The sequence below is a fragment of the Lampetra fluviatilis genome, chromosome 12, assembly GCF_964198595.1.
Source record: "Lampetra fluviatilis chromosome 12, kcLamFluv1.1, whole genome shotgun sequence".
Lineage (NCBI taxonomy): Eukaryota > Metazoa > Chordata > Hyperoartia > Petromyzontiformes > Petromyzontidae > Lampetra > Lampetra fluviatilis.
Window position 1 is genome coordinate 10159298 of NC_136286.1, and position 144179 is coordinate 10303476.

Below are 144179 nucleotides of genomic sequence, written 5' to 3' on the forward strand. Positions count from 1 at the left end.
ACTGATATATGTTAAGCCTTTCTGACTAACGTCGAAAGCGTCACGGAATGTGCTCTGTATTTCCCCTTTTGTCTGAAAATGGGGAGGACGACAACTTATCTAAAGGTGATCCCATAGGAATTAAATGTAATTAAAAAGTTGGATTACTTGTGTGGACTTACCCAACATAAAATTGGCAAAATTGATCCAGCGGATGCCCCAGAAATTGACAACAAATCCGGCGTGACGAAGATTAGCCTTGCCGGCCAGGCCATGTGTGACGTAACCTCCCCTCCTCACGTCACTGTCTACTATGTTATCTCATCGTGTGGCTTGAAATGTAAACTATCTAATCACGAATTAAATACCTCTGAAAACAAATGCACTGGTAAGCGTTGGAGAATCCATGTGTATACATGCAATTTTTTCTTGTTCTGTTTTGCCAACCACTTATCCATTCTTTTCACATTATCTATTCAGTCGTGAAAAACCAATCATTGGATTGGACAAAACCATCGAGCTACTGCCGTTACATCTGATAGAAGCACTATACTACATGTATGGATGATCAAACAAAAGTCAATTACTTGATGTGCATGTTAACCATTGCACCGATGCCAACGTGAAGGAAATAAAAGGATACCCTATTTCACATCGGTTGATTTGCCATTTTACGACCAAAAACCCCCACTGAGAACATCACAGGCACCATTTTTGCAAGAGTTCAATTCATAGCAGCAGATGTGCACCCTGTTTGCTGGGCACTTGGGATCAGGAGGCATCAAGAATTTATGGCTAACCTTTTGGAAGAGTGTCTGAGCTTATCAAAAACAGGACGGCGTTATTGCCTGGGAGCAACCAGTACATAGCAGCCATGTGGTGAAATGTCAACTATTTTGTGAACCGGGCAGTTGTGATTTCTCACGTAAACAATTTGATGTCAGTATCACTCAGTTACGAATTAGTTTAGTTCAAAATGCTTAGTTCAGCAATGCCCTTTGTACATTTCCTTGCATTATGGAGATAGATTTAACATTAGATACGTTTTCACAAAATGCCTTTCAGACCATCGACAATAAACTGTAATACTGTATATGATCAAAGAAGAAACATTTTGGAGGAAAACATGCAATGTAAGTGTACAAAGATGACACAATTTGCTTATTATTATATAGTGTACGTTTTGTTGATTCTCATAACCAAATACAGGGTGGTTCAAAATGATGTTTTAACACTTCTGAGAATTTGCAACAATACCACAAGAAATGTGCCTTCGGGCTCTGGAGACCATCTGGAGAAAATTCCAGCCATGCGTTGACAATGATGGTGAACAAATAGAGATTCTGACTTTTTTAAGCGATTAACATTAATTTGTTATCATGTCACAGTGTATTATCACCTGTTCTTTTTACATTAAAACCGATAGTCCCATATAAATGTTAACATTGTTTTGAAGCACCTTGTATAATCATGTGTGGTCCAACCAAAATAAAGCCCAAATGTTTTTTTAAACGACAATATAATCAGCAACCATGATCAATCCACTGCTGAATGAAGGGCTCCTAAAAGCCAATACCGTCTCTCAGGTTTGTGATGCAACGTTCACATAGCAACTACAAAAGAGTTCTAGATTTGAAGCTTTCGTGACTACAAGGAATCATATTCTTAGGTTTTTTCGGTAAAGTCACGTAGGTAAAAACATTTTAATTAATAAAAGTAAAATAAAAAATAAAATAAAAATCGATGCCTCATCTCCACAGTGATCTCAAGCATCTTCCTTTCTTACAAACTAAACTCTTTTTTATTTTACCAGATAAGGACCCCTGAGCTATAGAGCTCTTTTTCAGAAGCCACCTGGTCACAAATTATAGCTCAATGAAGTGACTTGTCACGTAGAAACTTATAACAGCCAAATACTTGAAACCCATATTTCTACATGTGGAGGGAAAAAACCGGAGGACCTGGAGAAAAATACACGTGACCATGGGAAGAACATACAAACTCCAAATACATAGGCATCGTTGTTCGTCTAGATCACCAGACATCATCACTTCTAGCAACAAACATGTCCTGCCCAAGCTCCACATACTTTTCTTTCGGGTAAATGTGGTGATCTCTCACGTGTATATATTCTCTCGTCTATCCATTTATCTTTCTCTCTCAGTGTCATTCTAAGCATGCACCTCCCAAAGCTTCTTTGCAATTTTTTTTAATCGAACTTGATCTACGTATGTTGAACTTCTTTCACACTGTAGGTAGCCAACCGTGATTATCAGAGGTGCGATATTGAAAAGCAACATTCCAATGGGCCTAAACGAGAGCCATTTTTAACGACCTAGAAAATGGAACAAGCCACCCATAGACACACTTATATAAATAATAAACGTTGACCCGTTTCCACCTCAGAGTGAAAAACGATAGTGTTGTGCCTATGGACAAATACAGGGTAAGAGACAAAGCAATTACAATGGTTCAAATGAGGCAACCACTGACAATACCATAACTAGATGAAGCATACTGGAAATAGCACTCATAATTGGTGGACCTTTAATAACCATGCATTCCGTGCATAGCTGCATTCTAATTAGCATTCCAACTGTGTATGCTGAACTGCATGTTGTGGAGGAGTGGTGACACAGTGGTTCGTAAGCTACAAACCACGATGCTGTGAGCACAGATGCTTAAAAGTGGACTCCCGACCGTGGCGAACATCAGAGACGAGCAAAATTCGAGCCGCAGTCAATAGGCTCCAATCGCGCACAGCGAAAGTGAACGCTGTGCAAGAATTCAAAAAACAGCACGCTTCAGATAGCAGTGGGTTTGAGAAGTGGAGGTGATGTGGTTGTGTGAAGGACAAGCTTGCCCATTACCAACAGAGTGATGGTACACTCGTAAAAGCGGTATTCTGTAGAAAATGATTTATTTTTTGGCAGAAGTACAATCCTGGGAGTTTGTGATGGACCGGTATACACCTCGGCAGCGTGCAGGAATAGTTGAAATTTATTTCGGAAATAATTATTCAATTATTTCAACACGGAGAGACTATCGCAGATATTTAAGACCAACTCCGCACGGTATTCAGGCCTCGATTTCCCGATTTCCCGATTTCGGGGATCACAAACAACGGTGGGACGCAAAACGTGTTGGCAGACCTCAAAGCAGTCGACCCCCGACTTCTATTGAGCGAGTAAGGGAGCGTGTCAATGAGGACCCCGAAACTTCGACGAGGAGTCGCTGCTCCGCTCAATTGGGGATCGCACGACGGTTTTATCTACGCTGCCAAGCTTGGTGGTGTGTCATTCAGACGCTGTCTTTCCGACAGACCTGTTCTTCACCTGAGGACGGCTGCTTGCGTTGTGGCCGAAACGTCGTGAGAATTGTATTATTTTATTATGTTTTATTTTTATTATTTTATTATCTCCCTTCTACGTGACTTTACCGAAAGAACCAAGAAGACTTGGTACAGGACTTGCATCTATTTTTCAGATACTATTCAGCTGGTGCAAGAATTGTAGCCCAGAGACCATCAAAGCCTCCGAGAGAACTCCTGTGCTTTCATTGAACTTGCAGACCAAAGCGAAGCTTTCATTAGAAATTTGATGATGTCAGATAAAACAAATTTTCACCTTTTCCGGCTTCGTCAAACAAAAGAATTGCAGATTCTGGGGTTGATCCACAATTATATCGAATCTCCATATATTTTTTTTTTTGAAATTCCATCATTCAGAGTTCGTGCTTTTATTTCATCTTTCAAAAGTTTTAGGCAAAACGAATCAGATAGTCACGTATGACCCCCCCCCACCACCCTGTAGAATGCCCTGTTGGTTGTTACGCTGTTTGCTTTACCGGGTGGCCGGGTGGGGTCGCAAAATGCTCCCCGCTCAGCACCTCAATCCATTGTCACACATTCTTCATCGGATCCACAGCAAACGTGAATGTTGTCTAAGAGTTCATCGCGAGCCAGCTGGATGTCGCTCTCGGCTTGAGAAGTGTGGGTGGTGTTGCTCTGATGCCCCAAGCTCGCTCGTTCCCATCACCGTGAAGCATGCACATACTGTGCAGGATTTACATTCATTTTCACTATTGTCTTTTTAAAAAGTGTATATATATGTATAAGATTCACAGCAAAGAGCGAAGGTTTGGGAAAGGAATTGACAGCTGGCCAGCTTTACGTGACAAAATGCTCACAGTCTCATCAGACATCAGAAGCCAAAGCAAGGGTTTGAGCCTGGGTCGTGCTTGGTTCGGTGACCATTACTTAGGCTGCCGTGGGGGCTACGATGTCAGCAGACGGCAGGGCAACAAAATACATTGTTGTACTGTACTATGATCCAACGTCTATGCTCTCTGCCTTCAGCAACACGCCAATGGTATTGTAACCAACGTGGTGAAGCAAGCTAAACTAATTTTTGTTTTACCAGGCAAGGCCAACTGAGCTTTTCTAGCTCTTTTTCAGAAGCGTCCTGGCCACAAATGATAGCTCAACGAAGTGCATAATCATCGTGTGGAAATGTAATGCAGCCAAATGTTGATTCAAAATATTGGAGGGAAAAACCGGGGGACCCGAAAAAAAATTCCAAACGGTCATGGGGAGATAAATATGAAAACTCCAAATTTACAGGGTCGAGAATGAACCGACGACCTCCTGTATACTAGGCGAGGTAGTTAACATCTTACCACCATGGCGCTCACGGTGACGAGATGGTCAAATAACCCTCATACGGCAATGGAATTACAAAAAGGGCTCTACATGTATAGATACTGTACTGCTGTACGCCATGGCTATAATCAGGATGGTTCGTGAGAAAAACATGTCATATTTAAAAGCTGTCAAATTAAATGAATTATGCTTTTTAGCTCGCATGTGATGCCCATTCTAAATGAGTGCTTTTTATAGGAACAGCTGACAATTCAACGTGTAACGCACTTTAATCATTCATCACATATTTCCATTACATAGCATCTACAGTGTCAATTAAATGTCATTGTGTTGAAAATAAAAAAGGGCGGTATCAATGCTAAAATATGTTTGTACACCAAGCTTATACAATACTCCCTGCAGGCCATTTATGAGTGTCCATGTGGGCAAGTTATAAGCTTGATAGTATCACAGGCAAATTGGTTTTCATCATCATCAAGTGTTCTGTCCGTAGACAGGTTCAAGCCGCAATGTTCTCGGCCATATTCCTCTGCTTTGTCATGGGAATTACATGAAGGCAAGAAAAAGCCACTTAAACTTGCTTTTCTCGAGTATGGCATTGATCAAAACATTGAATTGGTGTCAGCAGAAGTTAACGAGTAAGCCTCAACCAATAATTACGATAACGACAAACAGACTTGTAAACCCCTAGCTTAGGAAATTCGCGAGAAATAAAGAAAAACATCGTACATGAATGAACATTAATAAATTGTTAGATTGTTGCAAACTCATACATTTAGAGGCCTCGGGAAAACTTACTCAACTGCCCTCCCCTCCTCTGTGTGGCCCTGCTCAAGCCATCAAGTTGATATCACAGTGTACCAATTACTATACCACCATTCCATCTCACGCAATATAGTACTGTACTATATATATTTCACTATAATCAAGTGTAAACCTTTGTGAATTGTGTATATGCTAAATTGTTCGTTGGCTCTGCATTTAGGTATAATTATGGGACTGCAGAAGGAGTGTAACACAATATTTGTCCATTTCACAGAGACTGTAGGGTAATGTATTATTACAGCAATGCACAGTGAAGTCACACGGCCACATTACAAGTTCCCGAATTACGTTTCAAATTAGGTGAAGGCTTTGTGGCTTTCAAATCGATTCAATAATCTCAACAATGTCACTGTCCATGGCTCGTGAATTCATGCATCAAGGGCCCCTAATCTGTGTCAGCAGCGCATAACAGTAAAGTGTCCTGTACACACCTCACTACCCTGAGTTTTTAGAACAGCTGCACATCTGTGATGACCTTTTTAGAATGTGGCACGAAGTCTTGAGTAAGAGCTGAAAACACCCAGAGGCTGTGGAGTTATCGGCCACCACAACAGACTACATTTTAGTGGAGGAAATCTTTGTTACGTACTTTTCTTAGCAGAGGGGTGTTCCCAAAGCATTGATTCCGATTTAATATCGACGTTTACACTCACGATGGATACACTGAATTGTGCAATCAAGAATCCATGTGTTTTGATGAATGAAAATAATACACAAATGATCACATATTAAGCTAAAGGCAAGAACAAAACATTTTGCAAATGAGAAACAAAACAATTAAAGTACTGAGGTAGAACTAGATAAAAACAATAGACAATTTAATAAAATAGCTTCGCAGAATTGTGATCATTCATCGTATCTCTTGCAAAGTGGGGAGGAATGTCGGAGGAATTGTTGAGCATCTTGCACTGTATTCAGTAAGCCAGGAAGCCTCAAAATCTGAGCTACCAAGCGTTACAAATAACCAACTATAAAACGAAACAAGTGTTTGTTATACTGTATAACCGACTCTATTCCTTGTGCCATGCAGAGGTAACGACATCCATTCGCGAGCTGTTTTGCTACTTGGATGACAATAAAATACAGTTCTTAATCATTATAAACTTTGATCTATCCACTGCTGAATGAAGGCCCAAGTCATCAACATTTAACAATCTGGCGATGCAATCATTCACTTGTTTCTGCACATGAGCTGATTTAATCGCTTTCTCTCTGAAAAGGATGTACTCTTGGACATGTTTCCTCCTTTAATTCCCACTGTCATTAGCCTCATACACTGGCCATTAACACTTCTAACGACATGTCCTGCCCAAACCCACTTTATATGAGCCAACACATATGGTATAGTCTTGCTTATTTCGTTACTTCTGTGACTCTTGTTCAGCATTTCTGAGGGTGTTCTTTGGCATATCTGCAAGCTGTTCCACAACCAGAAAACCATTACAGCTTGAAATAATCTAAGCGAGCATAATTTACCAAGGCATGGAAGGAATCATGGTCTAATACTTTGGTGACCAAATATCCTGACCCGACGAACCGCATACAAAAATGTTCATATGCCCTAGAGCCACAAGACACACATTACATTACACATGCATTCTTGAAATGTGGAACTTTACAACTTAACAGAAATTATCCTCTATAAAAACATAAATAATAATTTTTAGAAATGTATTTCAATATAAATGTGTCATTAACCCATTACCACCCATCACAGCCATTTAGTAAAGTGTGTCACGGAAACAAAACGTACCAATGACAAACCTTTACGCGATCTAACCCAAAACACTTTATTATGAATTTATTATGAATATTATTATTATAAATCATTATTATGAGAAAGTCTGAAGGTGAATAGGCTGAGTGTATCACATTAGGTGGTTATGTGGGTATGATCACATGGGGTTGTCATGCGGCCAGTCCGGTCAAGCTGGTTGGTCGTGAGGTTTTGACATTATAAATCATTTGGAGTGCATTGGGTGTACTCATGTATACCTCTGCTGCTAGAGGTGAGTGCCCCAGGCTGCCTGCGTAGGGGTTTCTTGTTTCAAATACAGTTATATTGAGTGATTCCAAAAGCCGTGCCCTAGAGACTCTCCGTTAATAGAACTTCCCCCCACAGTTAAATCCTGCTTGAATTACTAACCTCAAGATTGAGTTATGACAATTGTGCATTTTTTTTCCCCGAGAGGTTGAAGTAACATTATTATTAGTATTGCACTTGTTTACCCAGGAAAGCCCCACTTAGTCTCATGACTCTTTTTCAGGAGGGTCCTGCCAAGTTTTTACAGTAGGGGGACGATGGTTTCTCTGTAAATAAAAAAAATACACAAAATATGTAAAAAGCACAGCCTCTGTGTACATGCAAACATCATGAGCAGTTCTTAAAGAAGTGCATTGTGAAAAGTATGATATTCAACCTACAGGTATAAATTACCACAGGATATCTGTGACATGGCCATATGTGGCTGTTGTCCAACTTCATCTTTTCATTCTCTTGCAAACAGGCGGGGGACTTGAAACCAACAAGCATCCTGGTTTTAATACAACATTTGGCCTTGGCTACCTGTATAATTAATGTCCTTTTACAGACGTATGCACGCAGGTCACATACATATTGTGGGTCATACGTGTGGGGTAGGTATCATTTTATGACCCGTGTGTTTTAGAAACCCGTGGGGGAAAGATATTGACTACAATATTAAGAAAAGTGGGCTTGAGCAGGACACGTCTCCAGAGGGTATGATGGCCCGTGGTCAAAACCAATGATGGAGTGGGAGCCAAAGGGGATAACATACCCGAAGGAATGTCAACTGAGAAGATGGAATTATGAAATCAGCTTATGTGCAGGAGTGTTACATAGCAAGACACATTAGGGGATTGCAGCAGCTTGGAGAGACACTAATCTTGTGGTGATCATGCCCAATAATGATGGTGTTTTTGGCATAGTATTCGAACATTATTTTATAATCCAGTTAGCATCCCACATAGCCCCAGGAATGTTCAACACATCGTCCGTGCCTTTTGTTCTTCATAATAATTCCTCACATTCAGGTTGGTTTGCATTACATTGGGTTTAATCAGTCACGTGTGGCCAAAGTCCAAATAATTATATAACTCATTACGCTTTAGTCAGACACTACGAATATTAACTTTTGGAACGCGGTAAAAAAATGTCAAACGCTGACTGACTTAATTGTTCGTGAGTCAATCACACGTCCCATTTTCTGATTATGATCAGATATCCACCTACCATTACCTTCCACCTCACCTGACAGGAATATTACTTGGAATATTTAAGGCTCTGTTTTCCGATACGTTGACAGATGCATATCCTCTTAGTGACGGTACATAACTGTATGTAAGAACCATGGGGATAAGTTGAACACGGAGGCTTTCGCGACCGGTGTCATTCCAGCGAAACGTCGTACTACTCAAATTGTATATGTTGTGGATTCACTCTTCAACACACCGGTGGGCTAAAATTGTGAACTACTTGTCTTTTATATTGTAATATATTCTAATAATTAAATTTATATTATTTTATAATACTATTTATATTATTTTATTATTTCCCTTCTACGTGACTTCACCGAAAGAACCAAGAATATGAATCCCTGCAGTCACAAAAGCTTTAAATCAAAATTTATTTGTCTTTTGTCAACGTGACACATTTTTTACTGATTGGCCGTGTCGGGTGGTGGAGGGTTGCAACATATTTATATAAATAGCGCGATCTAACTCAAAAACCTTTATTATTAATAACCCTGGGGATATAATTGTTTTACTTTACGTGTTCACAATACCGTAACGCAAAACATGTGGCAACTTATCGTCCCTAAGACTGTGTATAGGCCCCCTCTCGTGGCCCACGTGTAATTCCCATTGCTTTATAACAACTTTAAACTATTTTTATTGTATTTAACCAGGTAAAGCCCACTGAGCTATGTAGCTCTTTTTCAGAAACGACCTGGCCACAAATGATAGCTCAACGAAGTGGCTTATCATGTGGAAATGTATAGTAACCAAATACTCTTAAATTTCATGTGTGGAGAACATGCAAACTCCAAATATACAACAGAACTAGCAGAAGTACCCGGCGTTGCCCGGGTGAAAATATATTTCTTAATAACCTTACATATATACACAGATGGGCTGCTACCCCTGCCCCCCCCCAGCCACGATCTCCTGGGCCGCTGTGCAGTAATATGTACGGCCTATAGTGTGGTGGGGTGTCGAGGCCTAGTACCGTGCAGAGCCTCCGGCCTCGCCTAAATTGCCCACTCGGCTGAGGCTGGGTACAGGGGCCGTTACCCCCCCCCCCCCCGCGCTACAATAATACTGTCTAAGCGCTATAATTTTATTATCTACCGACCCTATAATAGTAATTGCACACATTGTGGTGGGGGGGGGGGGAGTGAAGAGGACGTGAAACTTTGATGAATTTACCTCAGAGTCGCGTGCTGGGTGTCGAGGCCTAGTACCGTGCAGAGCCTCCGGCCTCGCCTAGATTGCCCACCCGGCTGAGGCTGGGTACCGGGGCCGTTACCCCCCCCCCCCCGCGCTACAATAATACTGTCTAATCGCTATAATTTTATTATCTACCGAGCCTATAATAGTAATTGCACACATTGTGGTGGGGGGGGGAGTGAAGAGGACGTGAAACTTTGATGAATTTACCTGAGAGTCGGTGTTAATGCGTGCGCATATTTTTTACGGGAATTAAAAATGGCGTCCACCCCGCAGCGAATGCGTCGCTACCCGTTGCCAGGGGCAACCGCCGTGGAAAACCAAACGGACCAATCATGTCTCGAAAATCCCTCACATTTCGTCCAATGAAACTGCGTATGGTCCGGCGACACACAGACACACACACAGACAGACAGATAGACAGATTTGCGATTTTATATATATAGATAAGGATCTAACCCACGACCTCCTTGCATTCCAGGCGACGGAGTTAACACATTCCTGCGGAGGGAGCTGGTAGGAACGTTGGGTTGCTCGGTCAATGGCCAGGGTCAACGGCGGCGTGGTGTATTCCGCAAATATGCCCGACTGTGAGGGCGGGCACAAGCCGGCGTGAGTAGGTTAAACGTTGAGTTTTATAAGGGCACCACGGAGTGACCAGCCCCTCCCCACCCAGCCCCACCCCTCCCCACCCAGCCCCTCCCCACCCAGCCCCTCCCCACCCTCCCCACCCAGCTCCTCCCCACCCAGCCCCTCCCCACCCAGCCCCTCCCTCCCCACCCAGCACCTCCCTTCACGACGGACGGACACAATAATCCCCTGTGGGCTGGTGTAACCAGGAGGTTCCTACCAGTAACATTTCTCAGCCACGGCTTTAATACCATTGCAGAATTACATTGCGTCCCACCCCTCCCCCAACCTCACACCACGGGCAATTTCAGAAAATAAAACGGAGTAATTACGGGTCCACTGTGTCGTGCTCGTCTCTTGAGGAAGTACAATTCAAATTAATGTACCGCTTAAGGGGTTTATGTATAAAGGGGGGGAGGGGTGGGGGGGGAAGGGGTGGGGGGTGGGAGGGAAGGGGTGGGGTGGGGAAGAAGGTGGGGGGGAAGGGGTGGGGGGGAAGGGGTGGGGGGGAAGGGGTGGGGGGGAAGGGGGTGGGCAAGAAGGTGGGGGGGAAGGGGTGGAGGGGGGGGAAGGGGTGGGGGTGGGAGTCCAAAGGCGTAGCTAGGGGGGGGCAGGGGGTTACATATGTCCCCGGGCGCCAAGGTAAAGGGGCGCCAAAATGAGGCTTACAACGTTACATGATAACTTATTGCGGCGGGCGCGGCAGCCTGAAACTACTGCACAATTCTACACCTCAACCTAAAAGTTTATATATCCCCCCACACACAGCCTACATGTCATGTAATTACATTTTGGTACGCGCGCCTATTAAGAACTTACATGGAAGAACGTCCCAAACAACAGACAGGCGCAGTCTTTCAGCCTTAGTCACTGGCCTGTTTCTTGGTGGCGGAAACTACGACGGCCTGAAACACGCTGGAGTGCACGATCAGAAGCTGTTAAAGCTATCTATGAAGGACTGGATGAACTAGTAGGGCTACTAGACAAATTATCGGAGAACGTAACTATGACGCCTGAAACCAGAAGTGATGCAGAACAGTTACAGGCATGCGTATTAAATTTAAACTTCATAGTTTTATTACATTTTCTGGAATGTCATTCTTGGAAAAATTGATCGTGTTCAGAAGCAGTTACAGGATCCTACGATGAATTTCAAGGAAGCAGAAACTGATCTTGAATCTTTGGAGCATGAATTTGTCAAGCTTCGTGATGATTTGAGCCAAGTTGCTGTAGAAAACGCCAAAACAAGATGCACAGCCTGGGGGATCGATGTGGACAGAAGAATTAGGCGACGTCGGAAAATGCCAGGAGAACTGGCAAGAGATGCAGGACTTTCAGCAGAAGAAGAAATTGTGCGCGTTATGAAGAGCGTATTTTATCGACTTCAACAGGAGATGTCAACACGGTTTTTACGACTAAAAGACCTGAACACAAAATTTGGATTTCTGCTGGACGTCAAAACTCTTCTATCCGACACAGATGTCGATGCAATTCGTCGAAATTGCACAGATTTAGGAAATTTCTATGACACCGACATCAATGGCCACGAACTTTTCACAGAAATTGGAGATTGCAAAATGCTGCTCAGTAACCGGAATGAAGTTCTACCAGAAACTCCTTTGGATATTCTTGGTTTTATTGTGTTTTATGGAGAAGACATATTTCCGAATTTGCGAATTTCACTGCAAAGTGTATTGACAATAACAGTTTCAATTGCAAGCTGTGAGCGGTCTTTCAGCAAATTGAACCTTATTTTGTCGTATTAGCGTGCTTCAATGGGACAAGATCGTCTCAGCGATCTTGCTCTTCTTAGCGTAGAAAGAGAAACATTGGAAAAAACTGATTTTGATTACGTGATTGACCAGTTTGCGACAGTGAAATCAAGAAAAATGTATCTTTTGTAGACTATGCCCACCAATCTACGACAGTGACTGAGTGAGCCATGTAATATAATTTTTATAAATTTACTTCTTTAAATACAATGTTTCATTAAAATTTAAATTGTTATTCCTTATTCGATGTAATAGGAAAATGTGATTAAACGGTGGGAGGCGCCAATTTTATAGTTCGTCCCCGGGCGCAAAATATCCTAGCTACGCCTCTGGGTGGGAGGGAAGGGGTGGGGAAGAAGGTGGGGGGGGAAGGGGTGGGGGGTGGGGAAGAAGGTGGGGGGTGGGGGGGAAAGGGGTGGGGAAGGGGGTGGGGGGGGAAGGGGGTGGGGGGGGAAGGGGGTGGGGGGGGAAGGGGGTGGGGGGGGAAGGGGGTGGGGGGGGGAAGGGGGTGGGGGGGGAAGGGGGTGGGGGGTCACCACCCGTACCCGGCTACGGGTAGCCGGGTAGGGAATCAAAACCCGTTTGCGACCTCTGCCTGACGGAAGCGGGCGAAGCCACTTCGCCGAGTTGGAATCGCGCCCGGACTTTTGACAATAATTAAAGCGAGACAACAAGAATACATCTACAAGTAAACGCACGTTATAGGTTCCGCTATAAGGTGGTCAGTTACACATTGAAGGATATTTCATTGCTGGTGACGTAACACCTCGTTATAATGGGAGATACGCAGGTGAGATAAACCCCAATGGGCTTACTCGCCCTTATCGTGGCCGCAACGCAAATGTTGAGTTGTTTTCTTTTTTTAAAGTGAAGTACCGTGTTTGTGGGAATGTACAATAATTTAAACCCGTGATAGGCAAGTTGCCGCTTGTTTGATGTCGCAGTAACGACGCGAGTAATGTGTTTAGTTTACAAGTTGCAGGCCAAAATGCAGTGAATGTACATCGACCACAGCTGTAGCGCCCAGTTAAGAGAACATCCATGAATGACAACCCATCTTAGCAAAGGTGCTCACGGCTGTAAAGTTACACAAGTTTCAGACAACCACAGACACTCATGGGGCTTTCTCGTCATTCACAGTCGTAATTTTTAGCAAAGCTGATGGAAACCATACTCTGGTTCTTTCGGTAAAGTCACGTAGGTATAAAATCAATTAAATTTAATCACAAAGCTGATGGAACCCCAGGGGGCAGACTTTGCAGTGAGCATTTTGGTGACTTTGGTCCTCGTGAGGACGAAACCGATCGACATTAGTACCTTTTGGCGGTACTCCTGTACAAATGTTAAATGATGGGTGCTTCATCGGTCATGGAGCTAAGGGGATATAGGGTTTAATGTAGGTTACAGCCACTTGTAATTTAACTGGGTTCTCAAGTGCATTTGATGGTCTAAGCCCAGTCACCAATGACTTTATTAAAAATTGCAGGGAAAATGTTCTATTTCATTTGGCTGAATAGCAGATCTGTCATGATAAAAATACTATCTCATGGCTGCACACAACACCCATACACAAAACACACTCATTTGGTTTTCACTTACTTTGCCTATATTCCAGCATTGAAAGCTTAAACATCGGTTTGACTTTCATGGGAACTCATCGCAGGGTGCATGCAGGATGTCTCACAAACTCGACCACGAGTTTGTGAGACATCCTGCATAAAATAATGTTAACAATTCTACTGTGAGACTTCCAAATGGCTTCGTCTCATCATATGGCGCCACGACCTTTAAATAAATTGGACGGAACAAAAGATCAATTTTTTACCGTTTCACACGCACACTTTATGGTAAACAGGCAGCGATTCTCACTCATCTTCCAAAGGGCATTTAGCGACGCTCTTCCAACGCTGTAGCCCACGGTCCATCCGAACAAAATCACTATCCTCAGGGAGTGGAACGATTAACTCCACTGCCCGAAAAAAAAGTGTCCCAAATATAGTTATGGGACACTTTTAGGAGTATTTAATTGCCCCGGCTATTTTATGATTTCGTTCCCCGGGGTACCCCCAAAATAATCCTTTGTCATTGACGGGAACACTGTCGTCGGCCTCTCGGTCACATTTGCTCAAATTAATTTTGATGGTGACCAACGTCAATAAGCACCACAATGAAATTATTCAGGAACCGCCGATGTGTTTTTGCATAATTGCATAGAGGCTGTGTGCTTTTGTTCCACGTGCACTAAGTCCGCTTAAGCTGCAGTGACCCACCAACACGACGCACAGAACAAACAACTCTGTTTTTGTGCAGTCTTCTGAAGAGCTCTTTAAAACACAAGCGATTGTTTCCCTCATTAAGGAAATACAATCCTAAAAGGTAGCCAAGTACCTGCCTTGCCCAAGTGCAGGGTCGGTCAGTTCATTGTAACAATACGTGAACAAGTAAACAACTAAACAACTGCATCTCGTGTACGTTTTTTATACGTGTAGTTTTGTTATGTGTGATTCACTTAAAAAGACGTGGCATGTGAGATGTATGAAACAAAGTAAATATTACCAGATTAAAACTGGGTTTCTATACATTACTGTATGCCTGTTATATTAAATCCCATAAGATATACAGTATATGTATGGCCAAAACGAGTGCCTTGCTATTTCTCGAAACCGCATATATCACCTCTTTGTCCTGTGAAAGTAATACATGAAGGCGATGTCTTGTGGCTTACCTGATTCTACTTGTCCTAAAGGGAAATGATCTGTTTGGATTGGATGAAAACATGGAGCATCTGCTGCAATTGGAGGCAGTTAGACTGGAGATGGAGGCAATGAGCCAGATGGTATCAACTCTCTCTGGTATGGCATTGTTTTGATTATAAACCATACGTAGCTTCACTCACTCTGCTGTTTGAATACAAGGTTGAATTGCTGATTTTTGCAGACTGTTGTAATATTTTTTTTCTCCCAAACAGAGCAAGCCCACCGTCTGATGATAAACATAACATTTATGGATTCTGATCCGTTTGGGATGGACTCCATGGAAGAACATAAAAACATATGCAACGACTGCAAGGAAAAGATGGAGCAGGACTGGTTGAAGGTCATCCAATCCTGCGATGTTGCCACAGTTGCCATTCCACCTCCGGAGAAGTGAATACATTTGCCTTTGTACACATTTGTGTGTTGTTTAAAACTTCTGGAGCTATAAAAAAATGTTTGGTTAGTTGGTAACCAAAATGGTTATGTAAAAGTTTATTCTGCATGTGGTATAAGGGGCCGTCCTTAAATAACGTCACGCGATTTTGGACGATTATTGACCCCCCCCCCCTCATCACACGGCGTCACAAAAAGTCAGACCCCCCCTCAAATGACGTCACGAAGCTCTGTCCCCCCCAAAAAAAACATGCTTCAAATCGCTTTAAACTATTGTCATTGTCGTGCGTATTTAATGTGGCGCTGCACTCTGATGTTGTAGGCGAAAACATATATTAAAAGTCTATTTAATTAAGTAGAACGTGTTGTCTATATTGATTTAAAGTTGCGCATTTTGATGTGACGTCACATTTCTCAACCCCCCCCCCCAGGTGCGTGACGTCATTTATGGACGGCCCCTAATAGAAGTGTTTCATCATTTTAATAAGTACAGTATGTGATGTATTTCCTTCTGACACCCTAAAGCTCTATCCACCCCTTGTATCTCCTAATTTTTCTAGCAATTAACAAGCACACATTTCCAGGCATTTGGTGTCAACACAAATGTTTTCCGTGGACATTTTATTTTAATCGGTTTAAAAATAACATGGTATTTTGGTCACCATAAAATATTGCACTTAAAATGTCTTCAACCACAAAAAAAAATATCCAAAGCCTCAAAATAATTTAATTTACAGGTTTCACAAAAGGACATTGCTCTGGATTTAACCTATAACTCATAAAAAATTACATTTAAAACTTTATATTTAAAAGACAGACCAAAATACAAACCATTGATTTGAAACATTTTTACAGTTTGTGCACGTCAAACATTGCAATACTGTAAAATAAAAAATATAAATGGTTTTCGTTACTTTGTTGAATACAAGCCCTTGTTCTTGCTTTCATAAATCATTCACACCTTGTTACATTCATTTTTGTTCAAGTTACCATCCAGGCAAAGTTCAACCATTTTGTGGTTCCTGGAGGAACCATTACCTCATTATTAGGCTTCTCTGTGCCTATTAACTGTTATGCACTGTTGTTAGGAGTTACTTAAATTTGTTCATTTGCTGTGCCGGTTCATTTTTTCTTTGAAAATACTTCATCACCAACAACAGCAACTCCATGTAGAAGACTGTGATTAGTTTCTAGCCCATCCTTCAATATATGCGCTTTGGATTTTGCACGACTTTTTTGCATTATATTGGACATTTCTTTAACAGTACCTCCGAGATTTACATAGCCCATTTACATTTACCAATGCTTAGGACGTTTTGTGCTATTGTCATACGGACTGAAAAACTATGTTAAGTCAGGTCTTGAAATGGGTATATAGTTGGAACTGTATAAATTATTGTATGTTATTTCCTGCAGCTTTAACCAAATGATATGCCATATGTACAAGTTGTCATCCCCAAATCAAATGGTTTACTTTGATCGTACACTTGTCACACCTATTTATGCTTAAGACTTTATTATTTAGTATAGGTGGTGACAATTAGTGGAGCATTCCATTAATTTAGAGGTATCCATATAGTTAAGGTGTTCTGAAAGGTAGCCTTAGAAAAGTTAACATTGAACAAAATAGTATTATTGTACAGGTCTCCATAATGAGCATGTAATGTATTCGTTTTGGTAACATACTGGTTGGGAAAAAAATATTTTAAAGAAAAATTGTAAACAGACAAGCTGCCAGTATTTAGAAACGGTCCTGGCCTATTAACAGCAAAAGATTCAAGTAAAATGTTAACATTTATCAGGAAACTAAGCAGTGAAACATTAAGATAATTTGATTTGTTGTAACTCAATGTAACCAGAAAAAAGCACAGACAAAATTCTGCATGTATGAATTTGTATTATTATACACAATGTACAAAATCTAACCAACCCCAGGTCAACATAGAACAACCAAAAGCGCTTATGTACTAGAAAATGAGTTGGAACGCAATCTTATGCCGGAGAGGCTGTGTGTTCGGGAATGCTGGCGAATGACGGGGATTATGGGGGGATCGAGTTCTGCAAACAGTGCAGCCTGGGCTATCTCCTCCGCCTCCGGCCTGAGTGACGGGTCTTGAGCCAGCAACCTCTCAACCAGCTGGTGCTGAAAGCGCAAAAGAACACGAGTGAACGTGTTGCGTATTTTCAATACGGTGCAAGTTCTTGAGTGTAAAATGCATGCGTAGAATTGTGCGTGTGAGAATTGTAATGAATGCAAATGTTACGCTAATACATTGCATACTTAGGCAAATTTAATTAAGGCAGACAATACAAATGCAACAAATAGATGATTGAATTGTCAAAATTCCAGAGCGTGGGGGTTAGGAAGGGTGAACAACAACATTGTTTTACCAGTAATTACCCCACTGTAAAACCTTACAAATACACAATTATTTGTATAGATTACACTTTGCAACAATGGGGCACATTAAATTCAAGGAACTATCTTCACACAATTCATTCACAACACTTACCTCATCCACATTGCTCGTCACAAAAGGATCAGGGAATATGCGATTTCTGGCGGCAGAAAGTGTCTGCAATGACAAAAAGGAATGATTTAATTCCCAACGTGTATACATGTTTATTTATTAAAAATCCAACGCATATGCATGTGGCAGTAGCCAGAATCCAGGACTTAAAGTAAGAATTGCACATGCTCACCTTGATTCTTTCCATTTGTGTGCCAAAAGGACACAGCAGCTCAAACAGAATGAGGCCCAAAGAAAATATGTCCACCTTATGAGAGTATGCTCTGCCAGCAAGCTGTAACAAAAAATAAATATGACTTTAAAGCATAAATCAAACGGTGTACAGAAATACACAGCACTTAATAGTAAACTGACAAGACATTAAATATGAAACCCTGACAAATCGGTTGTAGCCAAAACAAAATTGTTCTAACAATGTTGCACAAGTTTACTCTATTGTTTCATGCCATATGTTCAGAACTTCAATAATAAACAACAGTTCAAAGGTCATGCATGATTGATGTTGGCAAGTTTTATTTGTGTTTGCCCGTTTGAAATAAAAAAAAAGAAACTCCATGTTGGTAGTGCCGTGTCTCTACAATACAAAACACTTTACTCTTAAACAGATACTCTATGGTTTGTAAGGATCTTTATTCTCAACAGCCATAGACACACAGTTGTGGCATTCGGGTATGTCAACGATTCAATAATGGGTAAAATGTCTTCTATAGTTTCTATGCTGCTTTAACATGAACACAATAAGCTTTTTCACGTAGACTGGACCAGGCTGTTGTGCATTTGCATGCTCTTTGCAGAGGCCTGAAAGCTATTTTGTTTTCCACTGTCAATACCAAAGTCTCCATTACATTACAACACAAGCCAACTTGGATTGTTTGAAGTGTCCTTAATATGTCCGTCGGTATATTATGCCGTAGCAAAATAACGTCAAGTACAGCAAGGGTAGATTGGTAAAATTACACATCTATATTATTTAACGTTATGCTTGTAGGAGTTTGTAATTACATAGGAAGTAGGATAAATAAAAAAACAAGGCATACAAAATACTCAAATAGGTGATGGAGAAGATATGGCTGTAGTTTGGATTTCAACTCGGAAACTTCAATTTGTTTTCAGATCGCACCACGTGTTTGGCACAATAATATGTTTTGCTCCATATGCTGGGAATCTTCTTGAGGAATTAAAATTGAGAAGCTCTCTTTCGCACGCTGTATAGCATTGCTTGCCGATACAGAGGCACAGAGTGAACTGCTTAAATAAGTTTGTGAAGAAGCTCCAATATCGTATTAAACAACACGTGGTGAAACCCAAAAAAACATCAGATAGCACTCCATCAAAACCTACCCACTAACAAGATCAGTTAAATAGATGAATGGGGGGGATAACAGTTTGACAATTGAACCTTATGGCGGTACCCCGGCTCTCGCATAATGTCCGTGATGCAGTCATTTTTAGTCTGTTTGATGGTCGGCGATGCGGTAATCGACTCTTCTCGACGAGCTGTACACGATGCACTATGGTGCATACGAACGTCCAGGGTTTCAGCACAACCGTCCTCGCTGCGTTTCGACATCGCGGAGTAGCACCGATTTCGGATTGATTGGTACCCCAGTTGGAGTTAGATACATTCCTGGAAAAAATAGTGTCCCAGAAATAAAATATTTAATTGCCTTGGCCATTTTGTATTATTCGGTACCCTGGGGTACCGCCATAAGGATCAGTTGGAGAGCGTAGGAACACACTGCCTATAACACAGCGAATGTGGGAAGTAGTTGCAGGTGTGAAGATGTCACGAGCGGAAAGGGTTGTTGTCACAGGTGTGAAAGAGTCTTACGGATAGTGATCGTGTTCACTTGCACACACCTGCTCAGGGCTCATGTAGAGCTTGGTGCCGACCTGACCAGTGTGGTGAATATGACCCGGCATGGGAGTCAGCACCGCCCCTTCCTCCTCGTGCTCCGTGCCCGTTACCAACCCAAAATCTCCGATCTTCACAACTCCATCCAGCGAGAAAAAGATGTTTGATGGCTTTGAATGCAGAAATAAAGAACACACAAACCAAAGTTATACATTAAGGTTAGATCGCAATGCTTAATAGTTCAGAAGATGTAAATTACCTCACCCCACAACACGCAATCTACCGATTAACTTTTACGAACGCAATCTTGCCAAGTCGCTTCAACCACCACTCCATTTGTGTGAAGCTGACAATTAGCACATTTAAGCTGACGTGGTTTTGTACCCAGTGTTGTATGTTTAATTTGAGGGCAAAGTCCGTGCGGCACCTTCAGGTCACGGTGCATGAGGCCGGAGACGTGCAGAAACTGCACGGCGTTGACAATCTGCTGGAAGATGGTCAGGCACTCAGTGCGGCTGCGATCGGCGGCATTTGTCCTGCTGTTGAGCCACTCCTTGAGGCTGTCCTTACGGCACAGCTGCATCTGGATGTAGAGGAAGAGCCGGGGTACCGGCCCTGTCTCCGTGCTCGCGTCCACGTGCGTCCTCGCCGGCATCGGCGCCGTGTGCGTTTCGCTCAGCAACAGCGACGTGGGCCTGTTGGGCTGGGTGGCCGTGGAGCTTGCGCTGGTGCTCGCGGTTTCGACCGGAGGAGTCGCCGCTTTGTTGAAGTCTGTCGAAGAGCTGGAAATAAAAATGTGAAAAGAACCAAGTTTGCAAATGTTCCAACAAGGAATGGCAACCTCTCACAACCATTTTCATAATTTGGTCAAGTGGTGGTACACAGTGGTGAGTGGTTTGCCACCTGGCATCAACTCCTGACTACGGCTAATACCAATGGCGAATGATATGCGAACTGGTCGGTGTCCCTGCCTCCCACCCTTTTATCAGCGACCAGTGTTATGGTAAGTGGTCAACTAGCCCTACGACTGATATGGTCATTGCGGATTGGTGAAGCAGGGGGGGGGGATCAGGACTGGTTTCGATATCACTCACCACTGATGTTAGCCGTGCAATGCCCCCACCACTCCTCATGAATCTTTGTAAAGGGGGCAGGGTTAACAAACTCACCCATCGGTGGAGGTGCTGCGCATGTGGGACTCTTCTGGGTTCCCCACTGCACCAAAATTCGTCTTCCTGCTGGGCTTCTCCCCACACCCCGAGTCCTCAAATACAATGTCCAGCGAGTCGTCCATGTGCTGCGCACCCCTCACAAGGCTCGTATCCTGCGATGTGGGCCCGGACTCCTCGCACTCTGTGAGGAGGCTGTCGTCCTGACGCTCTAGTGGTTCGGGCGACTTCTCAGTGATGAACGAGAGGTCGGAGGACAGCAGCGAGCCCTGCGTGTCGACCGCTGATGAATTCACGAGGAAGGAGATGGAAGGCAAGTCGAAATCACTCCACGAGCGCGATAGCGTAGTGCTCTCCCGTGGTATGGGCCTCAGTGGCAGATGGGAAGGGAACTTCTCCGATTCCACCGGGCTTTGAGAACTGAGCACCCATTCACTGCTAAACGAGAAACAACATTAGTAGCGAGTGATGTATTAGAAAATAGAAAGTTTTCAACGAGTCGAGTTTTGCAACTACAAGAGAATACTATTACTACAAAGACATACAAATTCGGTAAGTTATAAACAGAATTCTGACCTTTAATCATGAAGTAACAAATGTTATTTAGATGCGATGGAAGATAATATAAAAATATTTTAAAAGAATTCAACTTGTTACATAATAGAAAATGTTCACCTAAACACAACAACGTATGACATTCTTATGAAAGCACAAAAACTAACCCATAAAACTGCCCGATTGTATTAAGCTTATTCTCTACTGGGATTCGAGCAGAGCCATCAACTCACGTTATTGACATTAATAGAAAATAGTGGTCGAGTGGTGGTGCAGTGATTAGCAGTCTGTGCTAGTACTTGTCGACCTGAGTCCGATTCCCAGTCATGGCTTACAGCAATCCAGAGTTACATGAACCGGTCCTGGGGTATAAGCCCCCTCATCACCCTTCACCAACCAGTACTGACCAGGAGAGTAAAGCAAGGCTCCACAACCCTGATGACCAACATGTTCACTCAGCAGTGAATTGACAAAGGCCTGTAAATTAAAAATGTATTAATGGTGGGGAACATATGATGAATGGCTGCAAAGCAATAAATTAATTAACTCGCCTGCAGTCACTGATCCACTGCTTGTCCTTCTCCTCCTGCCAGTCCTGTGGCGGCATCTCGAGCCACGCGTTGAAGTATCGAACTACGCCCTGGTGTTCCAGCTTGGCCAGAGCCTTCACCTCACGCATCACCTTCTCACGTGCTTGTATCCTGGGCGAGACAACGAGCACGACAAGGTACAGTGTATTTGTAAACAGTAGGCACTCAACGACGTGTGGATTCAATCGAGTAAAATATCTGTGCCTGTTGCGGCTGTACAGAGCTACAGCTGATCCAAAAAAGAGGCGCCGGTGTGGGCAATTTCCCATCACCGGGTCGGCCTCTCTTCTCCGAGTCGCCAGTTATCGTGCGTGTGGATTTACAAAACAATACATCTTTGTTATTAAAGTTTTTCTGCTTTCTGTGCCAAACCCTGGCACGACATAGCAATGACTGTATGGTGGCATCTGAATGTGTAATTATAATAGTCCGTTTATATAAAGTAGGCATTTAACAACACTCATTCATCAATTAAAATCGATTCTTATGAAACAAGCATAAAATACCGCATCTAAGAATTAATTGACAATGGATGAAAATAATATATTAATATTATGTTAACGCTTAACGAGCGGATGAAAGTGCACTATCAAGACAAAAAACAACAAAAAATATAAATGGGACTCGAAACGAAATGGTCACTTAACGGTGTCAATGTGGAGGTTCGTGTAAAGGAACACTCGGCACTTACAGTTTGCTAAGGGGATGGGGTGGGGGGGTGAGGGGCTAAGAAAGACCAGTTCACCCGAATAACATCAGATAACAATCACTGGAATGAAGATAAGGGTGAAGGTTCCCTAAGGCGAGGATCAAACCAAATTCAATTTAACGTGGTTAACTTCACGTTTATCTGATGCACTTGGAGCTCTATGCAGCTCCCAATGTCAATGATCTTTCCAAGAGTAAAAGAAGCACTATTTCAAGCGCATCCTCCTACACAACTGGGATGTTTCACGCGCTTTCTCTAAGTTGGCCTCATTTTGGACGACACATGCATTACCGAGATGGGTTTCTATCTATGGATAGGGTCCTAATTATGCTTCAACATTACTGATTTAAGAAGTTAAAGCTTACTCCTGACATTTACTGCTGGCCACCATGCATGCTCGGTTGTTACAGGCTGTGGGCTATGCGGTGGCCAGCAGAGGGTGGTGCAGCAAAATGCATAGTTGTACTACACTGATTCTTACAAGTCTATGCTCCTTCGCGCGTTCACCAGCATGGCAAAGTTTGGTAAAATAACGCTCACGCATCGTTCAGGCGTGAGGGTTGGTGGTTTATATGTTGTATACAGTGCAATGCCCTCGTGTACATGGTAATGAAATCTTTCTTTGATTTATTTTAAAAGCGGTGGTCATCTTCCACTCTCCTCAATGGCCCATACAGTTACTGTCTCAATAAGCCCACTCCTATTCCTCACATTGAAGGCACTGCCAATTTATTGGTGTCACAGGGATCTTGGTGTAACGGCACAGGGCGTATCAATAGGTTCTTCCATTTTCAAGGGACTCAGCCTGGCTTCACCCATGTAATTGGCGATTCAAATCACACCTTTTTGCTTCATGTTTTAAATGGGTTTTTAATATTTGTATCCCCTATGCCAGTGCTGTATCGGAGGGCAGTTATTTGACCACACCTCACCATGCTGGTCAGTGTGGGTTGGTGAAGGCAATGAGCATAGACATGGGAAAAGATAAGAAGAGCACAAACATGTATTTTGCTGCACTTCTCTATGCTGCCCACTGCATTACCTTGCAGCAGCCTACGACAACCTAGAGTGAATGTGGTCATGCATTCAGGCACATCCAGGCTTAACCCTACTGAGCTTGAGGCCTGATGAGATTTGGTCATAGGCTCTGACCTAAAGACACACACTAAACATATGCGGTTTAGCCATGTAAATGTACCCTCCCTTGCTATTTGATGAATGTTACAACTCGATTCAAGAAAGTATTATTTTTGTTTCCTTTTCACCATCTCGTTTGTAGCATTTCTCATTTTCTGTTTCATTTGTACATCAGCATAAAAAAAAGACAATTAAGTAGGATGATGCTAATAATGTGAAGGGCCTGGCTGGTACCGGTTGGGCAAGCGGATCCTCTTGATGGCATAGTGGCAATCGTCGACTTTGTTCCTGGCCTCGAAAACGACGCCGAACCCTCCGCGCCCCAGACACTGCACGTGCTCGAAGTCGGTGAGGTACCTGCGGGAGCAGAGAAGTATATAAGGGGATGTGTAAAGGAATTCGGAGCCTTTGGCCACTGCCTTAAAACTGCCCTTCGGCGGTTCGTGTTTTCAAGACAGAAACCTGATCAAGACTCTAGCTGTGTGCTGGAACCCCTCTACATGCGCATTCTAACAGTGTGCTCGGTTTAAGATGCATATTTTCACATGGAGCTATAATTAAGTGATCCTATATGATAAAACTGCTGCTAAACTGTGAAAAGGCTGTCGTGTAGAAAAATGAGTTACTAGAGCTAAATTATGTTTTGGCTAAACTGCTAGATCATGGCCGATGATCTATAACAGTATTTCTCAACTCGAGTTCTGACAACCCCCATGGTACACAACTTTTGGTGATTACAAACCATCAGGTGCATGCAGTGCGCACTGGTATAGTTTGCATATGAATAGAAAAAGATGTAATCAAGAAACAGCCATGCCAGTGGGGATTATGCCCACTGCAGTTGAGATACACGGAGCAAAAATATCATATTCACACATGAATATGAATCCTTGCAGTCACGAAAGCTTCAAATCTAGAATTAATGACTGATAATATTAAGATGGTAATGGTCGATTGCCACTGATTGTAAGTCTTTTGCAAATATTGTTGAGAACTTTCAAGTTATGTTGCGGAAACATCCAAAAGTTAAGGAAATTATACCGTACGCAGAGACTCGCAATATTCCTTTAATTCCGCATCACACAAACCCCTAAAAACCGTTGCACGTATTCCAGTAACGTACCCGAGCTGTAGAGAGATGTTAGTTACGTTAAAACACGTCTTAATTTCCAGAAATTAACTGCCAAGTGTATGCAAGGAACCGGCTCAAAATACCTGCTGACGTAGGTGGTAAGATTGTCTTCCGCTTGGGCTGGGTGGTTTGGCATCTTTGTCAGGATGTCACACACACTGTCGGTCTGCGCCTCACTCTCCGACGACTGACGTTTCTGCAGCGCGCACAGGGAACCCCAGGTGGCAGTCAAACCTACCTAACTGCTGCGTCCAATTGCACTTTTCTACATATATTTATGTAAATGTTCAAGTAACTAATGTATTGATTTCATGAGCATCTTTTCAATTAAGACAAGAAACGTTGCTCCTCTAGGAACGAAATAACTAATGTACGTACCAGATATGAATACTCAACTTTATGCATAAGACATATTTTAATTAAAAAAAACTATTTTGGGACAGTTTAAACCGACAGAAATTAAAATAAATGTATTCCCTTAAGACCCTTCTAACTCCTCCCAAAACACTGGTGAGGCTACACGCAATACTATTATCATGAGTTCCAAAAGGGAAGATGACACCGCAACATATAGCTCTTATCTTGTAGATATGTATTTGGGCTTTGCATCATGGACTGTGAGATAAGAACGTCAAGCTATGTTATTGAAAAAAAAAGGATTTTGAATTATGGTTAGGTATTATATTATAGCATAATATTAAGATTACTGCATTGAAATATCAAACTGTATCTGTCAGATGCCACTTAAGTGATACAGTAGTGCCCCTGATCAAAACTTCAAGTGCCTTTTCTCCATTAGTGAAATTTTATTGAGTGCGACAGATCCAGGTACAATGCCTAGGAATGTATCTATAAGATAGCATCTATTTGCTTTTCAGAATTGCATCTTCTTGCAATGGCGCTTAAGTGCCCCACCATGACCAGGGTACGGAGCGCACATGCTGTCTTTTAACAAACCGAACGTACTTTGTAGGTTTTCACAGTTGAGCTGTATAGCTCACCAAAATGTTTCAGGTTATACCACCCGTTGTTAAGTGCTATGTCTAAAATTCTCTCCAAGCACATGCAGCAAAAGATTGAACATCACGCCGAACAAACGCACGGGTACAACACACCGAAGAGCATTAACTCCCCTTCCAATGTAGAAGCCACTTTGGTGACTGCGTGTGCACACGTGAGCGAGCGAGCAAACGTACCCGTCTGATAGTGGAAAACGAATTCCGGCAGTATACGATAATGACGCAGGTAGCCAGCACGACGGTGAGCACCAACGAGGGGAGCACCTCCATGGGACGGAGCGACGCCTCGAGCGGCTCCGGCTTCACCTCGAAGTCGATGAGGGCGGGCGGCGGGCGCAGGACACTGCGGCCTGGCACAGGGTCGGGACCGTCGGCCACCAGTCCCGCTGCCGCTCCCTGGTCCATGGCCTCGTAAGTGTGCAGGAAGTAGAAGCCGTCATCTGCACAAGCAAAAAACCGAAGAGATATGATGATGGGTGCCGAGAGGCAACGGATGCTTTCTTTTGTTGGCAAGAAAAGCGGTGATATTTTTGACAGCAAAAAAGAGCGCCGTAAGATGTGGTCGTCAATGGTGAAACGGTAAAATCAACAAGTCTGTAGTTTTATTTCGTATATTATCACAGAACTTATGTAACATAGAAGTGTTTTTTTTATGTTTTACTAGGCCAAACACATTGTCAATGTTTGTTGGATTATTTTTGGTGCAACAAATATCAAACTTATTATATAAAAGTGTGTACACATTACTGTTAATGCACAAGAGTATTTATTTGAGTGGTAGAGCAGACTCACATCCAGTGGTGAAAACTACATGCAATCCCACAGCGCCCCCTAGTAGAGAGAGAAAGGTAGAACATGAAGAAAATATTTACAGAGGCACCGAAAAGTTGGAAAAGCCTTCCTGTAATTGAGCACAGACGCGAAGTAAAGCAATGGAAGAAAGATAAGCAAGCTTGCAGGCCCCTGTAACAACATCATCATTAGCTTTTCAAATGCACGAATTTACAGCTCACAGTCACATTCAAATGGACTATTTTTTTCAACCGCTTAAAGGACCAACAAATGATGTTGCTGGCGTGTGCAGATAAAGAGCGGTGAAGAGAACCATCGGACCTTCCCCCACACCTTCGATTAGCACGGTTGGCTACGTACAGTGCGAAAGAAGTCCAACATACATACACAATGGTGAAAGGGGGGCGAAGTGAGCAGGGCATTCACGACTCACTATTGGACGAGGCGATGACCGAGAGGGCACCAGCTGCCGACTCGCCGCTCGTGTCGGCACCGCCCCCATTCATGCGTCGCTCCAGCTCGTTAAAAGGCACGTTGGCGGGGGTCAGGGACGGGGCCGTGGCTGCGGGTTACACAAACCACAGCACCAGAGAGCAACACAAGAAAGCCAGTGGCTTAAATGTATTTACAGACCAATCAAACGAATGCAGTTTTTTTTTTATCCAACAAATATTTATTTCACAATATTTATTCCAAGCCGAGTTGCAAAAGGAGGTTTTAGTGATTCATGATCCTTGAGAACGTACGATAAATGCCAAGGAAAGACAAGCAGCAAAGGCACACCCCCCACCCCCCCCTACATGAGTGGGAAACAACCAGGAAGATTAATTTGCCAATACCATTTAGAATTCTAGATAAAATACTACACACTCATATAACACAGATGGCATTGTGCATTTATACATTTCTTGTGCATTTTTTTCAAGTGTTTACTTTCAGCTGTGCACAATTTGCAGTTTGCATAAGTTAGGTTGGTGCTTGGAAATTATTGCCACCTAGGAACCATACTTGAAACCTTGTACATTCTCCCAATATGAATCAGAATGAATCAAGTAAAATAAGAGCAGCAACTGGATAATCTGGCCAGCCAAAACGGTCAAATATCCCTTCTGGTAGAAATATCCCCAAATAGTTCAAACTATAAAATCCTTTCCCTTCTACTCACTCACTCAACATTAGCTTACAATAAATGCACTTTGAAGGTGCTCAGGAAAGATGTTGTTTTTATCATGATGGCTGGGCTTGGCTCCTCACAACTCACCCAGCAATGGTTTCCACTTGACCCTAGGCACAGAGATGACAGCGTTGGAGTTGCGGTCTCCGTCCCAGGCGTACTTCTGGGCCACCCGTGATATCTTCTGCGCCATGGTCAGTGAAGACTGGATGTACATCTGTCCCCTGTACATGCCTGTAAAAGGGAAAAGTGCAGCCTTGCAACTCCACTCTCAAGCCATTGCCAGAAAAAGGGCCACCACGAGAGAGAGAGCTCTAGAGAGCCCCTACAGAGTATATTTGGCCTACTCTTCCATGCTGACCAGACGTCTTGGAAGGGGTGGGCATACCCACACACGACCCACAGACCGGCTAACTGTGGTGAACCATTTTGCTGCTGGGTGGACAGGGGCGGAGAGACACAAAAAAAAACTTGGCCATTATTTGAAAATGCTGAGCCAGGATATACAATCAAACCAGTGACCTCTGGATTCCAAGTAGTGTGTTTTAACCATGGCAGCATCCTTGTAATGCCTGTTGAACGGCATAACAAATTTGTAAGCACGAATTCTGACCCGGTGAGTGCAGAAGGATGCGAAAGGGTTGCATCGTCACCGCGTGTCATACCAAGGTAGACACTGGGTTCGGCCACGCCACGTGCTGCCTCCACCATGTCCTCTTCCTCATCATCCTCCTCGTCCTCCTCACGCTCGTCCGGCTCCAGAGCCGGCACCACCTCACGGTCGAAAAGACTGACAGGCAGCACCTGGCCATCTTTGAGAAGCCACGCTGCCGCCACGGGACTTGAAAACTGCAAAAGGTACCACAGTAGAAAAAAAACACACACATAAAGCTACTGGGCCGCATTCGTCAACAAAACGTAAACATGGGACTCTGACATAATTCGAGTAGTCACGTCACAATATCCGTAAGGTATTACTGCAGTATGGTTTTATTTGTATTATTGCTTCATACGTATATTCAATATGTAAACAAGTGTGAAGTCATAAGCAGTCACGACAAAAATCAGATAAACAGTATATACACACACACATGCCAAATGGTGCAACAGCGCACAAAGCCAGAAGGCACCTTTAATGGTAGCATGTTAAGGCTAGAAACTCAGAAATCCAAGATGAGGAGTGGCAGAACCAGGAGGAAGTCAACTGGTACTCTTTTGTACTTACAAGCACGCGCAGCACAATGCTGCCACCGTGTGCTGGAGTGAAAGTCTGTATTCACAATGGCGAGTGATTGGTGCCATGGCAGTGGCGCCGTTACCTTGTGCTCCCAGACCACCTCGCCGGCACCCGCCTTGCGGAAGGCCAGCACCTTGCCATCCGGCACAGACACCTTGAGGGCCACGTCCATGGTCTGCAGCAGCTTCACTGGGTCAGGGCTCTCATCCTCTTCCTTCTGGAAGTTCCCCTCGTTGCCACGGCAGAACATGATGTCGTACTGTCCCACGCTGAAATTCCACCTGGAAGAGATGACAGAAATGCCACGTTCATTCATTTACTTCAGACGTGGACTTTTTCCTTTCATTAAAGGTGCCGAAAGCGAGCCCTGGATCTACTCACTTGACAGTTATACGTCAAATATCTAAGTAAATAAAGTTAATGTAAAGTCCTCTGTCAATCCACTGCAAGATGACGAATCACCACACTGTCAGTTGTGGGGGCCTTTTAACAATACTTCACCATGGTCAGTACAGGTTCGTTAAGTCGAACAATGCTACAACAAAATAGCAAGTAATGAATGGGACATTACTCAAAATGTCCCATTCATTACTTGCATAGTTACAATTGTACTTTTTGCTTGTTGGACTTTGTATTTGTTTAGTAATTTACTGTAGTTAATTTCAGCTAAAAAATTACTTCAAATATTTGAGAATAATGCTGCGAGGACTGCACCAAAATGTTGAAGCTTAAATCAACTTTCGTCCCAAATATCATTTAGATTTTATTTTATTCATTGTGATATGTATTTTTTTTATATAAAATTAATTATGCTTTCATCTCCACTGTATACCACGACAAGAGCCTAATGAAAGACACAAGCAAAGTCCCAATTCATTCTTACATAGAGAGGAGAAGTAGCTGTGCATCCCAGGTTGTTTGACATAAGTTTGAGGCTTTATTGGTGGGATAAAGTACCGATGGCACTAGTGATGTTATCGTCAGCAGGAAGGTGAAACAGAACCATGATTTTTTTTTCTTTAAATGTCTCCTTCAGGAAGCTTCAAACTTGTATCGGACAGTCTGGGACACGCAACCTCGGAACCCACCTACATTATTAGAGCTATTAGTTCTCAAAAGCTACATCCCTATTGAAAGTCTAGTCATCTCACTGTCAACAGAATTATCTTGCACCTGACCATGATTTTAAATACATTTTTTTCCCTCATTAATAACGCTTAGAACTTGTGTCCGACAGCCCGGAGATACCCAGCCTAAAGACAATGATGCCAAGCGATAAGAGCTCCGTTTTTTTTTCTTATTCGTATTTTGCAACGTACTTCTCGGCGCCACTGCGTGGGGCGACGGCGCGCACGGTCTTCTGCACGCGCTGCACCAACACTAGGTCGTCCGCATCCACCTGCTCGTCCTCCTTCCATGGGCGGCAGCCGGCTGACGTGCAGCTGTACTTCAACTACAGCACGGTGTGCAACACGGCCAAGCATTTGCGTAAACAACTGTACCAAAACGCACACAGCAGCAGCACACACTAGGTAGTTTTTGGAAGAAACGTATTGTGTAACGTCCACTATGGCACGACACAAAGACAAATGTCCCCGCGAAGCTTTTCAGACTGTTTACCATTATCATTATTATGATAATGTATTACTTATATTGCACCTCCCACAAAGTGCATTTCCAGATGCCAGAATGAAGGTCTATTTGAGACAACAAGAAAATCTGCAAATACAATGCGGGATATAAAATACACTTCAAAATATGTAGATAAACATAAGCGACTGTTGGGGCAAGTTCTGTTAGCGAGCACCTATGAAGACCGCCATGGCACACAAAGGGGTGGAGGCGGTCATTACCACGTCCGGCCAACTTTGTCTCCTCAGTGATGATGTTTACATAGTGTACCAGGTACTGTACTCATGTGAGGTCGAGTCCACCTAAGGGAGACCCAGTACTGGTTCAGCTATGACTTTCCACACGCAACCACACAAATGCATCCGCATGTTCACTCATGGCAGGCGGTTGCACGAAGATGCCAAGGAGAAAGGACACAGCAGCAGCCGCCCCCCTGTACCTTGCCCGTGTCAGCCAGGATGCCGTAGGTGCTGATGACCTTGCCGCCCATGAGCACGACATCGTCACCGAGACGGGATGACGAGTCGAGCAGAGACTCCACGGTGAAGGGCAGCGCCTTCATGCTGTCGCCGTCCCACTGGAACAAACTACCGTCCAGCGACGGGATGATGAGCTGCCCATTGCGGAAATCCTTCAGTGGAACCGGGGGAGGGGAGGGGGGATAGTAGGGGAAGAGTGGCAGACAATGCGGATGAAACACCCGTAGCACAGTAAAGCGGGACTTAATACAAATGTATAATTCAGTCAACTCTCCATGCTCCATGGTCGTGGATGGAGGTAAGAGGGGTGGCCCAGTTGAAACAAAAACACGGATATTGAAAACCACGTGAACATTTTTGTTTACACTCTGTAGAATGTGTCATCTATTTTTCAAGTCATTTGTTCACTTACCCACATATTCGCAGTTACGTGGGCAATGAGTGGAACTGCTAATAATTAAGCCAGAGCAATGTTATAAAATGTTATCACAACTATGCTCAAGCCGCAAGCTGTAAAAAAATTGTCCTTTTCAAGCCACCTCAAGATGAAGGCTTCCTCATGCTGTCATTTCTAAGTCAACACTTCACCACACTAGTTAGTGGAAATTGACAAAGGGGATGAGGAGGGGAAGCAGAACCAGTACAGATTTTACTCACCACTGATGTTAGCCAAGGCCAGAAACCAAACTCACTTAAGTTTAGAGTGCAATGCACCCTGGACTCTACTTGATTACTGTGACATCGTATATAAATCAGCCCCCAGTACTTTACTGAAGAAGTTTGACTCAATGTATCACTCGGCCTTAACATTTGCATTGAACTGCCCATGTAGGACTCACCACTGCGATCTCTACATTGGGTCAAACTTAACATATCTTAATGATCGACGGCTTGTGCAGATCGTATTTATTCACGATGTACTTACAAAAAAATCAGCAGACTACCTTCTGGATCTCCTCACTGTTTCGAAGAACAAATGTGACCTAAGGTCTTCGCTCATTAACCAGCTTCACATTCCTTATTGCCGTACAAATACTGGAGGAAGGGCCTTTTGTATTGATGCCCCCAGGGTCTGGAATGCTATCGCCAATAAACTGCAACTTGGATCACTACCTGTGAGATCTTCACTCAAAACTGCTCTAGAGGAGTTGTACACCCCACGCTGCCACTGCTATTCAAAATGGCCTGAAATCAAATGTATCATTCCGGATGACCGCTGCAAAGTATGATCTTGAGTTTTGATCTTTAAAGGTGTATTGGAAAATCTTGATTCTGCTACTGATACTCCTGCTGTTATGGAGTGACTCATGTAGCCAACTATGGCTGCAAAGTTTGGTCGTACATGTTATGTATATATCGTTTATTGTTAAATTTGAATCACAGTTCCTATGATCACTGTTACATTGTTTTTATAGCTTTATTTTGGTGATTTTGAAAACGTTTTGGTTTAGCCATGTTTGTTTGTTGTAGTACAGAGTTAGCCTGATAACTTTAATCTACATTGTCTTATAGTTGTTATTGTTTGACTTGCATCCCACTGAGATTTTTGCACACAGCGTTGAAATACGATGCTTTTTCTGGAAGACTTTGCTGTTTTTTCCATGATCTTTATGTTGCGTGTAGTCACTTTAAGATGTTTCTTGTTCATGTTTTTGTTCTGTTGCGGTTGCACCCGAGTCAAGAGCCGCATGGCTCACAGAATTATCTCTAGAAATATAAAAAGGAAATTTGTGATTATTTGTGTCTGTTCAAAATGTTTAACGTACTTCTCGAAATGCAACAAACTCGAAATTTGCCATGTGGGTACTTTCCAGACTGTACACCATGCAAAACATTATAAAAATACACTTTTGTATTTTTTTTTTGGGGGGGGGGGGCTCAATAATGCATATATGTTTTGCACGGCAAGTGAGCTGTGACGTCACATCTGTCATGTGACCCGTATGCGGAAGCGAAACGGAGTGTGCCTGCTGATCGCGGGTAAAGTGCCATACAAATGTGTTGCAGGTCTAAGGCGTTCTTCGCGCAGCATTGCTTTATTATTTCAGTCGTTTACTACCGTACGCACCCTGAAAATTGTGTGTGTCTGCAGCAAGCGCGTGTATGTGTACATATGGTTAGCGCGCTGCGCTACGAACCCGGCGACCCGAGTTCGATTCCCGCTCACGGCCACCACCCGTGACGATTATTTGAACCTGGCCTCCCCTAGGTCGACTCAGCCTCAAACGAGTAACTAGTGTGGAGTAACTAGTGTGGTGTGTGAACATCGCCACTGGGGAGACAAAGGCGGCCGGCCGTGGTGAATCCAAGTCCCGGGCAAAGCCGGGTAGTAAAGCTAGTACCTAATAAATGAAAATGAAACTGAAACCACTGCACGACCACTCCCCCATTGACTACTATATTGACCCAAGAATATCAGTGTGTAACGTGCGTGACGTCACTCCACGTCAACCAGCCCCCTTCATGAATAATCATGAACAGGTGACGTCCTCCAAATGGACACCCCCCCTCCCCTCCATTAATAATAATTCGCGGCTGACGTCACTCCCCATGGGGGGGGGGGGGCGAGGGGCCTCCTCCCCCCTCCTCAGAGTCAACTTACAAACCCTCACTACAAAGGCAGAACCCTCACGTCACGCGATCTTCATAACGCTATTGAGACAGAAGTAATAAGGACGTCATGATGAACAAGGGATTATAACCTTTAAATTAAATAGGTCCGTGTCACCGCTGCCTTACAAATTGCACACGAATGGATGCAATGAATATCACGTCGCGGTCTGCTTTTTCGCTTACAAGTTTCAGATTTCCTGAAATACACCCCGTCCTTGGACGGGCAAAAGTAGAGTCCTTCTGAAGATGCATTGACCAATTCATTAATGATTAATATTTTCGTAAAATGTGTTTAATTCAAACGCGTTTAAGCTCAAACACCCAGTCCAGAGATATGCTCAGACACCACAGGACAATAGCCTTACCTTCATATGTTAACCCCTGGGTCAGCCAAAGGATATTAACAGGTAAGTAAACAGTAGAACTCTGCTCATCCGCTCTCATAATTACGCAAAGCCTAAAAAGTCGCGGCACCACTGCGCAACAACTCCCGTAATACAGAGGGGCAGGGATCCTTTTGCCGTGGAATTTTGGATCTCTTCCGGAAGAACATAATTCCACCCATAATGTGGGGCACACCGTCATGGTGAATTATATTGTTTTTTTTCCCCGTGTGCCGTGGACTTCCGGATCTGCGAGTTATAACATTGTTAGGAGGGGGTGTAAAACAATGCATGCATTCATAGATTAATATCGATTGTTAATACAGTATATGCATCAACTAATGTGTTTAAGAAACAATGTAGTTCGATTTGTGCTGCAAAAAGTCGATGTTACCTCTGCAGCCAACAGTAGTCACTACATCATCACAATGTTTTAAATGTTTGAATCAAATCTCGACCTTGAATCGTCAAAGTTCATCGAATCATCAACAATATAGAAATAAAATTAGAGTAAAAGGACATAGGTTGTTTGCTCATCTTCGTGGAATTATTGAAAGAAAATAACATTTAATTCTTCGAACAATAGGGCCTTGATGTTATGTTTTCAAACGGATTTTGTTTAAGCAAGGCAATATTGATGCAGTTTCAACTTCAATGAGTCTTACCAACATGGTTTTATTCGTATAATGCTGAACCATTATTGTAAAGCATAATTTTCTGATGAAATTACAAGCCCAGCTACCACAGGTAATATGTTGTTTAATAGACTACTTTACAATCGGTTCCATCACTTCCTTTGATTACAACCATCGTGTAGAATAGCAAATAGAACAATTAATCTATTTACGAGGGAGACCCGAGATGAAAGTGCCATGTAAAAAAATATTTTTTTATTCTACAACGCAGTATTTAAGGCAATATAAATTTATCTAATTCGTTATAGAAAATATCATTGTAAATAGAATAGCCTCAGTAAAATGTATATTTTATATATAACAGAATAAAAATAAAATACTAAATTAAATGAATAATATACAAATCAAAGGTGTAGCTAAAAACCTTTACAGTCTACAACTTCAATGTAATGGTTCATACAGGGGGACAGCACTTTTTCATGGTTAAAACGTCCTGCACAAAGCACAAAGCGACGAATATGGCACTGTAAATTCTGCACTTGGATGCTTACATTTCCCAACTGAATGATGATCAAACTCCATCTGCATTTCCCCACTTAAAGCAACCAAACACACACACAATTCGATGGTTTATATGTCTTAAGAGAAACAAACAAACACATTTACGTTCGGGAGCCACATTCCTGACGGCTCAATTAACTAGCGGCAGCAAGGCTTGTTTCAAACGCACCATTACATTCGAGGTGTCCGCACCTCGGCAATACAATTATAATTTTTTTTAAATGGGGAGGCCAAAGGGTTGCCGGTGGGGGGTGGTGGGGGGTAATGTGTCTACTCATTTACAGCCCTCTTCCTGTCCACAAGCGTTGGTGCAGTCGGCGTGAGTGGCGGCGTGGTGCCACAACAAACAGCTTGGGAGTGGATTAGGTAGGGGACCGGAGCGAGTCATCGCCTAAAGGGGGACGCATTACCTCATTGCTCCTGCTGGGGGGGGGGGAGACTGGCACGTGATGTCACCCTGAGCATGACATCACCCCTCCTCGGGCGCCAGCCGCCGGGCGGAATCGCTGATCAACCGTGGCCGCCACCGATTTTTTTTCTAAATGGGTTATTGGGATGTATGTCGGTCGGTCGGTCTACCCCCCCCCCCCATCATCTCCCCCCACTGAGAGTGTTTAATATTTCATTCGTTACTATGTAGGTCGTGGATAAAAGCATGTTTTTGCAATGGTTGAGAATGCTTACAATTGAGATTGACTGAAAATTGCTGTTGAATGAGATGTCTATTAAGCAGTGAGTGAGCGAGTTTTCTTACGTTTGACACTTGGAAAGTATTTGACTGATGTACTTTTTTTCCAAAAGCATAAAATGTAATTAGCCTCCAAATGGATCGTTTAACATCGTGGCCAATGAAATATATAAATATTTTTTGGTTATTTTTGTTCATTTACTTAGGTGAATAGGCCAACGACTACCCTACAAGTGTACATGTATAACCTTTATAACAAGGGTAAGAAAGGTTAACTTTATTTACAACGTATTGGTAGGGCAGTCTCTATACGATTGTGCAATCAGACCTGTGCGCATCGTCACCCTGTCAAAATAAAAGCCCCGTGCATTCGCTCTTGCTCAGCAGAACCACCCTTGAATGAACTCATCAATAACCGGAGGCAACAACGTGCTTTGAAATGGCATGTTTGGCCAAGTGAGTCACCGACATGACATCCTCGGCAAAAGGTGATCAGAACAAAGCACAACAACAAGTCAGCACCACTTAAACATGGTTTCTGATGAGAAAATAACTACAATAAAAACATAACATTGTCAGTATTGAGCCATCTAGATCGCCAATAGCGCTTGTGTTCTCTAACATTACGAGGGAAATGAATATTGCATACAGATTATGTGGATTCTGATCGATTGGACATGATGTCATCTTGATAAGCAATCAGGAAGCATGACGTAATACGTCTTCCTATGGAGTCTCCCCAGTGCACTGGGGAAGGCATTTTCTTTGATAGCCAAGGAACAATTTGAGGCAGGAGGTCACGGCACTGCCATACTGATGACCTCTAACAGTGGTAAAACGTGAATATCCACAGCATGTTTCTCCAGGTACTGCTCTTTCCTCACAAACACACAAACAATCCTTGCCAAGAATCTCCACTCAGGACTCTCCAGAAAAATAGTCCTATGACTCATTGATGATTCTTCATAAATAAATTACACAGTAACCTACTCCTGCAGCAAAGTAAAAAAAAACATCACACATCCAGGGCCCAATCCACATGTTGCTTTTAATATTTTTTTCCCGACTAAAAGGTTCCAATGTCTCCATTACCAATCATGTGGAAAATTACCAAGGCAGTGTGATTCAGCTGTTAAGTCGAGTTGTGAAACTGGCCCTAAAAGCTGGCTTTTCTAAGACCCAAGCTGTTATGCACCGACAAGCCAACAGAGGGCATGCAGGGTGCCCCGTCAGCTGCTGTCACATTCACTGGAGCCAACATCTTGGTGTGCATTAAATTAGAAAAGAAACATGACTTCCATCCATTTGTCAATCCTACTGGATGAAAGCCTCCCCATGCTACATCGGTTATGCGGGTTGTTTCATCAAAATATTTCACCACGCCGGTCAGTGCGGTTTGTGAAGCGTGGACCCAGGACCCATTCAGCTGTCACTCACCATAGATATTAGCCCTGGCCAGAAATCAAACAAGGGTTGGTGCGTTCATAGCGCAGTGTAAAAACTATTGTGCCACCACTCCCCCCCCCCCTCGTGAAAATTAAGGCACAGTAGACTGTACAGTCGTAGGATTTTGCCGTAATTTATCTCTCGGCGATGAGACAAATTGTTATCATTCAGAATGCAACTGAATTGGACCTATTTTACAAACACGTTTATATTGTCTTGCTTCGTCCATCTGGTTTGTATCCTGTTATTTATTGCATTATCCTAGAGTTAACATCATTTCATTTGCATGCCATTTACATAAATTATAGGCAAACAATTTGTACATGCTTGATTCCATTTACGTACTCTTATAACAGAAAAAAGCCATTTAAAGATATTAACCGTTTCACAATTACATGCCCAAAACGCAGCTGTGACGAGTGTTGAACTATTTAACTACAATGGAGGTTACCTGTGAAGTTAAAATGTGCACGATTCCCTTTATATTTACAACATATTAGGCAAAACAATAAAAATCGAAATGCTTTCTCTGATTTACCACCATTTATATTCACTAAATAAACCCAAAATACAGAATATATAAAATAAATCGTGTATTTCTCGAACTTGATTTTCATCTGTTAAATGTTGAATGTTCAAGCTGGCCAATAAAAGTAATAAATTACAGTAGTCACAATGCACATTTTAAGTTCACTGTTATACCACGTACAAGCATACTGAATACATACCCAAAAAGATGTGTAGTCTGGTGTTTCGTGTTTACAGTAACAATTATAAGAGTGACAAACATACACAGTTGTGCTCAATGTTGAATATCTTTACATTGGGTAGATTTGAAGAATAATTTCGTTTTTCTGATTGCAAGTGCTAACTTGATACACTGGTGGATAATTGCTTATTTTTCAAAAGCGACACTGGAGATGATTAATCTGATTTCCAGCACCTGGTGCCAAATTATATAATACCTCAAGGTTATGCATGACGTTTTGAGCCTAAGCATGGAACACTGCTTGCTATTGTATTGCCCACTCGAGGTGGTGTGTCTTGTCTTGAAACCGTGACACCATTCTAGATTTGAAGCTTTCGTGACTGCAAGGATCCATAATCTTTGGTTTTTCTGCTTGCTATTGTATTGCCCACTCGAGGTGGTGTGTCTTGTCTTGAAACCGTGACACCATTCTAGATTTGAAGCTTTCGTGACTGCAAGGATCCATAATCTTTGGTTTTTCGGCAAAGTCACGTAGATGAAAAAAAATGAAAACTAAATAAAATCATTTTTATTTTATTTTCATCTACGTGACTTTTCCGAAAAAACCAAAGAGTACCGTGACACCACTGGAGGAAGTTTTTTCCCCACTCTTGTTAAGTGTTTGTGAAACATCTCTTAACATGGGCCACAGTCTAGTGCAGACTCAGGCAAAATCTCATTTACTTTGAACGTGTCCTCTTATACTTGGGCATTCATTCGAATGCGTAAATAAATATACACCTTGCGATAGTGTGGCTGCCTCTGACAAAGTTTTTTAACCCCATGCGTGTGCCCGATTCCCACGAGATCTTGGTATCTATACAAATATAAATGATCACCATGTGGGACTAGATTATGGGCAGCAACGGGAACTTGCACTTGAACTTCTTTCTCACCGTTACATCGCCAACCGTGCTAATTGGATATGCGGGTGAAAGACAACAAACTAAACACTAAAATAAGTTCTAAAGAAATTAGTGTTCAATTTAGATTGAGAGTGCATAGCAAAGGTTCAGTGGCTACCTAATAGTGCACCAGAATGCATTGTTGTTCCTTATTTCTATGCTCCTAAGTCACCACCTTCACGAACCCGCACAACTTGCACGGTGGTGGAGGGAAGACCTCATCCAGTCGTGGATTGACAAAAAGGCTGGGCATGATTATGCAATTAAAGCCACAGAGAAAGCTCCAACCTCAAAACGGGTCTGCTTATCTGAGAAAATGTTAAGTGAATCATTGTCAATGGATAAATGTGGTATAAAAGCCATAACAATAACCTACTTGTGTAAATATAATATACAGACAATAACCGACTGGTGTAAAAAGCAACGAGTTATGTTTAACCCACATGACAAAGCAAATGAGTTTATGCCAAGAAATATTACTTGCCTTACCAGCAAGTACATCAACCATTTAGCTGGTTGGCAAGGCCATGCATAGGTACCGGTGACTCATTGCTCAAAAAGGAGCCAAGCTGTTCTTCTTATCTGCTTAGAAATGGCTTCTCTCTACCTTGAAACTAATCCGATTACAGTATTAAATACAGTTTGTATTCCACCCTAGCATCTGCATAACTCCCAACATACAAAATATTTACCTTCTCCCTTATGACTCATTGAATGTATTTAACACATGTTTAACTATTAAAAAAATATTAGTATAATTCTCTTGTTCACAGTTATTTTTATACGATTTGGAGTTGCAATTAGATTCAATAATCAACTCCTTTAATATAGTTTATCCCATCTCATATACCTGTTTTATTGTTTTAGCCGTCTCATTTGTACAATTTAGTTTGCTACATTCGCCTAAATGTAACCTGAGCATATCATTTGCATAAATCGTAACTTATCCATTCTGAGTGTGTCCCGAGCATAATAATCAATTTCTGTTGACAAATCAATCGGTGCCTCGGTATGTGCCGTTTTTACGGCACTTTGAGCTCAAACTATATTTATAATGTCTATGAATCCAAAGTGAGCTGCAATATATTGTAAATATATAAGCTATGGATTATGACCAAACAATGTGCCCGATATCAACAAATCTCAAAAGCTAAGCAGCCGAGCTTGGAATGTGCACAAAACAAGAGTCATTGATTGTTCCGAATCTACGCTGCCAGCAGAAGGCAGTGCAGAAAAATCTATTGTTGTGCTCAACCATGCTCCCAACTGTCATGTTCCCCCCAACATTAAGTATGGATAAATAACCTCAGCGAGACAGAATCAGAATCTCTATTTATACTGGAGGAATCCGCTGAGCTATGAAGCTCTTTTACACAGATGTCCAGTAGAGGCGGGTCAGAAAGTTACAACAAACTATACAAACACACCATAGAGGTGCAACGTATAAGAAAGGTAAGCAAATCACGAAAAATTTATTTTTATTTTACCAGATAAAACCCACTGAGCTATTAGCTTCGGTTTCAGAAGCAACCTGGTCACAAATAATATCTCAATAAAGTGGCTTATCACGTGGACATCTACAGCAGCCAAATAATCTACATAATCTAAAACGCACGTTTCACGTGGGGAGCCCCTAATCCAGCAGCGGACAAACGAAAAGGCCGTGTACAATTAAGAGCGTATGCGTTCTCATCAAGGGCTCGCGATCGCACTCTCACCTGGTTGGTGCTGATGCTCGATGCGAGCAAGGAGCCGGCACCGGCATCGAGACGCCAGCGCAGCGCACCGCCACTCTCCGCATCCAGCGCCGTCAGCTGCCCGTCCAGTGTGCTGATGATCACCAACGAGCTGCGAAGCCCCACAGCATACAACAGGTTAACCGCCGCCGCCATCGACCGCCATCGCCGTGTCCAGGAGCACAGAACTTTTTGCTGCTTTTATTTACACGTGTTGGTGCCGGGCTAGATTGCAGGCAGCAACGGGGCACTGTGGAAAAGTCCACTCTTGTACTGTACTTCTATGTCCCCACATCTATTCTCCACGCCGTCCCTAACCTACACTGATAAGCGTAGTTAAGTGTTGTAAAAAAACATCACCCGCATGCTGTGGGAAAGCCCTCATCCGGCTGTGGATTGACCAAATGGTTAAAATGTCTGTTCGTGTACATGCCTTAACTTCAGCAAACTTCTCACAAGGAGGTTCCGAGTTTTAATGTTTCCATGTAAAGACATGCAGAGGCAAAATGCTTTTGCGTGTCCAACAACGGCAAAACAATCGTATTGTTACACTAGCCTCGGTGGCACATTTGGCACTCTCACTGCCACAGCCGTGCCTACAGTTGTCAATTATTCCCTGGAATATATAGATGATGGATGAGTGGCACGTAAGCCCCACTCTCTCTTCAACTCATTCAAACATGCACTGTTGCACAATCTCTGTGAAGTCACTCAAGACATTGCATATCTAGACACCCTACTGATTTACAAGGGCCCTCTTATTTTCTTCTCAATTGGTGCTTGAATATTGTGAAGGCAATGGATGGATGGCTTCATATCCTAGAGGAAGAGTGTTGTAAAATATTAAATAGGAATATTGAGATTGGTGGCAGACATGTAGAGGCTTTGAAATAAGATGTATTCCCCCTATCATTTTAGTCGGGTATTTTCTACATGCATCGTGCGCTGTATATTGCTTTGCGACTTGCAGATGGAATTGAGGTTGTAGTCAGTCATACAGTTGCTATTTATTTCTGTTAAAATAATTAAAAGTGCGGGTCAAATTTTCTCCAAAAAATATATATATATTGCATGCTGGAAAGGAGACTTTTTTGCTTGCCTTAAGGCTGCCAACACAGGAATTTTAGGTTCTCGCGTTAAGCGGAATGACAAACTTATTTCAATAAAATCAGTATTGAGTGTGACTATAGTTTTCCAACATGCACCATTTCAATTTGTAAAACACATTGCATTGGAAAGCAGATTTTTGTTCATAGCGCTTGTTGGTGTATTGCTTATCCTAGTATATATAGTGTCTTATCACGTGGAAATGTATAGCAGCCAAATTCTCTAAACGCATGTTTCTAAATGTGGATTGAAAAACCGGAGGCCACGGAGAAAAATCCACGCGAGAACATGTAAACTCCAAATATACGGGCATCAGGGTCAGAATTGAACCAACGACCTTCTGTATACCAAGCGAGGTAGTTAACATCTCGCCACCGTGGCACCCCAGTCACAACTGTTGTTTCTCGACTTTTGAAGCAAATGGCCAGATATATTTGAACATGTCTACAGCAGTAGGAATATGAGATGTGTGTACACGATAGGTCCACCCATGGAATAGATCACATGACTGTGAGAGATGGCTATAGCATAGAAAAGGCTTTCATCTAACAGTGGATTTGTCATGGCTGATGACATTGTCAGTGATATTGGACAAGGTTACTTTGATTTATTTCATACAAAAGTCAAATCCAAATTAATGGAGCCAAGTCATCAGGTGAAAGAAAATGCCTTATCGGAAATACACAATATCAGCAGAACATGACATGAATGAAAGGCCAAGTGGATAACACAAAAACATTTCGATCTTGTAAGTAAATAAAACAGATGGGATAATCGTTCCATAGTTTGGACCCACAAAAGATGTAAATATTTTACATGTAAAAAAAAGGAAAGCCAATTTATGGCAACTACAAAATTGTATAGTGAAACATTCAATCGGCAGTAATGCCGTGTTATTTTTTAACCATTTTAATTTCTGTATGAGAAGCAGACATATTTTAGACACCTTATGTTCACCAAACATCTCTTTAGACTGAATTTAGGTTTTTTTTTAAACAAAGCTGCTCAACATGTACAATCTTGACTTAAAGCTTTCGTGACTGCAGGAATTCATATTCTTTGGTCTTTCGGTAAAGTCACGTAGATAGGTTCCAACTAATAAAATAAACAAAAACTACGACGTTTCGATCACAACACAAGCGATTGGTCTTTTTTCCTCCTGATGACGATCGCTTGTGTTGTGATCGAAACGTCGTAGTTTGTTTATTTTATTAATTTGAAACTATCTACGTGACTTTACCGAAAGAGCCAAAGAATATGCTCAGCATTTAGTTCATCTTCTTTCACTTCAAGTTGTTTTCTTCTTTCCAGAGTCCATGGTATTTACGGTTTCATTCCAGAATACGTTTGAGACATGACACAATAAGCCATGCTTCTTAACCCCGAAGCGACACGTCCCCCTTTCTTACAGGAACCACGCAAACAGTGACGCATGTTGACACTGTACTCGTCAACAGCACGGGAGAGTCAAACAAAGCATAAGCCAGTTGTCTAAAACTACGAACAACTTATGAAATACTGCCAGGAATTTTTAACAAGGCATATCATCATAAAAATTGCTGAAATGCAGCAGGTAGACAAACGTTTTTTACGGACATACTAGTTGGAAGGAAAGGAACTTGAGCTAAAACAAACATCTCTGGGTGTAAAACTGACAGTCGACAATACAAAAAACCTTTAGCCCTTTGTCATAACCAATCCTGAACACAAGTCTCCCCATGGGGGCTGTGTGACGATACTTCACCATGCTGGTAGTGAGGGTTGGTGAAGGGGAGGTTCAAGCCTGGTTCCGCTATCTGATAACTCGCCACCGATGTTATCCGTGGCCAGGAATCGAACCGAGGTCACTGGGTTCCAAGGGATTTGCGCAAAACCACTGTCACCGTTCCCCAAAGAAATACATTCATATTTGGAAGGACAATGCCCAAGCATCTTCAAGTCAAGACTGTGGCCTAACCCAGGAGAACACACATTTACACACTATACTCGGCTTACATGCGCTGTAACGTGTGGGTTAATGGACGAGTGGGTCACTTGATGAGGCTGAACAGGTTAGAATAAATACGAGACACCACTGCATCAATGGCTCTATTTTAAAAACTATGAAAGTGAGAGCAAATTCAATAAAGTGGAATACTAAACGTAATAATCATCACTTTAATCTGTGATTTATTTTAGACAGAGCAACACCAATGTCGTCAGTGATCACGTGTCAGTTAGCCAAATATCACGGGATGGATACAAGTTACTCAAAATGTCAATAATACAAGCATGCCTGGAAAAAAGCGATGGGGTTTTCTTTTTTTCTTCAAACTAAATTAAACCAATCGTATGTCCGAAAAGACAAACATCACCCACACGTAGATCCTGAATTAAATGCAAACAAAAACTGTAACTTCTGACTTTTCAGATGCTGTAATTTTCTTTAAACATAACTGGGTTTTGTTTGTTATTAAGAACGGCAGATTTTAAATAGACAATGCTTGTTAAAAGTGCACATCTAGTCATGTGTCAATATGCACTTAGTCAATGTCAAGCCGTCAGGCCTTATAAAATATCACAATTTGTTTTTTTGGGGGTTTAGCTGAGACACGATTCAATTTCACTTGTAGCGATGCAAAACTAATTATTTGGTGACCCTGCATTGGCAGTGGTGCACAAGCACAATTAACAATCTTGAGCACATTCGTCAAGAACAGTTCTAAAATAAATACGAGTTTCTTCACAAAAGGCTCTTCTTCATAGCAGAAATGTCTCAAACATGAGCCGAATCATGTTCACTCTGTGATAACCACATGTGTAATGCTGATTAATAAGTGATGATCTTGAGTTATGAATACTCACAAATCTAATATATTTTATCTTAATCACCCGACTTGGGCCTGATCTTTGTGGTCTTTAAGAAGCTATGCAGAGTTGAGCCTGGTTAATACTTTCATGGGAAACTGCTTGGAAATACTGCACCAGGTGTTCTAGGTTTGGGTTGCGAGCTCTAATCAATCTGTGCAGAACTCGGAGTGTTATCCCAAAGTATATTTCAGTTTCATCTCAGATACAAAATATTAATTGAACGTTCATTCTAGTGTATTGCCATCCTAGAAAAAAAGTATTGAGACTCGGCGAAGGTTTACTTAGTTTATACAGCATTAAAGTATGATTACTATTATATATTCTTTGGTTCTTTCGGTAAAGTCACGTAGGTATAAACATTATTAAATAAAGTGCATACAAATATCTACTTTTTTTTTAAAACCCACTAATGTAGACTGTAGCCTGGTTCTTAATCGGAGTGTACTACGGCAGTGGATAATGTAGACTGGTTATTAAGTTTGGTGAGTGTACTGGCAGTCTGTAATGTAGACTGTAACAATGGTTAAGCTGGGTGAGTGTACTGGCAGTCTATAATGTAGACTGTAGCCTGGTTCTAAACCTGAGTGAGCATACTGCCAGTCTATAATATAGACTTATTCTTGGTTCTTTCTGTTTTATATATTTATTGTATTTTATTCCCGAAAGAACCAAGAATAAGTCTACATTATAGACTGCCGGTACGCTCACTCAGGTTAAGTTAAGGCAGCCACGAAAGTTAAGTCAAAATACTATTCTATATTTAACAACCCAAACCAAACCCCCAATCTTATCCATAACCCTGTAAGACTTCTAAAGTAGCAACATCCACTCCAATTACTGTACTACATGAATTGAAAACTCAAGAAGTGTGATCTGGAAAGGGCAGCTAACAGACAAAATGCACCCCAAGTACGGTATGTGATTGACCAAAAATTAATCTGTTTTTTTTTACATAAGCTCTGGAAAATAATGCTCATAGAGTCGAAACCACTTGTCAATTTCCACTGCAGGCATGTAATGCACAGGGAGCTGAACATAAGAATGTAACAATCACCCTCCCAAAAGTAAATTGAAAGGTAATGTACAAACAACAGGAGGATTTGCGTGTGCATCCCATTGGGAGGTTCATGTTATGCAGCTAGTTTAACATCAGATTTAACAAGCACAAACATCAGCACAATGTTTAACCCCACTTGGCAAATGCAACAATAAGTACCATGTTACATTCGATAGTGCGCACACAGACTCTATGCTGCGCTGTGCCAAAGTGTAAGAAAACATGTGCCAACCCCAACACCACAAGGCCATGTGACTGTGCACATGGCCTTACAGTTTGATTAAATTACTGCACATTGCATGACTAATACTGTACCCTACACAGTATTCGGGGTTACTAGCGTTATTTAAACCAGGTGGGGGAATCCAATGGAATAACATCTCATTTTGTAAACAAGGCCTAACACCAGAAAATAACAGTGTGTGTGGTTATAGTGTTGCACAAGACACTTGAGTACAGTAACTAAGTCTTTAACGTCATAAAATGAACTTTTATAAACGGGAACATTTAAAAAAAATAGTTAACTAGTTAAACATTTTCATTCCCTTTTGAATTATCTCGCCTTACTCCGAGATCGTGGTATACACCGACTAATACAGTATTACCACAGTGCGTGTCTTCAACAATTATCTTCAGGGTACATTCAAAGACGTTTGAAAGTTCCTCAATTGTGTATGTCTGGCCAAATAGTTTTTCTTCATGTTTTAGTTGTTACAGAGTGCCTGTCCCCGTTGTCTTTGGAAAAACGCCGGGTGGCATCAGGCGCGAAGATCCAACTTACTGCTCACTCCTTATATATTGAAAAAAAGGTATTTGCAATCGTGAAGTTTTGCTCGTTTCACAAATCTGTGATCTGCCAACACTTGTACAGGGAGAGCTGTTGGATTAGAACCGCGGATAATTCACGGGGTCACCCCCACCCCCCCAGGGTCCCATTACATTCGCTCAACTCGCTCGCATGGCTCAACCGCGTGTTATAATAAATAATACACGTGGATAATAAACACACACGGGGCACGGTATCTATATTTTTAAAGTCTGGTCACATTTCTGTATTAATGAGTACGCGAACGAGCGAATGTTAAATGTTCGCGTTTCGTTGTACGGTTAACGAAACTGCGTTGCGGTGTGCGTGCAGACGACGGCGTTCCGAACAATGATGGTCGGTGGTCTTCCCCCCCAAATTAACTCTCTCTCGAGAGAAAGGAGAAGAGAGAGACGACCTCGACTGACCTGGAGCTCGGCGTCTTGCCCCCAGCGAGGATCCCAACTCCACCACGGCCCGAGTCAGTCGGTCCTGGCCCCAGATCTTGGTCCGGTGCATAGCCAAATACCAGCGGTGGCAGCAGCAGCAGCGATAGGGCCCATACACACAGGGCCCATGTACACAGGGCTCCCATGAGCAATTATTCACTTGCTCATAACAAGGGGGGTGAAACGAGGCGGATGGTGGTGGCACTCCACAAGCACCGCTAACTATAGCACCTATCAAAACGTGAAAGCACCAATGGCAGATTTTTTTTTTTAAAGCACCAATTTTCACTACAAACAACGATGATCAACTCTTAACCAGCTACCAACACTATCCGTAAACGCCTCCAAACAAGGGCAACCACAAGTGATGTGCATGTGCTCAAGCCAATTCACACACGATGCCACCTATTACAATCAACAACACACACGAAGTGCAAAGACGAATCGATAATTACTGTGCCATTCCAAACCGAGTGTACAATCCCACTACAAGCCACGATACGCAATCACAAAGCAAAGGCGACACACAACGCCAGTTACACCGACCATCATCTAACAGTGCTTCACTAACACACGTGTTCCACCACAACCACCTGCAGCTACGAAATGGCTCACAGAGCACTTAATATCCACAACTTTCCACCACTTAACTGCACCACCATCGCCTGTTACCCACTAAACTGCACTACCGCCACCACTTGAAACAAAACTGGGTTTCAACTTCATAAACAACTCAAGAATTCTCGCCTCCCCCTCCCAGCAAAATCAAAACGGAGGACCCGAACCGCAACTCATCCCAGCCACACCCCTCTAACGTTAGCCGCTGTTGTTGCTTGCTACTGTTGCTGCCGCTGTTGTTGCTTGCGACTGCTGCTGCTGTTGTTGTTGCTGCTTCCCCCAGCGATTGTCATCAAGGTGGCAACTGCAAGCGCGAGTCAAGTCCAGACGCGTGTCGCGCGGCGCTTGGTTGCCTCTTCCACACGCAAAGTGACGACAGCTCAAGCCACGCCCATCACGCGGGTAGACACGCCCACTACGAGCCCTCCCTCCCCTCCCTCCATCACCGACTTCCCATCCCTCCCCTCCCCTCGCCCCCCCCCTCTCCTCCCTCCCCCTCGCCTTCCTCCCCCTCTCCTTCCTCACCCCTCTCCTTGCTCCCCCATCCCCCCTCTCCTCCCTCCCCCCTCCCCTCCCCCTCTCCTCTCCTCCCCCCTCCCCCTCCCTCCCCCCTCTCCTTCCTCCCCCTCCCCTCCCTCCCCCCTCTCCTTCCTCCCCCCCTCTCCTTCCTCCCCCCCTCTCCTTCCTCCCCCTCCCCTCCCTCCCCCCTCTCCTTCCTCCCCCCCTCTCCTTCCTCCCCCTCTCCTTCCTCACCCCTCTCTTTCCTCCCCCATCCCCCCTCTCCTCCTACCCCCCTCCCCTTCCTCCCCCCTCTCCTCCCTCCCTCCCCCTCCCCTCCCTCCCCCCTCTCCTCCCTCCCTCCCCTCCCTCCCCCCTCTCCTCCCCTCCCCCCTCTCCTCCCTCCCCTCCTCCCCTTCCTCCCCCCTCCCCTTCCTCCCCCCTCTCCTCCCCCCCCTCTCCATCCTCCCCCCTCCCCCCAGAACGTGTTAAAGGGTCCCACAACACTGCACCGGTAAACAGCACTGTATCGACTTTTAGGTAACTATTCATGTACCGGTTAAAAAATATAAAAAACTGTTCCATCAGGAAACATTTCTGAAATGTCATTCTTATCAGGACCCATGGTGTAAAATGTGCAGTCTCCAAACTCTTATTATCCGCTCTATCTCTCTGCGATGAGGGTCATTGCCCGAAACGTCCAATTGTGTTTTTAATTCCCGTCTCTCTCTTTAAAAGGCCAGGCAGCGCGTTCTTGACGAACGCGTTGAGTCTCTACCTGTTGTTATCTTCTCCGAATGATGGGGCCACTTTGTTGAGCTATCATTTGTGGCCAGGTCGCTTCTGAAAAATAAGTTAACACCTCAGTGGGCTTCGTCTCGTAGCATTGGGGGATAGTTGAGTGTTGTATTTGTCAGTGTTTGGGTGATTTATTTACATTTCTTGTACTTTGCACTCCTATAATGTTTTTTTGTACTGTTTGTTGTCGTAACGTTCTTATCCGCCCGACTGGACGTCCGTGAGAAAGAGCTTTACAGCTCTTCCGATTCCTCGTGTCCAATGCATTCTCATTCACACGTGTGGGCCAATCAGCGAACGCTCTCGCCACCGGAAGTCTTCATGAGGCCCCGCCCCCCCATTAAACCCCGCCCTCTTTGAACACCACCACGCCTCCTCCCTGCTGTAAGCCCCTCCCCCTTTAAAGGGCTGACGTCATTTGCTTGTACGTGGCTCGGAACACATGGCCAGAAGTGAGTTGGAGCGGGTGGGAGGGCACTGGTGGTGATTGGTGGCTTTGTTCATTTTCCGTGCGCTGCAGATTTTACCTCTTCTCTGCCACCACTCCCCCTCCAGCCTCAGTTTCTACGCACACAGCCCCGGTTATCTCATGCGTGAGAGAAGTGGGGAGTGGAGGGAGGGGGTGTGAGTGAGGTCAAGGCGGTGTCCCCCCGTTGCTCTTTTACGCTCCGTTAATTGGTTCGCCATTAACAGCCGACGGTGGTCACGCAATGGGGTCGATAGAGCGAGTGGTGTTTACTGCCGGGTGATTGCGAAAGACGTCTCAGACATAGAATACTGGATGAATCCGGTGAGCTGCAAAGCTATTTGTGACAGAGGTCCATTACAGTGGCTCGTCGTAAATTCATTAATTTGGATAACGTACAGCTCAAATATAAAATGTACTTTACCTTGTAGACACGAATTTGGCAGTGTGTTCAGGGCCGTCCGACGCCAGTTTTGGAACTTGGTGAATGAGAAAACATTCCAATGATCTTGTTATGGGGCTTTTATATAACAATGTACAGCGACTGTCAGTCACTTCTAGGATGTGAAGGCTTCCCATTCCCCAGCCTTCGGGGCTTGTTCGACCACGATGGCCATGCCGATTTTGGTGAAACGTGAGAAGCCCACGGGGTCGCATCTCCCACTATCAACTTCGCCACGTTCAGCCAGGGCCAGGACTCAAACTTGGGTGGGCCAATTTCGATTTAACGCTTTCGTGACTGCAGGGATTCATCTTCTTGGTTCTTTCGGTAAAGTCACATAGAAGGGAAAAAATAAAATAATTAAAATAAAACATAATAAAGTAAAATTTTCACGACGTTTCGGCAACAACGCAAGCAGCCGTCCTCAGGTGACAGCGTCATTCAGACGCTGTCTTTCCGACAGACCTGTTCTTCACCTGAGGACGGCTGCTTGCGTTGTGGCCGAAACGTCGTGAGAATTGTATTTTATTATGTTTTATTTTATTATTCCCCTTCTACGTGACTTTACCGAAAGAACCAATAAGTTGGGTGGGCCAGTTCATGGGCGGAAGTTGCTCCAACGGTTGAGCCATCCGTAACAGCACGAATGTGACTGAAAACGCGTCCGGCGTCTTTAACGACGCTCTAGTATCGTTTTAAATGGGTCACGTATGTTCTCAAAGCGGTTACCGGTTTTAGTTTTAACGAGCCGAGTTAAAAAGTCACTCTTCACCGACACATTCTGGGTGATGGGGAATCCCCCACACCTCTGTATGGCCACATAACAACAACACGTTGTAGGTTACGTGGATCTTGACTTACAATTACGTCGACGGCAACATTTGTTGAACTCGGCAAAAATCTGAACCGCTTTAAAACCGGTATCCACAACAGTAACAATATTTGTTTTTTTACATGCATATCTTTAAATTCGCTCATTTCATAAGCCATGTGCTCGAGTTCAAGTGCAGACATATCCTTGCCTTATACGTGCATTGTCAAATACATCATTAACTTCATTTTCGGTATATTACCAGCCCTATGTCACTGTACGATCACACACTGCTGTATACCACACAACCTTGTCCAAGACTGACCTAACCACGCCAAACCTGCACATCACCTACCACAGCAACTCGATCGGGTTACCTCTTGCCACGGCCGTAATTATAATACATTGGGGGGGACACATACAGATATGCTCAAAATGCCCCCCCCCAATATATTGCTATAAAAATTAATATTTTTTTAATCATTGCAATGCTATGTAAATAAAAACAACAATTTGCTAAACCTTGGCCACAATATCTGGACTTGTCTTCATATAACAATGCATAGATTTCTGTTAATATGATTGTGGTTGTACTTTATTAATCCCTAATCTCTGCCATTACATACAATGAAACAAGAAAAGGTAAAAAAGCAATGTAATACATTCTAGATTTGAAGCTTTCGTGACTGCAAGGAATCATATTCTTAGGTTTTTTCGGTAAAGTCACGTAGGTAAAACATCAAAATTAATGAAAATAAAATAAAACAAAAATCACGACGTTTCGGAGGCAACACAAGTCTCCGTCATCAGGTGGGACCGTCACAGCCAGATTAGCTGCATCAAGTGAGGCAATGATTCAAGATGTAATCCCTTATAAGCAAGTTGGAGGGGGGAGGAGAGGGGGGGGAGCTCATCATTGCCTCACTTGATGCAGCTAATCTGGCTGTGACGGTCCCACCTGATGACGGAGACTTGTGTTGCCTCCGAAACGTCGTGATTTTTGTTTTATTTTATTTTCATTAATTTTGATGTTTTACCTACGTGACTTTACCGAAAAAACCTAAGAATACAATGTAATACAATACACTATGAGGCATTGTCAAAAATAAATAAAAAGTCCATCCCATGTGTTAGTGAATTTTTTAATATTTTAGGCAGGAAATGTTTTAAAATTAAGATTTTTTTTCTGGGGGTGACCCCCATACCACCTGGAAGATTTGGTCCCTCCCAATGTTGACTCAATGGCTACGGCCTTGCCTCTTGCTGAAAAAAATCGAGCAACGGTGCAGCACAGAAATACGATTATTTATAAATGATCTATTAAAAATATTTACACTCACAATTTCTCATTTATCTGTCCAAGGGCAGAATATCTATGGCTGAAGGTCCCTCCATCATAACCAAACCCACCCTCTCACCCCGTAACACAGGTTCTTGAGCAGAAACGAGAGGACATTTGAGTTGCTTTACCATTGCCTTCAACACTCAGCAGGCAGTTTAGCGTGTAATCATCAGTATCACGCGCTTAAAGTGATAGCTCAACACATTTTACAATAACTGTGCCCTGAAAGGAAAACAATACGTAGTGTTAGGTTTATTTTGATTTGTTAAACGGATGATCCCGTTTAGCCAGTTGCCCGTGGTGCGTTTGAGCAGCAGCAGCAGCAACAAAACAAAAACGTGAATATTGCAGAGAATGCGATTAGCCACCGATGGCTACGAACGGTGCGAAAGAAGTTCAACACACAGAGCACAAAGATAAATGGCGCAGAATGTGCCCTATTGTGTACGTGTATTTGTTTTGCCCATTGTGCCTGTGCATCTCTGCCAACGGAACATCGGCATCGCAAATTATTTCCGTTGAAGCTTCAAGTGGAATTGTTGTGTGCAACGTCCCTATTGGACAATGTTGCATACTACATACACAGCAGAAGGGCGCCGAGTGTAATGTGATCCCAATTGCTTTGAACCTCTTTGCCGATACCGATTTGTACTACTTCGTGGTTTTACCGCAAGGGAAAAATATCACGTGATTTCCAGACCTCAATCATCAAGATAGGGTTCACCAGCGATTAGGAAAACACGTGCGATCACGTATGGCCCTGCAAGTGTATACATTGTACTTGATGAAACTCTTTACGAAGCTCTATCTACTTCTGGATGGTGCTGTGTTGACTTTGTTCCCAGACAGATATGATTGGTTTTGGGAATAAATACCAGTTAAGCTTTCCCATTAAAAATATATTCCATTAACTTTTGGGTTTTTATTAGTGGAGCATATACGAGCCCTGGATAATGATGGATTGGTGACCACGATGCACAATACTGTACAGTTATGTGGAGGGCACCAGAGGCCTGGGCAGCAAAATCCATTGTTGTAATGTACTATGCTCTCACGTCTTTGCTTCTTGCCTTTAGCCCGCACTGACCAGCGCTGTAAGGTTATGGTTAAATAACCCCAAAAACTCGCATGGGCAGTGGTTTGACGAAAGGGCTGGACATGTACAATGCATCACTAACAGCAACCTTTAGTGCCAATGCAAAATAATTTGAAGGTATTGGAAATGTAATGATTCCCAAACACGTGGCCTCTTGCTGCAGTTCTGATCATATATTTTGTTACTACTTAAAAAACAAAAAATTGCAAGGTTATTCTTGACAAAATGAACAACACTGCCTCTTACTTTTACGGAGTTATGTTAAGCAACGTTAAAAAACCACCTGGTTCCAACATACGTGGCTTTGCACACCCATCGCACCCCACGCACCACTTCATACGACTTCAAAACAGTTGCACACAGACGCTCTTAACCACTTCTCCAAACAAAAATGAGAAGTTAAATATTTATAAATACCCAAATCATTCCACAGTAATTGTTTACATGTGATAGTTATCAGAGAAGAGTAGATTTATATATCATTGCATCAGCCAATGAATCATTTTAGTTTGTACTGTCCACAATAATTGTAAGTTAGAAGTTAAGTTTCCGAGTCAAGCCAATTGAGCTATACAGATCTTTTTCAAGGGCGACTCCCCCGGCAAACAGCAGCAGCATCGCGTTACAAATGACCAATTGCGCATACTTTTCCAAAATAAAGAATTATTTTCATAATACTGTACAGAGACTCCTCTACTTACAAACATTCGACTTACGATCTTTCAGAGATACGGACCTGTCCGTATGTCCAGTTGCCTGTTCGAACAGAGTCGTAAGTTAAACTGCCGCGCAATAGATAGCGGAGGTGGAAACTACACCTGCAGAACATGAAGAACCAGTGGCGTCTACATCTAAAGGAGATTATACAACTTGTAAAACCATTCCCCGTGTTTAGTGCCATACAACGGGTTTGCAATCAACAGGAGTCAAGTTGAGCTTACGAACAAATCGACTTACGAATAGACCTCTGGAACCTACCTCTTTGTAAATAGAGGAGTCCCTGTATTACCTTAAACACAATTAAGCACATTCACATTTGAAAATGTGTGATGTCAATTGGGTCTGTTTAAAAGAGTACTTTACATAGATGGCAAAATGGATATACCAATAGAAGACGCCAGATGGTTTCAAAATTTTTGGAGCAGCTACACTTTTAAACCATGGCGAGGACTTATGTAACTGCTGCCGTGCAAGGCTCCTCCCGCTCTGTGGACATCTGTGAAAGGGCTCCCACTCTGTGCTCCTGGACATCTGAAAAAGGTTTATAGCTCACCGGATTCCTCCAGTATAAATATTCCGTTTATATCCCGCGCGCATTGAGATCGGATTGCAGCCCGAACTCCGTGGGTGAGGGCCTTAGGCAGCAGGGAGAGCAAAGAGGCCCAGGACAGGACAGTGTGACGAGGGGATCCATCCCTCCCCATCACCACGTGCAAAATAAAAGCCAATCACAACAGTAGGTCCAAGGTCAAGATCGAGGCGAAGGGTGCTGAAAAGATCTTCAGACGTGGACATTCAGAGCTTTGTGTAGAAGCACTCATTCGATTAGAGGAAATATATTGCTGGAAGGATTTTAAAATCTGACAACGCTCTTCTGTCTGAAAATTAGTTTTACCACAGCACAGGCGGGAGGGCATGAGGCTAGAATGAGAGCATTGGAGAAGAGTTGCCAAAGTTTGGGGTATTGTGTCAGAAGAGGTTAGCGTTTTTATCACTCAATTGGAATTACACATAGCGATGATCAACCAAATACTGGCAGCATAATGTCTGACTGCAGGCCAGGTGCCACATTGTGCCCACAGGGACGAGCTTGCCAATGTTTGAGACCCAGATAAACTGTAAAGCGCTCCAAGAAACTATTGTTCATCATTATTACTAAATATTTTCAGGGACAAAACCAATCGACGTGTGCTATTAAGGGCCGTTGGCCAAAATGTCACCTTTTATATCTATTCATTTTTAGGCAGTGTTATGATCACATATACAATAAGTGTATTGTTTTATAAATCCGCCTCACAAACATAAAAGCAGCACACACACACACACATCTTTCCTGCCTTAATTACTACTCAGGAAATTCGGATTAATCAAGTGCACATTTATTATGTCATTTCTGTAACAGCACACAAAAATTACACTCGCCAAACTCGCAGATGAAAACGAGAATGTAATATGCTACAATTTCTCACATTTATCTCCAGATACCAGTGTCCCACACTTCCCCCTCCTTGATAGCTTTGAATAGCCACCCGGGACTCTCGGGTGGCTAGAGTTTGTGGCACGGCATTGTAGGGACTTAATTTAATTTGCGTTTACACTCAACAGACTGCCCCAAATGCAATCCATCCACTTATATTCACACCAGTCAACATCTTCTCCAGCTGTGACCTCAAACACATATTGGCCATTATAAAGTCGCATAAACAAACACACATTTTGAAAGCAATTAATATTTTTCTGAGCAGGGCTGACAAAAAAAGCCCTCAATTGGTCCAGTATATCGGTGGCGCGCGAGTATGAATTAGTCGACAATATTTTAATGCAACCACTTTTTAACAGAATCGAAGGCAACCCGGGCCAGCCTGGTCAGATTTGGTGGACGGATCTCTCCCCGTGGGGGGTGTTCAATTGGATGTGTGGTGGGCGAGTCGGGCGGCGAGCTCCACCAGAGTGCGTGTGGGACGCCCCGCCATGCCCTTGCTCAGGTACGGCACCTCGTCCTTGTTATCCATCACACCGGCGATGTCCAGGTGGGCCCAGTGCTTGGCCGTCACGAACTCCCGCAGGAAGGCAGCGGCCGTGCAAGCGCCACCGGCCCTGCGCTCGCACAAACACCCACGGCGGCAGCACCTTGTATGTGGACGCGAGGATCGAGTACAAACCAGGCATATCGGCGATTCACCCTAAACAAGCATTTAAATGAAATGTCATGATTCTGAGTAGCGATTCGATTGAATAATCTACCTTTTGTCTGGTTTGTTCTGCCTCACTGTCTCGTAATGTTTTTGTCTGGTATCATCTGCCTCCTTTGTTTTAATATCCTAATGCGATATAAGCATGGAATTGGCCTATCATCATGAATAATAAATCAATGATTTATACTCTTTGGGTCTTTCGGTAAAGTCACATAGATAGAAAATTACAGATCAACCCGTAGCAACTCAATCTGCAAATCCTGCAGTACCGGTTGCGGAGCAGGCGTCCACACTCCATGAAACACACAAGAGGGGTGCACGCATGCACACGCGCATGCACGCGTGTGCGAGCTCTCACCGACTGTACTTGCCAACGTTGTTGATGTCAGCGAGTTGCGAATCGGCGATTTGTTTGGTGTAGTGCTGGAAGAGAGGCATCCTCCACACGCGGTCCCCCGTCTGCACACTCGCCTGCCAAAGCATTTCCACATCACACGCAGACAGCAGGTGGTGAGAGGCGTCAATGGCTATTGCCAAGATACCTCTCCAATGAAGATAGCATTATGAAAAATCAGAGGGTATGATGTGGCCATCGGTTCAAATATACCATACTTGCCAAACACCATCCTATATAGTAGGCCGATTCATTCGATTCACCCCCATCATGATTCGATGGATTCATGGTCATAATTCAAGAATAGGAGTCATGTGAACCGTTTACATCAATTATACAAATCTAAAATAATGGTTTCACAAAAAAGATTTGATGCATGTACTGACAGCATAAATAGTACATTTGCTACAGAAACAGCTGGATCATTACACGCCTACTATTCAAAGAATTGTCGCAAATCAGGGCTTCGATTTGATTCAAGAATGAATTATATTTCGTCTAATTGTTATCATCATATTGGTATTAGTCTCATTTGTTCAGTTTTGCGTTCTCCAAAGAACCTTAAGAGTTAATATTAGTCGATGGATATATATATTGTTACAACCATACTATTTAGTATTTATAGCAGATGTGGAATTATGAACCTCTCTTTCAGTAGATGAGCCAGTAACCTTACTACACTGAAATATGAAAGAAAGTTCATGGAACAAAATTGCGTTGATAGGGAATTCATCCTCAGTGTTAGACAGGTGATTGGAGCAAGAGTAATATCTCACTTTAGAGGTCAATCAATGGCACTTTAAAAAATAAATTAAGCCTCTAGCCTTTGAATACAGATGCACGTGGGGGGTGCGAGGAATTCCGTGGAATGATAGGCAACTTAGAAAACATGAATATATTGTAACAAGAGAGCATTGCAGATGGAATTTAGAGGAGATGGTTGCAATGGATGGGATACGTGTGCAGCAGGGTGGAAGAGGCCAGGTTAGCGAGAGGAATCAGAGTGGCACCCCCCGAGATCGGTGACCAAGAAGAAGTCCTAAAGCCACATGGTGGGGGCATAGTGCAAGCAAGCACAGACTTTGGGAGGTCACGCGTTGACTCTGGAAGCTGTAGGAGCTAGCAGAAGCCATAGGGAGGTGTACACGCGTCAGTGGTATTTCCCCTGCACACACCCCTTGACCCCCATCTTTGCTTGTATTTACTCATGAAGCTGCTGGATCCTTACCTCCATCAAGTGTGCCCACAGCCAGTCCGAGTTGGTGAAGACACCGGTTGCTGCAGAACCTAATGCAACGCTCATTGCTCCTGCGCAGAGAACAAAGTCGCACGCCACCACCATCATTCACCACTGAGTAGCGGTGGTGATGTCACCAAAGTGTTTGTGCCAAGCTAGGCGCACTTTGTGTCCATATGCCTACTTGCATACAAAATGTAATACAATATAATTCGTTCTTAAATAACTCTGTTCATGTAGAGCATCCCAGAGAATGTTATAGCAAAAAGACAACTGAAAAAGCAATTGGTCAAGAAACCGGGCAAAAAAAACTGAAACTGAACAATCTCAATCCAGCCTTAAAGTTTAGTTACTAATCAAACAAATAATAAACTATTTAATAAAATTAAGAGGATGCATTGTCCCAACCTCTGAAATTTCCCTGAATAAAAAGAAAGATTTATTTTATCTACAATGGCTTAAATTTTCTGTTGCAAAACATGAACAGTCAGCTCCACTCTAACTCCTAATTTCTAAACTAATGACCTGAACACTCAGCAGTTCAGCAACACTGCCCGACTGCCAAATATACAAGACTAAATTGGAAAAACACTTATCAAACCTGTCTCTGTGGCCACAGACGTTCATGAGGTGTGGTTGACCAGGCATCAGAGGTGAGCTGTGTACCGGTAAGTGTGGCCGCATCCAGCACTGCCCGTGGCTGGAACGTATCCGCGTAGCACAGTGCGTCCGCCAATATCAAACGTCCCTCTGCATCCGTGTTGTCAACCTGCAATGTAAAAAAAATGAAAAGCCAATGCACCGTGTTCAACACTATCAATCAATTGCTAATATTGAATAAGCAGCCAACCTGCTGAAACTCTGCACAACAGAAGACTAAGTTAAAGCTCCGACCTGAATGGTCTTGCCATTTTTCGCCACGACAACATCTCCGGGTTTCGTGGCCTTTCCACTTGGCATGTTCTCACACAGCGGCACCAAACCTGCCAAACAATTAACCCAATCAACCCTTGGGTACAGCAGAAAGGAACGCCACCCACAATGGTGCATGCAAGAGTTGAGCATCGTAAGGATGAATGAGACAGTTTATTTTCTATTTGCAGCAACATTTGTAAGTAGCTCTAAAGATAAACAGTGAAAGTCGAGCAATATTCTTCCCAAAACAATGTCCGTGTGGCTCCTTTAAAAAGGCATCTATGAGTTAAAAAAATCATATTTTTGTGAAACTTTCTAATTTATTCAAACTCAAAAAATGAAATGTGGTGTTGTTGCTGCACACGCAAAACAAGCACTGATTGGCTGGCTTTGGTCACATGGTCCTCCTGGCAACCTGGTTCAATATGGCTGAATTATGCATATAGGGGCATGAAGATTTTAAAATAATACTGGTCCAATATTTGTGAATGTATATAGCACACGAGAAAACACATTTCTTACATTTTTATGTTATTGCCTTATTTATTTCTATAAAATGCCTGGTCATTTTTTTTTGTAAGCCAACCCAGTGGCTTTTCTTGCCTAGATTCCCTGCCCGATGCCCTAGGCTGAGCTGCCCAGGCAAGGGGTGAGGGCAGGGGTCAGGCCTCTCACATATACTTGAACAACAATCATAGACATCAGCCGTTATTAAATCTAATGGCTTGGTAACACGAAACTGTGTTGCCAAAACCAAGAAACAAAGACGAATAGTTTAACATGACATGGCTCAATAATTGAAGAATGCAACAAAGTAATGTGCAGAAAAGTTGCAGCATTTAACCTTGGCTTTAGAGCAAAGCATAATGGATAGTTACGTGTAGCTGAGGGTGAGGTTAATACCGATTATGTGAATTGGCAGTTGCAGTTTGGCAGCTGTGGCAATGGCTGAGCAAACGGTCGCCGCACCACCCATGTCCGCCCTCATGGCATCCATGCCGGAGGAAGGCTTCAGTGAGATGCCACCACTGTCGTAAAGTTACAGGCAGAAGAAATACGCATCACTGTCAAGTATTATTCCTGCCACCTTTAAGTAAAGCAATTACTGCGTCAAGCCAAACACTTTATACCAATAAATGTTGCAGTTGAAGGACAAAGACCAACACAATTTGTACAATCTGTTTTGATTTAAAATGAATTCATGTTAATCCAGCGTTTTAGATTCCTCTGTTTTTACGTTTTACCCTGTGAAACAATGTGTTGTATAAATAAGTCAATCAAGGTGCACTTTTAGTCTCTTTACGCAGAATTGCATCATATAAATGGATCCCTGCTTATAAATCATCCAATTATATTTTCACACTTACACCTCGACTGTAAGACCCAGCAAACACGCTGAAATGTCATTGCATACAAACATTTCCTCGTGCATTTTACAATCCAGAAAACGCAAGCACAGCAGAATTGGGTTCTACTGAGAGAATCATTTTCAAAAAATATTGTTGGCTTTGGCCAATCAGGAGAGACTCTGACCATGAGTCATAAATAATGTGACGATGCTCTTTCGTCTTAACAAAGTTTCCTGACAATGTTTCCAATAAAATTTTAAGGAATACGTTTCTGGAAACACGCTTCCACCGCGTTTGCCAGGATTTGGCCAACCTGTCAAACGTGACGCCCTTGCCCACATATACAACGGGTGATGGCGCACCACCACCCCCCGCAGAGGCCCCGTGGTAGTGCAGCTCAAGGAACAGGGGCGGCTCCTCGGAGCCCCGCGTCACGCTCAGGAAGGCGCCCATCTGCTGCTCCTCGATCCACGCGCGCGGCCTCGCGTGCACCTCCACGGTACTTAGGGAGGACAGCTGCTCCTGGATGACGCGCCCGAAGATGGCGGGTGTCATGTGGTTGGCTGGAGCTTCCATAAGCCGACGGGCTAAGTTCTGCCCCTCCGCGTACACCACTCCTGTGGCCCACGCCGCTGCTCCCTCGCTGCTCATGGCAGAACGGGTGCATGTGGCAATCAGTATGGTTCAGGTAATAATCATTGCATCAGTATAGGAGCAGAGTAGTTGTTTCACTTGAGGTCAGCTCCTTCATGTTATTATTACAGAAAACACTGCCATGTAGACTCGTGGTAACTGAAATGCTTAAAATATGCATGAAAATTATGAATTCCTAAATAATATATTTATTTGTAACTCTTTATTCCTATAGAGTGGTTGAACGTACAAAAAATAGTGAGCCGATTGGACATCCATTGCTATGCCAAATAAATGTTACGTCTGTCTGCATATCCGTCCGATGAAGGTTCACATTTTTGTAAAAAATACAAAATCCCTAAAACCAATCACTATGAAACTTACCACAAAGCTTACCAAAAACAACGTCCAAATCTGTATTTTTTTGGGGGCAAGAATGACTAACATATTTTGTACGAGGCATTCAAAATAAATTATGCCAAAACACGAGCAAGCAGGCGTTAGAAGGCACATGCGTCGGGTACGAGCACGCGCACTCACCGTCCGTGCAGTTTGGCAGCGACGCGCGTTTTCTTCTTCTTTTTGAACTCGTCGTATTGAAAGAGAGCGAGCACCGAGCCTTCAGCGGCAGCCTGCGCATCTCCACACGGGTCCACCTCCACCTCCGCGACCTCCAGCTCCTGCAGCTGCCGGCACCCAGCTGCACCCGCAGTCAAGTGCATCGGTACGCAGGGAATCAACACAAACGGTGTTTCGATTGAATTCGAGTGACTCAGAGACCAAGCTGTGAGGTGAATTAAATAATTACATAATTTACAGCCTATTGTCAATTCACTCCTGGATGAAGGCCTCCCCCCCATGCTGTGATGGTCACGGAAGTTGCCGTGACCATATTTTAACATGTTGGTCAGTGTAGATTGGTGAAGGGGGGGGGGGGCTCACGAGACAAGTTCAGACATCACTCGCCATTGATATTATCCAGAGCTGCAAATTGAACTCGCCCGGTTTACAGTGCAGCGATGACCACTGTGAAAGACATGTTGCTTGAAATGGGGCGACAACCGACGGCCCCAATTAGTGATGTAACGTGGTAATTAAAAAAAAATTGCGGACATCAAGTTCTATATACGCGAGTACCCATAATAAAGGTTTTTTGGTTAGATCGCGAAAAAATATTAATGTGTCATTAAACCCGTCGCCACCCAACACAGCCAATTAGTAAGGTTTGTCACAAAAACAAAACATGCCAATTCCTTACTAGTACAGCACACCGGTGTGTTGGAGAGTAAATCCACAATATTTACTGGTCGCGAAAGCCTACGTGTTATACGCGAGTACCTTCCGCGTAACTTTGCTTTGCACATCTACGAATATTTCATGGCCACGAACCGGTTCTTAGCCGTGACCTACCTGCCGCAGCTGCACGAATGGCTTCCTTCTGCTCATCCCACTGTTCCAACTTGTTTATCGGGGCAGATTTTTTTCCAAGTCCCACAATGACGACGCTGGAGAACTATCATGGCACAACACAGCAGACGGTGGTGATGGGTTCAGCGAGAATACAACGCACACTTTGCAGCTGTGTCTTCTCGTCTCAAATGTTGTATGTCTAGGACAGTGAATATATTTAACTCTAAATGTACAATCGTTTTTCAGTTTTCAGTTTCATTTATTAGGTATAGCCCTGCGAGCCATTCGGCTCTTGAATCGGGTGCAACCGCAACAAAAAAAAGACAAAAACATTAACAAGAAAACATCTTAAAGTGACTATGTGACTATGTGCAAACAGAAAAGCCAGGAAAGGCAGATATAAGAATACAAACATATATTGTTAAACAGATGTTTTCGAATACAATATCCAAAATGTTACCTCATGCAGACCATGGAATATTCTGCTTTTGCCTTTCTTCAGAGCAGGTCCAGACCTTCAGAACGAAGCAAGGATTTTTTAAATTATAATTCATGATAGTGGATGTAAGCAAATTAGAATTATAGTTTTGTTAATGAATTGAAAGAGATATGTCATTCTGCCCACAGCTCAGCTGAGAAAACATCACACTGCAGTGCTATCGATTTATTTTACGTTGTCAAAATAAGAATGAGTTCACTCCTCTATGCCCCGCAGGTAGGCATCACGTGTACACGGCCATAATGTTGAGACACAGCGCCACAAGGTGCCACCGAATCTGGCTCACGACTTAGAAATCCTACCACTTGAAAAGCTCCTCCACTCAATTGCAGTGTTAACAAACAAGACAGGGTCTGGAGATTAGCGCACTCGGTCATTTGCAGACCTTCATTTCCCACGAAGTGAAGGCAGGCATTGAACCGACAAAATTTGCTGAGTACTGTACTTTATATTGTACAGCTCGACTTGAAAATCCACTGCTGGATGAGCGCCTCCGTAGCGGGGACCATTGCCGTGGGTGCATAGAACAATAATGATCAATAATAAAAGGTGTCTTTGGTTAGATCACGTAAATATAAAAGTGTCGTTAACCCACCACCATCTAAGCCTACGTGTTAAACAATAATAACACTGTGTAACACTTTTTTTTGTTCCTGGGTAGTAAGTGTTATTTCCTAATGGCTTATGCCTCAAAAGTACAGAAAATTGCTATTTTTACCCACAAACTTTGCTTTTGTGACCAGGACAGTGATATTTTGAAATGTACCTATTTGCAATGAGAAAACAGGCGAATTTGTCTTTTCATTCACATAAAGTCAGAAAAAAACAACATGAATCAAAATTAACATGTATTTATACTAAAGTAATACAAAAATGACTACAAAAGCTTTAGACACCAAGGTGCACTACCACAGGCGGGACTGGCCACAGCGGACCGAGTTCTCTGTGGGGAGGAACAACGTCAAGTGAGAGCCACTGGTGGACCCCCGGAAGGTGCTGATGCCACCACTGCACATCAAATTTGGGCCTTATGAAACAATTTGTCAGAGCTGTAGATAAGGAGTCGGCAGTCTTCAAGTACCTTCAAGACTTCTTCCCTAAGCTGTCTGACGCCAAGGTCAAAGCCGGTGTCTTCGTCGGACCACAGATAAAGAAGATCCTGGAGTGCAATGAATTCCCCAAGAAGCTCACTAGTAAGCGGCTTGGGACAGCTTTGTCGCAGTGGTTCGTGGCTTCCTGGGCAATCACAAGGTCGAAATCTACGTGGAGCTGGTTGAGACTCTGGTGAAGAATTATGGCACAATGGACTGTAGGATGTGTCCCTCAAAGTCCATATCCTTGATGCTCATCTTGATAAATTCAAGGAGAACATGGGAGCGTACTCGGAGGAGCAAGGCGAGCACTTCCACCAGGATATACTGGACTTTGAACGCCGCTACCAAGGACAGTATAACAAGAACATGATGTGGGAGACTACATATGGGGGCTGATTCGTGAAAGTGATTTACAATATAATCGTTAATCTCGAAAAACTACTCACTTCTAAATCTTTTGTAGTCATTTTTGTATTACTTTAGTATAAATACATGTTAAGTTTGATTCATATGTTGTTGTTTTCTGACTATGTGAACGAAAAGACACAAATTCGCCAGTTCTCTCATTAAAAATAGGTACATTTCAAACTATCACTATCCTGGTCACAAAAGCAAAGTTTCTGGGGAATAATAGCCACTTACTATACTTTTTAGGCATAAGCAATTACGAAATAACACTTACTACCCAGCAACAAAAATTGTGTTAAATAGTTCAATGTGTTGTTGCACTGCCCTCTGCTGCTCGCTAAAAGGGCTACCCAGGGCTGTTCCATCCATTCTCAAACCATAAAACGGATCAAGAAGAGGCCTTCTTCCTACGCCGCGTTGTTGACGAAGGCTTTTGAGAGTGGACTTAACCACATTTCTCGGTACAGGTTTGGGTTAATGTGGGGTGGAGAGGCCACGAACCAGTTCTTAGCCGTGGCCAGGAATCAAATTCGCGTCGCCGGGTTCACAGCGCAGCGCGCCAGGCACCGCACCAGCCTCTCTCTTCCCCTAAGCCCTGAATCCCAACAACGATATCCTAAAAGTGCAACACGACAACGATCCCCCGTGCAGCCTGTAACAGACTGGGGAGGGGGGTTGGTGCTGTTAGCGAGCAGCACCTATGATGAAGACCGGAACGGTACACGATGAGGTGGAGTGACCAGCAACCACGTCCGACCGCCATCGCACCCAGGTACTCATTTGAGGCCGAGTCGACCTAGGGGAGAGCCCGAGAACCGGTTCTGATAATCGCCGCTGATATCGGTCGTGAGCGGGCAATCGAACAGGGAACGACCCCCCATCACCTGTGGATTAGCTGGGTCAGTCCGCCCGGCACGCGGCTGCTGAAGGCTTCTCCGGCCGGGGTGAAGAGGCAGAGGGGCCCCGCTGCGTCGCCTTCCCCCGCCTCGTACACGCCCAGCACCAGACCCTTGCGCTGTCAACAGGAGGCAGGGGTTGATGTCAGGGTGGTAAAGCGACACTTGGGCTCTCACCTGATCAAGACGAAGGCGTAAAAGTCTTGGGGTTTTAACCCCATGGTGTAAAATATGCAGTCTCCAAAATCTTATTATTCGCTCTATCTCTCTGCGATAAGGGTCATTGCCCGAAACGTCCAATTGTGTTTTTATTCCAGTCTCTCTCTCTCTTTAAAAGGCTTGAATTACTTGAAGCAAAACATCTTTAGCGGGGGTAGAATGCAAGGAACTCCCCGATGTCGGCTTAAAATCCTCCATAATTGTCGGATTTCACAGCGTCGTCTTTTACCCCCCGAGACCATCCCCTCCCCCATCTCCACCCAGTGCCGTCCGTGACCTTCCCGCATCTCATTCCCCTGGGAGAACTCTCTCCAGGGGTGGGTGGGTGGAAGGGAGGGTGCTGCACGCTGCTCTCACTGACAGAGTCTAATAACGACCCATCAAAAACACAAAGAGCACGCACGCCTCACTTCACCTTCTTGCCGCTGTCGTTCGTCGCCTCCGCCGCGGACACCGCGCTCAGCTTCCTCTGCACGCAGCCGCCCAGCAGGCGACGGTGGCCGAGCGATCTCAGCTGCGGCAGCAGCAGCGGCAGCAGCAGCAGCGGCATGGCCTGGGCAGGGTGGGGGGAGAACCACGTGGAGTGACGACCCCGGCTCTCTCCGCGACCACGTGGGTCACCGCGCGCGCGCCGACGTCACCACGCGCGTCGACGACGTCACCACGCGCGTCGACGACGTCACCACGCGCGTCGACGACGTCACCACGCGCGTCGACGACGTCACCACGCGCGTCGACGACGTCACCACGCGCGTCGACGACGTCACCACGCGCGTCGACGACGTCACCACGCGCGTCGACGACGTCACCACGCGCGTCGACGACGTCGGATGATACAGGGACTCCTCTATTTCCGAACGAGTTGGGTTCCAGAGGTACGGTCGTTCGTCGATTTGTTCTTAACGCGGTGTACGGCGTGTACACTGAACACGGGGAATGGCTTTAATCGTTGTATAATCTCATGTAGACGTAGATGCCACTGGTTGTTCTTCATATTCTGCAGATGTAGCTGCCACTGGTTCCTCACGTTCTGCAGATGTAGATGCCACTGGTTCTTCACGTTCTGTAGACGTAGATCCCACTATTATTTGGTTCTTTCGGTTAAGTCACGTCTAAAGATAAAATAATAAATTAAATTAAATAATAGAATACGACGTTTCGATTGCAACACAAGCAATCATCATCAGGTATAATGAAATAGCGACATAAAATCTAACCAGAAAACTATAGACAGACATATTAGCAGACAGATATCACCAAGATACATAGCGAGAGCAACACAGGTAACAGAGAGGGGTGATCGTCTCTGTGGGGTGGCCTTAAATAGACAGAGGGGGGTTAGAGAAAAAATTAGCATATCAATGAGTGGTCAACAGACGTGGTGCTGCAAGTACGATGACACGGCAAGCAAGCCTGAAAATCAGGAGGACACACTAAAATTAAATAACCTAGTAAAATATCGAAATGTAATGTAATACAACACAGAGGGTCGGTCAACACACAATTAACGCATAGCCTGGTTGATTACGTATTTCAAAGTTTGCTAAGTTAGAATTTAAGTGTGAACATTCTAAAGAGGACACAGGCAGAGAAAACAAGTCGCCAGAGAGAGAGAAAAAAGATAAACTTCCCCGTAGAAGTGGTTCAATCTTAATTTTAGATTAATTTTAGATTGAACCACTTCTACGGGGAAGTTTATCTTTTTTCTCTCTCTCTGGCGACTTGTTTTCTCTGCCTGTGTCCTCTTTAGAATGTTCACACTTAAATTGTAACTTAGCAATCTTTGAAATACGTCATCAACCAGGCTATGCGTTAATTGTGTGTTGACCGACCCTCTGTGTTGTATTACATTACATTTCGATATTTTACTAGGTTATTTAATTTTAGTGTGTCCTTCTCCTGATTTTCAGGCTTGCTTGCCGTGTCATCGTACTTGCAGCACCACGTCTGTTGACCACTCATTGATATGCTATTTTTTTCTCTAACCCCCCTCCCTCTCTCTGCCTCCGCCCCCCCTCTGTCTATTTAAGGCCACCACACAGAGACGATCACCCCTCTCTGTTACCTGTGTTGCTCTCGCTATGTATCTTGGTGATATCTGTCTGCTAATATGTCTGTCTATAGTTTTCTGGTTAGATTTTATGTCGCTATTTCATTATACCTGATGATGATTGCTTGTGTTGCAATCGAAACGTCGTATTCTATTATTTAATTAATTATTTTATCTTTAGACGTGACTTAACCGAAAGAACCAAATAATAATTCCTGCAGTCACGAAAGTTCTAAAATTAAGATTGGTAGATGCCACTGGTTGTTCTTCATATTCTGCAGATGCCACTGGTTCTTCATGTTCTGAAGATGTAGATGCCACCGGTTCATCACGTTCTGTACTGACGAAGATGCCACTGGTTCTTCACGTTCTGCAGACGTAGATGTCACTGGTTCTTCACGTTCTGTAGACGTAGCTGCTACTAGATCTTCATGTTTTGCAGATGTAGATGCCACCGCCACCATCTATTGCGCGGTGGTTGAACTTACGACTCTCGATCCGAACATTCAACTGGACGTACGAACAGGTTTGTTCCTGTCTTCGTAAGTCCAAAGTTCGTATGTCGAGGCGTCCTGTTCCACTGGTGTCACGTCCTCTCATCAGCACCGCCCCCTTCTCGAAAACGTTCGTGATGACATCACAAGCGGCATAGGTTACGTCACACTCACGTCACGTGTTCGTTCATTCCGTAAATCGGACGTTAGCCCTTTGCCGCATGTGGCAGTAACCGGTCTATTGCCTGTTATACTTTCGCGATTATTTGAAGAGCTTTCTAACTCAGATTCCTCCAGTATAAATCCAGATTCTATAGTTTTTAAAAAAAACGTAATGATTATTGCAAATGTTATTCAATGTATCAATTATTAGTTACATGATTTGCCAATGGAAAACCGTAACACTTAAAACATTTATGCAAGTTGAAGTGCTTTGCGTTCAACACCACATGCTCTATTTTCAAAATGTGATTGGAAGACATACAAAACCAATGTAAAATGCAAGTGAATTGTATCAGTGTATTTTCAAACATCGGACGAGTTCAGTTTGTTTCAAGCGTCAAATTACCCTTCCATGAATTGTCAGTCAAGCAAATTCGTAATCTTCAAACTTCACAAAAACGCTGAAACGTGCAATATTTAAATCTTTTTTTATTTACTCTGAAAAATGAGGAAGACCTCAATCTTTCAATTTCTCGTTGGGTAATAACACCAGGATTTCTTTGTACGTTCAATGAAATACAATGGCAGAACCCTGGTATTCATTGTACAACGAGTTCACAGACCACCGGACAGTGTTGCCAGCCCTGCCTTGGGCAGCTTTAAAAAGCCGAACTTAAAATTCGCGAGAAAAACCAACTAATGTGTAGTCACCGTTTTGCTTCAAGACAGCTGTGCTATAGAATTAAGCACGCAGCAACAGTGGCCCCTCAAACTCCAAATAAATATGCGCAATTGTGGACCATCTTGTAGTTTTTTTTCGGGATTGGCAACAGAATGGGGACTGCACAAATTATAGGTAGTCTACCGTCAATTAAGAAAATTAATAAAACTGCAAGATGGTCCTTACCTCACTGCATTAAAAAAATGAAAATATCCTACTTCCATGTTGTAGATTTTGGAATACTCTGCTCATAAATGTTTACAATGCAACAGCAATTCACACACATCAACAATGCACCAATAACACTGTGCAAACAACAACTGCCTTCTTGATTGCAGGCAAAGCTCCTTTTTTAGTCCTTCTGGCATCAGTTCTCCATTCCGAAAAATATTGGGCCATGGACGCAGAGATCTTCATTCTGGCTCCGTTCTGTGGTGCAGATTGGTGTGATTTAGTTCATTTGTGGTTCGTTAAAAAAAAGGGATATCCTCAGCATTCGTGAAGCTCCTGTTAGTCTGTGTAACGACACAGGGTCGGTGCATCCTACGCAAAAGCAGCAACTGCCAAATGTGGCCCATGTGGACCAATAGTCCCAGTGATTTCATAGCCGCGCACACAAAACATGCGCTTACCCCAAAGGGACACGTATAAATTGGTTGGCAGTCAATGTGCATATAAGAAACCACGAGAAGTGCTCAGTCTAGGCAAACCAACACTACTTAAGAATGTCATTGGAAGAGTTTGGATGCAAAGGAGGACAATGACCAAAACCTTTGCAAGGAGGCCAGGCTTTTGTTGGCAACTTGCAATTTGGCTGAAATGGAGACGAACCGCAGGTGAAAGGGAAACAAAGTAGTTACACAGACTAAGTTTTATTAACAGGGTGCCCGCTGGATATGTGCAACCAACAATAAGGTCGTGGGACAATATGAACAAGCAGTCTTTCTTTTCCTTTTGTCAAGTCAGGGTTCAGGCCTGGCTCAGGTGTGCGAGACTTATATCCGGCGGGGTTATTAATTTAACTATTTCTCAGAAGGCAGGGCTGGGCGGGTTTTGGTTGTTGGTTTTCTCCCAATTGCCCCCGCGGTGGCCATGTGTACTCTAGGCACGTGATTGAAGCCGGAGGCGCCGAGCCCGTCCCTCAGTAGTCGTCCAGATTGAACTCCTCGTCGTCACCCTGGAAGTCCATCCCCTGGAAGTCAACCCGGTATCGCAGGATGCCTGGCAGAAAACAACACAGCAGTGTCCATTAACTAGGATTCAGATATTCCCAAATGTCACATCTGGCTCAGTCAATTCTCAAACATATCCTGGGTAATAGAAGGGAGCGGTGGGCTGCGATAAAACAAAAACAGATAATTCAATAGATTTTAATTAAACTCTAAAACATGTATTTTCCTCAGTAATGGCATGTGTAATAAACCAGTGAGCAAGTAAAAACTAATTTTTGCAAGCACGGTTAACCCATAGCCCAGATATAATGTATAATTAATCATAAAAATAAGGAAACCACCAAATTTCAAACGTATACAAATTGAAATTGTTTACCAACTCATATGTATTTCTAAAACGATGGGAAATAATGCAATCAAGAATATTGTCACAGGTTTCATCACCTCCAATGCCTCCAAAGCCCCTGACAAACTGGGAGCCTTCCTGGGACTTGTCCGTGATGATTTCCAGCGTGGCTCCAAACTTCTTGTAGTTGTTGGCAAACCACTCGAGCAGTGGCATGTTCTCAACCATCTCATGCTCCACCCCCGTCTGTTAAAAATAATGTACCAACAAGCAAAACACAGCAGCTTATTCTCTACACTTTGTCCTATACGTTTCCCTTCAACCACAATAGATAATGTTTTAACTTCCAAACAGAGAACAAAGGCTGTTAACTTGAACACAAAATATCTGGAAGTCAAATATGGTACTTTAACCCATGTAAATTTAAGGATTTGCAGTTCTGCTCTGATATTCATCCACTGCTGTTCAGTTATTCCTGATTGATGTAAATAATTGTAGTGTGGTACACCAAGGTTGCAAAAGTTAAAATTACAAACCTCTTTGTCAATGAAGTGTGACTTGTCCTTTTCTTGCTCTGGCGTTAAATACAAAACCTTCTCCGGGTCTTCAGCTGTTATAAACATGTCAAGAATTTAGATTTCACATGGCCAAAATTGAACATATTTCAAAGTCTGTGTGTGAAGTTGAGTTAGAAATTCGAAGTTTAAGCAGGTGCTTTTGCAAGAATGAGAATCCATTCCAATTTCAACAAGGATTATGCGCACCGTTTGCTTTCAATTAGCATCGATGGTTTATCACGAAGCTTTTTTTTTTTAAACCAACTAAGTGTGAAACGCTAAATATAGACGGCATTATACAACATGCATTTGTAAATGGTGATAACCCACATGCAAAAATAACACATCAACAACAAACTGCATTTTTGTAGTTCAAATCCGCTGATCCAGGTGGGTGTAACGCAACCTACTAACCAGGCCCAAAGCGTTGGATTATAGACGCTTGTCACCACACAAGGTTTGTTTCATTTGTATTTCCATGCGCTGCTAACCTTCAGCTGGGTTGCACCTCAGGACGTATCGCGTAATCTCCAGATTCTCCCATACGATGAGGATCTCCACCGCGCCCATCTCCAGTGCCCTCAGCGTGTCATCCACCCCAAAGCAGTACTTTCCCGTGTCCTGGCTGATCTCCTCGAAGTATTTGCCTGAGTGGGCATGGCATGATTCAACATCACATGGGCCACATGGGATCGATGCAGCAGAGGTTTGGCTCCACCTTTATTAAGTTAATGCAAAACTAAAATGTTATATAACAAGTGCAAAGACTGAAAATGTTATGAAAATATACCACAATTTTAGGGCAGTGATGAGTCTAAATGTTGCCTGAAGGTATATACCCCTGGCTTCCAATCAAATGGAATAATTTATTTGTGTAACTATAACGTTGCAAATGTAAGTTGTGGGCACCGCTTAACAGCTAAGCTGCTAGAAGTGAAATATATTTTAAAAAATCTCTATTAAACAATGATGCATTTTCTAAAAAGATTAAATTCTATTTGAAAACGAGTGTGCAGTTTGCCAACAATAAGGAGTAACAACCAATCACCAAAACCTCATACGCACGATAAGAATATTTGAATACTCATGATTTTTTTTGCAATAATCTAACAGCTTTATTCACCCCATTCAACCATTAACCAACTGACATACATATTTGGAAACCCCGTGTATTTCATTCAATCACTTACCAATGAGCTTCTTCTCTTGGATGAATTTGACACTTGTGAGCACCTCCTGAGACAGCTCAATGGCCTGGTTGAAGCCATTTTCCCCTCCATACGATATGTCCACAATCTTCAGCACCTTTGACTGCAACCTCTATTAAATCATAAACAAATACATTCAATAAATTGATTATGCCAGTGTAATTTTTTTTGGGAAAACCAATTAAAAATGTCAAAGCGTAAAAAATATAAATTGCTTTTGCGAATAATAGCTCCAAAGAGCAACTACAAAGAACTCGTGTCATTGTATTTTTTTTTTATCCATGCTGATGAAACAGCTGTACATTTCCACTTAAGACACCACTCCTCCTCACCATCTGCTGTCACACCCTGTCTTGATGCAGTCTCACCATGGACTCTCTAAATTCATCAAGTTAAATATACCCAAAACAGAAATTTGCCAAATTGGCAAACAAAAATGGCCTCAACAAAGAACCCATCATGTACTCCTCTTTGGGATCAACAAGCTTGGCATTGTCAATAATCTCAGCATTATCCTGGGTCTATAACTCTCCTTCCCCAAGCATCTCACATCGAAAACCTTGACATTATCCTCGGTTTAGAACTCGGCTTTCTCACCCTAACGTCTCAACTTGGAAAGAATATATTTATCCCACACTTGTACAAGATTTCCCAGATCTGCCACTTCTATTCCCTCACTACAGCCAAGACCCACAACACTGCCTTCATCACCTCTTGCCTTGACTATGTCACTCCATTCCAAAATGGGCTCCCCAAAGCCTTGACCTCCAAATTGCCGATGCAGAATGGCACCATAAGACTCCATACACCCAACTCGGACGTCCATACGCGCAAATGGGCAACGATAACAGATCACACTTCAATACCCACTCATTTTCTAGCCAAATAAACCAAATCAAATGCAAAATCATCCTCACCACCATTAAGTTCCTCCATGGACTCATCCGCACTTACTCATCCTCACTTACCTCTTCTCTAACATCTCACTCTGGCCAGTTACACGACTCCAGTACTTTCAGACACTTTAAAGATTTGTGTAATTATTAATATAATTATAAAGCGGCTTAATATCTCAACCAATTAAAATCACACCCTTCACGTTAAGAGAATTATTTAAAATTCCGAGTTTGCCTAATTCATGACACTAGCTCAACTGTTCTCCCCCATTAGCTCGACCACAGTAACCACGACCTTATGCAAGAGACCTCATTCAATCTCTGCTCGGTGATCAGTTGCCCCACTGGTGTCCCTGTAGTCTGGAATTCCCTCCTGTTGGTCGTCCACACTGCCGAGACACTTCTGCAATTCAAGTCCAAATCATTACCCCAATTTGTCACCATTCTATCCCGTGTCTTTTCTCCCACCCACACAGTTCATGTAAAGACTAATGAATTGACCGATAACGCCTTATTATGGAGAGGATCGCAGAGATTTGTAGGATCTTGGTGCCGGCGTACCCGGTGACTACCATTTTTCCCAGTCTCCAATTCCTTGCACCTCTCAAGTCATTCTCTCTCTTAGAGAGCGAGAGATTCCTGTGCGGATTGCAAGTTTAATTATTACTTAGAACTGTCTTGTCCTAAAACAACCTTGTTGAATCCTCCCCCATTCTCTTTATTACCATCATCCCATTCATTAATACAAGCTTTAACAGGCAGGAATTAAACAGCAGCTTGAAAGAACAAAAAAGTCTTAGGATCCTGACAAAAGGCCAACACTGATGATGACGTGCGGCGCAGTGAGAAAGGCAGTGAATTCCAGACGACTGGAAGTTGCAACAGAAACGACGTTGGCCTTGTCTGTTTCCAGAGACATGCTTGACAACGAGGCCAGCTTGAGGCAGATCGGAGGTTGCGTCGTCAAAAGAAATGGTTGCGAGCGAAAAATCACCGTTTCAAACAACTCAATACTATTTTCCCAGATTTAGGCTTTGAGCAGACTGCTAATTGATTAAATAAAAAACACAACACCATTTTGGCAACAAAATTATGGGAGCACATAAACTGCGGCTGCTGCACTAACATATGCTGATGGTGGAATCAATGTCAGGAGGGGGGTGGGGGGGTGTCATACTAAGTAGCAGAAAAGACCACTAGAGATGACAAATATGAAATCGGTCTATAACAACCCGGGCTGGAACAACAACAAAAAAACCCACCGGGTCAAACATATCGGACTGGCTGAGCTCCGTCTTGAAATCAGCCGACCCTGCCAGGATGAGGCCCACTACGTTGGGCTTGTCGTTGGAGATGAAGAGCTGCACGGCTGTCTCCGCCACCTTTCGCACGTAGTTGTGCCGCTTCTCCATGCGAAGCCGCGCAAAACGCAGCGCTGACTGACCTCCACGTCCTACGAGACAGAGAGAGAGATAGATTCAGTAAGCAGGTCACATGAAGCAAGCGCGAGGGAGGTGACCTCGGCTAGTAACAACCACCAGCGGTGGGAGGGTAGAGAGCAATGTTTGTAAACAAGACATGACTATGACAAAACACAGCTGCCCACGCAGATAAAATGAAGACATAGGTAAAAAAAAGCTGTTCACAAGAGATTGAGGTAGAATTTCTCGGGAACAAACGTGGATTTTATTATTTACTAAAACCAAAATAGAACAGTGTAAGACACATTTTATTTGTGACTCAAGCTGATGCAGGTGCCAGCATATGCTGTTGATGAGGCCTGTCAGCGATTACATTTGAAGATGAAGTCTGATTATAACCCCATAAATTCCAGGGACCTAAAATCTTGACTTAATTAAAGCTTTCGTGACTACAGGAATTCATATTCTTTGGGTCTTTTGGGTAAAGCCACGTAGATAGAAAAATAATAAAATTATCACGACGTTTCGATCGCAACACAAGCAATCCTCATCAGGTGAAAAAATATAGCGAGAGAGCTGCTAAATACGTGGCTTCACCGAAAGACCTAAATAATATTTTAGGGACCTGTTAAGAGGTGTTGGAAATCAAAAGTATGGTTAGGAAAAAAGGTAACAGCAAAGCTTTTACATTATTCATTTTCAAACCTGCTGTTAGGTTTGCACAATTGACCAGTGAAATGACAAAGGCTAAGCACAAAATTTCAGCAAAAGTCATGTTTTCTACAATGGTTTCCATATGGTTGCATGCAAAATAATCAGCTTCTCAATACACATTGCTTATTCATGTTGTGACCTCTGAGGACCTGAGTGGAAATGCTGACATTTAACGGCTTGACCAAATCAAAGCTTGGTTCAGCTCACTACAGAATATGTGGGAGTTTCTTACAGGTGTGCAAACACACAAGCATGTAAACACGTGCTATCTGCTCTTTTTAAGTGGATGTGATTGGTTTTAACTGGATTAAGTTTCACTCGTGTAAAAAAATAAACAGATCAGATGTGGAAAATCCAACAGGATCATCGGAAAGCTGCTTATATCCTCGATGCAAATTGGTTTCATTAAGCAAGCTGCAGTACAAGTGCATTAATCCAGATTACGGTGCAAATGCAAAACAACCCTGCACACAACTCAACTCTGTCAGGCGATGCTTTTTTTTAACACAATCACAAAAAAGGCTGTTTTAAAAAGCCAACTGGGTAATACTTAGCAGTGTGTTCGTAAAAGACTGACCGTGCTTTTTGGGGAGGTCCACAGTAAACTTGTGCAAGACCTCTCGAGTGTTGCCCTGCAGCGTGCCAAAGAGTGCACCATTTCCATCCATCACGATGAAGCCAAACTTGCTGTCGTCTGATAGTAGCGCCGTCAGAGCCTGCATAGAGACACACAGCATGGCATTTTATCCACCTCCGGGTCCAAACGGCATCATTCCAACACACACGGTGGTGGCCCTCCTACAAACCTTTGGGAAAACACAGGACGTACAAAGTAAACGCCAGAGTTAAACAAATTCTATTTTATTTCTGGTTTACAGAAGTAAGCCGGGGTTTTTATATCATTATTACCTATTTCACTCAATTAAAAAAAAACTAAACAGATGTAATTTTTTCTGCAAGATGAATACAAAAGCACCATGAAAACATTTTGTAGCTCTAAAATGAAAGCTTTTGAAATGCACGTCCAAGTTAGATAGAATCTAAAGACTCCCGACTCATACCATTACATTAAATAACATAGCAATAGCAGCCACACTTACGCACCTCTGTGTGGAACTTGTTATCGCACAAGTAGAGCGAAGTGTTGATGGGCTTGAAAGGCTCGAAATCGATGTTGACTTTCTTCTCTTTACCCTCCTCTGTGACGATCGTGCCACAGTAAACCACCAATCCATTGGGAGGGACTGTAGATAGGGAAACACGGATCAAGGGCTATACCTCTCATATCAGGTGTGGTAAGGAAGCTACAGGACATTGACTGCATGTTGATCAGAAATATTCTGAGCAAGGAACATGTAAATGCCACAAAAAACCCATAATTAAAATATCTGGCCTGATTGAACATTACAAGCAGCCTGTCTCACAGCATGGCTTCCTTTGCTAATTGCAACAGAATACCTCCAGCATATATATATGCAATTTACATAAGCATACTGTATAAATAGATCTGAAGCCTTTACACATCTTGCAATCACAAACTGAAACCCACCACAACAGCACAACCCATCAAGTGTCACTGTTGTCATATCGGCATTTTTAAGTTAAACAAAACTGCAGTAGAATAAAAAATGGAATGGATATAATAAAACACAAGCAGCACTATAGAAGGAGATAACCTTTAACCAAATAGGAGATTGAGAAAAGTGCCTGTGTTAACAGGGGACGAGGATGAAGCGCTGAGTAAAACAATGGAACTAAATTATTGAAAATAAAAGGTCAGCCAGGAGCTGATTTTTTTTTTCAAAAAAGAAAAATCAACTTTCAGTCTTAAGCTGAAACTAAAAATAGTGTTGTCTCCTGAACGGACCACCACCAACTTTATGCTAAAGGTGAGCAATTACATGGAAACGTACATTTAACAACATACAGCCTTCAGCCATTTTACACTTGTTTCGCAAAGCGTCAAGAGCCAGAGGGAAATAAAATGTGTGTCTAGTGGCTGGAAATCTCGTTCCCTACCATGCTGCCAGATTTATTGCTGTGGGGCATCAGAGAGGCACACGCGCAGCTTACAGTCATCAGTAATTGAGCCATCAGTGCACGGTGCACACACTTTCTGAATGCACACCGCCATGCGTGACAGGCATGTGGGCACATCCCCACCACTCCATCTACGTATGTGTACATGTTAGATAGAATCTAAAGACTCCCGACTCATACCATTTGTTAATCCACTGCTGGATAAGGGCCTCCCCATGCAGTGCTGGCGAGCTTGTAGGGCCCATGCCGTGTGGGTGATGGGGGTAATAGGACTAGTAATAGGACTATACTTCACCACGTTGGTCAGTGCAGGGTGGTGAAATGGGGGTGGGGGGGCTAGATGTGACCATAGAAGTACAGCACAACAATATAAACTGCTGTACTGCCTAGAACATCTTTTATACATGATAGATGCTCATCCAAGCTGAACCCTGCCTAACTTTCAAAATGCGAGGAAATTGGGTGTATTACTGGCAATTTGGCACAGGCAAATACTCCATGCACAAACACACCAATATTCCAATGCCATGCTAACAGCTTATCTAAACCCCCAAAAGAATCTGCCACCACAGGAGAAGCATAAGCAGACACCCTTGGGTATATTAACTAATGGGCAGTTTCAGGAATTTTCCTTCGCTCAGCAAGGACATATAATTGCCGTGGACATGGTATAAGTATGATTACACACAGGTAGCCCTGGAGTGGTGCCAGCGGTTAGAAGCGAGAGAACCCCAGAGACCACACCAACGCCGCTGTCACCTTTGTTGTAGAGCTTGAGCCTCTGCTGTACAGACGTGATGGCTCCGAGCACGGAGAGCCTGTTGACGCGCGACTTGATGTTGGAGGCTGTGCCAAATTCGTCTGCAAGCATCTTGGACACGCGCGAGATCTGGTCCTTGGGTGGGATGATCAGTGAGATCATGCTGGTGCCATTCCTGGGGATCACACAAAAAACGAATAGATGAATAACTACCATCACAGGCCACAAATTGGCAATTAAGATCAGCCATTTTATATGCGCTTGAAAACAAAGGATTCAAACAATTGTGGTGTCAAAGCCTGCAGTCCTGATTAGCTGCACTCCATTTGTTATTTTATCACTCAATATTTTTTTAGTTTTACTCCCTTGGGGGCATTCTATAAATTGGCTGAGAGTCCATCACTGCTTTGTAATCAATCATCTGTTTCACCAACGTGGTGTTCATGTGTATCCAGCAGCAATTAAATGCAGTGCTTGAAAATGCACACATACATTTCACAAGAAAACTGTGACCTTGTTAAATTTACTCCACCTAAACGTTGCACATATGGCCTGAAAACTAGCTGCACTGAAAAAATCCCAAGTTTGCAGACAGGAGCAGGATAAATGCAAAATACTCTAATGCACTGTCTCCATGAAACCCCCACCATCCCTTACAACACGAACCATGACAGTGTAAATTATTATATAGCATCTTAAACCATTACTTTCACACCATATGTTTTTAAGGCAACCTTGTAAACAATGGGTTGTTTGCGGACCAGCGAAAGCACACGTCAATTTGTAGGATACACATTTGGAATGTTTAGCACGTTAAGACGTCACATGTATAATAATTCCTGAACATTTCTGTGCAAGTGCTGTGTTTTGTTCTGCACGGTCTTGTAAAATTACTATTTTCATCAGTATACGGGGGCAGGGCATAATTTCTCCAACGTCACCGTCAACTGCACAGCAACCTACCGGCACAAACTGAGCATTATGTGCGACAGCCTCAAGGAAGGAGGAGAGGGTTTGTTTTTGTGGGATTGTACTGGCACTGGGCTCTAGCCAGTAATGCCCCACGACTTTGCCCTGTGCCCAAATTGGACTCGTGTCTCGAGCATTCCCGCTGCCTTGCAAACCCTCAAGATGCAATTCTGCCTCGTAGCGACCATTAAGCGTGTGCAGCATTGTCTGCCACCCACTGTGCCTCATTTAGATATGGGCTAATGGCCAATAATTTGGGATGTAACGCTGACACATTTTTATTAATTTTAATTTGAGAGTTATTGTTCAGTGTGTTTCAGTTAACTGAGCAATGGACTAATAATACATCGTCATAATCTATTACACGACATTTACACACAAGTACACATTATAACTGAAAATGCAGTAGTTATACATTCCATTACCTGGGAATAACTACATTTAAACCCCGAAGCAGTGTTTGTAAAAATAAATAAACCATCATCTTAACTTGTCAATACAAAAAGTTAATTACCAAAGCAGATGTATTCGTCAGATGCTTCACCTGAGATTGGCTGAAAACAAAAATAATGAATGCATCCACCTTGGTAGCATATCACACACTCAGTACTGCATTGCTAATTAGCCTAGAAAAGATCCAGATGCAGCTAGATCTGGCTAGTTTAAAAAAAAAGCAGTCACACGGTTTTTGCCACACGACTGCTGTGTTGGGGCAAATTAGACGAAAATTCACCTCACACATGCACAAGGAAAATTACGTGTCCAGTTCAGGACAAGCAAATTAGGGCAGCGTATTTAAATCCCCCCCCCCTCGCCAATTCAAAATGTTGGCGTCAGAAAACCATGTCAGCAGCTGCCTCCGTCAGCCTTTTCTCTCATGCCACTGTATATAAAGTGTATTTATATAGAGCATTATATAATTACGAAGACAAAAATAACCATGGCATTTGATAAGTTACTATTAAGACAATGTACATATTAAAAAACCTACTATGCCCAGACTTAACAAAAAGCTTTAAATGTAATTTCAACTAGTTGACTCATTCTAGACAATGCTCCTGCAACGAATAGACCACCTAATGCAGGGTGGAAACGGTGTGTGACACACATCAGACCATCACAGTATTGCCACTCGACCAAAAAAGCTAGTTCAAAGCAAACTGCATTATATTTCAAAAGATATATAATCTTTAAAACCAAATACACTGATTAAGTCACAGAGTTGATTAAAAAACACAGCAGGATGACCCTAGCAGCCATTGCAGCGAGAGGTGGCATTCCAGGAACAAATTAACGAGTCCCACCCACATTTATGAAGCGGACCGCTGTAAATTCCCAGTTTTCTGTAATAAGCAACCAAGTACCACATTTAATATCGTCGTGTTGTACTTGGCAAACCCGGGACAGAGCCACGGGGCCAGTGTCGCGACGCGCTTGCCGAAATGCACTGCAGTGTTGCTGCTTATTGTGCAAACGTTATTCCAAAACCCGTACCAGGCAAATGTTTGTTTTAATACGCCAAACCAAAACTGCTGTGTGAACAAAATGTTACAAGCCTCGTTCGCAACTGAAATCTGCGGGTGTGGTCACGATACAAATCATGAACTCATTTTACTTGCTTTGCCAATCAAGTAATAGAGAATTTAAAAAAAACATTTGCAATAAATGGGTGCCCAAGACGTACTCTGTACGAGTGCAGACGATACAGTCACAAAAATAAGGTATAGCCATTTCCTGAAATGATAGCCCAAAAATGCCTTCTTTGGCAACATATGGCAAAATCGAACAACCTAGACCGAGAGCACACACGCACAGAAGGAAAATACACATTTGAGCAGAGCCGAGGAGGGGAGGATTGCTGCTGCATAGCAATGTTGGCACTGGCACAATGGACCTTCATCGAGCAGTGGATATAGTGAACGACTTTTTTAAAAAGCGGCCTTAGTAGCATGGGGGGGGTAGGGGGTGGTAGCCGGAGGCAGGTTTTGCTGTTGCACAAGCCATCCGTGTTTTCCTTGCGCCTGTGGGGGAATGAACCGCACCACCTATTCGGCGACGCTTGCTTCATTTTGAGCAAATAAGTTCAGAATTAATGCGTCGTGTTAATTCGACTAAAGGCAATTGGTGCCCCGGTGCTGTTTCGACACGCTTACGGTGCTGTACAGTTCAGCTGCCCTTGTCAACTGCTGGTCGGAAAGCAGCCGAGATTGAGGGCGAGTCTCCATAATACTGTACGTAAAACAATTAGGATTTATAAAGCGTGTGAACGTGATACATGGGATGGGGGGGGTTGACACGCACATCTAGAGAGTGGGAGAAGGGTTTCTACGATGTATTTTATAGGAGGGAAATAGGAGTGGAATTGGATGCTGTAATGAAAAAGTGCAAATGAAGATGCAAGAGGGGCACACACTAAAAATATAGACATCGCGTAGCTGCTTTACAACGCAGTCGAAGGGCACACGTGTTGTCCGAGTTATCAATTGGGTGTCCATCTGAAAAACACGACCTGATCGCTGTAATAAGGAATATTTTGAACCATTAACTACGGTACACAAGAACACGTTCAACAAGCCAAAATCCACGGCCTTGAAAGATGTCCCAGTTGAAAGCGACTTAAAACATGAATTATATTAAAATTAAATACATTATCATTATAAATACAAACATTTGTAAGGCCCGTTGACAACAACACCTTGCTGAATTGAGGCTTCCCCACGCCACTTCAATCATCGTGAGGGTTGTTTGACTATTTTACTTTGATGGTCCAGCGAAGGTATGGCAAGCACCAGGTTCTGGAATCGCCACTCACTATCGATGATAACCGTGGCAGCTTGGTTCAATATCGCAGTGCGCTACCTATCCACTGCGCTACCTTCGAACTGACCACGAGCCATGGTAATGGGACAAACAACGAACCCTCCTTCCCTAATAGAGCCCCAATAACACGCCTTACACGTGCCAGGGCCGCAAAAACAGGTGCGCGGGGCCGTCGATTGACGCTTGCGATTAGTGTGTCAATAACACATTCTGACAATTGCCCAAACGCATTAGCTGCGTTGACAATCTATTTTAATCCACCGCAAGTCACACGGCACGTCTAATTGTCATCAACGGCTAGTTCATGGCAAACGTGGTCATAAGAGTGGCGTAAAATCCCAAATTTGCATGTGCATTCTCAAAATTGGTATCAGAGGGGTTGCAATTCATGAATCTCGTCGATTTTGGGATGACCTTATCTGACACACATAAAAGCCCGATAACCAAAATGAACACTGAATATTGTAGAGGTATTTATATTAGGAAAAAAACAAGTCGAGTCTCGCGACATTAAAAAAACCACGAGGCACTTAACACGAAAAGGTCAAACGGAGCCACCACATAATTTCACCAGGGGTCGCGACAACCCGAGGGGGGGGGGACCAACACTCATGTATGCTCGCCATCACTGGCCAAGGGAGCCCGTACACACCACATCCATCCATGTTGGGGTAGAGAGAGTAAACCACCCTTGGCGTGGGCGGCAACTCACGGACATTCACCAGCACCACGGCCCATTACACAACCTCGTGAGCACGAACAGCTTGGGGAAAGACGACGATCTCCACCCCCCCCTTACCTCGGCACATACACACGTGTGACACGCGTACCGATGGCGAACGCCTATAAAGAACGACACCGCGCACATGTGTGATGTGGCCAGTACCCCACACGTAGGCCTGGCGACCTTTGCTTCATCCACAATGCCAACGTTGATTAAACACCGCATCACGTACTCGTTTTAAAGCCAAATAATCGCACCGAGGGAGGGAGGGCCCAGGAGAAGGTTCAAACACCACGTGCCACCGACACCAGCCGTAGCCGGCAATCACACGGGGGGGGTCGCCGGGTTCGTAGCGCAGTGCGCGCATCGCTACGACCACGCAGACCCACGTGGCGCAGAGACACGGCGAGAGACGACGGAACGGAAAAGGAAGCCCCCCTCGTTTTTCGGCTGCGTCACTCGCCCGCCTCGCCACTGCCCTCGGCCTCCGCGTCGCTTCCAGCTAAAACCCGGGCTACCCCCTCACCCCGCCACACCGCCGCCGCCCTCCCTTCCCCACTGCTGCTCGACTGATGCCGCCATCGCCGCCACCAGCGCTCGCCGCCTCACCCGCGCGCCGCCTCGAGGCTCTTGATGAGCTTCTTGATCTTCCAGATCTCCACGTTCCTGTCGGCCGCCGTCGGGTCGTCCGCCATGTTCGCTCCTAAAACAATGAAGGCGGAGGGAGTGGGAGGAGGAGCAGGGCAAGAGGGGAGACGGACGACGACGGCGGCGGCGGCGATGAGACGCGGGCAGCTGTCCTGCGCGGAAGGCAAAGACCCAGCGGACGCGGCTGAAGTTCGACGCGCTCGGCTAGGGGAGGGAGGAGGAGGAGGGAGGGAGGGAGAGGCGGCGGCGGCTGCGCTCACTCGCGGGGCCTCGCTCCGCAGGCTGCTACTGCTATTGCTGCTGCGCCCGGGAGCTCCAACATGTGTTGCAACCTGGCGTGGCGCGCGACGTACGTCACGTCCGGGAGTGGCGTCACGTCCGGCGCGGCGGTGACGTCACTGCCGGCCCCCCTCTCTGTCCACCCCATACACCCTCCCACTCGCCCCCTCCCACTCGCCCCCCCCTCTCTACCCCACCCCCTCTCTACCCCCCCTCTCTACACCCCCTCTCTACCCCCCTCTCTACCCCCCTCTCTACCCCCCCCCCCATTCACACCCCCCCCATTCACCCCGCCCCACTCACCCTCCCACTCGCCCCCCCCCCCACTTGCCCCCCACCACTCACCCCCCCCCCCACTCACGCCCCCACACACCCCCCACTCACCATCCCACTCACCCCCCCACTCACCCCCCCACTCACCCCCTCACTCACCCCCTCTCTCCCCTTCACCCCCCCCAACACCCCCCTACACCCCGCCCCCACGCACCCCCCAACACCCCCCCCTACACCCTGCCCCCACGCACCGCCAAACACCCCCCTACACCCCGCCCCCACGCACCCCCCAACACCCCCCCCCAACACTCCGCCCCCACAAACCCCCCTACACCCCGCCCCCACGCACCCCTCAACACCCTCCCCTACACCCCGCCCCCCACACCCCCCAACACCCCCCCCAACACCCCGCCCCCACGCACCCCCAACACCCCCCCTACACCCCGCCCCCACTAACCCCCCAACACCCCCCCCCCCCACGCACCCCCCAACACCCCCCCCCTACACCCCGCCCCCACGCACCCCCCAACACCCCCCCCACACACCCCCCAACACCCCCCCTACACCCCACCCCCACGCACCCCCCAACACCCCCCCCCTACACCCCGCCCCCACGCACCCCCCAACACCCCCCCAACACCCCGCCCCCACACACCCCCCAACACCCCCCCCTACACCCCGCCCCCACGCACCCCCCAACACCCCCCCTACACCCCGCCCCCACACACCCCCCAACACCCCCCTACACCCCGCCCCCACGCACCCCCCAACACCCCCCCTACACCCCGCCCCCACACTCCCCCCAACACCCCGCACCCACACACCCCCCAACACCCCCCCTACACCCCGCCCCCACGCACCCCCCAACACCCCCCCTACACCCCGCCCCCTCGCACCCCCCAACACCCCCGCTAAACCCCGCCCCCCCCAACACCCCCCCCAACACCCCGCCCCCACACACCCCCCAACACCCCCCCCTACACCCCGCCCCCACGCACCCCCCAACACCCCGCCCCCACGCACCCCCCAACACTCCCAACTTCGCCGCCGTCTGTGGGGGAGCCTGCGGCGTGACGTCATCGCGGTGGGCGAGGCTCTGCGGCGTGACGTCATCGCACGAGGAGCGGTGGGCGTAACGTTTGGGGGAGGGGGCGGTGATGTCACGTCCGTTACGTTTTAATTTTTCAGATACAATTGGAAAGCGCTTCTAAAAATCATCACGAGCGTCGTTGCGGCGAATGTCATACAATAAGTAGAACTAACGTGTCATAATTCTTACTATATTAGAAGAAATAAATGTTTGCTGCCTGGATTCCTGGCTGGCTGGCGCGCGGCTTCGTGCGTGTGCGGCGATGACGTCACCGCGCCCGACAATGTCGAGACGGCCACGTGCGTGCTGACGTCACGCCCCCCCTCTACCAACCCACCTTGAATCAGATTCTGTATTTATACTGCAGGGGGAATCCGATTAGCTATCAAGCTCTTATTCTCGGTTCTTTCGGTAAAGTCAGGTAGAAGGGCAATAATAAAAATCAAACAATTAAAAATGTAGTTGAAGTCTTCAGCTAAAATGTTCTTGCTGTAGTTTTCACACCTGATGATGATTGCTTGTGTTGCAATCGAAACGTGATAATATTTAACAGGACCCTGCGGGGTGGGCTGGTAGGAATAATACTTAGTACCGGTACAGGGATATCGACCGGGTATAGAGGAGTTAAAGAAAAAATTACTGTATTCTAGTGTAACGTTAATTAAAAGTGTTTGTTTTGACAAGAAACGCTGTGAGATTTAAAGACTCGTAGTCTTTCATTTCCAAACGATCACATCTGAGATTAATTGACCTTAGATGGGGAAACTCGAATGCATTTACTAGTATAAAGGTGAAATAAAATAGAAGGAATAAACGGCACCTTGGTGAATTTTATGTCGTCTACATAGAGTTGAATAAACGGGCGTTTGGCATATTCATATAACAGTACTACATTGAGCAGTGTTTGTTTGGCACTTCGAGTTTTTATTCGCGCGCACGACATGGATACCGAAAACAACCACGACTTTGAAGACCCCAATGGTTGTCTGGTTGTCTGGACGCCCACGTTGAAAAGATGCTTGCTGAAACAGAGACCGCATTTGCTGCTGGAACCCTTTACAAACTCGCAGTGAAAAGCGTCGTTTCCATGGACCCAGAACCAACCGCAGTTGGTGCTGCTATAACGGTAGCATCGCCACCAAACATGCAGCCAGCAGCTAAATAATCAAAGCACAAGTAGAAATACTTGCGTGTGAATACGATGTAGTGAACACGACAGAGATGTGGTGAACACGGCAGAGATGTGGTGAACACGGCAGAGATGTGGTGAACACGGCAGAGATGTAGTGAACACGACAGAGATGTAGAGATAATAGTGAACACGACAGAGATATAGTGAACACGACAGAGATGTAGAGATGATAGTGAACACGGCAGAGATGTAGTGAACACAGCAGATGTAGTGAATACGGCAGAGATGTAGTGAACACGGCAGAGATGTGGTGAACACGGCAGAGATGTGGTGAACACGGCAGAGATGTGGTGAACACGGCAGAGATGTGGTGAACACGGCAGAGATGTAGTGAACACGACAGAGATGTAGAGATGATAGTGAACACGACAGAGATATAGTGAACACGACAGAGATGTAGAGATGATAGTGAACACGACAGAGATGTGAACACGACAGAGATGTAGAGATGATAGTGAACACGACAGAGATGTAGAGATGATAGTGAACACGGCAGAGATGTAGTGAACACAGCAGATGTAGTGAACACGACAGATGTAGTGAACACGGTAGAACTATAAGCGAGTGAATAGCAGCAGCGACGAGGCCTCTCGCTGCCTCTGCTCTGCCGCTGCCGGGCTGCAGATTCAGCCGAGTCAGGTACCACTGCCAATATGCACAACAACAACAATAAACGTGCTGCGTTTCATCTCTGTGTTAATAAGCCTGCTGCACTAGGCCTCACGAAGCCTGCCGCACTAGGCCTCGTGCCGTGCTTTTCGTGCACAAATAAGGCGATTAAATGTATCTCGTCTCTGTGTTAATAAATGTTTCTTGTCTCTGTGTTATAAAAACGTGTTGCGTTTCAGTAAAATAATTGTTTTTAAATAAACGTGCTGCGTTTCATCTCTGTGTTAATAAGCCTGCCGCACTAGGCCTCACGAAGCCTGCCGCACTAGGCCTCGTGCCGTGCTTTTCGTGCACAAATAAGGCGATTAAATGTATCTCGTCTCTGTGTTAATAATTGTTTCTTGTCTCTGTGTTAAAAAACGTGCTGCGTTTCAGTAAAATAATTGTTTTAAAATAAACGTGCTGCGTTTCATCTCTGTGTTAATAAGCCTGCCGCACTAGGCCTCACGAAGCCTGCCGCACTAGGCCTCGTGCCGTGCTTTTCGTGCACAAATAAGGCGATTAAATGTATCTCGTCTCTGTGTTAATAAATGTTTCTTGTCTCTGTGTTAAAAAAGCGTGCAGCGTTTCAGTAACGTAATTTTTTAAATAAACGTGCTGCGTTTCAGTAAAGTAATTTTGAAGCGAAGTTTAAAGTTTTGCCGTGATGCGCCGGAAGCGACGGCCATCTTGTTTAATTCACATATCGCAGGGGGAGCGGGCGGCCATCTTGTCGGACAGGGTCATGCCAAGTGTTTGCAGTAGGGGGCGATGTTGATACACGGACGGACGGACGGACAAACGCGGACGGACGGACGGACGGACAAACGCGGACGGACGGACAAACGCGGACGGACGGACGGACAAACGCGGACGGACGGACACATTAATCTATTGGTGGTCTGGTCCACTTCGTTCCTACCAGTATTATTTCCCTTCTACGTGACTTTACCGAAAGAACCAAGAATATGAATCCCTAGTCACGAAAGCTTTAAATGGAAATATAAAGCCCTTTAATCACAATTGTTCAGTAAAGGCACGGGGTCATAACGTCACAACAAACAATACAAAACACGATTCAGTATACAGAAAACATGCCGATTCTTTAGCGCGTGTGGCCCTCGGGAGCCGTACGTACTTGACCGGAAGCACGTGGCACATCACGCCTGAAGATGTTGAATTACATTAAGAGGGTAACATTTAAATATAGTTCAATGTTAATTTAACACGTAGGCTTTCGTGACCAATAACACATTCCTGCGGAGGGAGCTGGTAGTAACGTTGGGTTGCTCGGTCAATGGCCAGGGTCAACGGCGGCGTGGTGTATTCCGCAAATATGGCCGACTGTGAGGGCGGGCACAAGCCGGCGTGAGTAGGTTAAACGTTGAGTTTTATAAGGGCACCACGGGGTGACCAGCCCCTCCCCACCCAGCCTGGTGGGGTGGGGCTGGGTGGGGAGGGTTGGGCTGGGTGGAAGGGTGGGGCTGGGAGGGGAGGGTGGGGAGGGGCTGGGAGGGGAGGGGCTGGGTGGGGAGGGGCTGGTCACCCCGTGGTGCCCTTATAAAACTCAACGTTTAACCTACTCACGCCGGCTTGTGCCCGCCCTTACAGTCGGCCATATTTGCGGAATACACCACGCCGCCATTGACCCTGGCCATTGACCGAGCAACCCAACGTTACTACCAGCTCCCTCCGCAGGAATGTGTTATCGGCATAGGTGCGATAGAGGCTTTTTTTGCCGTGACTATCGACGAGACGACCGATTTGGGGCGATTGACTGAAAAAACATAAGGAACCTAGGACGCATCCCCTGAGGGATGCCTGCAGCGGATGTAATGGCTGGGATTGAGGATATTGGTCTATAAATTGCAGCACCATCACTTGGACAGAAATGCTGGCCTATTATTGGGATCTGCCATTGTCATGGGGCCAAGGAGGATGTTGTTGAAGGACTTCTCTGTGTATGGCCTGGCAAGTTACCAGGAAGACCCTTACAATTAACGTGGCTGCTGATATTCTGCACATAAACTGGCTCTGTGCAAGTATTTAAAAAAAAGAAATACGGTCGACATTCGTGAGGGTTAGGTGCATGAAAATTTGCACAAATGTAAATACTATGTTTATTTGGGGGAAAGGGGGTTAGAGGTTCCCGTGTCCGACTGAACATCTGGGAGAATATGAAAATGTTTCACAACATTAATCCTGTACTGTGCACAAATAACATCCATACCGTTAAATTGTACAATGGAGATAGCGCACTACAAAAAAATAGAATAAAATAAAACATTAAATACTGTAAATAAATTTTATTTCCCGCAACAAAACGTCGTGAACGTTAATGATGCGCCATCGAGGTGTCCAATATAGCTCATCGAGTAGCCGGTTAGATGCATCTGGTAACGTTTGCAACATGTCGAGTTTTTATCCGTCCCCGCGTGGATCTCGGCGTCCGTATGACAAGTCTTCAACGAGTGGAGGACGGCTAAGATGCATACGTAAATGTGCAGTGCGTGAGAATGTTGAGTTGTGTTACAAAATGGCTTGGGAGCGCATACGGGGCCCCATAATCCTCCACTGTGCAAGTAACCCCTCCGCCACGATGCCATTTGCCAAATCGCGAATAGTAGAGGGACGGGGGCGCATACACTTGACCTGGTATATACAAATAAAACTCGAGAATAACTGAATACCGCGAAAAAAAATCCACGAATGAAGGGGTTTAAACTGTAATAATTTTATATCCAGTGTTAAGTTTAATTCTTTAATTGAACTTTTGTTTTACAAAATATTTTTTTTACAATGTAGCCACTGCAACAGATAACACGTGACATTTGCTGGCAGAGTGAATACTGTAGTCTCAACCAAAAACAATGGAAAATTAAAGCCTTTCAGGCATATCAAGTGGTGCTTTAGAATTTTTTTTTATTCATCTATTGCTCGCAATGTAGAGTTATAAACACCCTTTTATAAGCTGCATGCTTTAAAAACAATCAAATAATTTCCATTTTTTCACTTTTTATGAATTGTGAAATTTCGAATTTTCATGCACAAGCCACAGCAAAATTCAACTGCTCTTCTGATTTGTAATTATTTTAAATCACCATGCCAGGTGCAAGGGTTTGCACACATTTCAAACATACCCACTGAAATTATGACATTCACCCTCACTGTAAAAATGGTTCATGAGCTTTAACATGGCAATGCTTTGCTCATCTCCCACAATAAAGGATTTTGAAAGCACATTCTCCACCAGATACACTCACTTCCTGAATACTCAGGAATTGTAAAGGTATGTTGCATTAAAAACAGTAAAGGTTTTTACTGTTTACCTCTGAAGATCGTACTGTACACACGAAACATTCAACATTACAAAACTCAGACTGCAGGAAAAAGTTTGCTGCCAACATTTGTAAGGCCATGCCCAAGAAATCAACGCATTTGTCAGTTTGGAATTTGAACAAAAAAGAGCAGACCAGAATACAAAAGTGAAATTGACCTCACTGTGGACACATACCAAAAAAAAGTGACTTCCCTCTGCCCAAACCAGATGGACAGCATATTTATGTATTTAATGGGCCATCTTTATAAGTTGTGTGCAAGATGATTAAACACAAACCAGTGTGTATGTACGCTTAACCACAACTTTACCATGCAATTTTAGATAGTGAAAGCAGTCAAATTATTGATCACGTCCAAGGTATTCATCACCAAGTTTACTGGCCGCTGGGAACACTGCAAATTTCATAAGGGATGCTAAATACTATCACACGTGTTAAATTTATGTTTTCTGAACCTTCTATTGTACGAAACTAACTTAAGGTTCTAAATGCTTTCCCATAAGGTATACACTGTAAAAGCACCAGTACAAAAATATGACAACAGCATGTTCTCACATTTCTAAGAAGAGCACATTACAAAAATGTTTTTCTTTTTTGTAGATGGATTTAAAGATTTTGGACAAAGTAAACAATTTTTCAGTTAAGGCCGTATTTTATGAGCTATATGCTTTCAAGAAAGAAATAAATAGCAGACTTCTGCAACACGGATTTTAAATATTGTTGCCTGAAAAAAATATTTAAAATGATGAATGAAACAAGGATATTTTTTAACAAATGGCTTAAGGTCATTAAAGCTGTTGTGAATGTCCGGATATTGTTATGGGTCAAGAATCCTGTAGGTCTTTCTTCTCCAAATATTTTCTGAAAAACAAAATTACGAAAAGCTTTGCTTAATAATGCTTAATACTCATTGATAAAAATGGCAAATAGTTAGGTCATGGACTTAACATAAACCGTATTCAATATTGTACTTATATCCGTTTACATTTTTTTCTTTCCATTTCTTACAAGCACGAGAACATAATTTTCGTTCATGCTATTGCATTTTTTTCATCAAAACAATTAAAGGTTTGATTAAATTTTTTCAACCTGTAAAACACGGAATACATGTACTTAAGAGAGTTAACGAAGGCAGACCGAAATCAATATGATCAAATAGAGACAGATGACAGCAGATAAGAGTGCTTTTGGAAAGCTGAACTTGGTAATTAAAAGTAATATACCATTCTAAAAAAAAATGTAATCATTGTGTACCTCCTGCTATGACATGGTTGAGAAACATGGTCATTCATAAAAAAAAATGTAATAAATGTAAAGTGTGCAAATAAGCATTGTGAGATGCATGCTTGGAATTAGATTGACATAAAGAGGAAAACATGACTTAAAGAACAAACACAAGTTAGAGACATATGTCAAACTTTAAAATAGTAGGTTTGTCCATGACCGCGATAAATAGAAAAGGAATGGCAGCAAAGAAATAGAGCCGTGTCCGAAAGAACTTCTATCAAAGATATGGAGTGATGAAATTAGCTCATGTCCCAAGTGCTGGGTGGAATGTTGTATCGTGGAATCGTGAAGGATGGAAGCAGCTTGGGGCAGCCTTCATCCAGCAGTGGATTGACCATGGTTAATGTTGGTGAATAATTTACACAATGATATTTAGTAGCAATGGAAATATGATCTCTGTATGAAGCGTCTAATGCTTTGAACTCAGAATTTGTAGTCGCAAATTATACTAAATATGCTTAACAATGTAAATACTGATGCAAACCATAGCTTTATGCAGCAGAAAATATGCTGTGTCAAAGCATACAATAAAAATGACTAAGATCAACATTCTATATAAACATCTTACAGCAGTGCAGCCACATCAGGTATTATGCAAGCCATCCATACTAAATGCATTTTGCTTGTGTGAGCTATATATGGAGATCACAATCCCACAAGGTTAGTTTTACAGACATCTCCATCTTATAGTGATGCGCTTTTCAATCACCTGCGTGCATATTCATACAGTGCAGCCTTCCTCTCCTGCAAAGATAGGTGCCTCTGACCAGTTGATTTACCAAACAGGGAGGCAGATGTTACAGGGCTCAATAACTGTAGAAAGAACAAGACAATGTCAGACAATACTTTCCTAATTTAAATTGCGACTGCAACAAAGCTAAAATCTCTTTTACGGACTACTTAGTTTCAATTAAAATCATCGTTTTTTTATTTACCTGGAGTAGGACATTTTCTGGTGTAAAACACTTAAGGCCATACATTTTCGAATGTGAAAGAAGAAAATAATTGGGTAATGTAAAAATGTGAGTCTCACCTGTGAGCTTTTCGAGCTGTATGCACCAGATGGTGAAGGCGTAGAAGCTGGTGGCGAGGCAGATGGCACAGACGGTGGTGGATCCTCGGGGGTGAATTTGACCGTCCCTTCCAGCAGGTTCGTGATTGTGGTGTCGACGCACTTTGTCACTGCTGTGCAGCGAACATTTTATCAACATTTTATTACAATTATTCCACTGGAAAAAAATTTTGAATTCATATCAATGACAACTGTGATGATGATTGGAAATATGTACAAATATATTTACTGGATTATTATCCAAATGTATCCTGAAAAATGTAAATGGCTTTGGCATTATCCAACAAGCACATTACAAGCGCATAACCATTAACATTAACGAGACGCATTAGATTCATAAGAACAGTAATGCAGTCCGGTTGACAAAACATCACAGCATTGTTTTATACCTAAATAAACAAAACTACAACAGAAAACTGTAACATATGGTTAACCTTTCATAATCGTCATCAGCCACAATAAAAACAGAGGGATCAAAGCCTCCCAAAGTTGTGACCATCTCAGTCTGTAGGAGCCGATTTATTCATTACACTTCAGCTGTGGAAATGTTTACAGGCATTCCCCCTTTGATTGCCACGATCGTTTATCTCATCTGCCAACCATCATCTCTTCTAGTAACATGGGTCTCCTTACAATCTGCCTCGGCATTGCTTTCAGGTTTACTATGGCGACATACCGATGTCACTGGCGATGACAGCGAGAGGCACGTGTGGCAACACCTCCTTGACACGCTGGGCCATGGTCTGGAAGGTGGGGTCACTTCTCGTGTCCTGCTGCCTGGCTGTCCTCCCCACGGGTGCGCCACTCGCCCTCCCAGCAGCCACAGGCCCTGCCCCACAGCAATGTTAACTCAGTCTGCAACGGTGCTTTTATTACCAGAAATTATTTATTTTAGTTTTTTAATGGCTATGATCCGATACTTTCGTTAAGCAGTACTTGCCGAAATTGTGACAAACGTGGGGTTTTGGCTTTATTACATCATGGGTAATTACCCAAAGCTATTCGTGTCTGCAACAAGATTCAAAATTGATTAACTTATGAGTGTTATATAAGTTACTGTTATAAAGCATTGGCTATGTATGTAAGTATTTTTAACTTCTTTCACACTGTACGTAGCCAACTGTGCTAATCGGAGGTGTGGGGTAAGGACAACAAACTAAACACAAAAAACATTTCTAAACAAATGAGTTTCAATCTAGATTTTAAATTGCATAGCTCCAGTGGCTTCCTCATAAAAGATTTGTAAAAGAAGGTGTGTTTTTGCCCATGGACAAAAAAACCTACTTATTTTACATGGAGACAAATATTTTTTTTATTAATTATTTGGTCATCAATCTTATAAGGCCATGTATGAAAATTATATGAATATTTATTCGAAAAAGCATTATATATCTTCATGTTTTAAGACCAGACTTTATATATGTCGTGAAGAAACTTGTAATTGATATCTGCATCACTGCTGCAAAACAGGTAAAAATACTCACACACTATAAAATACCAATATCCGTAGTAATGTGAAGATCAACAAGCTTTCCCTGAAATCAACAGTTTGCAATTCGCTAGACATTTACACTAATTAACAATTACGTACATAAAAATATTTTTTTGAATCGAATAGTTAAGTACTTTCACTTAAACTCTGGTACACATTAATACACAAGGGATGTCTCCAAATGACAAGCTGCAGTTTACCACCATAATAGAGGTGTCTTAGGTTAGATTGCGTAAATATAAATGCGACATTAAACCCACCACCACCCCACACAGCCAATTTGTAATGTTTGTCACGAAAACAAAACATGCCAATTTGTTACTAGTACAGCACACTGGTGTGTTGGAGAGTAAACCCACAACATGTTTGTGACAAACCTTACTCATTAGCTGTGTCGGGTGGCAGCGGGTTTAACGACAGTTATATTTACGCGATCTAACCCAAAAAACACTATTATGGATAATATTGGTCATCAAAACCTACGTGTTAAACTGCAGTTTACATTACTCTTTGGTTCTTTCGGTAAAGTCACATAGGTAGAAATAAAACAAAAGAAATCACGACGTTTCAATAGCAACACAAGCCATCATCTTGTGGCAGCAGACATCGTGCTGCTCGAAGCAGACATTGCGGCTATCGCGATTTTCGCCTTAAGATGATGGCTTGTGTTGATATCGAAACGTCGTGATTTCTTTTTTTTATTTCTACCTACGTGACTTTACCGAAAGAACCAAAGAGTATGGATTCCTGCAGTCACAAAAGCTTCAAACCAAGATTGCAGTTTACCTGTTTGCCTCAACACACGAGCCAGTCTCTTGACATGCTCAGTTTTGTCTGCTTTGCTGTATGGTGTAGACACAACACCCAATTCCACAGCCATCAACTGCAACAATAACCAAGCCACAATGGAAACTCAGCCTGAGGCACAGTAAAATTACTCCACTGTTAAAAAAGGCAATTGGGTACAGTTCTCGAAAAAGGACGTGCGAGCAGTTAGAATTCCCGTATGTTAAAGTAAGATCTTCTATTGACACATTTTATCTGTAGACTGGTATATGCGATCCTTGACTGAATATATAAGTATCTCTGTCAGATAAACAAAACATGTAAAACGTTTAATAGTAAACATTTAAACTTAGCAATAGTTTTTCTATAATTCAAGTCATGTGATATACTGTACATCTTTAAAACATCGAGTATATTGGCATACAATAACCTATGCAATATATTTGGGTTTTTATGTAATAGCAAAAAAGGAGAGTATTGTGTGTGACAGCACCACATACAGGAAACAATTAGCATGAGACGTGCCAAACAAGAAGTACATGCACACGCAGATACATTTCCACATAAATTATACTAAAACTAAATGTTCAAGCAAATAGAAGATATCTTCCCAACCAGTGTATTTAAGAAAGTGGGTCAGTGCAAGCTGCCCAAGTTACATAAACTGTGTTTATTATTCTTACAATTAAATGCACATGCTAAAGGCTCTAAAAACCCAACTGAGTTGCTCCCTTGTTTATAAAACAGTCTTCATTACATCAAATTAAATGACATTACTGTGCAAGGGATAAATATCGTATACCGTTTGAAGCAAACTGATAAATGAATTTTGACTTAAAACTTTCGTGACTGCAGGAATTAATATTCTTTGGTTCTTTCGGTAAAGTCACGTAGATAGAATAAAAAATAACAATAATAAATAAAGTGAATAAAAATACCACGACGTTTCGATCGCAACACAAGCGGTCGTTATCAGCAACCGCTTGTGTTGCGATCGAAACGTCGTGGTATTTTTCCCGAAAGAACCAAAGAATATAATGAATGAATTCTAAATGTAACTGACTTGCACAATGATGATCCCTCTGAGATGTAAATTAACATGAGCAGATGCTAATTAAAACAGCTGTCAAGTTTATTTTAAAATCTTTCGTAGAAGCGTTAGTTCACTTTATTTTTAATAAACTTGACCACCAGGTATTGGAGCTACATACCTCTTGCACTCTCTTTGCAAAGCCATCTTCCGTTTCTCCCTCGTGTTGAGACTCAGTTGGGAGCCACCTAATTGGACAGAAACAGCAGGCAATGGGCAGGAGTTGTTTCATCAACGTAGTTAAGAGTGCACATATTATATTCAATTCTAGGCCAAAGATTGCATGCAACCTTTATTGCTCATTAAATATAATAAAAACGTTGTTTTCCCATTATTACACAAAAGAGAACATACACATTTAAATGATAGTTATAGCTGACACCCTGCAGTTATAAAGGTTGCGATTTCCATATAACGCACAATGTATATATGCATCCACTTATCATTTGCAAGTTCATAGTTTATGTTTGAATGAAAATGTCCACAAACTGTAATAATACAAATAGACTCTTAGCTTTGATTTACATACATGACTTAATTATGTAATCCGATGTGCTATTTGGCAAGTGTGATATTTTCCATAGCCAGGCACTATATTTAATCCTCATAAGTGTTGCCCAATGTTAGCGCCTAGGCTTCCTATACTTGTGATCATGTAAATGCACCACAGCTTCATGGCAATGAAAAGTAGAAATGTATACGATAGAAAGAAATGGTAGTACCTTACTTGGTAATGCGTAAAAGGCAAGAAAAATGTCCAAACCAGATCCTGAAGCCAAGAGGATCCAATCACATTCTGTAAACAAGAACATTATTTCGCATTACAATAAGTTTATGTATTGAAAAATGCATCGTCTCTAAATACAGAATAATTGTTTGTTAAAAGGAGTATCCAGGGTAAATACAAGTATGCATAACACAGCAGGCATCAATCAATCTGTCTTTCTTTTATGTGCCAATATCTCCCTCAATAAAGTAGGCAACAATTTACATAGGCATAAAACGCAAACGGTACATGGGCATAGTTCTTCAAAAAAAGTTGCCCTTCTTGGAATGGCATGATATTGAAAAATAGAACTCTTCCAAACACCAAGCAGCGATATGTAACACACAGGCAGGCACAGCATGGCTGCCAAGTGCAATACTAACCACGGCAACAGCTGGTCTGCCGACGGAAAGGGCCACTGGCTGCACAGATGGATTTATGCTGAAAGGCCAGGTGCTGCATGCCAGTAAATGGCGCACAACAAACAACAGAAGGAAACTGTAGATGTTCATAGCAAAAAACAGATTGAATACGCAGCAAACTCCACTTAAAATGTGGTTGGAGTGTGTTACATTTTGTCTAATTACATTTTGTATCTGTGCGAAAACACATCAAATTTTTACAAATTTAAAATCGTTATCAAATAATGACACGAACGTTTAAATATATATCATGCTCATGAATGTGATGATAATAATACATAGAGCAATTTGTCATAAAAAGCAACAAGGCAGAGTTAAAAATAGATGGGAGCAAAATGTACCTGAACTTGAGTAGCCCTGCCTGACCACTAGTGGTGGCCTCCTCGGGGAAGAGAAGAAGAGGAGGGCTACCCTCTTGGGAGCAGAGTTTGCGGCAGCTGGAGAGCAGTGTGGGTCGGTGCGATGGACCAAGGTCCGTGTAGCCTCTAGCCCATGTCAGCACGGTCGCTGGCGAATCCAGCAAAGGCTAGTTAGGGAGGTAAAGAGTAAAATAGTGTTTAATTTTTTTTTTTATAAAACTCGCAATGAATATAATTCATATGTCTATGATGAACATAAATACAGGCATGAGCAGAGGGTGTTATGAGTGAACACTTCTGAGAAGCCTGTAAACAGCTAAGCCCATCAGTTCCTGTCTGGAAGTGGTTATCACATATTGCAAACAAAATACAGACATGTCCACTGGCCTAAGCTGACAATGTTTTTCAATGTTATGAGGAATTCATTTTGCTGGTCAAGGGTCACATGCTATTTCAATCGGAAAACCTGCAGAGGTCCACAATGTAGACAAAGAAGATCACATCAGTTTGCACTTTCACTCCATTATGGTGAGCTTTTATTTCACCTATTTTCTACTAACACAGGCTAGCATATTGTTGTCAAAAGTACAATGTCCTTTTCAATGTTTAAAAGTCGAGGGAGTAGAAATTAAGATCCTCCTCCGAGACAAGTTTGCTAGTTTTATTTCTGCGCTACAGCTGACACAAAACAATAAATTGGTAAACATTTAAAACAAGGAGTAAGAATATTATTCTCGAACCTGTCCGAGGGCACTTACAGTGACACATGAAAACAGTAAGTTGAGCACATTGTGGTCAAAATCTGTGACATGGTTGCAGATGAACACCCTAGCAGTCTTGTCGCGCTTCCTGGGGTCATCCTGAGACACGAACAGCCCCAGCACTGAGCACATCACCCGCACAATAAACCTGCACAAAACCACACGCACCCATTGTAAACACATACAGAAAATAAAAAAAATTAACAGTGGTACTTTATTATAAAGTATAGCACCATCACAATGTAGCTGTTGTTCAATATACTGCAATGAGATGAATACATTCGTGTGCAGGCATTATTTCTAACAATTGGCAGTCACCAAATATGGATTACACAGTACATAAAACCACGAATTATGGAGTACAAAAAAAAAAATTATTGCAGTGCAATATTTTTGCATATTTTTCTAAAACACAATTAAAACCATTTGCCATAGGAATTCCTAGTGCTGGCCACAGGTAGGGCCGATGTGTTGTTATGCTGTCATTTGCGTACCGCCGAACGAGGCTGTCGGGCAGCGCTGAGGCAATCAGGAACACATGTACGCCGATGAACGTGCGCAGGAGCAGCAGGCACAGGCCAAAGGGCAAGTACAATAGGAACAGCAGCAGTGAGAGACTGTCACCAGGCAGCCTGCAGAGCACAAGTACATAGGCAATTTTAATCGTGAGAAACACTGCATAGGTATCCACACCACCTATAAAGACTTGTTTCGCATTGGCAAAGGCAAATTGTTCATGTTTGACCCTACATGCACTCCCATGAGACATACATGTGTAAAGTACATCATACAACTATTACAGAGTTTGTTTGATTCTTTTTATTCTTACACATTTTATATTCCACTTTATTTTGCATTTAATCACCCCCGAATGATTTTAAACTTTCATGAGATATGGTAATCGCAGACCATAATACATTTTGTAGTTTCAGGAAGATTGTTTTTTTTGTTTGTTTCACTTTGTCACCCATTCCCAGTGCACTGCCAATTACACTGATTACGGTAAATTGATGTTACCACTGTAAATTACATTGCCAATTACATTGACAGTGGTAACAATTTAATATTTTAGCTTTTCTAGGAATTGTTGCTTAGAACCAGTTAATAATGTTCTACCCCCTAAATATATAGTTGTTGATGTTAAGTGCCTTGTTTTTCGTGATATTAGCGTTATCCTCTCCAGCAATGCTAACATGTAACTTGCATCACAACAGCCTGTGATCACGTTAAGATTACATTTGAGGACAGAGACAACTCGGACAAACTGGGTTTTGTGAAAAAGAATCAAGGAAGTGTAATTTTCAGTTCTCCGTTTGGACTGTTGTAGGTCCAAATTTATAAACAAATGTTTTCAAAAGGTCTTCACGTCTCTGCTTGCTCCAGACGAAAGATCTCTTCTCTTTAGCTCCTCTCTCCAAAACCAAATATACCAATCATCCTCTCTTCTCCTTTTACCTACTATTTAAATTAATTCATATGACGGTATAGTGTTTTGCCCCAATTTTCATTTTGGTTAACTTCTTAATTATGTGGTCAACTCCTATATCTTTAGGCTTATTGGGAAAATGTATTTGATTTACCTTTAATATGTAGTGGTTTGAGAGCCTTATTGTTATCTGAACAGCTTTATCTCAAGTACTTTTGATTCCTAAAACGTTATGATGAAACCTGGAGATATTAAAATTCCCACTCCTTCATGATTACAATCATATCTCCCTGTGATAGAAAATATTGCATCTATTAGTTAAAGACATATCCTAATGAGTTCTCACCTGGGCCAACTACTCTCCGTTCCAAGTCTCCCTTGTAAATGTGCCAATTAACTCTCACGTAACTTTACGAATTATCTTAAATCCCACGTCTCATCTTAGGCAAAGTGTCAGTGATCAGTTACCTTAGTTACACAATCTATTTTCACGTGAATGCCCCGTCACCTGGGTTAAGTGGGTAACTTGTACTTGTGAATGTGCAGACTTGTTGTCAATCCACTGCTGGATGCAGCCCTTACCACACCGTGCGGGTTGTGGAGGTTATGCGACCATAATTCTCACCATGCTGTCGGTGCAGGACTTTGAAAACATGAGAGCATAGAAGTACATTACAGCAATACTACAGTTATGGATTTTGCTGGACTGCCCTCTTGTGTTCATTACCTACCCCCGCGGCCTGTAAATATGTTGTGGTGGTCACCCATACAAGCATTATCGAAGTTCAAACCTGCTTTACATTCCGAGATCTGGCGCTTTCCGGGTTAATGCAGTCATAGGCAACTTAGGTAACTTAAGGCACTCTGTACAGCTTCTGAAACCTCAGTCCCACACAGCAACGACGATAACACCGAACCTGTGACCATGGAACCCCTCTCTTGAACCAGCGTCGCGATTTCATTAACACCTCTCCTTCGCAAAGCTGTCAACCCATACGGTTTACCCCGTGTTCTTGTACAGGGAAATCGAGTTTTCGGGTCCTTACAACGTACAGCCGTTTGAATGACTTTGTAGGAGAAACGTTGAGATTTATAAGACCACGGGGTGACCAATGAAGTCTGAATTGGTCTGTAATAAGGTAGGGCACTGATAAGGAATTGACAGATACGCCGTCGCTTCCTTCTTGCTGCCATAAAACCCAAAGCCGCTGCTGTGGTTGTGGGCGCTGGTTCATCAAACTAAAATCACCTCTCACAGTCTCATCGTAAACGCGGACAACCCCCATTTGTCAATCCACAGCTGGATGAGTATCCAGCAGTCATGGGGGTTAATTTGGCTGTAATTCACCAGCGCTGATCGGCGCAGTGCGGATTGAAGGCACGGGGGGGGGGACGGACGAGACACAGCCAAGGCGACCACCAACCGCGATGCGAATCCACGGCGTAGAACTTCGGGTACCGAGAGTGACAGACCCACCACATCGTGGGACACGAGCCAGGGGGGGCACGTGGGGCCCGGGGCGGGTTGGGGGGGCTCCACCATCCGAGAGGCCTCGACCGTAGGCCGCAAACACAACACCGTGTGGAGGTGTGTGTGGGGGGGGGTACGCACGGTCAACGCGCGTTATACTCGGGGCTGCTGCCGGCTCCTCGTGACGAGGAGTGTTGAGAACGAGGCGCTGTTTACCTGTCGTAGATGAAGAGCTTCTCGATGTTAATCGACTGCATTGTCCGTCCCGCCGTGGCGCTTGTCCACACGGGCGCCGTTGAGAGTGGGGAGGGGGGGTTGCTCCGAGGACGTCACCTCCGTAAAATGACGTCACTTGTAGTATATGACGTTGTGAAATAACACTTGTGACGTCAACGCCGCTCCCCGGCAAAATGACGTTATGACACAAGGGCTCGTTACGTCATGGGGGTGGGGGGGGGGTTCGATGACCGGCGTGTGGCTTCGTCAACGGTGACGTCATAAACGGGTGACGTCATTGCAATGACAAGCATATCGGGGCCATCCATTTAGTACGTACGCATGGAGGTGGGAGGGGGGGTTAGGGGCCGTCCATAAATGACGTCACGCACCTGGGGGGGGGGGGTCAGACATTTGTGACGATGTGTGACGAGGGGGGGGGGGTTGAGAAATGTGACGTCACATCAAAATGCGCAACTTTAAATAAATATAGACAACACGTTCTACCTACAACATCAAAGTGCAGCGCCACATTAAATACGCACGACAATGACAATAGTTTAAAGCGATTTGAAGCATGTTTTATTTTTTGGGGGAGGGGGGGGGCAGAGTTTTGTGACGTCATATTTGAGGGGGTCAAAAATCGTCCAAAATTGTGTGACGTCATTTACGGACAGCCCTTGGTGAATTGCTGTAAATCTGAAACTTGCAAGCGAAAAGCAGACCGCGACGTGATATTCATTGCATCAATTCGTGTGCAATTTGTAAGGGCGCGGTGACACAGACCTATTTAATTTAAAGGTAATAATCGCTTGTTCATTATGACGTCATTTTACTTTGATGTCTCAATAGCGTCACGGAGATCGCATGACGTCAGGGTTCTGCCTTTGTTGTGTTGAGTGACGTCACCCGCTAATTATTATGGATGTGGAGTGACGTCACCTGCTCATGATTATTAATAAGGGGGGAGGGTCCATGTGGAGTGACGTCACGAGCGTTAAGGACAAACATTCCTGGGTGATTGTAGTTGGTATGTGCACATGCGACCCAAACCATGGACTATAATAGTAAACTCAGAGACACAGATAACCATCGTGACATGGAGGAATACATTGAGACTCAGAGATACACAGAGACCCATAGAGATACACAGAGACTCAGAGATACACAGAGACCCATAGAAATACACAGAGACTCAGAGATACACAGAGACCCATAGAAATACACAGAGACTCAGAGATACACAGAGACCCATAGAGATACACAGAGACTCAGAGATACACAGAGACCCATAGAGATGCACAGAGACTCAGAGATATACAGAGACCCATAGAGATGCACAGAGACTCAGAGATACACAGAGACTCAGAGATAAACAGAGACCCATAGAGATACACAGAGACTCAGAGATACACAGAGACCCATAGAGATACACAGAGATACACAGAGACCCATAGAGATACACAGAGACTCAGAGATACACAGAGACCCATAGAGATGCATATACATGTAGAGACACGTCGAGACAGATAGGTTAAAGGCAAGCCACAGTCGTGTGATAGTGGCCGTTCAACCCAAACTATGGACCATTTAGTAAACCCAGTCTCACAGAGACCCATCAGGATGTAATGGATGTCAGGGGAAGGATTCCCACCAAAAGGAACGGGGAGTGGGACCTTAACAGGGATGTGCATGTATGTTGAACTTCTTTCGCACCGTACGTAGTCAACCGTGCTAATCGGAGGTGCCCATAGAGAAACTCATTGAGACGCGTAGAGACGCATTGAGATGTGTTTAAGGAGAAGTCACAGTCGGGTAATTATGATCGTGCAAGGCAAACTATGGGTCACTTAGTAATTCACTGTCGTTGCGCTCATTAAACTAAGGAGTAATAGCAAGACTTACTAGTCGTAGGCTTTAAAGTATAATATAGCTACATTCCTGTCAACAAAATTATTTGTCAACTGCAATGAGTAACAACTGATCGAAATCTCGGGATAGGAAAAGTATGCCAATCAGCACATTTGGCAACTGGCATCTATTCTGGACTCGGTTAAACATTTACAGATGTGGTTAAGCCATCCCCTCTGCTCGAGTCACGAAGCTGCCATTTCACATTTGGAGTTGGTGGCCCGATGAGAGGGCATTCTATAAAACGCTCACCTATTGTAAAGACTGTAAGAATTACAACATACACGAATTGTCATGCACGAGAAATATGAAGCCGAGGTGGACAAGATTCTCAAGAAATTTCACATTTCGAAAACATGTGGATTTGCTCTGCCGGATCCCTTGGTAGGCTATTACTTTTATTTGAATTCACAGATACCACCAGCAATGCACAACGTGTGGCAATATTTATCGTGCATGACAATTCGTGTATGTATAACTCTCTGTACTTTATATACTTTGTATATAATTGCACATTTACAACCTGTGGTGTAAAACAAAACGTGACATGTTTTTGATGAGCGTGTGTGCTGTGGTACTGGTCCGTCATGCAGGTTAATTTGTGGAATGTTTTTTTTGGTAATGATGGGGGGGGAGTGTGGCTGGCTTCACCAAAGGCGATCAACATCATTTTTCTCTCGTTTTGTAAAAAAAAAGATTGTCATTTACTCTGCTTATTCGGCATGCTAAAATATTTTTTCTTTCCTATTAATGCTGTAAAAAAATGTTATCGCATTAATTTTCGCATATTGAATGCATGACAGTACAGTATACTGTAATTACAACAATAATTTACAGCCCTTCGTCAGTCTACTGATGGTTGAAGTGCTGCCCATGCCATATGGGTCATGAGGGTTGGTAAAGGGGGGCCCAGGAACGGTCAGACAGCACTTGCCACCGATGATAACCCCATAATTACAATACCTGTACAGTACTGTGCTGCAATTGATTATAATTTAAAATAGCTCATGATTGTATCCTATATTGTACCACTATAATACCATCTTCATCATGGTGTATCCACTGCCATCTCTGTGGTGGATATCTTCTTGGGCGTGTTTCATCCGTTGGCTGCCACTCTGTCATTAACCTTGACCACTGACCATCATCCATTACAGCTCTTGAGTCCTGCTCACGCTTGGAATTAATGACCTTCCACGACGCAAAGAGAAATACGTGGATTCTAAAACATACGCAAGTTATAATTTTGATATCACATTGACTGTAAGTGGGCTTGAGCAACACGGTGCTAAGAGGGATGATGACTTTTGATCGAGACTAATGATGAAGGAGCACCCAAAGAGGTTACGTCCATCATCGAGCAATTAGATGAGCTCGTGTATGGAAGTGAGATGAAGGCTCGGGAGGCCTTCATCCAGCAATGGATAGATCATGGCCAATGGTGATAACCGTTTCCTGTTAAACTAATACTGGTAGGAACCACCTGGCTCCACCAGCCCACAGGGGATTATTGTGTCCGTCCGTCGTGTATCCAAAAATGGGAGGGGTGGGGCTGGGTGGAGAGGGGAGGGTGGGGAGGGGCTGGTCACCCCGTGGTGCCCTTATAAAACTCAACGTTTAACCAAGTCACGCCGGCTTGTGCCCGCCCTCACAGTCGGGCATATTTGCGGAATACACCACGCCGCCGTTGACCCTGGCCATTAACCGAGCAACCCAACGTTCCTACCAGCTCCCTCCGCAGGAATGTGTTATGACCATTCTGTGTCGGTGATGTTACCTGCAGACCAGCCTCCCTGAATACTATGCCCCATGGATGGAGCTTGCCGCCAACCTTACAGAGCTCATAGAGACACATACTCTGCGGGAGCGGGTAATGCAGGTATGGTATATTTTGAAAACACCCCATGAAGTAAATTTGGTACTTGTGTAGCACTTACGAACATTAGAGATCATGTCCAGTTCGGTAGTTTCATTGTTTTAAATATACAGGGTGCCTAAAAAAAATGTTAACACTTCCGAGAATTTGCAACATTACCACAAGGAATGTGCCTCCAGGCTCTGGAGACCACCTAGAGAAGATTCCAGGCATGCGTTGACAATGATGGCGAACAAGTGGAGACTTGTTGAAGCTATGAACATACATTTGTTATAATGTTACAGTGCATTATCCGTTCTTTTTCCATTTTTGAAGCACCCTGTAGCATAATAAAAGGCTGCTTAATCTTAGCTTTCTCATCTACTTCCGCCCTCTGCACCACAAGGCTTCAGTTTGAGCACCGTCGTTGCCTCCCAGTCCACAGCCCGCCCACACACTCACCATGGCCCCCCCTCCCTCCATCCCCGCGACTATATAATTCCTCGTCACAGCCATCTCTAAGACACACTTAAGCGGTTGTGCTTTTGCTACGTTGTCCCCATCTGAAGAAGGACGCTTGTGTTGCGCCCGAAACGTCGTGATTTAATTGAGTTGTTTTCATTTATTTTATTTTTTACCAACGTGACTTTACCGAAGAAAAAAAAGAGTATGAATCCTTGCAGTCACGAAAGCTTAAAATCTAGAACCCTGTAATATGCCATGGGCCTTTGGTGTCGGCATGCACACACCGATGGACGTGCCGACTTTTTCCTAAATTCCAACTCGAAACCTGGACTAGATCTCATAGTTCACATGGTGCGCGTGTCTGTCCTTCACGGCTTTCCACTGGTACTGACTGGTTGTTACAACATTGACACAACGTTTGAGCTTGTATGTTGTAAATTTCTAACACGTTGCAAATTGTGCTTTTGCATATTCCTACCGTAACTGGCATGCCGTAAAATGGCTAATGTATCAGCACATTTACAGTGATGTCATTTCTTTTTTGTTCTCAATCTTTTATACAGCACCATTAAATAGCAGCAGCGTCTTCTTGAGCAGTTGCAGTGGTGTAGCTATCGAGCGTGCAGACGGTGCAATTTCATCGGGGACTATGAGCTGGTGGGGCACAGACATCAAGCTACGAAGAAGGGGAGAATGCAAACAAGGGGCTTTATTTCTTGTATCAGGGCCCATGCCAACCACGCTATGCCAATGAGTAATTGTACAGAGCGAATATAAATATCCCTAAAAGGTATGCTTAAAAGTATGGTCATGGATGAAATTCAGAGCTGCGTAATATATCCCGCACCTCCAATTGGCATGGTTGGCTACGTATGGTGCGAAAGAAGGTCGTACTGTACATATATATAAAATATTACATTTTGCATTCATATTTCGACAGCATCACTTTGCTATGGGTTTCAGGTCGATACAATGCCAAGCATAATCTGGTGTCTCAGTCGGGGTGTGAGAAATGTTTGCCCATTACGAATGTAACTCTTCTAAAAAAAGGCTTAAAATATAATGAACCACATAACCAAAACATACAGCAGTTCCCATTTAGAACAAGCAGCAAAGGTCTGAAATAAAAAGCCAAACACTTCTCATTCACAAGTTGCCGTTAAAAAATGACTACATTGGGTGTTCTCGGCGTTGTACTGATTTGGAATGAGTGGAAAAAATAGAATTAGGAAGACAGACCCGACGTGAGTGATAAAATAGTTGTGAAGAAGAAGCTGTTATACTTATTTGGCCACACCTGAAATGGAACAATGTGAAACCTCTGGTGATATTACGGTTCTTTGTGGGTTTCTAAGCTCAGTGCTTAACTCATATGTTGCCACATGGGGGCATCATTGCACTGCCGCGTTACATTCTAACGGTTAGACTGTATAGTCTGCAGCAAAAGGTCATCTGGATAAACCTCCTTCTTTGTTCCATGTGGACATATCAGCTATTACTCCATTACGTAACTTATATGAAATTCGTGTACGTGTGCAGTTGTTCACCAGTGTTGTCTACAATATTCTACCGGTGTCCTCCAGATGCCTGAGCTGAGCAGTGGGCTTCTCCAAAGCCATCGCCAACTTCGTCTCGCTCACCTGGTGCTCAGCTTCATCACGTCAGGTGTTGTGTGGCAAGAAGGAGACAAAGCCCCCACCAAGGTCACTTTATTCCTGCACCCTTCACCCTCAGTCTCCCACTGCTCCTCATGCATCATTTCCTTGTCACATTGGCTTCTGCCCAGCAAAATAAATCCTCTCTGAGATTTGGATATTGCCTAAACGTTCAGTCATTCGATGAGCCGTTATTTGTTTAATACTGTAAAATAACTGTTCAAAACCAACAACATACCACATCCACAGATAGCTATTGCCCAAGTTAAATGTAACAACTACAGAACTCCTTTTATCCATTACCCCATTACTCCTGACTCCTATTATTAGGGAGAACAGGTGGGTCTGTGAAAACTATAATTATCAGTGATACTATTCTTCCAATTATCTACGATTATCTCTGTTTTCCCTCAGTTATACGCAGAACGGCTTCCTATTATCGATAATGTTTTTTTGTACAAAAGATAAGTTACGTTGCAAATTAACCGTGAAGTTTTATCCCATGGAAAAATGGAGTAAAACCACTAATAACCCTCGTTGATTATAATAGGATCCGCGATATTGGTCCCCCACATCACCATGCATAAGTTATCTTTTAACTTTGAAAGCAATGCACTTTCAAACGTACCGAAAAAGGCAGCTTGTTACGTCTTATGCTAAGTTAACCAACTGATTATCGTGATGATGATGTTTTGTAAGCCCATGTGTCTCTCCTTATCAAATGAACACTGCTCTGGGTACAGGTGCTGCCCCGAAGCGTGGCGGTTCCGTTTTGCGCTGTGTCCAAGTGCCTGGGCCTCCCTCCCATTATCGTGCACGCCGATGGTGTCCTTGCCAACTGGAGGAGACGAGATGCAGACGGGTATTGTCGGGCATGGGGGCCCGATTCTCACCCTTGACAAATGCTTATTTTGGATCAACCTTTGGACTCGTCTTATTTTATTTTTTGAAAAACACAATGATTCACCTCCATGGCCGTTTATTTGTTAATAAAATTCGCTAAGAGTGATGTGCCTCGACCCTGTCTTTAAAATGTTAATTGAGGTCCTCCTGCCCAAATTATATTTACACAGAAATGCATATGTAAGCTTCAGTAGAAATGCATATAACAGTACCGAACGTGTTGTTGCAGCATTTAAAAACACAATGCATTCTGTAACAACTGTAGTGTATGACACTATATGTTTAATAACGTTTGTCATATCGTATTCGTTGCAATATAGAGCAATATAGAAGTGCACATAATTACTTAATATAGGTTATTCTGCATATTGAATAGACTTTGTTTTGCACATTAGAGATATGTATTTTTGTAAACAAATAAGGAAAGTCATGTGTCAAATCATAAGTTTGTGGAAAACATTTCAGTGTACTGTACTCTTGAGGTGAAAGATATTCCTTACATTTGCTGACATTTGTTTGATATTTTTCGAGCATATTTTTTACCGCTGTCTTTTTAAAGTGTACATTAATTGTTTTTCTTTTTTTGACGTATCCTTTTGGCCCTGAATGAAGACCCATGACGATCGAGTAAGTGGGCCACAATTCTATTTTAGACACAAAAGACACCATTCAATAAACCAACTACGCACATTCAGATTCAATGTCCTCACTTACAACCAATCCATAAGGTGGCAGCACTAGATTCCATTGCTCAGAGTCCCATCTTTAATTGCATTAAAGCAAATACTTTCTTCTCTGCATTATCCAGTTTCCAAAGCGGGATAGTGTCGTTATTGATGTATTATGTATATTGAACTTCTTTCGCACCTTACGTAGCCACCCGTGCTAATCGGATGGTGACACATTATAACCATGGCACACGACCGTATCCTATGATTCTTAGTTCAAACAGGCATGTGCCAAGACACCATAGTGTGGTCACGCTACAAGGGATGATGGTTGACGGACGAGACTGGTGACACAAAATGGCAGCCATCGAGGGATCTCATCGGAGACTGCTGTAACGGCTGTGGAAGACAGAGCAATGAGATCAGCTCCTGCGTCAGGGGACTGTGCAGAGTAGCGGCGACATGGGTAGGCCTTCATCTAGCAGTCGATAGATCAGTGGCGGCTCCTGCAAAATCTCTCAGGGGGGGCAAATGTCTGGATGATTGATAAGGATAAGGTCCACCCATGCAATGGATAAATTAACAGCTTAAGCATGTAAAGGCAACTTCACTTCTTTAATATTAATGAAAAATAAAGTGACTCTTGCAATACATCTTGTTTGTTTCTATACTCACTATTATTACAATCCACTCAGTTTCTTTTATTAAAAATTCCACTAGGTGGCGACAAATAATATTGTTGACTGAAACGTGCTTACGTATGATGACGTAAGCACGTTAGTGCGAACCCTCCCGGAAGCCATAGAGAACGCATTGCAGCGCCCGCCGTTCGAAAAAAAACATCTTTGAATGTAAGTCTATGGGACCACTCTGGGTGATTCTCAGCCGGAGTGAAATCGCCCAAAAAGAGGCGGTACTCCACAGAACGTGACATGACGCTGATTGAACTATATCCAGAGGCACAGTAACGGCTAGCATGATTCTATGGTTGAATGAGATTGGTGGTGCGTCGCCCAATCACCCTAATGAAGAAACCGCCCCTGCGATAGATGGTTGATATTTACACAGACGTCCTCTTGCAGAGCAACCCCAGTACTAGCGAACAGGTTTCTGAACTGTTTGGAACTTCAAATGAAAGTACGGGATGGACTTCATGATGATCAACACATCACTATCCACATTGCATGTATCATCATAGTCATCACCGTCAGCATTGGAGGCCAACAGTAGATCAATTCACTCCTGGATGAAGGCTTCCCCAAGCCATTTACAAATAGCCTCATAACGAACAACAAAAACGTTATGGATATATTCTTTCTCCATTTAATATTAGTGCAGAAAGTGTGATCAAACATTCCGAATAACACAATTTAATGTAATTGCCCTTGAGAATCTGAAATATTGTAAAAAAAAAACTATTATTTTTATGTTCCTAATTATGAAATCCAAGATGGATTAGCATCTGTACTGAAATATCCACAGGAGGGAGTGGTGGCACAGTGGATAACGCGCTGTATTGTGAACTGTGTCAAGATCGATTCCCAACCAATACTTAACATCAGTGGCGTTTGATAGCTAATCTGGTCATAGCCCCCCCCCCATTCACGAACCCGCATTGACCAGCATGAACCGTGGTCACACAACCTCCATGACCATCGCGGCGCAGGGAAGCTTTCACCCACCAATGGCTTTGCAATGGGCTGTGCAAGATGTTCACAGTTCCAGACTTTACTTACTGCCTGTCTTGAACTCTCCGTGACCTCCGTCCCCGGTTAAGTAAAGTTGCCCTATCCCTTGTATGATGCCGTGGTCAGGAACCTGGATACGTTGGTGAGACTCCCAGGTGGGGCCAACAGTCGATACTTCTTCCTCTGCACCGTCATGGTGGAGTTCGCCGCTGTTCCGGGCCTCATTGTAAGTTAATGGTGATGCTGCAGAACGTCAATAATTATGCATACATCATGGTTGAGAAAGACACTGCAGAAACTGAGCCCCCCATTACGAGAAACGGGGGAACAAAGCCCACAGTGTAACACATTTATTGCCACGTTCCTTGGTTCAAATCTAGTTTAAAATACAGTACAATGCATTCTGAAACTAAGCTAATCTCAGCGATGTCACCGAGATGACAAATCTCTGCTCATGTGCAGAGATCATGGCTGACTTTTAATGGTAACAATGTTGCCTCTTTTCCACCTCCGATTCCTCCCAACGCCTGCACATTCTCACAGGGCTTGGTGAAATGTGTGGAGGCCGTGAGAGCTGCAGATGAGGCCACGCTGAAAGAGTCGCTGTTGGAGGTGGCCGAAGCGATACACGGCATGATAAAGGCCTTGTCCACCATGCATGGTGTGCCTGCATTACCTCAGACTCGAGCTATTATAAACATTGGCATTGAGCCCATCTCTTTACGAGCTCACAGTGAGCATGATATTCAAGAGGGCTGGCCTTAAGGGTAGATGATCCGAGTGGAATCCCAGGGATTACATCTGTTCGAGCTGTCAAAACTTTAAGCAAACAGAGTTATTCAAAGTTGCATTTTTTGAAACCAATGTCTCATGAAATTATTTATTTAATGGGGGTTGCTGAGCACAGGCCCCCGGTTCGAAATGTCAACTAACCGGTTAACACGCTTCTTGAATTGAGTGAGGTTATAAGAGCTTCGGGAAATAAAAATGGAAGGGAATTCCAAAGTCTGACAGTGCGAGGGAAGATTTAGAAAGATACGTGCATGACGTGCAGTGTGGTGCTTGAGCACAGTACGGATGAGACAAAACCGGCAGCCCGGTAGACTTATTCCTGAACATGAATGAAGTGATCAACAAGTGTAGGTCACAGGCCCAGTAACCATTGTCGTGGTGATAGAAGAGTACCAAGGAGGTGACTGGCCGCCAGTGAGTGAGTGGAGGTGACTATTACTCACTCACTAATCGAAGGTGACGCACCTCCAATTCAACATACATACAATGAGGTAAGGAACTGGGTTCCCCACCGCAGATATGACAACAGTATTCCAAAATTGGTGCTTTATATAGTACAGGGGTAACCATTTGTTCGGAGCTCAATAAAGCTTTGAAAAGAAAACAAAGCCTTTTTATGCATCCTTAGACACAGTAATAAAGCCGTTCTATGACAGGTTAGATAAAATGCTATGCTAGGCAGATTACTGTTTTTGCCATGGCAAATAATATCATTAAATATGATGGGAGGAATTGTGGAATTGCCAGCCTTATGTGATTATATCCTCGATGAGATGTTTTTGAGTTGTGTACTGTGCTGCATTTGTATACAAATGTAAAAAAATACAAGAAAAAACATGACATTACAGTATGTTTAGCCAACATCAAAAATGAAGAGAATAAATAAATGGGAGTAAAATTACCACATAATAGAAATATGTCAGTAACCCTGCCAACTTGATGTTTACATGCGATTTACGAATGCATACTTTTAAAGGTTTTGTGATTGTGTTTTTATAGATCACGTCGACCCTGCAGTATTTTTTGGAGTAATCAGGATCTTCCTGTCTGGGTATTTGCTAAAACACAGTGTGCGACACCACGTTGAATCTATGTACTTGCCAATCATTGCTATCTCATAATAACAATTTATAACTTTTTGTCAACCAATTGCTGGATGAAGACCTTTGCGTGCCATGTCAGCCATGGAGTTGTTTGGTCATGTTGGGTTAGTGAAAGAAGAGACCTTTGTAACAATTCATATTTCACTCGCCACTGATATTAGTTTGCTTAATTGTATAAAAGTCAGTTGTAGCATGGTACAAAAGCTTATATCTTATATCTATTCACTGAAATATTAATTCACTACAGTAATTTAGCTGTGGCTGTTCCACCTGATGACGGAAGCTTGTGTTGCCTCCGAAACGTCGTGATTTAATTTAGTTATTTTCATTTTATTCTTTTTTTCATCTACGTGACTTTACCGAAAGAACCAAATAGTATGGATCCTTGCAGTCACGAAAACTTCAAATCTAGACGTTCGTGATGTTTAGCATACATCGTGTGTGTGTGTGTGTGAAACAGCTGGATGGATAACCCGGTGCTCGATGGGCTGCATTACGAAGGAGTTGGAGACACCCCCTACAAGTATTCTGGGGGCAGTGCAGCACAGAGCTCTCTCTTGCACTGTTTTGATGCGGCCCTGGGCATTGAACACGATCCAAAGCATGGTACCAATCAAAAACTGCACCCGCACCGAAAACACACACCCCGGTAAACTGACAACAGCTTCTGGTCAGCATCTTTGCCTCTCAACAGCTATTATAAAAGCCCGGCATTGCGTTTGTCAATTTGTTTGTCAACTAAATTATAAGAGCCTTTCAGAAGTCCTGAATCAAAAAGTAAGAGAGAGTGGGACGCACCCTCAGATGTGGGGGTAAAAAGCTGATCCAACAGGATTCCAAAAAGTTTCGACCTCCCCTAAAGAAATGTGTAACCCCCCAACCCAAAAAAACCCCAAAATGTCTTTGTACATACAATGGAGTCCAGATTTATTTTGTCGGCAGGAGCTATAAGGCAGTCGTAGGCCGCCGAAATTCACACTGCAGTACATGCCGTCTACCTACGTGACTTTACCGAAAGAACCAAAGAGTATAGAGACATAAATGTGAAGATTTTTTTTTCTTTATGGCCAAGGCACAACATAATACTGAAATATTAATTGACACTTCTAAAGCGCCTTTCACCTGGAGGTCACAAGGCACTGTTCAAAACACAAACACTCAGACTCACACCAATAAAATACAACCCCAGAGCAAAGGATTCAATGAATAGAAAATGCGTTAAAAAATCATTAAGTGCGTCTTAAGACCTTATTTTAAAAAGCGCGGCGTTCAGCAGAGCGAATGTCCAGGAGTGAATTCTACACCATGGGGGCGACACGAAAAAAGGCCAGTCACTCATCGTCATACAGAGAGAGAGAGACATGCCCTTGGCGAACAGAAAACAGGCTAGACTCGAAATACAGTACAGTTGTGGAAGTTGTGGAAACACATTGGGGAACGAAGTCCTGTATGAGAGGGCAGCATTATTTAGAGTCTTCTTAGGTTTTTTCGGTAAAGTCACGTAGAAAGTAAAATAAAATAAAAAACAAAAAGACTTTACCGAAAAAACCTAAGAAGATGATTCCTTGCAGTCACGAAAGCTTCAAATCTAGAATTATTTAGAGTCTTGTAGGTGAGGCGAAGATGATTTAACTCTACTAAAAACCAGACCAGCACAGGGGTAATGTCAGTGCCGGATTCACCTCGTAGCAAAAGCAGATACTACATATGCTACGGGCAAGGCACTTTTAAAGGCCCCGCGCTAAATGCGTTCAAGCTATGAATTCCGGTTCAGTGATTCTGCACTCGCTCTATAACTATAGTACTATACCGCCTTCAACTTTTACGAACGACTGGGTGTTTAAGGTTAGCGATTTGTTGTATTATCTGGCTGTATAGCAAATGAAAAAATACAATTACTTTACTGTGCAAGTTCAAAATTTGTGTTTTAATATTTGTGTGTTTTTTATATTTAGGGCCCCTTTATAACATATGCTACAGGCCACGCACTAGCTTCATCCGGCACTGGGTAATGCGTTCAGCGTGCACTTAAGAATTCTGGCAGCCGTTTCTGCAGGTGTTGCAAGCGACCATTTACAGTATTCATGGGGGGTGCCATAAAACAGTGACTTTCAAGTCAATACGAGATCAAAACAAAGCATGAATGGGGCACAGCCTAGTTATATTTTTTTAATATGAAAAAAGGAAGCCTTAGTGATCTTGTTAATGTGTGCTTCAAAGGTGACGAGACATCACGGAAAACACCAAGACTGCAAACTGCCTGAGCAGCACCAACATTGTGGTTATCGATTGTCAGACGGACCGAACCAGCATTGGAAAGTTGGTGTGGGGACCCAACAAACACCTCCGTCTCATAAATAATTCAACCGAAAGAAAAAAATCGGATTTCATACAAGACTCGTCTAGAGTAAAATCCGATGCTTGAGGTGAAGATTTTTGCACGAATGTTAATTTGAGTGTCATCAGTATAACAACGGAAGCCGAGGCCGAGTTTGTGCAAAACAAGGTCGAGTGGGGTAATATATCAGAATCAGAATATTTATACTGGAGGAATCCGATGAGCTATAATGCTCTTTTCCAGAGATGTTATTTTATTTTATACCTACGTGACTTTACCAAAAGGACCAGAGTATGTCCAGTAGAGACGGGTAAGAACATTACAACAATAAACAGTACAAACACACGATAGTAGTAAAAAGTATAAAAAACGGTAAAAAAAGCACCCAACACATAAAACTAAACCATCCCCATCCTACCAGACAAAAGACACCTGAGGCATTCACTTATTTTTCAGAAGCGACCTGGTTACCACAAATGAAACACAACAGTGGGCCAAGCACCGAACCCTGAGGCACACCGAAGGGAATAGAACACGTGTCCCAATGTTGACCTTCAGTGCCAACAAACTGCTTTTGATCGCGGTGGTAGGAAGTAAACCAGTGCAAGGCAATGCCAGAAACACCCATGCAGCCTGAGCAGCACGGCTCAAGGGTGGCACAGTCGGGTTTTTTACAATCGGGTTTAATTGTCTTTTTATATTAAACCCGATCATCTGAGATTGGGAGAAATCTGGTTTAATTGGTTCTAATTGCAGAACCGCACTTTGCCAACTTCTCAACGATGGGCTTCATCCATTCCAAGCTAAGGAACTCACTGGTGCCCACGATTGTGGAGGAGAAGCTCGTGTTCATCAAGACCAACCTGCCCGCCGCATTCTACGACTACCCCGTGCCCGACGGCCCCCCCCGAGTACGATAGCAGCACCGACGAGGAAGCAGCCTAAGCCTTGGATCAGAGTTTCGTATTCATTAAACCAGGTTTTACTTCCCCGAAATCGGGTTTAATTGTATTAAAGAAAAAACCCGATGCCTGCCGCTGGAAAAATTTGGTTTTTTTCCACCCATGGCACGGCCACACCAATGAGCTATAGGCCCCCTTGCAAGGTATGCTGGACATGAGCCGTGGCGGGTTGGTTGAAAAGGTCTTCGAGGTAGATGCAAACCACGACGGGCTGGTCCTGGATTGCATCTGGGCACATGTTAAAGGGTTGATTAATTCGAAGCAAAAATAATCGTTTACCTGTTCAGGGAACTCGCCAAAAGACCTGCATCTTGGAATGACTGGAAATGTGATGTAGAGGCGTTATTGTTGCACTGTAGGGATACCGTAACACTGTCGTGAATGGATGATGCAACCGGCACTGTTTCGTTCATGCTGAAATTCAATTTCGTTCATCGAAAAGTGTCCATAATTTTTCAATTGCGTTCACGCAAAATATCGCACCTCTGATTAACACGTTTGGCTACGTACCCTGCGAGAGGTTCAACACACATCCGTAAACCGAACGTTCGTAAATCCAGGGATACCTTGAGCCGTGCTTAGATTCATACACTTATCCAATTCAAAATGTTATTGTATCCTTTGTGAACACAGGATCATTCCTGGTCCGAATGCGGGAGTACATGCTACCGCAGCACAGCGCCTTCATTTGCTGGCTCGCCGATGGGCCCTCCATTCGCCACTTTGTTTCGCGGTCCACACCGCGTGCGGCGTACAACGCCTGCGTGTCCGCCCTGACGCGGCTGCGCTCGGATCACGTTGCCATTGTGACGCGGTACATCACGGTGCAGTCGGCACGAGCGAGGCGGGAGGCGACCTCGCCAGCCGGATTCGCCCTGGCGGAGAAGGGCACGGGTGGCACGGCGATCCTGCCCTTCCTCAAAGGAGTCCGAGATGCAACAGCTGCCGCACTAATCGAATAAGTCCTCCACTGAGTTCAAGGAGGGCTATCCCGTACTGAATGAAAAGCTGCTTATAGCAGCCTACAGCTATGGAGACTTTTTCAGCGCCTGTAGTATGGCAGGGTTAACAGGGGTAGATGGAGGCAAGTTGTTCCAAAAAAGAAGTTATATTTGTTTAGCGATAGTAGAGATGTCTGATTATAACAGTTACATCTGTCAAAACAAATATGCATTTCGCCAAATGATAACTATATGCATAATACAAGGATGCACGGTCTGCAGTTTAACTTTAAATATGGTTGTAACGTGCTTTAATTGTCCATTAACAATATGGAAAATACATATCCTTATAGATCTTGGTGACGGTCACCACTCTTAATGGTTTGGGTTTTGAAAACCTGATACATTTTAAAATGTGTCCAATTTTTTATCTGACAATGCTTTGTTCTGGATTAAATGGTCAGCAAGGATCAGTGACTCAGGTGCTTTGATATTATCTGAAAACAATAGGAAAGTGATTTATTTTAAGGTTATGACAATAATTATTTTATAACACCACTGTAATAAAGTTTAACTCTAAACTAATCTATGATATGAAATGTTGCAGTTACATTTGTTCACGAATTTGTAAACAAAATTAAAAGCACGTGTGCATTTGTGAAAATAAACACGCTTATAATACTATATTAAACATTTATGGAGCATGTATTATGATGTAAACTGAAATTACAATTACATAGATATGGCAGAAGTAGAGAATTGTGTCATTCTTGAAAATATAATGTGGTGAAAGAGATATGCAATACCTGGTGCCACATCCGTGGAGGAGGCATCCATTTGATAAGTTTGATTCAAATGCAATGCGTATGTATTTCGCAAGGTTACTACATGATAGGGATACTGCCATGGTGTCATGGTTATCAGTCTGGACGTGCAATCCAGAGGCTTCCACTTTGATTTCCTAACGTGGCAAGAGAAAAAAACTGGGGCAAGTTTCTGAAATCCTCACATCTCTGTCCACCCAGCAGTAAAAATAGGTACACCACGGTTAGTCGATCGACAGGTCACATGTGATGGAATTAAAGTATAAGTATTCCCACCTCTTCCAGCGTAGAAGGTTGGGTCCAAATATTGCTCACGCAAACAGTGGCATGAGCAAGGGTTTCTAACAAAAGCATCTTGTGATACCACGACCATGATACAACTTTAAGATATCCACCCATGTGATCATTAGCGAGTGTCCTGAATGATTGAACATTTCTCTAGGAATACTACACTTATGTTGGCAACGACCATGGTTTGTGGAATACTTCACATCGGTATAGATAAAATATGCGAGCCCACCAAACGGTAGCCCACCCAACACAGCTTACCAAAGGGTAGACCGCTGGCCAACAATGAAGGCCATCAGGACAGCACATTGCTAGGGAGCACAGTAGCAGACAAGAGACCATACATTACAGTCACCAGCTTTGGGAGTGACTAAATCTTAAGTAAAAATCAGTTTTTATGTCATTTTAGTGCAAGTCATAATTATATCTACAAAAAAACCTTACATCTATATATGAATGTCTGTGTCCAGATGTACTAGTTTGAAGAAAATCAGTGCAATAGTCCAATGAATAAAAAGTTTTATTTATAAGTGGAGATACAGAATGGAGTTCTGCTTATATATGCTGTTGAAATAATACTTATGAGTAGTGGCAGGCCGTGTATTTTACACCTAGGCTTTCAGTGCTATCCTGCCACAATTAAACCACCTTCGAATAACCTCACCATGACACTAGGGCTATAGACTATTGTTATAAGACATAACCACCCCATATTGAGTGACAGTAACCTTTATCGAGTGTAATAAAGTTATTTAACACGAGGCTCAACACCTATGAGAGTTACAATACACGAATTGCAGAGATATTAATACATGGTGACTGAAACCATCAAGGATGTACCACTATTACGCAGTATGACAGGATGCTGTCAAATAGACATCACATCGTCCAAATCAATGTCATGACCAAAGAAACAAGAACAAACTCACAGCAACCAGTCACATTTACTCATACGACCACCAAGCAAACAAAAATGCCGTAAAACACAAATAACACAATCAGGATTCAACAGGCTTCCCCACAAAAAAAAAATCTAAACGTCACGAAACAAAGTTGTAATAAATCTTAGATTATGCTACGTTATGTGCTAGCTAGTTTTACTTCAGTATTCAAAGAATACGCCCAACATGGCAAACTCGAAATCTGATTGGTTAAAGAATATGACAATCAACAACATCGTTCCCATTTGCTTCACCAGCAGAGGGGATTTACTCGACATTCTGAAGGCCTCAGGGTAGATTTTTCACCCGGAGAGGTGGAGACAGCACAGGTGGAAAATCTTAATTAGATTAAAGCTCTTCATTTATGAGCTGCACTGAAAGCAGCGCAAATGAGGGAGAGAGTAGCAATGACATGACGTTAATAGACTGATGAGAACGAACTTTGTAAAATACATATAACATTAATGAAAATATATATCTAAAAACATAATTTTCTGATTCTGACAATCTCTAGGCCAGCAGAGAAGGCCTTGCTGGCACTGACGGGGGCCCGCCTCTACTTATGAGTGACTGTACAGGTCTCTGAGTGATGCACAGTTGTCTCAACGAAGCAGTCTTTTTATGAGCACTCATTGTCGTGTTTAAATTTAAAACTGCTAAAAGTAATTGCCCAGTCCTGTTGCAGCCTCATATGCATATACATTTCCTGAAGTAATGAACTTAAAAGAGAAACCACCATGCATTTATTGCATTTATGTACATTGCCAGGTTATAAAAGAAAGTAATATAATTTTAGGAATTGGACTTTTATCGCTGCAGATAAGATTGACAAGAGAGATAACTTATACAGATTGGTAACTTATCTTTTCGTAAACTCTGCACTTGAATATGTTTTGTGGTCCCACAAAAAATAGAGGTGGGGTTATAGGTCTTGGCACATAACCTTGTCATAGGATATGTCTACCAGGGAGCCATGTGGAAGTGGTCATCACCATTATTAATAATTTAAGTGAAATGTGTGATGCAGGAATTTTCATGTCATGAAGTTGCATGTCTACAGTAAATGAAGCTGTGGGCTATGCCATATTGAGTAAGTGAATACATTCATAAACATATAACTCTTACAACATAGGTTATCACGAGCACATATTGTTTATACATTGTAAATACAATTGTACAAGATTAGTGCAGTTGCGATATTTATTTATTATAGCTCGAGCGTCATGAACTTTTTTTACTTCTATAAATACCTTTTTAAGGATTGACAAAGAGTTCCAAAATCCTCATGTACAGCAACATTAGTGGAAGACGGGACAGGAGGCCATCCAAGGGAAAAAAAATGGATAAATAACATCAATGAAGATGGTCTGGAATTGGCAATCATATTAAAAAATTATACTGGATAGGCAAAACAGTTGACTGGAATTTGCAATAATATAATCCCGGAAGTGGCAAGGATAGCCATAGACAGACACAGTTGGAAGTTGGCCATGGGTTGGCTGTGAAGGAATGCTGATCTGTAAGTCACTGAGGCATTCAATGGAAAAAATGTACTTCCCAAGGGCCCGTATTTCTACATATTTAATACACAGTATTTACAGTATATCATATAACATATAGAAAGTGGAAGAAGAGGTATTGCTGAACTTATACATGTGTAGTGACATAGAATTGATCACTACGTAGCATAGCGCTGGTTGCTGGTAGAGAAGGGGATCTGCTGTTGCAGCAGCCCTGACTGACAGCAGGTCACGTGATAAACCAGAGATAGGGATGTAGGGGAAAGGTTACGGAGGGGGCCCGTGAGGGAAGCCCGGGAACTGACGAGGAGGTTCGAGAAAGGGAGCGTGTCTGGGGTGGAGCGAGGCCACGCTGGGAGGATAAAAGGGGACACTGAGCGGGAGCTCGGGGCTGTCGCCTGGAGTGGAATCCCGTCGTGCTGCTGGAGTCTTCGTTGCCGTCTACGTCTTCACCTTTTCGGCGTCGTCAGTCAGGCAGTCTGCCAGCTGTCCTGACTGGGAGCTGTAGTTACTTTGTGTGGACTGTGAAGGCTTTCATTAAATAGAGTGTCTCCTACTTTTAGTATCTCTGAGTCAGTCACTACACATGTGTAGTGGCATAGTGCTGGCTGCTGGCGAAAAAGGGGAACTGCGGTGTACGGCAGTATTGCAGTCAGCAGGCAGCACAAGGGCTGCGGGAGAGGAGGCGTGGCCGGGGCGGAGCGAGGCCACGCTAAAGAATATGAGAGGGGCCCCTGTGAGGGACCTCGGGGCTGTTGTTGGAGTGGGATCCCCATCGTGCTGTTCAAGATCGTTTCCATCGTCGCTTTCGTCTCGTCGCCATCGTCGCTGTCATGTTCACTCGATATTGCGCTGCTAGATAGTTGTTGGCTGTCTCGGTTCAGCGCTGTCCGTGTTAGGCGGTTAGTGTTTTGTATAGGCTAGCAACCCACGTAGAGTTGTGTATAGGCAAGCGACTGGAGAGTGTATACCCACGTAGGGTGTGTCTAATCCGATGGTGCTCGTTAAAATAAAGAAGTGCCTCCAAGTCTTATCGTCTCCGAGTTAAGTCACTACACATGTGTAGTGTAATAGCACCGGCTGGTGGACAATGGCGGCTATTGTAGTGGACAGATAGAACACACGCCGGTGAGGGTGTGCATGGTGTGTTGGCAGAGAGGAGGAAATTGGGTAAGGGTCACGGAGGACCCTATCTGAAAGCCCCTGAACCTGCTAGCGGGTTCGAGAAGGCAGGCGCGGTCAGGGCGGAACCAGGCTGTGCTGGCAGCAAAAAAAGAGCCGAGAGCGGCAGCTCGAGGCTGCCGGTTCTGGGAGTGGACTCATCTCGTCGTTGCTGTCATCTCGTCTCCGTCGTCGCTAAACGTCTCCGTTAGATATTGCACTATGAAAGATAGTAGTTGGCTATCTCAGGCAGCGCCGTCAGTGTTAGAAGGCTAGTGTTGTCTGTCTCTGAATCGTTGACACGACACATGCAATTTATATTGTCAAAAAGCAACCAAATGTCATGACATTAGAAAGAGACTGTTATATAAAAGGGGAGACCTATGCAAGAGGTATGTACGACCATGACATTAAGGATGAATGTAGCCCAATGTCGTTTCCAACGTAAATGCAAGGGGGGTGGGAGTGTGGTGGCTGAGTAAGAGTTTAAATAAGGTTAACAGTGGTTGATTCTTTAACGGCATCGGGGGCAAAACGGATTGCGGGTTTATGCTCTCAATGTACAACGTTCAGTATTAACTGCCGAACCTTACTTATACACCCATCATAATGCTGTTTGATGCGACACCAGACGCGTTTCATTTGCCACCCATCCTTATGCCCCTTAAAGTCGTCTTCAACGTGTGAAACCACTGCGTGCAAGAGTATGGCCTATTTTTGGAAATGTAACGGGTGTGTTATTGCCTCATGTAAGGGTGGTGTAAGGGCAGCAGGCACATGATGACTAACGCCAAAATTAACGGCTGGTACACGACTGGGCAGAAAAAAAACATGGGGTTGGTTGCTGGACATGAGGAGAGGGGTGGATATTAGAGGAACCTGCTGGAAGGTTCCAGAAAGAGCCAGGAAAGGATATATAAAGGGAGGTGTGATGTGTGTGCTCTGGGATATTGAAGAGATGGCTTCCTACGAGTGTTCTTCTGTTGAAAGTCCTTACCCGAAGATTGCATCGTAGTATAAATTGGGTGGTGCTTGGAGCAGGTCCATGGCCTATTCATGCGTATGCCAATAAGTTCAGAAGCTAAATGCCAATATCGGGGTATGTATGTGTAGTGCTGAACTTCTTTCGCCACTGTACGTAGCCAACCGTGCTAATCGGAGGTGCGGGGGAAGGACAACAAACCAAAGACAAAGCAGTTCTAAAGACATTAGCCCTCTGGCTACCATCAAAGGTTTGTACACGAAGCCATCCAGATATACAAACACGGACATAATTTCAACCGTGATGTTGGGTACAAACTGAGTAATCATTGGAAAGATGTTATTTACCATGCAAAAAAGATTTAACTACACATTTTTGGACCATTTTATTTGACTGGCACTATTTTACTTTACCGAGTGTTAACATCCCCAGCGTTTAACAGTACTCTCCTTTTTTGTATTTGATTGTCAACCAACACTGGGTAAAACAACATGGGCATTTTCTTTCTCTTATAGCATGTGCACCAACAGGTGCACCAACAGATGCACATGCACTCTCTTTTAGCCCCCCCCCCTCCCAATACGTTCCATTCATTGGCTACCACATTCAGATAAGCCCCTCCCCCCTCCTCCCCCCTTAACTTTTATTTGTAGTGACATAAGAAGGGAGGGGCTGCTGGGGGCTCTGGGTTCCCAGGCGAGTCCAGACGCTTAAGCCTCTGGGCGCCAGGCGCTGGGTTCCCAGGGGGTCCAGACGCTTAAGCCTCTGGGCGCCAGGCGTTGAGTTCCCAGGCGCTTAATCCCCTGGGCGCCGCCAACGGGGGGGGGGGGGGGGCTGTGTGTGCTCTGTGGGATGTCTGGTGGCGCACACGGCCCCACCCTTCGTTGGACCAGGCATAAAAGGAGAGCTCCCTGGACGATCAGGGCCAGTTGTAACTCAAGACCCAAGACCCACGACCAGCCATCTGAAGACCCTGGGATGTTGTGAGAGCGAGTGGTGGGACTCTGGAACTCCCGACTCTACGACCTTGTGAGGGCGAGTTCCAGAGCGTAGCCAGAGTAGAGTATCTAGGCTGTGTACCTAGGCTGTGTACCTAGGCTGTAACAGAGTATCAGGACTGTTGGAGTGTTGTGTTGTAATAAAGAAGTTACCTCTACAAGTGTCTCCGGAACCCGTTACATTTGGCGTCAGAAGTGGCAATGGAGACAAGAAGTAAGCCACGTACCTTCAGTCCTGACGGCGATGTCGAGGAACAAGCAGCGACGGGGCGGCCAACGCCGGCCGACAGCGACGCTGCACCGCCGGCCGACAACAACGCCGCACCGCCGGCTGAGCAGCTGTCTGCTCCGCTGACCGTCCCCTCTCCAGCGTCGGGAGCAGGGATGGAGGAGGCGCTGCTTCGCCTCGCAGAGCTGCTCTGCGCCACCGCCTCCCTCCTTGGCGAGATGCAGTGCTCGCGGGCGATGGCGGGAGGGAGAGAGGAGGCGCGGCGCTCACCCGAGCCCGCCGCCGCCGCCACCACAAACATGGTGGACGCCGCCGCCATTCCCGCCACCGGCGTCCCCCCCACGGATGTGAGGGATACTTCCGGGAATGACATCACTTCCACCGGAGGAGCAGTGACCGCTGGGAGCGACGTCACTTCCTGGCCCAGCGTGGGCCAACCCGGAGACGCCGCGTCATCAGCGCTGCGTCCCTCACCGCCGGGTGACAGCTGTTTGCAACCTAGCATACCGCGTCATCAGCGCTGCGACCGGACAGTGAGGGCGCCATTCTTACTGTAACCAGCGCCGGGGCCGGCACATCGACCGACACGCAGGTCGCCGCCTTTGCTGCTCTGGCCAAAGGTTGGAGGTCGGGAGACCAGGCCCCTGACACTTCGTACATTTACGCGCTCTGGATTAATGATTTTTTTGTTGATATTCTCTTCGTTGTCGTCGGGGAGTCGTGATTGTTGTTGGGTAAACTGTGTGGAGCTTCGCTCGTGAGTGTTGTCAATGTGTGTGCGAAACTTTGCTTGTGATTGTTAACAATGTATGGTTTGTATTGAGCTTTGTTCGTGATTGTTAATGCATAGCTTGTGCTGTCATTGTTAACGATGTATATACTGTATGGGGCATTTATCTTGAGATGATGACATACTGCCAAGGATTTGGAATTGTCAGGCTGGCTCTCAAATATCTTGGGGTGCAGATCCTGACCAGGATGGCCCAGTGGGTGTTGCGTGTCTAACACGAGAGTTGTGGTCCCGTCATGCTATGGCTGACGGCTTGACCCGACAGCCCGGAGATAGAGACACTCCGTGGCATGTCTAGCCTAGTGGGCTGTGTGCTCACATGGCTCAGAGAGTGTGGTCCCGTCATGCTATGGCTGACGGCTTGACCTGACAGCCCGGAGATTGAAACACTCCGTGGCATGTCTAGCCTAGTGGGCTGTGCGCTCACATGGCTCGGAGAGTGTGGTCCCGTCATGGAGTAGCTGACGGCTTGACCTGACGGCCCGGAGGTTGAGACCCTCCGTGGTGCGTCTGGAGCAGTAGGCTCGCCCTGACGGCCCGGAGATTGAAACACTCCGAGGCGCGTTGAAACAGTGGGCTGGAGATTCGTGGTGTTCAGGTGTAGTTGTCCCGTTACGTTGGGACTGTATCCCTCAGTTGTTAGGGTGCATGTTGTGCAGGGAGTGAACGATGGGTCGTCTCAGATCGGTCGGTACAGCTATATGCTGCGATGCGAGTCTTGGAGAGAGATTGGGTCTCAGATCGGTCGGTACAGCTATATGCTGCGATGCGAGTCTTGGAGAGAGGTTGGTTCTCAGATCGGTCGGTACAGCTATATGCTGCGATGCGAGTCTTGGAGAGAGGTTGGTTCTCAGATCGGTCGGTACAGCTATATGCTGCGATGCGAGTCTTGGAGAGAGATTGGGTCTCAGCTCGGTCGGTACAGCTATATGCTGCGATGCGAGTCTTGGAGAGAGACTGGGTTGAAGCCCCCCGATATGGCCGACGCGTGCTACTGGTTGTGATGCCGCGTCAGAAAGGCGGTGGGGTGGTAACACGGAAATTCCCCCCCGATATGGCCGACGTGCGCAGTTTTAGGATGGAGGCGCCACGTTGGAAAGGCGGGGGGTGCTAACGGTTGACATGTAATGTCGGTGGTGGTCCTCATTGAGGGCTGCTGGGACGCAAGCACGGGATGCCTTGGAGATGCGGTTCGCGCATTGCCGCCACCATTTATGGACACGAGCAGGCAGATTTATTTTGTTTGTGTCATGTAAATTTTATATATATATTTAAAAAATGTAGATACTGGAGCAGCCCTGAAGTGCGACTTCTTTGCCCAGTACATGGGTCGGCCCTGAAGTACGACTTCTCGACCCGGGATGTAGACAGACGTCCGGATAAGTGTGTGTAGAGGGGTGCTAGACATGTTGGTCTTCGCCTTCTCACCACCTGACGGATGGGAGGGTGGCAGGGTGGTGTGGATCCCTGCCATCCATGCGGTGGTTGTGCATCCAACGCGTCGGAATCTGTATATTTGTTGTTGTTAATTCCCCATTTTCTATGCGGATCCCGAGGAGGGCTAGGTGTGCCGCGGGTCGTTTGTTCAGGTGTCATTGCTTCACCTTTTTGTTGATTGATGCTTGTATATAGTGTAGAGTTGTACAGGTTGGTTATGGTATTTATGGTTGCTTTCTTGTTCTCTTTTCTTTTCCTGTTGAGGCTCGCGTATTTTTTTTCTCTCTCTCCCTTTCGTTAATTTAAACTTTCTATCTTCTTGGCTCTTTCGGTAAAGTCACATAGAAGGGAAGTAATAAAATAATAAAAATAAAACATAATAAAACAATTCTCATGACGTTTCGGCTACAACGCAAGCAGCCGTCTTCAGGTGAAATTAAACTTTCTAATTATTGACAGCCGGGACGGCTGGAGGCTACATAGAGGGGGGTAATGTAGTGACATAAGAAGGGAGGGGCTGCTGGGGGCTCTGGGTTCCCAGGCGAGTCCAGACGCTTAAGCCTCTGGGCGCCAGGCGCTGGGTTCCCAGGGGGTCCAGACGCTTAAGCCTCTGGGCGCCAGGCGTTGAGTTCCCAGGCGCTTAATCCCCTGGGCGCCGCCAACGGGGGGGGGGGGGGGGGGGGCTGTGTATGCTCTGTGGGATGTCTGGTGGCGCACACGGCCCCACCCTTCGTTGGACCAGGCATAAAAGGAGAGCTCCCTGGACGATCAGGGCCAGTTGTAACTCAAGACCCAAGACCCACGACCAGCCATCTGAAGACCCTGGGATGTTGTGAGAGCGAGTGGTGGGACTCTGGAACTCCCGACTCTACGACCTTGTGAGGGCGAGTTCCAGAGCGTAGCCAGAGTAGAGTATCTAGGCTGTGTACCTAGGCTGTGTACCTAGGCTGTAACAGAGTATCAGGACTGTTGGAGTGTTGTGTTGTAATAAAGAAGTTACCTCTACAAGTGTCTCCGGAACCTGTTACATATTTAAGAAATTGTATCTTGGAATCTTTGCCTCACTTGATACAGTAAATCTAGCTGTGACGGTCCCACCTGATGACGGAGACTTGTGTTGCCTCCGAAACGTCAAGATTTATTATTTTATTTCTATTATTACTTTTATTAATTTTAATTTTATTTTTTACCTACGTGACTTTACCGAGAAAACCTAAGAGTATGAATCCTTGCAGTCACGAAAGCTTCACATCTAGAATACATTAGCTTTCAATATATTTAAAAGTGCATAGCTGCAATGGCTTCCTAATATCAGAAGGTAGAACATTCCAGATGGCCACAGAAGAAGTGCACCTGAAAGAGCACGATGTCGTGACCGTCTTTGTTCAATGATTATCCAAAAAGATCTAATAGCCACGAGAGGGCTTCATGACCTTGGCTGTTAAAATTAAAAGTTAAATCTGCCTATTTCATATTACAAATGCGGCATCATTAAGTTAATTCTGCTCGGAACTCTTCAAAGAGTAAAACGTCGTTCGTGCGAGGACGTGAGGTCATGTGTAGTGTAGCAGCTAAATACTCTAAACGCATGCTTATTCTAAATGTGGAGGGAAGAAGCAGAGGACCCGGAGAGAAATTTGCACGACCACGGGGAGAACATGTAAACTCCAAATATACAGGTGTCAGCGTCTGGATAGAATCCACGACCTCTTGCATACCAGACGAGGGAGTTAACATCTCACCACCACCCTCTCTGAAGTGATCACGGATAGTTTCATCATGAAGGGGAAATCTGCAACACAACGCAATATACCATCGACATAGTGTCTGGAAGTGCTGTTGAACATGTGTTATTTTCAGGTAATTGACCGCACATTGGATGGAGGGTTACAGCAGTGCCCGCCACCCGACTTGAGTGCCCCAGTTATAAAATAATTCTATCGATCACAAATAATTTATACATTTTCCCACTCATAGGGGACATGACAACCATATAAATTACACATTCTGAAATGTATCTACTTGACATGAAACAAAGTAAAACGTGCGTTCATAATAAAGGCTTTTGGGTTAGATCGCGTAAGTATGTGTCGCAACCCTCCACTAGCCGACACGGCCAATCAGTATAAAATGTGTCACCTTAACAAAGCGCTAATTAGTTACTTATTCAGCCCACCGGTGTTTAAAGCCAGTTAATCTTACCTATAAACGTCACTTTTTGTCTGTCCGTCTGTCCGTCTGTCCGTCTGTCCCTCTGCGTACGCTCGCTTTGGAGGGATTTGGCGCTCGGGCCGTGGGGTTTAGGAAGAACAAATTTTGCAGATGGGCACGCCCCCGGCCCCGCGGTGAACGTAGGCATTTCCGATTTTTCGTCCGTCGCCTTTAAATCGGTCCGATTATCGATTTTGTGCGATTTCGCTTTATTTATTTATTTACTATTGCCGACCGGCGCGGACCACGTCGGTTGCCCCTGGCAACGGCCAGCGACGCCTTTGCTGCGGGGTGGACGCCATTTTTAATTCCCGATACAAATATGCGCACGCATTAACACGCGACTCTGAGGTACATTCATCAAAGTTTCACGTCCTCTTCACTCCCCCCCCCACCCCAATGTGTGCAATTACTATCATAGGGTCGGTAGATAATAAAATTATAGCGATTAGACAGTATTATTGTAGCGCGGGGGGGGGGGGGGGTAACGGCCCCAGTACCCAGCCTCAGCCGGGTGGGCAATCTAGGCGAGGCCGGAGGCTTTGCACGGTACTAGGCCTCGACACCCCACACGTGTCAAGCGACGACTTTGTGGTATAAACTCGATATACCCAGCGTTGCCCGGGGGGGAAATACATTTAAAATCTTCTGAAAACTTTAAAACATTACATACCAATGAAAATACAACTGTGTAATTACTTTTAAACCCGACGCGCCAAGAATCGATTCTCTGAATCGCGCAAAGGAATCGAAGGTTGTAGTTTCCTTTAGAATCGGACGATTCACGTTTACTATAAGTTGGTTATAGTCGATATAAACTGCTACGAACGGGAAATATCCGACGTTGACCGGGGCAAAAATGTAATTAAAAACTCCTGAAAACATTAAAACATAACATACCAATGAAAATAAAACTCTGTCATTCAAAATGTAAACCCCCAACATGCCAGGAATCGATTCACAAAGGGTTAATCGAAGGTTGTAGATTACTTTAGGATCGCGCTGTTCCCGTTTAATATAAGATGGTTATAGAGTTGATATAAACTGCTACGAATGGGAAATATCCGGCGTTGACTGGGGCAAAAATATAATGGTGAGGGTGCGATTGGTGAGGATGAGTAGTGAGGGTGAGTGGTGAGGGTGAGTGGTGAGGGTGAGTGGCGATTGTGAGTGGTGATTAGTGAGTGGTGAGGGTGAGTGGTGAGTTGTGAGGGTGAGCGGTGAGCGTGAGTGGTTGTTGTGAGTGGTGAGGGTGAGTGGTGAGGGGTGAGAGATTGGTTAGTGGTGAGGGTGAGTGGTGAGGGTGAGTGGTAAGGTTGAGTGGTGATGGTGAGTGGTGAGGGTTAGTGGAGAGTGGTGAGGGTGAGTGGTGAGTGGTGATTGGTCAGTGGTGATTGGTGAGGATGAGTGGTGAGTAGTGTGGGTGAGTGGTGAGGGTGAGTGGTGGTTGTGACGGTGAGTGGTGAGTGGTGAGGCTGAATGGTGAGTTGAATGGTGAGAGTGAGTGGTGAGGGAGAGTGGGGAGTGGTGAGGGTGAGTCATGAGGGTGAGTGGTGAGGCTGAATGGTGAGGGTGATTGGTGAGAGTGAGTGGTGAGTGGTGAGGGAGAGTGGTGAGGGTGAGGTGTGAGTGGTGAGGGTGAGTGGTGAGGAAGAGTGGTGAGGTTGAGTGGTGAGTAGTAAGGGTGAGTGGTGATGGTGAGGGTTAGTGGTGAGGGTGAGTGGTAAGGGTGAGTGGTGAGGGTTAGTGGTGAGGGTGAGTGGTGAGCGGTGAGGGTGAGTGGTTGTTGTGAGGGTGAGTGGCAGTTGTGAGTGGTGATGGGTGAGTGGTGAGTGGTGATTGGTCAGTGGTGATTGGTCAGGATGAATGGTGAGTAGTGAGGGTGAGGTTGAGTGGTGAGGGTGAGTGGTGAGGGTGAGTGGTGGTTGTGACGGTGAGTGGTGAGGGTGAGTGGTCAGGGTGAGTGGTGAGGGTGAGGGTGAGTGGTGAGCGGTGAGGGTGAGTGGTTGTTGTGAGGGTGAGTGGCAGTTGTGAGTGGTGATGGGTGAGTGGTGAGTGCTGAGCGTGAGTGGTGAGGGTGAGTGGTGAGGGTTAGTGGAGAGTGGTGAGTGGTGATTGGTCAGTAGTGATTGGTCAGGATGAATGGTGAGTAGTGAGGGTGAGGTTGAGTGGTGAGGGTGAGTGGTGAGGGTGAGTGGTGGATGTGACGGTGAGTGGTGAGTGGTGAGGGTGAGTCGTGAGGGTGAGTTGTGAGGCTGAATGGTGAGGGTGAATGGTGAGAGTGAGTGGTGAGTGGTGAGGGTGAGTGGTGACGAAGAGTGGTGAGGTTGAGTGGTGAGTAGTAAGGGTGAGTGGTGATGGTGAAGGTTAGTGGTGAGGGTAAGTGGTAAGGGTGAGTGATGAAGGTTAGTGGTGAGGGTGAGTGGTCAGGGTGAGTGGTGAGGGTGAGTGGTGAGGGTGAGTGGTGAGCGGTGAGGGTGAGTGGTTGTTGTGAGGGTGAGTGGCAGTTGTGAGTGGTGATGGGTGAGTGGTGAGTGGTGAGCGTGAGTGGTGAGGGTGAGTGCTGAGGGTGAGTGCTGAGTGGTGAGGGTGAGTGGTGAGAGAGTTGTTAGTTTTGAGGGTTAGTGGTGAGGTTGAGTGGTGAGGGTTAGTGGAGAGTGGTGAGTGGTGATTGGTCAGTGGTGATTGGTCAGGATGAATGGTGAGTAGTGAGGGTGAGGTTGAGTGGTGAGGTTGAGTGGTGAGGGTGAGTGGTGAGGGTGAGTGGTGGTTGTGACGGTGAGTGGTGAGTGGTGAGGGTGAGTGGTGAGGCTGAATGGTGAGGGTCAATGGTGAGAGTGAGTGGTGAGTAGTGAGGGAGAGTGGTGAGTGGTGATGGTGAGGGGTGAGTGGTGAGGGTGAGGGTGAGTGGTGAGGGTGAGAGGTGACGAAGAGTGGTGAGGTTGAGTGGTGAGTAGTAAGGGTGAGTGGTGATGGTGAGGGTTAGTGGTGAGGGTGAGTGGTAAGGGTGAGTGGTGAGGGTTAGTGGTGAGGGTGAGTGGTCAGGGTGAGTGGTGAGGGTGAGTGCTGAGGGTGAGTGGTGAGTGGTGAGGGTGAGTGGTGAGGGTGAGGGGTGAGTGGTGAGGGGTGAGTGATGAGGGTGAGTGGTGACGAAGAGTGGTGAGGTTGAGTGGTGAGTAGTAAGGGTGAGTGGTGATGGTGAGGGTTAGTGGTGAGGGTGAGTGGTAAGGGTGAGTGGTGAGGGTTAGTGGTGAGGGTGAGTGGTCAGGGTGAGTGGTGAGGGTGAGTGGTGAGGGTGAGTGGTGAGCGGTGAGGGTGAGTGGTTGTTGTGAGGGTGAGTGGCAGTTGTGAGTGGTGATGGGTGAGTGGTGAGTGGTGAGCGTGAGTGGTGAGGGTGAGTGGTGAGGGTGAGTGCTGAGTGGTGAGGGTAAGTGCTGAGTGGTGAGGGTGAGTGGTGAGAGATTCGTTAGTTTTGAGGGTGAGTGGTGAGGTTGAGTGGTGAGGGTTAGTGGAGAGTAGTGAGTGGTGATTGGTCAGTGGTGATTGGTCAGGATGAATGGTGAGTAGTGAGGGTGAGGTTGAGTGGTGAGGTTGAGTGGTGAGGGTGAGTGGTGAGGGTGAGTGGTGGTTGTGACGGTGAGTGGTGAGTGGTGAGGGTGAGTGGTGAGGCTGAATGGTGAGGGTGAATGGTGAGAGTGAGTGGTGAGGGAGAGTGGTGAGTGGTGAGTGGTGATTGGTCAGTGGTGATTGGTCAGGATGAATGGTGAGTAGTGAGGGTGAGGTTGAGTGGTGAGGGTGAGTGGTGAGGGTGAATGGTGAGAGTGAGTGGTGAGTGGTGAGGGAGAGTGGTGAGGGTAAGTGGTGATGGTGAGGGGTGAGTGGTGAGGGTGAGTGGTGAGGGTGAGTGGTGAGGGTGAGTGATGACGAAGAGTGGTGAGGTTGAGTGGTGAGTAGTAAGGGTGAGTGGTGATGGTGAGGGTTAGTGGTGAGGGTGAGTGGTGAGTGGTCAGTGGTGAGGGGTCAGGGTTAGTGGTGAGGGTGAGTGGTGATGGTGAGGGGTGAGTGGTGAGTTGTGAGGGTGAGTGGTGACGGTGAGTGGTGAGGGAGAGTGGTGAGGGAGAGGGGTTAGGGTGAGTGTTGAGGGTGAATGGTGAGGGTGAGTGGTGAGGGTGAGTGGTGAGGTTGAGTGGTGAGGGTTAGTGGAGAGTGGTGAGTGGTGATTGGTCAGTGGTGATTGGTCAGGATGAATGGTGAGTAGTGAGGGTGAGGTTGAGTGGTGAGGTTGAGTGGTGAGGGTGAGTGGTGAGGGTGAGTGGTGATTGTGACGGTGAGTGGTGAGTGGTGAAGGTGAGTGGTGAGGCTGAATGGTGAGGGTGAATGGTGAGAGTGAGTGGTGAGGGAGAGTGGTGAGTGGTGAGTGGTGATTGGTCAGTGGTGATTGGTCAGGATGAATGGTGAGTAGTGAGGGTGAGGTTGAGTGGTGAGGGTGAATGGTGAGAGTGAGTGGTGAGTGGTGAGGGAGAGTGGTGAGGGTAAGTGGTGATGGTGAGGGGTGAGTGGTGAGGGTGAGTGGTGAGGGTGAGGGGTGAGTGGTGAGGGTGAGTGATGACGAAGAGTGGTGAGGTTGAGTGGTGAGTAGTAAGGGTGAGTGGTGATGGTGAGGGTTAGTGGTGAGGGTGAGTGGTGAGTGGTCAGTGGTGAGGGGTCAGGGTTAGTGGTGAGGGTGAGTGGTGATGGTGAGGGGTGAGTGGTGAGTTGTGAGGGTGAGTGGTGAGTGGTGACGGTGAGTGGTGAGGGAGAGTGGTGAGGGAGAGGGGTTAGGGTGAGTGTTGAGGGTGAATTGTGAGGGTGAGTGGTGAGGGTGAGTGGTGAGGTTGAGTGGTGAGGTTAAGTGGTGAGGGTGTATGGTGAGGGTGAGTGGGGAGGGTGAGTGCTGAGGGTGTGGTGAGAGTGAGTGGTGAGGGTGAGTGGTGAGGGTGAGTGTTGATGTTGAGGGTGAGTGGTGAGGGTGTGTGGTGAATAGTAGGGGTGAGTGGTGAGAGTGAGTGGTGAGGGTAAGGGTGAGTGGTGAGTGGTCAGTGGTGAGGTTGAGTGGTGACTAGGAAGGGTGAGTGGGGAGGGTGAGTGGTCAGGGGTGAGGGTTAGTGGTGAGGTTGAGTGGTGAGTAGGAAGGGTGAGTGGGGAGGGTGAGTGGTCAGTGGTGAGGGGTCAGAGTTAGTGGTGAGGGTGAGTGGTGAGGGTGAGTGGTGAGGGTGAGTGGTGATGGTGAGTAGTGACGGTGAGTTGTGATGGTGAGTGGTGAGGGTGAGTGGTGATGGTGAGGGGTGAGTGGTGAGGGTGAGTGGTGACGAAGAGTGTTGACGTTGAGTGGTGAGTAGTAAGGGTGAGTGGTGAGGGTGAGTGGTGAGGGTGAGTGGTGATGGTGAGTAGTGACGGTGAGTTGTGATGGTGAGTGGTGAGGGTGAGTGGTGATGGTGAGGGGTGAGTGGTGACGAAGAGTGGTGACGTTGAGTGGTGAGTAGTAAGGGTGAGTGGTGAGGGTAAGTGGTGAGGGTGAGTGGTTACGGTTTATGGTAGTGGTGAGTAGTAAGGGTGAGTGGTGATGGTGAGGGTTAGTGGTGAGGGTGAGTGGTAAGGGTGAGTGGTGAGGGTTAGTGGTGAGGGTGAGTGGTCAGGGTGATTGGTGAGGGTGAGTGGTGAGGGTGAGTGGTGAGCGGTGAGGGTGAGTGGTTGTTGTGAGGGTGAGTGGCAGTTGTGAGTGGTGATGGGTGAGTGGTGAGTGCTGAGCGTGAGTGGTGAGGGTGAGTGGTGAGGGTGAGTGGTGAGGGTGAGTGCTGAGTCGTGAGTGGTGATTGGTCAGTGGTGATTGGTCAGGATGAATGGTGAGTAGTGAGGGTGAGGTTGAGTGGTGAGGGTGAGTGGTGAGGGTGAGTGGTGAGGGTGAATGGTGAGAGTGAGTGGTGAGTGGTGAGGGAGAGTGGTGAGGGTAAGTGGTGATGGTGAGGGGTGAGTGGTGAGGGTGAGTGGTGAGGGGTGAGTGGTGAGGGTGAGTGATGACGAAGAGTGGTGAGGTTGAGTGGTGAGTAGTAAGGGTGAGTGGTGATGGTGAGGGTTAGTGGTGAGGGTGAGTGGTGAGTGGTCAGTGGTGAGGGGTCAGGGTTAGTGGTGAGGGTGAGTGGTGATGGTGAGGGGTGAGTGGTGAGTTGTGAGGGTGAGTGGTGACGGTGAGTGGTGAGGGAGAGTGGTGAGGGAGAGGTGTTAGGGTGAGTGTTGAGGGTGAATTGTGAGGGTGAGTGGTGAGGGTGAGTGGTGAGGTTGAGTGGTGAGGTTAAGTGGTGAGGGTGTGTGGTGAGGGTGAGTGGGGAGGGTGAGTGCTGAGGGTGTGGTGAGAGTGAGTGGTGAGGGTGAGGGTGAGTGTTGATGTTGAGGGTGAGGGTGTGTGGTGAATAGTAGGGGTGAGTGGTGAGAGTGAGTGGTGAGGGTAAGGGTGAGTGGTGAGTGGTCAGTGGTGAGGTTGAGTGGTGACTAGGAAGGGTGAGTGGGGAGGGTGAGTGGTCAGGGGTGAGGGTTAGTGGTGAGGTTGAGTGGTGAGTAGGAAGGGTGAGTGGGGAGGGTGAGTGGTCAGTGGTGAGGGGTCAGAGTTAGTGGTGAGAGTGAGTGGTGAGGGTGAGTGGTGAGGGTGAGTGGTGATGGTGAGTAGTGACGGTGAGTTGTGATGGTGAGTGGTGAGGGTGAGTGGTGATGGTGAGGGGTGAGTGGTGAGGGTGAGTGGTGGCGAAGAGTGGTGACGTTGAGTGGTGAGTAGTAAGGGTGAGTGGTGAGGGTAAGTGGTGAGGGTGAGTGGTGAGGGTTAGTGGTGAGGGTGAGTGGTTAGGGTTTATGGTGATGGTGAGTGGTGAGGATGAGTGGTGAGGGTGAGTGGTGAGTGGTGAGGGTAAGTGGTGATGGTGAGTAGTGAGGGTGAGTGGTGAGGGTGAGTTGTGAGGGTGAGTGGTGAATGGTGAGTGGTGAGGGTAAGTCGTGATGGTGAGTAGTGAGGGTGAGTGGTTAGGGGTGAGTGGTGGGGATGAGTGGTGAGGGTCAGTGCTGAAGTTGAGTGGTGACGGTGAGTAGTAAGTAGTGAGGATGAGTGGTGAGGGTGATTAGTGAGTAGTGAGGGTGAGTGGTGAGGGCGAGTGGAGAGGGAGAGAGTGAGTGGTGAGAGTGAGTGGTGAGGGTGAGTGGTGGTGGTGAGGGTGAGTGGTAAGCGTGAGTGGTGAGGGAGAGGGTGAGTGGTGAGGGTGAGTGGTCAGGGTGAATGGTGAGAGTGAGTGGTGAGTGGTGAGGCTGAATGGTCATGGTGAATGGTGAGAGTGAGTGGTGAGGGTTAGTGGTGATTGGTGAGTGGTGAGGGTGAGGGAGATTGGTGAGTTGTGATGATGAATGGTGAGTAGTGAGTGGGAGTGGTGAGGGTGAGTTGTGAGTGGTGAAAGGTATTGTCAAAGCCCACCGGGCTTTGACAATACCTTAGTATCTGTGTATATATGTAAGGTTATTAAGAAATATATTTTTCACCCGGGCAACGCCGGGTACTTCTGCTAGTGCATTATATGCATTAACTGGCTTTAACTACCCGGCTTCGCCCTGGACTTGGATTCACCACGCCCGGCCGCCTTTGTCCCCCCAGTGGCGATGTTCACACACCACACCAGTTACTCGTTTGAGGCTGAGTCGACCTAGGGGAAATAATCGTCACTGGTGGTGGCCGTGAGCGGGAATCGAACTCGGGTCGCCGGGTTCGTAGCGCGGCGCGCTAACCACTACACTACCGCTCCAAAGACAAAGATCCCCCATATAGCCTTAACATACTGGAGGGGCAAGTGTTGTTAGCGAGCACCTATGAAGGCCAGAACGGTACACGAGGGGGTGGGTGGCCAGCACCACTCCCGACCGCTTTTGTCTCCCCAGTGGTGATGTGACGTCACATTTCTCACCCCCCCCCCTCGCCACAAATGTCTGACCCCCCCCCCCCCCCCTAGGTGCGTGACGTCATTTATGGACGGCCCCTTAATATACGTCACAGCCTACCTCCCGATGACCAACCGCTGTTGTTCTTCCTCACCTGGCACCTCTCCCTCAACTTGATGACATCTCCATGCCATTTGTCGTTCACATCCCTCTATCAATCAGCAATCGTGCCTTAATTATCACCTTCATTGTGCATGCACTTAGATTGCCGATGCGCCTTCCTCTCCCCCCTCCCACACTATCTCTGTAATTTGCACCACCTTCCCCTAAATTACAGCGCCCACTCATCCCTATTACTCACTCACCCCCCGATTCTGTTGGTCGCTGGGCGGCTCCCCCGACTCGGAGGCCCATTCCTGCGCATCCTTATCTTAAATGTGCCAAGAGGTGACAGCTTTAAATCACTTGAGGATCATCCAAAGTGATCGATCCAATGAGACCTCCTCGGGTCCCATTAAAACACCTTTCAGAATAAACGCCTCATTTCAGAACCAAAACATTGCACCCGACTTGAACATTCCTCGAAAACAATGGTGTACAGGTACCATCAACTATATAGCAGCATCAACAGGCTGATGCACACGTCTTCATGAATAGCAAATGAAAGACAAGCCACACTGCGAGTGTGACCCAAGCTATGAACCGAAGAGTTAACACCTGTCGACTGTGCTCCATCAAAGGAGAAATAACAAAACTACACAAACTATCTCCCGAAGCCCTGTCGTGGCTAATAGACCTCGACATTGGGATTTAGCTCATGAAAGATATTGCCATCATACTCAAGAATAGAATTAGAACACCCTCCCCGTGAAGTTTTACTTCCGATCCATATATAATTCCCCCAGCATCGACACATTTTATGAACATAAAAGACTCACGGTAGGTGTGCAAGAGTGTACTTTATTGGTGGAGGTTTAGGGAAGTTTAGTTATAAATGTAATATTTTAAATTATTAAATTAAATATGGGGAGCAGTGGCACAGTGATTGGTATACTGTGCTATGAACCTTTTAATCGGAGTTAGATTCCTTACCACTGCCCCCCCCCCACACCAGTGCTGATCATATCTTCGTTGTGAGGATTAAGTTACTACACTTCACCATGCTGGCCAGTGCAGGTTAGTGAAGGTGGGCATAGTACAGTACAACAAAGCAAATTACTGCACTATTTTTTTGCTGCCCACAATGTGGGTTGGCTAAAAACTCGCAGCTGGTTAATATATCACTTGTCACTGTTAGCCATGACCAACACTCGAATGATGAATTTATGAATTCATTGCCTTAATTCTGAGTTACTCCTCTTATCCGTGCAAAAAATACACGAGCAATATTAAGAGGAAAAATCATGCATACACATTGAATACGTGACGCTTTCCAACAAGCATGTCCTTAAAAAATGTTTAATTATCAAAAATAACAATTTCTTTCAAGTACATGAGTTGTGATATCAAGACAGGATTCCCACACATGATGAGTTGATCTCACGAAGTAATGATGTCATCAGCAAATGAGGCGAGGTGCGCCTTGACTGAAAGGTTTCTTCACAATCGCTTGGTGTTTTCAGACAATTTCTCAGAAACCCCCTCGATCAATTTGAATGCTTTGCTGCAGGATACGTTCGTAATAGCAACACAACTTTATATTAACATTACATTTTTATTGACAAATGTTTTCCAGATAATTATGACCCGATGGACAGATGGACAACGCTAAAGGCGTGCACAATTTCACTCAAATAATAGGAGGGTACATAAGGAGTTTCACTGTGTGTTAAAATTGGAGCCGGGGCATTGATGGGAGGTGGCTTTTGATGCATACAACTTCAGCACTGGTGGAAAGTTCCATAAGGATGTAGCTGTTGAGAAGTTGGGCTGCCACAGTATGAAATCCTTATGGTTTCACCAACACAGAATTTTCCTCGCTGGATTTCATACAATACTTCTCCATGCACACGTGACCAGCTGGGCAGCAGTGCACCCCGTCAGCACAGCACACCGCCTGAAAGTAAAGTGTGTGTGTGTGTACACACATACAAAAAAAACCATCACTCATGTCCACAAAAGAATGCAGAATGACCAACTGGCAGTTTTAAGAGTATATTTTTGTTAATTTGATGAGGAAGCGATGCTACATTTGCAATGTTAAATGTAACATGACCAATGCTGCATTACAAATGACAACTTTTCGGAATCCTTTGATCAATTTCAACGGTTTTCTATTAATAAGTCCCTAATCGTAATAAAACCTTATTACGAACATTTAAGTTACGTTTAAAATAAATTGCAAATGTTGCATTCTAAAACTAGATCCTGATCGAATGAATGAAATATACTCGTACAACTACCACGTCATCATTCTGGATGTATGAATACATGGAAGCATTGACTATTCTGGCAAATCGCCCGAAGATGCTGGATGTAATTTTCAGCGAAATGTCGGACTCAAATTGTAAATGTTATGGATCCACTCTTCAACGCACCGGTGGGCTAAAGTGGTGAAATATTTGTCTTTTGTCAACGTGACACATTTTATACTGATTGGCCATGTCGGGTAGTGGAGGGTTGCGACACATAAATAACACGGGATCTAACCCAAAAACCTTTATTATTACATACTCTTTGGTTCTTTCGGTAAAGTCACGTAGGTATAAAATAAAATAAAACACGACGTTTCGATTGCAACACAAGCGGTCGTCCTCAGGTGGAAAAAATATAATCCAGCAGTGGAACTGCTGAACCGCCTTAGGATGACCGCTTGTGTTGCGATCGAAACGTCGCGATTTATTTTATTTTATACCTACGTGACTTTACCGAAAGAACCAAAAAGTATGGATTCCTGCAGTCACAAAAGCTTCAAATAACCTTTATTATTAATAGATTGGGCAGATGAGTCAATGATGGAGCAGCTGGGCACAAGGTTGTGGCTGCTCAAGGCACAGTTTGCAAAGTTCAGAGAGGTCATTATGATTTATAGAGGAACTAGCATCAGCAGAGCTGCACTGCTTTCTAGTAGGAGGGGCCCAAGCCCTCCCGTGCTGCTGAGTAATGTTCTCATGGACAGGTGGCCCCAACACTGCTGCTGTATATGATCCGAGGGAGTCCGACACATGTTTGCACACCAGAATCTCCAAAACATAAAGGACGCAAGCTAAAAATACAAGATCTTATGCAGAAACGTACTAGGCTATGCGTACCCTGGGCTGTCCAACATGAGTATGAAGCTTCGTTACAATAAAATAGTTGAAATTCAGTCAGGCACCGTAGCATAGCGCTCCAGTCATGTCACTGCATTGCAATATTTAACATATGGGAGCAGTGTCTGCATTAATGCTTCCAGAATGCGATGATGACCTGCAGCAGTGACAAGCGGACAGACACTTACGTTTGGCACACCGCAGCATCCCCACGATCCAGCAGGGAGGTGGCAGCATGTGCTGTCGCCAGGGCAGTACCGGCGATTTGCACATGAGACACTGGTCACTTGCTTCTCCCAGGGCAGGGAAGCAGCCTTGGTGACAACAGCTGCAGCAGTTGTCGTAAGGGTGGGCAGTGCCACCTCCATCTTTGTCCAGGGGTTGACCTCGGCTGAGAGTTGGCACTGGCCCTGATGACTGCCACTCACTCTCTGGCAACGTTTGTCCTTCGGACAGCCGCTGTCATCCATGCAGCCTTCCTGATGCTGTTTTGGGCTTGCACTTGTCGGCTGACCTGAACATATGAAGGATGAATACAAACAGTTCGTACGAGTGAATTCAATGGCAGCAGTAATACTCCAAATTTGTTTTTACAAAATAAAAACAGATCTCCTCACCCAATCATAGACTGGATTAAAGAGCCAAAGGCTAAATACAGACTTCACAGGCATACTGCTTGTTAGGCGGGGAGGGTGCCGGCAACAGGCTAGCGACCACAAAGTTCTGGAATAGGAGCCTGTCCCAAGAGGTTCCATCGCAGAAGAGGTCTCAAATCTGGCAGGCCCCGAGATCTGGCCCAAGGTCAATGCCACTGAGGCTCATACAGTAGAAATGTATGCACGGCACTTACACTGAAAACGAAAGAGCAGGGAAATTCATGGCGGTCCCCCCCCCCCCCCCACCAATTACCCTAGATGCCCCCCAGGCACAGTGCAATCCCACTTGCATGCCTTTTCATCGTGCCCAGATGTCACGAAACTATCTCAGGAGATTGAGGCCTTTTTTAACGACATCTGCACCACCAACCCCTCCCCATCAGTTGAAACTACACCTGTGGAGCCCGAAACCCAATGTCCGTTCGAGACACCAACACGCCCTACTCCCAACCTTCAACATTATAAACAGGAAAGCCATTCTGGATAACTGGAAGGACCATGAACCCCTCCCTCATGGAAACATTGGCACAACATCCTGTTAGCCCAAGCGGGCATTGAGCACCTGAGCCACAAGCATAAAGGGAAATAATGGGAATTTGAGACAAGGTGGTCCCCCTTCCTACGGAGTCTAACATGATGGGAAGGGTTGAGGAGGTCGACAGATGGGAAACGGGTAAAAAGAGGGGCATACCCCTTCAACGGACGAATGGAGACAGGCCCAAGAATGAAGGGAAGTTAACATCCGCCCGTAAGCTGCGTGTAAATTATATTTGTAGAGCGTTCCTTTATTACCCCCCCCCCTCCCCCATCTTAGCATGTTCGTTATTTCTCGCCTCCCTTTTCTCCCCCACATTTAAACTTTAATGCCCCACCCACGCACGGCAGCAGGTCAAACACTCTCTACTTTAAGAACGGCCCTGCCCTGCCGACTAGACCCCCCCCCCCCCGGCAGTTTTTTCTGTTCCCCTCCCAGCGGCCTCTGGCACGTTGTACTAGGCTCGGGTTTTTTGTCACAATAAAAACATAACCAAGTGAACTCTGGTATATACAGTAAGGGGCAACCCTTTCTCATCTGCTCTGCCACCAGCAGTAATGTCCATTGCATGATAATAAACCGATGTTTTAATGCTCGTAGCTGGAATTTAGCCAAACTGCAGAAACTCGCTTAATGAGATGTGCTTTGTGTGTGAATGCAGTCATTCGCGACTGAACGCATGACATTTGTGTTGAATGACCTTTATTCTTCTTCCTTTTTGTTTGTCAAAGGATTTAGACATGCTTTGCTTTGTTTGCACATTTTCGACCAGTTCCCTATTTTTGTAAGGATGTAAATCATGTACCAAAATTATGTTTGTATCACGACCGTGATTATGTAACTAAAATTTGTACTCTACAACGTCTGTACCATTGTGGAACACCCATGAAATAGAGCCCTTATTGGGGCTTTTCTGCTAAAATAAATAATATATCTATATCTATCTATAACTAGTTTAATCACAGGAAGTTTGCCTGGTTTCAAACCCAGGATATAAGCGGTGACAGTTCAGCACTAACCTATAAGCAAATTTAGTTTGTTTAAACACATACCTTTTCTTAGGAATGTACTGTGTACTTTCATGCACACGAATTTAAAGAAAACATTTGTGAAATGAAGGATCGTGTCTTTTATTTACTTGCCTGTACATGTGTTGGCATGTATCCATGCATTGTTAGCAAATACCTGTGCGTTTCCAGCCGCCTTCAGGGTAACACACATGCATGTCCTCAACAGTGATGCATGTGTTGTCTGCAGCACAGCATGCTCTTCCATCGGTACAGCAAACACCCTGGGCAGCACAAAGCCAAGATCGATTCACGAGTATATCAGATGTTTGCAACAAAATCAAGATGAAAAGGTTGGGAGTATTTTAACACTGTAACATAGAGGCAGTAATCCCATTCACTATCAGGGTTATATGATGTTCAACTCAAAGTGGTTTCCTGCTCAGCTGAGTGCAAAACTATGCTCATTTCTGTTTGCAGTTCTGAGCCAGTGGTGGAAAGTCCACACTCCAATGGCAGGAGAGAATCTACACAAAAAGGACAACCACTGTTGCTGAAGAGTTCGGTTAACAGCCGACTGGGATCTGAACTTGTAACCTTCCGATTGGAAGGTGTGCACTCTCCTGCTGCGCCATCCATTCAGAATTCTGTTAATTTAGCATTTACTATGGCAAAATAATAAAAGAGTCGTGTGGCATGTTATAGCTCTGAATGCTGTTGACACACCACACTGCTGATGACACGTCAGGATAATTATGTTTCTAGAATAGGCCCCAGTCATGTTTAAAGTGCTCCATCTTTCATCAGCACAAGTATATATGCATGTGAGCTCCCAAATCCAAAAGCAAACACATTGTTGAATCACATGTCAGTTCTGCAGCCATATGTACCTCTGTGGTTGCAGTTAAACTACCTTTAATTTATGGCTGGGAGTAAACCTTATACATTTACACCTCATACATTTATCTTTGCTTTCTCTGGCATAGTACACATCACAGGCTGAAGATGTTGATCTAGAAGTAAAAAAATGTTTAAATAAACTGAAAATCTATTGATTATAAAAGTATTTGCTTTGGCAAGCTGGAACTAGACTGTGATAAAACTGGCCTCACGAAACACCTGGCCTTTCTCAGAGTCAAGCAAGGCCAGAAATGACATGTTCATTGCATGTGATGTCAGTACACTGTGAGGAGACAGCATCACCATGTCTTTTACACGTGATTCGACTCATTTGTTGCAATTGACGTTAGTGGCACGGCCCAACTTTTGCAGTGGAAAAACAACTTGGGGATGCTCAGCACGGCCCTGGCATGGCTCAGTTGTACGTTGAACAGTTTATGAGTCTTTCAAATCGATGCTTAATGCTGTACGGCATTACTGCATGAGCCACGTACTGCTGGGGCAGGACAGCAGAGTGGTTCTCCACTGTGCAAGCAGATGGGGCCGGAGCAGTCGATGGAGTCTTCAGATTCCGCAGGAGAGAGAGCGACTGCTGGAATGACGTCACTATCTTCAGCAATCTGTTCCAGGATGAGAACACGTAGCACACACAAAAAAACATCCCACTGTTTAGAATGATGGACTGTCATCATATGGCCACAATGTCCATAACGGGTAGGAGGGGGGGGCTCTCCTGGAAGAGTCGGCAGATATTTCATGAATAAATATGGAGTGGTGACAAGCCATAGCCTCCAGAAGCAGGTTCCCCTTTGGTTGAGTCTTCCGGTGACAGAAGACATTCTGTTCGAGAGGCCATGAGGTGCCCACTATCTTCAGACATATTGCTCCCAGCCTCACCAAAAAATGCCTTACAACAACGTGGAAAGTTATCAAGAGAATCCAGAAGACCTGCCTGGAGAAACGGACAACTTTGGAGTTGTGCGTGGCTGTTCTGAGAGTACTCTTGCATAATTGGACCGGTCAAGACCAAGTGCGGCCTTTGCCTCACGGTGAACCTCGCACTTGCCTGCAACTGCCTGGTGGGCATCTACCGAGTTTGACCTTGGCTGCACACGGATGCTTCACCTCTTTCAACAACCGAGTGCTACCTTATCAAGTACAGCGGACACCGTCTTGTTTCATAGTGCTGTCCGCCCAAGGTTTAAAAGGATAAATACGGTGTTATAGATGAGTGATTTCACAGCGCAGTGTTCTTCATTGCAAGGTGGCCCCTGGTGGACTTTAGTGCGGCCTCTGACGTGCGGCCCCTGACAATACACATGCCACGATCCGAGGGGCGTAGGTTGCGAAATGGTGTGAGGATGCAACAGGTGTCGAAAATAAGTCGGTGTGAGATCTCAATGCTTTAAAAGTTCACAGTAACATCTTGAAACCGATTCTTCGCCTTTCCGGGAACCAGTCTAAGAAGGCCAGCACTGGTGATATGTAGTTTTGAATGTCTCCCTCCTACACCCAGACCACTACTCGGCACGTTTGCAGAGGTGGAGTTATTCACGGCATGAAAAAGGTATAGAGTGTTTAATTCAGCCATATACGCATAATAATAAAAATGTCAACGGACGCCTCTGCATGCATTACACAATGTTTGCGCTCGCCAGTCATTCTTGGAAAACTACGTTGCGTACGATCAATACGTTTAGAAGGTCATTTTATTTATATCGTTCCAAGTTAACATAAGATGTAAATGTTATCAGTCATTTTATATATTGCCAGATTCATAATTGATTATCCACCAATGACTCATGCACGATATAGTTTCACACATTTACATACCTGTCAACCCCTTATCAGTGCCCTAACCTTATTACAGACCAATTCAGACCTTATGTGTCACTCCGTGCCCCTTGTAAATCTCAACGTTCATCCCACAAAGTCCCATCACAAGCGAGAAACGCAAAAAATAGACAAGAACAAAATTGCCTGTATTGAAACGGTTGTACGCCGTATGGACCTGAAAACTCAATTTCCCTGT

The 144179-nt window shown here is 44.4% G+C and overlaps 6 protein-coding genes across 9 annotated transcripts in view; 1 reads left to right on the forward strand and 5 right to left on the reverse strand.

Annotated features, from left to right (window-relative positions):
* Positions 1-16064: 16064 nt before the first annotated feature.
* On the reverse strand, positions 16065-48502 carry EIF2AK3 (eukaryotic translation initiation factor 2 alpha kinase 3). 3 transcript variants are annotated; one of them, XM_078861604.1, is made up of 19 exons: positions 47459-48502; positions 41194-41323; positions 31457-31648; positions 30705-30838; positions 29468-29666; positions 28814-28997; positions 28236-28382; positions 27408-27536; positions 26975-27013; positions 26360-26622; positions 25247-25359; positions 24266-24388; positions 22147-22296; positions 21041-21475; positions 20299-20653; positions 19877-20041; positions 18189-18290; positions 17999-18061; positions 16065-17628 (listed from the first exon to the last, which is right to left on the reverse strand). In XM_078861604.1, the coding sequence occupies exons 1-19, from the start codon at positions 47623-47625 to the stop codon at positions 17446-17448; spliced, it is 3273 nt and encodes a 1090-aa protein (XP_078717730.1). In that variant the 5' UTR covers positions 47626-48502; the 3' UTR covers positions 16065-17445. The 3 variants fall into 3 exon arrangements, with proteins under 3 accessions (XP_078717730.1, XP_078717729.1, XP_078717731.1); XM_078861603.1 differs by having other exon boundaries at positions 16066-17628; positions 21041-21478; XM_078861605.1 differs by lacking the exon at positions 26975-27013 and having other exon boundaries at positions 16066-17628; positions 21041-21478.
* Positions 48503-55628: 7126 nt separating this feature from the next.
* LAP3 (leucine aminopeptidase 3) lies at positions 55629-66141 on the reverse strand. Its single transcript, XM_078861606.1, has 12 exons — positions 65935-66141; positions 65289-65419; positions 62864-62918; positions 62404-62506; positions 61534-61693; positions 60674-61003; positions 59915-60039; positions 58991-59079; positions 58763-58865; positions 58088-58167; positions 56824-56936; positions 55629-56367 (listed from the first exon to the last, which is right to left on the reverse strand). The coding sequence occupies exons 1-12, from the start codon at positions 66067-66069 to the stop codon at positions 56175-56177; spliced, it is 1617 nt and encodes a 538-aa protein (XP_078717732.1). The 5' UTR covers positions 66070-66141; the 3' UTR covers positions 55629-56174.
* Positions 66142-68697: 2556 nt separating this feature from the next.
* ETF1 (eukaryotic translation termination factor 1) lies at positions 68698-83592 on the reverse strand. The gene is made up of 10 exons (XM_078861608.1): positions 83183-83592; positions 78060-78235; positions 76365-76504; positions 75838-75976; positions 74388-74578; positions 72212-72341; positions 71513-71668; positions 71001-71074; positions 70563-70710; positions 68698-70167 (listed from the first exon to the last, which is right to left on the reverse strand). The coding sequence occupies exons 1-10, from the start codon at positions 83266-83268 to the stop codon at positions 70088-70090; spliced, it is 1320 nt and encodes a 439-aa protein (XP_078717734.1). The 5' UTR covers positions 83269-83592; the 3' UTR covers positions 68698-70087.
* Positions 83593-88835: 5243 nt separating this feature from the next.
* Positions 88836-101310, reverse strand: AUP1 (AUP1 lipid droplet regulating VLDL assembly factor). Its single transcript, XM_078861609.1, has 12 exons — positions 101190-101310; positions 98571-98708; positions 98074-98224; positions 97298-97482; positions 96918-96990; positions 96491-96564; positions 95890-95956; positions 94679-94775; positions 93077-93229; positions 92362-92513; positions 92038-92141; positions 88836-90902 (listed from the first exon to the last, which is right to left on the reverse strand). The coding sequence occupies exons 1-12, from the start codon at positions 101228-101230 to the stop codon at positions 90866-90868; spliced, it is 1272 nt and encodes a 423-aa protein (XP_078717735.1). The 5' UTR covers positions 101231-101310; the 3' UTR covers positions 88836-90865.
* A 2016-nt stretch (positions 101311-103326) lies between these two features.
* LOC144934962 (indoleamine 2,3-dioxygenase 2-like) lies at positions 103327-116608 on the forward strand. Its single transcript, XM_078861222.1, has 10 exons — positions 103327-103484; positions 104884-104979; positions 107004-107123; positions 107819-107937; positions 108591-108605; positions 110461-110560; positions 110878-110995; positions 112126-112177; positions 112690-112835; positions 116163-116608. The coding sequence occupies exons 1-10, from the start codon at positions 103395-103397 to the stop codon at positions 116489-116491; spliced, it is 1185 nt and encodes a 394-aa protein (XP_078717348.1). The 5' UTR covers positions 103327-103394; the 3' UTR covers positions 116492-116608.
* Positions 116609-136738: 20130 nt separating this feature from the next.
* The window catches only part of LOC144934963 (uncharacterized), an 18567-nt gene continuing 11126 nt past the window's right edge, over positions 136739-144179 (reverse strand). For both annotated transcript variants that reach the window (XM_078861223.1, XM_078861224.1), the window contains exons 2-5: positions 142642-142767; positions 141426-141531; positions 139238-139563; positions 136739-137854 (exon numbers count right to left, since the gene is read on the reverse strand). In XM_078861223.1, coding sequence (XP_078717349.1) covers positions 137747-137854; positions 139238-139563; positions 141426-141531; positions 142642-142767 — 666 coding nt within the window. In that variant the 3' untranslated portion in view covers positions 136739-137746. The remainder of the gene's footprint in view (positions 137855-139237; positions 139564-141425; positions 141532-142641; positions 142768-144179) is intronic.

What these genes read in the sequence shown, in the direction of transcription:
- LAP3 (XM_078861606.1), bottom strand. Translation starts at nt 66,069, where the DNA reads ATGCCGCTGCTGCTGCTGCCGCTGCTGCTGCCGCAGCTGAGATCGCTC. An exon ending in AAGGGCGTCACGTTTGACAG is followed by an intron (nt 60,040 to 60,673) that starts GTTGGCCAAATC and finishes ACTTTACGACAG; the next exon opens with TGGTGGCATCTCACTGAAGC. An exon ending in ACTGCCAATTCACATAATCG is followed by an intron (nt 59,080 to 59,914) that starts GTATTAACCTCA and finishes ATTGTTTGGCAG; the next exon opens with GTTTGGTGCCGCTGTGTGAG.
- LOC144934962 (XM_078861222.1), top strand. Translation starts at nt 103,395, where the DNA reads ATGCACGAGAAATATGAAGCCGAGGTGGACAAGATTCTCAAGAAATTT. An exon ending in CCGCTGTTCCGGGCCTCATT is followed by an intron (nt 110,561 to 110,877) that starts GTAAGTTAATGG and finishes ACATTCTCACAG; the next exon opens with GGCTTGGTGAAATGTGTGGA. An exon ending in ATCAGGATCTTCCTGTCTGG is followed by an intron (nt 112,178 to 112,689) that starts GTATTTGCTAAA and finishes TGTGTGAAACAG; the next exon opens with CTGGATGGATAACCCGGTGC.
- EIF2AK3 (XM_078861603.1), bottom strand. Translation starts at nt 47,625, where the DNA reads ATGGGAGCCCTGTGTACATGGGCCCTGTGTGTATGGGCCCTATCGCTG. An exon ending in TCCTGGCTGACACGGGCAAG is followed by an intron (nt 30,839 to 31,456) that starts GTACAGGGGGGC and finishes ACCGTGCTGTAG; the next exon opens with TTGAAGTACAGCTGCACGTC. An exon ending in TGTAGTTTTCACCACTGGAT is followed by an intron (nt 26,623 to 26,974) that starts GTGAGTCTGCTC and finishes TTGCTTGTGCAG; the next exon opens with ATGACGGCTTCTACTTCCTG.
- AUP1 (XM_078861609.1), bottom strand. Translation starts at nt 101,230, where the DNA reads ATGCAGTCGATTAACATCGAGAAGCTCTTCATCTACGACAG. An exon ending in CCCGACAGCCTCGTTCGGCG is followed by an intron (nt 98,225 to 98,570) that starts GTACGCAAATGA and finishes GGTTTTGTGCAG; the next exon opens with GTTTATTGTGCGGGTGATGT. An exon ending in GCAGGGCTACTCAAGTTCAG is followed by an intron (nt 96,991 to 97,297) that starts GTACATTTTGCT and finishes ACTGGCATGCAG; the next exon opens with CACCTGGCCTTTCAGCATAA.
- ETF1 (XM_078861608.1), bottom strand. Translation starts at nt 83,268, where the DNA reads ATGGCGGACGACCCGACGGCGGCCGACAGGAACGTGGAGATCTGGAAG. An exon ending in ATAACAAGTTCCACACAGAG is followed by an intron (nt 75,977 to 76,364) that starts GTGCGTAAGTGT and finishes GTCTCTATGCAG; the next exon opens with GCTCTGACGGCGCTACTATC. An exon ending in GGGCTTTGGAGGCATTGGAG is followed by an intron (nt 70,168 to 70,562) that starts GTGATGAAACCT and finishes GTTTTCTGCCAG; the next exon opens with GCATCCTGCGATACCGGGTT.